This window comes from Lissotriton helveticus, chromosome 8, assembly GCF_964261635.1.
Source record: "Lissotriton helveticus chromosome 8, aLisHel1.1, whole genome shotgun sequence".
In the NCBI taxonomy this organism is placed as follows: Eukaryota; Metazoa; Chordata; class Amphibia; order Caudata; family Salamandridae; genus Lissotriton; species Lissotriton helveticus.
Window position 1 is genome coordinate 873,353,918 of NC_136069.1, and position 144,179 is coordinate 873,498,096.

The 144,179-nt window shown below is 45.9% G+C and overlaps 3 protein-coding genes across 5 annotated transcripts; all 3 read left to right on the forward strand.

Moving 5' to 3' along the window:
* Positions 1–1,048: 1,048 nt before the first annotated feature.
* Positions 1,049–64,112, forward strand: LOC144771798 (uncharacterized). The gene is made up of 7 exons (XM_078656079.1): positions 1,049–1,133; positions 2,825–2,885; positions 10,900–11,027; positions 45,340–45,462; positions 60,924–61,086; positions 62,294–62,392; positions 63,922–64,112. Exons 1-7 carry the CDS (start codon positions 1,122–1,124, stop codon positions 64,053–64,055), a joined length of 720 nt encoding a protein of 239 aa, XP_078512205.1. The 5' UTR covers positions 1,049–1,121; the 3' UTR covers positions 64,056–64,112.
* A 4,979-nt stretch (positions 64,113–69,091) lies between these two features.
* Positions 69,092–102,377, forward strand: LOC144773815 (maestro heat-like repeat-containing protein family member 2A). Its single transcript, XM_078658912.1, has 13 exons — positions 69,092–69,413; positions 79,851–79,943; positions 81,465–81,543; positions 81,961–82,074; positions 82,720–82,781; positions 84,582–84,701; positions 87,063–87,170; positions 89,000–89,120; positions 91,238–91,278; positions 91,595–91,736; positions 94,630–94,682; positions 95,832–95,939; positions 102,222–102,377. Exons 1-13 carry the CDS (start codon positions 69,393–69,395, stop codon positions 102,375–102,377), a joined length of 1,218 nt encoding a protein of 405 aa, XP_078515038.1. The 5' UTR covers positions 69,092–69,392.
* Positions 102,378–115,854: 13,477 nt separating this feature from the next.
* LOC144771799 (uncharacterized) lies at positions 115,855–135,426 on the forward strand. Of its 3 annotated transcripts, none has more exons than XM_078656081.1 (5): positions 115,855–116,337; positions 117,614–117,712; positions 132,026–132,109; positions 132,770–132,841; positions 134,934–135,426. In XM_078656081.1, the coding sequence occupies exons 1-4, from the start codon at positions 116,248–116,250 to the stop codon at positions 132,833–132,835; spliced, it is 339 nt and encodes a 112-aa protein (XP_078512207.1). In that variant the 5' UTR covers positions 115,855–116,247; the 3' UTR covers positions 132,836–132,841; positions 134,934–135,426. The 3 variants fall into 3 exon arrangements, with proteins under 3 accessions (XP_078512207.1, XP_078512208.1, XP_078512206.1); XM_078656082.1 differs by having other exon boundaries at positions 132,770–132,836; XM_078656080.1 differs by lacking the exon at positions 132,770–132,841.
* The last annotated feature ends 8,753 nt before the right edge of the window (positions 135,427–144,179 follow it).

A 144,179-nucleotide genomic window follows, 5' to 3' on the forward strand; every position in this document is an offset into this window, starting at 1 on the left:
TATACACACACACACATAATCTATTACAGGGGCACTGGGTGGCCTGCATTCATAACATATCACTGTCACCCACACATCCATTCTGCAAACAGGAGTGTAATGCTCCCCTACAAGTCTCTTATGCCAACTACAATCCCTCCAAGAGACCTGCCCATTCCTTATTTTGATTCATCTACATACTTACTCCAGTAACTTATAAATTAGCTGATTAGTTAATTTTAAAGGCTTTTTGAACAGCCTAGGTGCCATCTTGAGCTGTTCTTACCATCAATTTCCTTCATACTTATACATTTAACTTGCAACTTGAAAAGCAACCAAAAATATGTTTAAACAATAACGCTGTAGTAGACAGAGAATAGTTGTGTCACAAACAGGTGATGTTTTAGGGCATTATTCTCATATAGCAAAATGAAGCTGATTCCATGTAACAAAAGCACTTTGGATAGTTAAAAATCATTTACAAGGTTCCATAGGGCCAACATGTTTCATCCCAAGTCTAGACAATTTTTTAGTAGTCACTTATAGAAAGGGAGTGTTACTTGATGAAAATGTGAATCCCCCCAGTTTCTGATATAGGCCAATCCTTTTATGAAAACAGTAACTTAAGGTCTGGGTTTTAGGGATGAGAAGTGAGGAATTCTTTTGTACAGTACATTGCAGTGAAGGTGTTTTCTCATTCTATTTGGCGAAATGATATTAAAATATTTTGGTATTTGGGGATTTAGTATAACAACAGCATAGGTGAGAATCAAGTTTTCTTTTCTCCTCTCGCCTCCCCTGAACTGAACCCTGGATATAGAGATAATGTTCTTTCTTTTATAATCCCTTTTAGACATCAGAAATTTTTCATGTTAAAAAATAAGGTCGTAGTTCACAGACCCGTCTTGAATCTCCAGTGTTTATAAAGCATATATTGTATAATGTTTCCTACTATGGGAGGCTATGCCACTAATCTCCGACTTTCACAGCTCATGGAATCCTTTGCTCTAAAATTATTGTGACAACTGAAGTTCTTGACTCAACTCATTACTTTTCTTTCTTGATTCCTAGTTAATTGTCTACAGTCTAGTTGAGTGAGCACCATCAACCACTGTTGAAATTTGAATTTTACTCAATTCAGGATGTCCAACAATGTGAGTTTTGATTTCATGCCTGTAAGTGTAAATGAGGTATTATGCTTAATTATCATTATCAGGGTTTGAGTTTCTGAAATAGAGATGAGTACTGCTATTTGTGTGAAAATTCACATGTTGAGTCCCGATTCTAAAAGAAGCTGCAGGTGAACAAAGGTAAAAAATAAGACATGCAATGTTTTAAAACAGGAGAGGAAACAATATAGTGTCACCTACTAAAAACACAGGGAGTGAGAAGAGTTTTTGTAGTGACCTTTGAACTATGTTTTTGTTTGATGACTGAGAAATGATCGGACCTAAATATATGGGAGCAGATTTACAGTCCCTATGTGCCGCAGTGCATCTAGTTGCATGAGGCACTTGTGGCGTAGCCTGCTGAGTGATATTTACAAGCACAGGTAAAGTCATTCTGCGTGACTTAACCTGTGCTCGTAAGTATCGCCCCAGTTCATGCAACACTTTGCGTGTTAGGGGCAGGACATGGGTGTTGATATGGGTGTTCCCACGCAACACCCATGTCCACTGATGCATTTCCAGATTTACAAGAAATCGTAAATCTGGAAATGTGTCAGAATGTCAGAAGGTGCCCCTTCCTGCACAAGAACAATCTCCCCATGACACAGGCATCTTTGCACCACTGTGCAAGGATGCCTGCGCCAGCGCATGGCAGCTGTTTGTGTGCCAGCGCAAGGGGAAGCATAGAGATGCAACATACTGTTGAAAATAGGTTGCATCCCTGTGCTTTGAAACTAACGCAGTGCAGCACAGCAAAATGACTTGCTTCATCGCGCTGCGTTAGTTTCTTTTAGATCTTCCCCGCGGTTTCTTCCCAACTTACAATGTTAGTTTAAAAGTTTGGGAGGATAAGTAGTGAGCAAATTATAGTGCCTACTTTAAAGTTTTCACTTTCATGAAAAGAGTTGTCATTTGAGATGTTTTCAGTTTTGTTGACAATCAATTTAGTTTCTTTAAAAAAAAGTATGGTTGTGATCTCTTTCCCATAGTTGTACAAACATCATGTTTAGAGCTCGCTCCACTACAGGCCTTCAATGTGAAGTGAAAGAGTTACACTTGGTGAAACAATTTACTTCCCCTTCAAGGCAGGAGTGAGATATAGGGCAGCTCACCGAGGAGACTCATAGAACGTGAAACAACACCGAATCAACCCCAGCCCACAAAACCACTCCTGACCCACCCACCAGCCAACAAACCAACCCGACCCACCCCCTCCAGCCGGCAAAACAAAATCTGACTCACCCCCAGCCTATAAAACTACCCCAAACCCACCAGCCTACTAAACTACAACAAAACAACCCCCAGCCCAAAACTACACCCAGCACAAATAAACTCACTGCTTCCTGCAAGGTCTTCTTGCTTCTGTCCGTAGCAGGCAGCAGTTAGTATGCATATTGCCTTTACCACACATATGCGTGCTTGGGGCATATGTGTGGTTAATGCATGTGCTGTAGATCTAGCGGAGTTGGAACACTCATGGTTTAGTCCACAGTGTTCCGACTGTTCCCCGACCATGGCATTTGAATATAGCGGATTCCCTTCAGTAGTTAGCTACTACATTTCAACGAGAAAATGGCTGAGCGGCACAGGGTGTAACATTGTATATCAATATGATGAAATGGTGAAATTTGGTTTTAGAGAGAAAGATCAAATGATTCTTTCTGTTTCTCTTGTAGTTCCGCATGCGAGGCCGCCTGAGGGCAGTAATCTGCTGCTGCAGACCAGTCCCTGAGGGAGGTAAGTAATCGAAAGCAAAGCCCCTCATTACCTCATGCCACTAGACATAAATGTACTCTGAGGGGCAGATTTACAAGCCCCTTGACACACCGGTTCATCATTTTTTGTGTTGTACCGGTGGTGCATGGTAACGCTCCATATTTACAAGGACAGGAAAAGCCACCCTGTGTGACTTTGCTTGTCCTTGTAAATATGACCCCTTTACACGCAGCACTTTGCATGAAAGGGACTTTCAATGGGTGTTGCTGTGGGTGTTCACACGCAGCACCCATGGAACCAGACACATTTTCAGATTCACAAGGAATCATGAATCTGGAAATGAGTGTGAATTCTATGCCTCCCCAGCGGAGGCGGAGGGAGGCGCAACAAGGAGAAATTTATTAATTTCTCCTCGTTTTCTTTTCCTCTTTCTATGTGTGCTGCATTTTGCAGCACACATAGAAAGAGGAAATCACATCTAATGATTGTTTATGTACAGGAAGGGTTCCCTTCCGGCACATCAACAATCATTGAAACAATGCAGTTTTTCAACTTCTATGGGTGCTAATGCAGCACACATAGAAGTTGAAAAACGGCATTTCAGATTGTTTTTGTGCAGGAAGGGAACCCTTCCTGAACAAAAACAATCTCCCCACGACGCACGGCTCACGGCAGCAGTTTGTACGCCAGCGCAGAGGGAAGCACTGAGATGCGACATATTGTTGTAAATATGTTGCATCCCTGTGCTTTGAAAGTGACTCAATGTGGCTTGCATTAGGCACTGAGGGGCATATTATCAATGACCGGTGTTGAAATTATTGCCATTTTATCGGCAGGAAACTGCCGATAAAACGGTGATAATGGGCTTTATAATACGCCCTTATTAATTCCCATAGAAGCCCATGTTAATACCAGAACATGGGTTTCTATGGGAATTAACAAGGACGTATTATCAAGCCCATTATCGCCGTTTTATTGGTAGTTTCCTGACGATAAAACTGCGATAATTTTATCACCGGTCCTTGATAATATGCCCCTGGGTCACTTTCTTGTACATCTGCCCCTGAGTTTTCCCCTTTCTGTGAGTTCTTTGATTGTTTATAGTTTTAATGAAATGAAGGGATGCATTTCTGTAAAAAGTACATTTTCAGCACAGAACACACTGTCCTTGAAGCTATTATGTAATAATATAGTACGTGAAATGCAGGTGAATCAACCCCTAAATATTCAAGTACATGCGGCTATGGAGGCAGCAGTCACTCAATGTTACAATGTATGGCGCCGGCATTGATCATTTAGTATTTCATTTCTGAGCGTGTTGGGCCACAGTCATTGTGGTGGGAGGTACTGGCTGTGTTTCAAATCCTGGCACCACCTCGGCAGAATGGTCTTTCAACAACCAAACACAGCACTGACAAATTATTGGAGCCTTATGGCATGTGTGTGGTAGGCTTGGAGGCCACTGGATCACCAGGCAAGATGGTCAAAGACGTTTTAAGGCATAGGCAAATTAGGCAATTGCCCAGGGCCCCCACCTTCCAAGAGGCACCATGGGAAAGTGGACTTTCTCACTATTTGATCTTTGACTATTCTGTTTCTCTGTTAAAACTCTCTACCTCATGCCACTACTGACTCTTTTGAGTCATTTTAAGGACTTTTGGGATCCCTGTCAGGACATATTTAATATGTTATTGTGTGCTCCCGTTATAGTGTGACATATGATTTAGTATTGTTTGGCATCAAGAAGGATTGAAATAGTAGGAAATGGGTAATACATTTCACATTTGTACTGTACAGATGCCCTCAAATTATGTCTTACCTAGGGCCCCCCAAATCCTTATGAGGACAATAAAGATGATCAACTGTAGTGTGGGCTGTGAAAATGTGCAGCCAAATGCTGCTGGTGGCCGCAGAGCTACGTTAGACGGCAGGTGTCTTTGGAAGTACCTGGCTCACAGAGACCGAGGGACAGTGTATGCTGATGGCAAAAGGAGAAGCCTGGGCTCGCTCACAAATGGAATCTTTGTTCAGTACGGGCACATTTTTACAGAACTCCTAGGCTGTGGATAGGAGGTACCTAACCCCGGAAATATAAAGCAAAATGAACAGTTGTAGGCTGGGCCACCAAAAATGCTGACATTTTAGAACTTTCATAGATGTGGCAAATAGCTTCAGAAGTTATTGTCCAAAACAGTGACCTGGAGAAAATACATTCCAATGGGGAGCATAGGAGCAGGAACACAACTTGTAAGCCTCACTAACAAAATGCAGTGATTTGCTACATGGGCAAATTAGAAGAGCCTGCCATAGCAGTTCCTTCTAAATCTATACATATTAATCTCTTATATTTGATACAAAAGTCACAAACAGCTGCACCATTCCTGGGTAAAAAAAAACGTATCATAAATTCACACGTATAGTCACATAACATGAACAATTGTTCAGCTGTATCTGAAGTCTAACATAGATGAGTTGAATTGGCCATGCATGGTCCTCCATCACCCATCCTGACTCAAATATTCACATTTTGCAAACAGAGAATGGCAGGCAACAACTATACAATTGGGGGAATAGGGAGACCCAAGTTGGAGGGCCTTTTTCACCAGGAGCATTAAAGGACTGGCAGTGAAACGTGTAGTTACCGAGTTTCAGGACATTTTTGTATCCATCTTTAAACTGATTAGTTTTCAAGCAAACATGGCTTTTAAACTCTAGTAGATTAATAAGTTATGTTATGTTAGTTTATATTATGTTATTATATTGTATTTAAGGTTATAATTTCAATCAGCAGTAACTTGGGGCATGAAGGGAGGACCATCTGAGGAGCCACTTTCTTCAGTTTGTGCAGACATATGGGATTCTGTAATCGAAATTGACTTTCAATCTAGAGATACTTGTGCCCTCAAACTAACCCTAATTTCTGACCAAAGGCTCTCTGTGATTTGCAAATGCCATTGGTGTCCTTTTGGATAGGTTAAAGAGCTCCTGGATATGCTGTCTTGTATGCCGTGGGCTTTAACACAGCATAACATTTGAGGAGTCTCATTATAAAAATGGAGCTAATTCTCTTTACATTTCCCTCCGTAGGCTTCCTCACGTGCAAGGTGTAGTTCAAGCAGTTAGATTTACATAGAAGTAGGATACAGGAAATAACCAAACCTGAGCAAGACAGTCTGCCTTTCTCCCACAGAATGCTCCGAAATAAAATCAAGCACTCTATCACATAAATTCAACACATTCAAGATGAATTTATGATCAGTTATCATGGGGGTCTCAACTGCACTTAGGAAACGCCACACAACTCCAACAGAACACATAAGACGGAACATGTTTCACAAACTCAACACAGACAAGATATGTAATTTAGCTGGCCAGCATGTGAGTTACAGTAGCCCTACTGATTACGAAACTCAGAGTTCCACAACATATCAAATAGAACACCACCCACATATTCAGCATGCCACACACTGCAGGCATGCAGTATGATGGCTATCACAGTAGCTCCTCCAACAGAAAACATTAGCATACATTCAACACAGATTCAGATACACTATACAACCAAAAGCACCAACATTACAAACACTGCACACTCAGCACATACACAGAAGCACATGTACACCTATACTTAGCTATTTGGAGAATGTATGTGCTGTTGGTGAACACATACAGCCTTAACCCTTAACTATCCAGTTCACCCAAAGTATGACCAGCCCACAATACCAATACCACATCTTTACTCCATAAAGCAAAGCAGAGGCTGATCTGCTTTGTTAACACTTGCATCACGTGGAAAGCCACCAGATTGCGGACAGCACCAAAGGACAAAGCCAAAGGCAAAATGTGCACTATGCAAATGCTCGAAATATAGTTTAACATGCAGATAAACTAAGCTGTCGCTGATACATTTGAATAAATATGAAATATGAGACAACCTATAGAGCAATGCTGCAAAATACCAAACATTTAGCTTTGTATCTCAATTTAGGTTTTGAGTTTAGAAAAGGTAGATTTATGAAATGTATGATGGGAAGCTTTTAAGTAGATCCTTAGAGTTGACCATCAACATTTATTAGAAGTGAGCAAATTATTCCACCATTATTTTGCTATATCATTTGGTCCCCTTTCCACATATATGTTTTCACCTTTTAGGCCTCGCCCCATTTTTTTGGTACCTACTGGTGGTGGGTCAGGTTAAGCGGATATATTTTGTCAAGTGACCTGGTGTTCACTTCTTAGACAGGACCTACTGTCCCCCCACCTGACCTAATCGTTGCTTTCTTCTTAATGAAATACTTGTCATTTGTCAACCTGGATATACAGGGCCCTCGGGGAGCCACACCTACCTGCACATTGTCTAATGCTGCTTTATCTCACTGCTCTTGTTTTCAGCGTCTGTTACCCCTTACACTACTTAACTTCTGTTCTGACAATTTTGACTTGACGCTGCAGTTTAATCAAGTGCTGTTTCTGAAGGCCCGGATAAAGGGCGTTTCCATAGTCCAGTCTGGCCAATGCCAAAGTTGTTACCAATGTTGGGAATATAAGGTTTCACCTTCTGAATTAGTTTTAGAGTTAAATGTACCTGAGAGGCGACCTTGGTTTGATGTTGGAAGGTGAGACTGTCATTGAAGATGAAGCCTAGATATTTAGCTTTACGCACTGGGGTGGGAAGTATTCCCATAGCTGGGGGCCACCATTTCTGCGACTAAATGTTGGAGTCTGAGCCCAGCAGAAGCACCTCTGTTTTACTTCCATAAAGCTTTAGGCACTTTGCCCGCATCCAGTGATCCATGCAGGTCATACACTGATTAAAGCTGGCCGCCGTTTCTTCCAGATTGCCTGAGATGGATACTACAATCTGGGTATCATCGGCGTAGGACACTAGCGAGAAGCCAAACTGCCTGATGACGTCAGCTAGGGGGGTGACATACTGATTGAACAGCTTAGGGCTTAAAGATGAGCCCTGTGGTACCCCACACACAAGAAAGTGAAAAAAAAATTCAACAAGAATCATCAATCTGACCTACTGTTGCATATTGTTAAGGTAGGATTTGATTAAGCTTAGTGCTAAGCTTGACACTCCCAACTTCTGAAGCCTTAGAATGAGGATGTCATGGTTCACGGTGTCAAAGGCCGCTGAAAGATCCAAAAGGATCAAGGCGGCCTTTGCACCGGAAACCAGCATAGAGCGAAGCTCCTCTGCTGCCATGACCAAGGCCGTCTCCGTACCATGCCCTTGCCGGAAACCGTATTGTGAAGAGTCCAGCAGATTTTCTGAGGAAACAAAGGCCGTAAGTTGGAGATTTATTATTTTTTCCAAAACTTTAGCTGGGAACGGAATCCTTGCTATGGGTCGATAATTATTGTGATCGCTGGTGTCTAGGTTTTTGCAGCAGGGGGAGGATGGAGACCTTCTTCCAAGCCTCTGGCAAAATGCTGGACATAAGGATCTCGTTGAAAATCAGACAGAGTTGCTCGCTGATCTCATCAGCTGCCTGTTGGAATATTTTAGGGGGGCAGGGGTCGGATGGAGCCCCTGCTTTCACCATTATGACTATCTGCGAAACATGTTCTACATTTGGGGGGAAAAAAGCATTCAAGCCATGGCGGGATGTCACATAGGTGAAGAGGGTTGATTCACTTGAGGCTCATTGCCTTTTCCACTGAAGAAATCATAGATAGAAAGCACCTTGTCCCTAAAGGAATCTGCGAGTTGATTGCAGACAGTAACATTGCTATTCAGTGCTAGTGGGGTGGGAAGTGTCACTAATTCCTTTAAAGTTGAGAAAAGTAATTTACTTGAGTTGCCCGCCTGCTCAATTTATCAGAGAAATAGCTGCTTTTTTTCTCCAGAATCATCTTTTTATATTCGGTCAGTGACTGTGTATAAACCGTTTTTTTGGCTTCCGTATAGGTTTTTCTCCAGCGCCTTTCAGCTTGTCTGCATAGTTGCTTCTGGATGCGCAGTGAGTCACAGACCAAGGTTCTGATTTCTTCAACCATTTGCTAGTAAATGTTTTTTCTGGAGCTAAAATATTTACTGCGGTTGCTATCCAATTAGTAAAAATATTGGTGGATGTATTTACTTCGGGCATTAGTGTCGGTTTAGAGGCAGCTCATGTTAATTGCAGCTGCTGTGGGCTGATTTCCTTCCAATTTCTCCCTTTAAAAGTCCTAAGAGCAGAATGAGGACGAGTAAGATGATGGGACGAGGTAAGCACCAACCGAATGGCCTTATGATCAGAACATGGGATTGGCAACCTCTCCTGCACTTTCAATTGAGGATTAGATATGAATATTCCATCTAGGGTGTGTCCATCCTCGTGGGTAGGATGCTTGATCAGTTGTTCCATCAAGACACTGGCCATCAGCTCTAGAAGTGAGATTGTATATTGGTCATTTATATTTTCTAAATGGTAGTTGAAGTCACCTAAGATAGAAAATTCCTGAAAGTCAACACGAGACTCAATGATATGACCTTTTGTCTCTACAAACTTGTTCTTAGCCCCTGGTGGTCTATACAGCAGTATGCCGTTAAATATATAGTTTTCACAGATGGTGATTCCAAATGAAAGCAGTTCACAATCAGGACCGCTTCCTGAAGTAGAGCTTTTCATCGACAAGGTGTCCTTGATAATAATCGCTATTTCCCCTCCCCGCTTATCCTGTCTGTCATTCCTGATTAATAAGTATCCTTGGAGAATGGCTAATGATAGCTCCGGATCAGATGTTCCATCTGCCCACGTCTCCGTGACAAATGCCATATCTATATTGTGAGCTTCATGCAGCTCGGAGAATTCAATGTTGTGTTTAATTAAAGAGCATGTATTCAGGAGTAGGCCCTGGAGGGACTTTTGCAAAACTGTTTGTGGGTAAAGGACTTGATGCGAGTTAAAGCTGCATTTTGTTTTGGTAAAGAGGAACTTCATGTCACACAGAGGGCACACCTTAGGCTCTTTCAAAGGATCGAGTTGCGGACAGGAATCCTTCATCTGGGGGTTAAGACTTACAAGAGTATCTCTTGTATATTTTAAACTTGGGCCAAAGATCAGTAGGGAACGGACAGGGGGGATGGCCCTGGGCCCGATCTAGGAGCGGATGGGCGCAGACGGGCTTGCCTTTGGTGTGCCAGCGGCGCGCCCTCTGTGCATCCGCTCTGGCATGCTGCTTAAATAGCAGTGAGTCAGGAGTCTCGCGCACACATCAGTTGTTTCCAACACAGAAGTACTAGTCAGGTATGTCCGGTCCCTTAGCCCTCCGCAATAAACGGCACAAACCACGGCAGAACAGGCGGGGAGGGAAGATTTCAACAGCTGCCACCCTGATTAGCAAGCTAAAACAAAGTGCCGGTAAGCATGTGAAATGAGGTACAAAAACCAATTACGATCCCAGCAGGTGGAGTAAAAGTCTACAATGAACACAAAGTGTAAATCTCAATGCGGTTTTTAAAAATAGCAGCAGGGCAAAATGATAGGTGACAAGACCTACCGCTGGTGTTCTCGCGTCCGCGCTGGCATGCCGCTTAAATAGCAGTGAGACAGGCGTCTCGCGCACACATCAGCTGTTCCCAACCCACAAGTGCTAGTCAGGTATGTCTGGTCCTTTAGCCCTCCGCAACAAATGGCAAAAGCCACGGCGGAACGGGGCGGGGACGGAAGATCACAACAGCTGTCACCCTGATTAGCAAGCTAAAACGAAGCGCCTGTAAGTTTTGTGGAATGAGGTACAAAAACCAATTATGATCCTAACAGTTGGAGTAAAAGTCTAAAATGAACACAAAGTGTCAATCTCAATGTGGCAAGACCTACCGCTGAATTCCAGATATAATCAATCTGTAAGAAAATAACATGAAAGATAATTTGCACAAGCACCAATGCATCTTGGACAAGTGTCCTTTCTTTAGTATTTCATGCAAATTTTGCTGCAAGTTAAAAATATCTTGTGTCACTTTTTTCTAAACTTCTAAAAAATGTCAAGTAATCTCTGTTTGGGCATTATTTGTACATGTGTCTGTTTCTCTGGGTTATCATTACAGTTCGACTGATGGAATCTATCCGGCGCATGGACGTAAACATCCTAATGGCTTTTTTGCATACATCTGCTTCTGCAAATTCAAATGAGAACATCTTGTTATGTTGTAAAATCCTGGAACATCGAAAAAAGGTAACTGTGATTCTCAATTGCTTTACCGGGCATTCTAGGGAATAAGAGGCAATGTGCTTCATTTAAACATGTGGTTGTCTCATGGTATGATATATTATGTATGTGAGAATTTCAGAGTATTATATGATATGGCAGTAGAAGCCTTATCATGAAATACAGTCACAACAACTGTCTTGGGTCCAGTGAAGCTTGTTTGTATCACATTTGTTCAACCCTGGGTATCTGGGGCTTCGAGCAGCAAAGCTTGACAAAGGAACTTAGTGTAAATCATGTAAGAGCACCAAACAATGGAATAAGAAAGTCACACAAGAGATACAACAATACTTTATGAAAATAAAACATATTTGTATACATTTTTAGAATCCATGTTCATCAAATTTCATTGGAGGTTCCAGAGATATGTATTTTGAAAACAATAAAAAAAAAACTTTCAATACAACCACAAAACAGCACTGGTCAACAAAAGTTTGTACATTTTTTCAATGTTTAAAATAGTTAGTTTGTCAACTTCAGCCTGACTTAAGGTCACTTTGGGCAGTGACCTGGCCACCAGACCCTTTTTCAGTTTAGTTCCAGCCTTTAGAAAACAACCACCATAGAAAACAATGAAGTGGTTCCTATGCTGGGGATGCAGGCAGAAAAGATGTTCAAATATCATCCTGGAGCTGTGCAATCGACAAGGGTGAGCTGTGGGTGATTCCTTGGTGCATGGGTCAGGTGGGGCAACTTTGGCCACTGCATGTGAGGTCCCATGGCATTCTCTTTGTGACAGTCGAAGGCAAGCAGCGGCTGGGCTACTGTGCTCCCGACACAGCAATCACTGCAAATATCCTTGGTAGAGGCTAGTGTCCCTCTAAGGCAAGAAATCCTTTGATAGCAGTCCTGGGTCCAGCAGACTCGAGTGCAACTTTTGGCTACATCGGAGATGTCTCTAGGAGCACCCAACAGCAGTCAGTGGTGATTCCTCTGAAGAGGATACTGCTTTGCCGGTTTCGGCTTTCTCAACTTTGGTATCCATGGTGCTGTTCCAGGGGGGCAACCAACTAACCCTTGGAGTCACTGCTTCAATCTGGCTCTGGGATCAATGTTTTCCAAAGCCGGGAGCCGCAGGCACAGTCCAAATTTTACTAGTTCAAAGTGCAGCAGGTGCAGTCCTTCCAACAGTGAATCCTCTCTTTGTGCTATTCCAAGGGCAGGAGGACAGTCTTTGTTGGGTTATTTTTCCAAATCCAATGTGTACTGAGGTTTAGCATGCCAGGGGTACCTATTTTATCCTAGGAAAGTGCCTGGGGGGACAACGTGGTCACTATCCAATGGGCTTGTAGGCCCACTCCTTTTTTGAGACAAAGTTCAAGTTATGTGTGGCATTTCGCAATCCCAGTGTGCAATACTTTTGCTACTGTCAAGCCCACAGGAAAACAGGTTTGAGGACAGTGTTTTCCTCTCCGTCCCTGCCTCCAACTTGTCTGCAGGAACAAAAGTCATCCTGCTCGGGTGTGTTGTCACCCTTTAAAGGGGACATTTCCTTTGAGCCTGCCTTTTGGGCTAACACCTCAGTTGGCCTTTCTGGGAGAGGAGGTGACACCTCAGTCTGCGGCAACTGCCTTTGTGCTTAAGCCTTGGAGTTGTTCATATGTCTCCCCAGGTGGGCAGAAAGCTGTCTGTTGGCCCGGGCCTGCACAAAGCCACTGGACTATCTAGGGCACAGAGTGTCAACTTTTTAAAAGCTGCCTAACTTTAACAGTGACATTAATTTCGATTTGGGCATCAAGTTGAATTTGATGTAAGGTAGTCCCATTCAGAAGTTAGCCGGACTAACTTTCCTCATCAAACAACAACTTTAAGGGTTTTGCTGCTAAGGCTATATAAACTTATATGTCTTGCTTAACAATATACAGCTCCCTGCCATAGGGGTCTATATGGCTTCCTTAGGGGTGAATTACATATATCATTAAGGGAACGGGTGGCTTTGCCATTAATGGCAATGCCATAGTCAAACTAGCATTGTGAACACTACCCTTCTAGTATGCAGAGGGAGGCTGGGAGCCTTCATGTCTTTTGTCACACTCTGCACCATATACTAGGGACTCACAAGTAAGTTAGTGCTTGCAAATTGGGGTCCTCCAATTCAAGAAATCTTTTATAATGGGTCAGTACACTGGCACTGGGGTCAGGTTAACAGGCCTAAGTGCACTGAGTCTAAAAAACAGCAACTAATACTCAAATAGGGTCAAGAACTGGGATGGGAACATGCAAAAAGCCCGTTTCCTGACAGTGTAGGGTTGTAGTGTGATGTTTTTGGGCCCTAGGGTACTGCAAAGGACTATGTGGTGTGAAGTAATAATGGGTCCACCCACATTGGTGGACACACCTTGGATTTAATTTTCACTTCCCTCCCTAAAGTTTACTGTCATCCTTCTAAGTATATCCATTGGTCTGATCATAAATTATTAGACTTTTCTTTTCTGCATCCACTTGAACGCACTACTTACCCTACCACTCAGTCCATTCAACGTAGACCATGGCACAAAGTCACTCCTGCCAGATTCATGCAAAACTGGAAAGAACCAGTGCTTTTGAGCTCGGATGACATAGAAACATCTCTTTCCAAATTTAACTCCTCTCTGACATCAGCTATCAATACTCTAGCCCCTCTGAAAACCATCAAACAGCCAATCATGGCCAAAAGGGAAATATGGTACACCGAGGCCCTTAAAATAGAAAAACAGAAATGTAGGAAACTAAAGAAGTGTTGGAGACGGACACGTAAGGAGGAAGATAAGGAACAATACCTGGCAGCTATGAATTTTTATTATAAAAATATCAAAAAGGCGAGGAAAATCAGCCTTACCTCTCAAATCACCGAGGCAGGCAACTCCACTCGAGAGCTATTCAGAGTCATAAAGACCTTCACTAATCCAGCAATGTGTGAGACCCCAGATATTTTCTCTCAGGATCTATGCAATAATGTCTCCCAGTTCTTTGAAAACAAAATTGAGGGGATATATGAGAAAATCATGCAAGTCGCAGGCCCCCCTAAGAATGTAGTTCCTGAAACACCTCCTATGACTACCCCTGGGAATACTCTACATGTGATCCCAGAAATAACTTTACAGCAACTGAATATGCTCATTACCAACATGAAGACCGGTTCCCCTAACGATTTGCTCCCTGCTAAATTGATTCCTTCTTTGACAGAATCCTTAGGCCCATCCATCCATAAACTAATAAACCTCTCCTTTGCCGAAGGAAAACTCCCACAACATTGGAAAGAAGCGGTTGTGAACCCTATCCGTAAAAACACCACTCTACCCTGGTCAGAGCTCTCCAACCTGCGCCCTATCTCCCTCCTCCCTTTTGTTAGCAAACTGGCTGAGAAACACGCTAACACCATCATCTCCAGCTTTATCGAGGCGACAGGGGGCCTGGACAATCACAATCTGGGTTCCGGCCCAACCACAGCACTGAATCTGCCCTCCTCTCGGTGACTGACAAGATCAAAATGTCACAGGATAGAGGGGGTTCCATGATTCTAGTGCTGCTGGACCTGTCTGCGGCCTTTGATACCGTGTCCCACAACATCCTTCTCAGCCGCTTGCAGGGTGTGGGGATAGGAGGCTTAGCACTATCCTGGTTGGAGAGTTTCCTCTCCGGAAGATCGCAATCGATCAGCATTGGCCCCTACAGATCCAGCTCGAGGGTGCTCACAAAAGGGGTGCCACAGGGCTCTTGTCTCAGCCCTACATTATTCAATGTTTATGTGGCCCCCCTTGCTGAGATTGTACGAAAATACGGGTTCACACCAGTCTCTTACGCTGATGACACTCAGCTCCTCTACCCTTTCAACTCCCTTGGCCCTAAAGTGAAGGAAAACTTTGCTGAGGGTATGAGGGCAGTGTCACATTGGATGGCAGCAAACTGCCTCCAATGCAATGTGGCAAAAACAGAGATTATGCTCTTCGGCAAAGCTAATCTCCTGTGGTCTCCCGACTGGTGGCCGCTGGACCTGGGTCCAGCCCCAACATCAAAGCCACATGTCAAAAACTTAGGGGTTAAAATTGACCAAAAACTAACCCTCAAGGATCACACGAACCATATTGCAGGATTGTGCTTTCACACCATCGGCCTTCTAAGACGAGTCTTCCCATACCTCCCTGATACCCATAGGAAGACTCTCGTACAGGCTCTGGTCACTAGCCGCCTGGACTACTGCAACGCCCTGCTGAAACTTGCTAACGCGGATGCAGTGGGACGTTTGCAGGTAGTCCAGAATACGGCGGCTAGACTGGTCATGAATGTACCACCTAGGACGCCATCCAAGCCCCTACTGGAGGAACTGCATTGGCTTCCCATACGGGAGCGAATTAGTTTTAAAATTTGTTGCACGGTACACAAAAGCCTATATGGAGATAGCCCCAAATATCTCGCCCAATCACTAGAGCTGTATCAACCCTGTCGGTCACTCCGCTCCTGCAATCAAGCCCTCTTGAAACCACCAGTCACAAAAAAAGCCAGACAGGGAGACCGAGCATTCTCCTCTATTGGCCCCGCTCTATGGAATAAACTTCCCATTGAGCTGAGACTGACTACTAATCATATGTCTTTCAGAAAGTCTCTAAAAACTTTACTCTTCCGTGAGGCATTCCAACCGTAATAACTCCTCACCATATCTGCTAACTGTGACATTCTGGCCCTGATGAGCAAAGCGCGGAGATACCCTCACGGGATTGATTCCGGCGCGATATAAGAATTTAAAATAAAATAAATAAATAAGTAGAGTTGTATTGGTTAGGTTGTCTTGGCTTGTAGTCCAAAGTTTTGCTATAGTGTACAGAATAAATAAGTTAGTGTGGTGTTGCAGTGTTATATCATATTTTTGTGCAGTGTACTATAGTCTTGTGTAGTTTGTCAGTGTCATGCTGTGCTGTAGTGCAGCTATGTGTGTTTTGTGGTGTTATGTTGTAGTATGATGCAGAGATGTATTGTAATGCATTACATCGCTGTGTTGTGTTGCAAGTGCCTGGAATGACAGATTTTCATCTAAAGCATCCATTAAGTGTACATATTGATATCGTACTCCATGGATGAGTCATTAGAAAAAACAGTATTGTAACCTTTGTTTGAACATTTCAACTCTGTTCGGTCAGAGACTGTGGGAGAAAATGGTAGACACTAACCTCTCACCGAAACATGTCATGGCAAATTCTTTCTTGGAGTGAAATAAGAACAGTTACACTGCTAGTTCGCTGAAAGAATACTTCGGATCTTGGGGTCTACAACCTAGAACCAGAAAGACTGGATCATGCCAGGTATTCAAGATATCCCTGTAAAACAAATGTACATAACCTCATCGAAATGAAGATCATTTAAACACTCTGGTTAATCCAGAAATGTAACCAGAATCTTGCTTTGAGGGACTTATTGTGAAATACCGTGATCCTGATTACAGCAAACCTGTGAATGGAAAGCTCTCATGTCAGCTACTTTTGTCCTTACAATATTATGTTGAGTGTCATCTAAAGGATCCGTTTGTGAGACGTAAGAATGCCTGCCTAGTTTCTACTCTGGATAGGGATAATTGAGAAAAATGTGGCACAAGGAAAAGGTCAATAATTACAGGTCAAAAAAGACTATCATCCCTATTCACAAAAGTAGAAATACCGGCAAACGTGCACATTTACTCTTAGACTTTGTAGTAACTTTACTGCTTTTGGCTATTCACCGTTTTCACATGTAAAGTTACAACACAGTGGAAATGTGCATATCCTCGATCCCTGAAACTAGAGGGTGGAGGCAAATTTATAAGTGACTAGTTGCCACTGGTAACGTTTCACACTTATTTCACCAGGGCAGAGTTCTCCCTATGGCGTAGTATTGGGGATTTTTAATCTTTAAAATAAGTTAATGAAAATATTTTAATGTATGTTATATTTTTTTTAAACCTAAAAAAATTGAAAATAAATTCTACAGCAATACTATCTTGAAAGTATGTAAAATATTCCCTCTAAATATAATAAGCTAATACAAAATTATTTATTTAAATATTTATTTAAAAAATCAACCAGAAAGTAAAATGTATATTTTATTTAATCTGAATTAAAAATTACTAATTGTTTGTTGTTAAATGTATTTAAATTATAATAACTGTAATTCGTTTATATATATATATATATATATATATATATATATATATATAAATATATATATATATATATATATACATACATACATACATACACGTTTCCCACCAGTTCCTGTGACCCATTTCATTCAACAACCAAAAAAGCAACTGGAACACTCCCGGGGCTTTCAACATAACTTTATTGGCCACATACGCGTTTCAGCAATCAGCCTTCATCAGTGTGGCAAAAGTAAATGTTCGACATAGGCAGAACCATGAGAATGTAAGCAAAGGGACACGCTGGAGACGGTAGGCATTGTAGCAGGCATTGTAGCAGCGCTCTGCTTCATGTTTTAACTCGTTTTCACATTGTGTGCTATTTTTAAAACTTTCATTTACATTTCCAAGTAAAAGCCTACCAGTATCTTTCCCCGCTTCCACCTAGTCACCGCCCCGTTCCACCACGGCTTGTGCCGATTGTGTGGAGGGCGTACCTGACCTTTGGCACGGCCCCCGAGGGCGTAACTCTACCGCCAGAGGCAGGACCTGTGCCTTTTTAGGCTCAGACACTATCCCCACGCAGCGGACACACGCGGCGGGCCGACGGCGGGTCGCCGAAGGCTCGCCAAAGGCGAGCCCGTCTGCGCCTGTCCGCGCTGGTCCGTCGCCTGTTGCCACGACCCCTGGACGCCTGACTAGTGATGGCGCCCTATGCTAGAGCTGAGCTGTTTGCTCTTAGACCTCAGACTGACTGTTCGGCGCATGTGTGTCACCCTGGTTCCCCTACCATACACTGCAACCACTGCGGCTTTAATGCTTCTGAGGCCTGCTCTTCTCTATCTCCCTCAGCCTCAGCGCCCATTCTTTTCTCTAAACTACATATACTGAGCCTCAATTGCAGGTCCCTGGTAAAGCACCACGAGGACGTCCATGAGCTTCTCTTAGATGAAAGCCCTGATGTTCTGTTTCTGACAGAAACATGGCTACCTGAGGACTCTGCGGCCATTTTAGCTCTGGCTCTTCCCCCAGGCTACCTTATATGTGTCCAAAATAGACCCATTGGTAGAGGTGGTGGATTAGTGGTGATCTACAAGTCCAAATACATTTGCACCCTCAAGGCCATGAGCATAGTCAGTAGCGAATGTGCGCTATTTAAGCTAAAGTTATCTGACACCTTCACTCTCACAGGGCTCCTCAAATACCACCCCCCAGGGCCAGCGAGTGCATTCCAAGAGTCGCTATTATCAACCATTTCGTTACTAGCGCTTCAATCAGCCAATTTTAGTGTTTTTGATGATTTCAACCTTCACCTTGAGCGGCAAGACTCCCCCACTATATCAAAGTTTCTTGGTGACTTGGAAGCATGCCAGCTTCATCAACTAATTGTGGGACCCTCTCATCAGGCAGGTCATCTCCTCGATCCAGTTTTTACCAACATAGAGGATGTTGCAGCTGAATCCCCCAGTCCCCTTAGCTGGACTGACCACTTTCTGGTCTCGGTTTCAGTTAAGATCCCATCTATTGGTAGGGAGTCTCTTCCTCCCTCCCTACAAAGGCGCCCATGGAACAGCCTAGATAAAGCCCAGTTTGAAGCCAGGCTTAACCACTCCCGCCCGGTTTGGTCGGGTAACATGGAAGAAGCAGACTTTGCTTATAGAGAGTGGATAAATAATTCTTTAGACCATTTTATCCCTATGAAACGCTCAAGACCTAGACGAGATCAGTCCCACCTCTGGTACTCGGAGACTCTCGCTGAAACAAAAAAACATTGCAAGCTGCTAGAGCGTATCTGGAGACGATCCTATGACCCCCTGGCCAAAACTAAGTTTAGAACGGCCACTAAAGCTTACCGTAAACTTATAAAGAAAACCAAAGCCACCTACTATACAAACCTGATTACCTCAAGCACTAATCACTCCAAAATGATCTTTTCCTTGGTGAAAGATATGACCAAAGCCCCGGTAGGCACAGGCAACCTGATAGCTTCAGATGCACAGTGTGAAGAACTATCGCGTTTCTTTATTAATAAAGTCAAAGGGATATACGACTTATTACAACTGGATAACTCACCAGGGCTCCCCGATCCTGTTAGAGACAGTCTTGATCCCCCCTACTCCCTCCTGACCCTTCCACCCATAGAACAGCAAGGGATGGAACACTTGGCCCTTAGAGTTAAGTCAGGATCCCCGGACGATCCTATCAAACCGGAACTGTTTAGATCACTTCATGACTCTGTCCTGCTGGAAGGGCGAGAGCTGATTAATCGATCCTTACAGCAAGCCGCCGTTCCTAAATCCTGGAAACATGCCAAAGTACTACCCCTCTTGAAAAAACCTACTCTGGATCCTGCAAGGCCAGACAGCTTCCGACCTATTTCGCTGCTCCCATATCTTGCGAAAGTGGCGGAAGCCCATGTCAATTCCATTCTGACTGCCTACTTGGAGTCCAATGGGATTCTTGATGAGTCCCAGAATGGCTTCCGCGCCAATCATAGTACGGAGTCTGCCCTGATAACAGTTACAGAACATCTAAGGGCCTCCCTGGACACGGGTGCAACCTCTATCCTGGTTCTGCTGGATTTGAGTGCGGCCTTTGACACGGTCTCCCACAAGATACTTCTGGAGCGACTGTGGGAGATCGGAGTCAGGGAAACGGCCCTGGATTGGTTTGCGTCATTTCTATCTGCCGCTCCTTCCAGGTGCATGCCCCGCCGTACTCATCCAGCAGGCTCCCTCTTGAATGCGGGGCGCCCCAGGGGTCTGCGCTCAGCCCTACATTGTTCAATGTGTACGTCCGCCCCCTGGCCGTGATGGCTCGGGAACGTAAGATCCAGTTTACATCATATGCGGACGACACACAACTTATTTTCAACTTTGCTAATAACAATGTAGGGGACCAAACTAAATTCCAAGAAGACATTCTGGCGATTTCAAGGTGGCTATCTAACAACTATCTGCAGTTAAATGCCTCTAAAACAGAGGTACTCCTGATTGGCAATGGCACGCAGACTTGGGATGAGCACTGGTGGCCTCCTGCGCTGGGACCAGCACCTATACCCAAGGAGTCAGTAAAAAATCTGGGGGTGTTACTTGATAATTCACTCAACTTAGAGTCTCATGCCAAAAAAGTGGCAGGCACCTGCTACGGTCGTCTCCGCTCTCTTAAACCCATATTGGGTTTTTTTGAGCCTCCTATTCGCCAGATCATAGTCCAGGCATCAGTTCTATCTCACCTGGACTATTGTAATGCCCTGATGCTAGGCTCCAACATGACTACAATAAACAGGCTGCAAAGAGCACAGAACGCTGCTGCCCGCGTTCTATTTGCCCTTCCCAAAACCTGCCACACGTCCCCCATCCTCAAACAATTACATTGGCTCCCAATACAACAGCGCATTCAATTTAAAACCCTCTGCCTTACCCACAAAATCCTGTATAAACCTGGCCCCCAAATTCTGCAGGGACTGTGCTCTTTTTGTACTCCCACGCGTGCACTTCGCTCAGCGGACCTTTCTCTAGCTTGTACAGTCAGGATTCGGAGGAGTAGAGCCGCAGGCCGCTCCTTCAGGTATTTGGCCCCTAAGCACTGGAATTCTATTCCTTCTAAAGCTCGGGCCACTTCAAACCACCTGCAATTCCGAAAACTTATAAAAACTTGGCTGTTTGCATCCATCTAGCACTTCCTCTGCTGCACTAGCCTCTGGCATGTCCGTAAGCGCTGGGACGCCCCGTCGCTGGGGTAGCCATGCGCTATACAAGATAACATAACATAACATTTAATGTCACAATTGACTATTTTCTATCCAATCGGGAGACAGTAGTAGAGCCAGTAGGCAGATGGTGAGCCAACATCTCCGTTTGTTATTTTAAGGACTGTGTGACTTGTATGCCCAATGGAAAATTTGAGATGTCATCAGTGATGTCACTGAGCATGTCACAAGGGATGTAATATGTGACGTCATCAGCAGTGCATTGCATGGGCACAAGTTAAAGTTAGGTCTACTGACTATTTCTATGGTTTTGTACGAGTGAAATCTCCAACTAACTATAACGTCCCTGAAACCTATGTTTTTTTCAGTGTGGGGTCCAACTAGTACATCCAGTAAGTGCCACAGTGGAGCTTGCCTCTGATTGGCTGCCAACACTTGTAACCAGGAAATGTTGACAGCCATCTTGTCACTTGGTATGAGGAGAAAGAAAAACGATTAAAAAAGAAGAAAAGGTGGCAGGGTAAAAGCACCCTGACCGCATAGGCCTGATCAGAGGGCCCTACAGGGCCAAAAGAGCTTTTTTTGGGGGGGCTGGATTTTCACACCCAGCGTGACTCCGGCAGAAAATATTTTTTAAAAGAATGAAGCGCGGGAGCCTCATGTATGTGGTGCTCCAGAAGGTGGCAGACCAAAGGGTCCATTAAGGGAACCATTGACTCCCATGCGTGCCACAGGATTAGGATATAAGAGCATGACCAAGGAGATGAGCGCGGTAGGGATTCCCAGTTTGATCAGAGCTTCTTTCAAGAAGGGCCACTCCAAGGGGTCAAACGTCTTTTCGGCATCCGTTAGGGTAACTAAAGCAGGTGTTTGGCAGGAGATTCTGTTGACCACTGCAAAGAGATGTGGGTGACATGTTGTTTGAAAGCTTTATAGAAAGCTCTCGTAAGGCCATCAAGGCCAGGGCCATTGGACCTGTCTAAAAATTGTCATTGGCCATCAGTGGGCCAGACCTATGGCGATTTCCACCAAGTATGATGGGATCTCTGGTGCATTGTCAGGCATGCAGGATGTATAAAGGAGTTCATAGAATTCCTTTATATAATAGAATTGGGACTCTGCCAGAACATCTTCGCCAGCAAAAACAGAGGACTCAGAGACGTGCGCAATTCATCAACATAACTACCTAGGCGATTAGGGTGGATTATCCGCACAAGAGTGCGGTCGGGTTCGCCCCTTCACCATAGCACGGAGCCCTAGTGTGTTTCCCTAGATATGCGATTTCCCTATCAGCCAGATCGCGAAATTCAGTCAACAATACTAAACGTCAATGGAGTTGGAGGTTTAAAAGCATTGCGGTTGGGAGAGGATATCTCATAGGATACTCAGATGCTTGGATATGCACACCCCACGGATATATGCTTTAAAGACCTTCCAGAGGGTTGCCTGTTTGGAGACCATGCCCGAGTTCATTGCGAAGTAGAGGACGATGGAATGAAGGAGTTCGCTACAGAACACAGGATCATGTAGAGCCTAGTGATGGATACTCAAGGTGCGCTCTGACCTACATCCATAGGGGACCTGTAGGGTTAAGAGAACAGGGCTATGATCTAATAGAGTTTGCGGTAGAAGTTTTACCTTTGTAGTCCAGAGTGAAACATTAGCAGACAAGAACCAATAATTCAGCCATGTCAAAATATCATGTGGGGCAGAGTAAAAGGTATAACCAGGTGTGGATGGCTGTTAAGCACATCAGCTATCCTGTAGAGCATAAGCCTCTGCAATATAAGGTGGAGTACTTCCCATGATTGGGGATAACCACTCAGCTGGGTACTAGAGTCAATGCTAGAGTATGTACCATGTTGAAATCCCCACCCAGAAGAGCAAAGTTGGCATCTGCATGTCCCATATGGGCATAAAACTCCTGAAAGAATTGTGGATACTCAGTGTTCGGGGCGTATATGTTGACTAATAGAACTCGTTTGTCAGTGAGGCTGCCTTGTCTAACCCAGGGTGGTGTAGAGTGCAAAAAAACGATGGATTTAGGCCCAGATCCTTGTACTGGGGTGAATGTATGACATTGTTCTACATTCTGTCCATCAACTGTGTTTTTTGCAATTTTCACCCCGAGTGGGCTGGGTATGCTCAGACGTGAGTCCCAGGCTCTCCACACCACTGGAGTCAAGCTATCCAGGCTGATGAAGGCTGATAGCCAGAAACCGGTCCTTGGATGCTTGATTCCGGTCTGGGAAAGACATGGCTTGGTAGTTCGGACTGGACTGTTCCCATGAGGCACAGGGTCAGAGCTGATTTGCATATAGCCAGTGTCTAACCCAGGGTGGTGTGGAGTGCAAAAAAACGATGGATTTAGGCCCAGATCCTTGTACTGGGGTGAATGTATGACATTGTTCTACATTCTGTCCATCAACTGTGTTTTTTGCAATTTTCACCCCGAGTGGGCTGGGTATGCTCAGACGTGAGTCCCAGGCTCTCCACACCACTGGAGTCAAGCTATCCAGGCTGATGAAGGCTGATAGCCAGAAACCGGTCCTTGGATGCTTGATTCCGGTCTGGGAAAGACATGGCTTGGTAGTTCGGACTGGACTGTTCCCATGAGGCACAGGGTCAGAGCTGATTTGCATATAGCCAGTGTCTAACCCAGGGTGGTGTGGAGTGCAAAAAAATGATGGATTTAGGCCCAGATCCTTGTACTGGGGTGAATGTATGACATTGTTCTACATTCTGTCCATCAACTGTGTTTTTTGCAGTTTTGTAGGATTAAATAGCATCCATTTGGGTCCGAGTGACATTTATGGAGGGAATAGGGGCTACTTTTATGCATGAGGGGGCAGAATCCACAGGAATAGGAGCCATGACAGGAGAAATAGCGGGGGGGCCCAAGTAGTCGCATATGATTGGGCGCCATTGGGTAGGAGACGTGTTTCCTGAAGGAAGGCGATGTCGCGACAGATATGAGAGGACTTGTTTGCCTTTACGTGGATTATTGATGCCACATATCTTTCATGTAAGGGAAGTAATGTCTATCACCTCTCCAGGCCCTTTCTGAGATGGCATTGAGTAAACAGGTGTGAAAAGAACAGCGCCATGTCATAAACTGGCATATAGTGTACCTGTTGTGCAAAGGGTAACAAACAAATACAAAACTGAAGAGAAAGCAGAAAGGGCCCACACCTATCCCCAACCCCACCCCCACTATATAGGAAAACATCCAATAAAGCCCCGAAAAGGAGAAACAAAGAACTAAACAATCCCAATGAGGCTACTGCAGTGTTCTCCATGGGGGAGAGTTGACGTGTTTGCTTGGTGGGGCCCGTTCCTAGAGGAATAGCTGAAACAGAAAGGAAGAATCAACCACATATAAACAGCATTTGTATGGAAAAAGTATTAAGAAGGCAATGATGAGCAAAGCATACTGTCTGAGGCAGTCCACAGGTGTTATGCAGAAGTAGTCCCTATTTGAGGGAGAATCCAAATACTGCAGGCCATATCAGCTCTAAGTGGACTAAGGAGTCGGTGATCCAGTACTTTGTAGCGTGTTCTGTCTAGAAGAGGAGGACTTGAAAGCAAAGTGTTTGCAAAAGTCGTTTGCCTCTGCTGGGTTGTCAAAGGTGCGAGGCTTCCCATTGACCTCAACTCATAGACAGGCAGGGTAGAGCATATCATATTTAAAGCCCAACTTGCGGAGAGAGTTCTTAACATCGCTGAATTTCCACCAGTTTCAAAACCTTCAAGGTGGGGAGTCATACCATGGGTAAGGTCCCAGATTTCTCTTAACTGCTGGTGCTATTTGATGCTAATATGAGTTTTAAACCCCTAGTTGAGGGTAAGACTTGTGATTTGGTCAAGACCACGGGGACTGTAGCTAGCGTTGCACAGAGGTTGGGCTCATGGTGACTGGACCCTCTAGTTAAGTATTTTAAGTCCAAGTGCATCTTCAAGGAGCTATATGACAGTGATGTATGGGGTTACATGACGGTCGATAAAATTGAACTCACAGAAAATAAATTTTAAGGTTTATTCTGCTGGCTTTTTTTGTTCGTCAGGAACTTTGTTTTAGATACATTGGTGACCTTGTTGCTCTCAGACCCTTGCTGTGCTGTATCAAGATATAGACTGGGGAGGGATGCCAAATAAATAGACTGATTTTGTCTGATTGTCTGACCCTTGACAACATGCATCAAATCCCTTGGATTGCTTATATGAAGGCAGCTTTTACCAGCATGGGTTGGGTGAACATATACTGCAATTATTAGTCCCCGTACCCCCTGGAACTCAAAAGAGGGAGAGACTTGTTTCTCAAAAGTCCCTTATTACAACATGAACACATAGAGCTTGTGAAACCCATTGTATAGGGGCATTTATTTTTAAAAACTGTTCAGGGTATGGAGCTTTCCTTTCACTCCTATCTAATGAAAGGGATAGATTTCTGTTGGTACGATTCAAGGTTAATGCTAGACCTGTCAGGCCTAGGGTGGTCTTCCCTATTTTTTTTCACCTTGGCCTCATTTTTCCCACCTACTTTTTGTTGGCCTTAGGTCTCTGGGCACCTTCCCATTGTTTCCCAATGTTAAGGTGCAGGTGCTCTCTTCCCCTAAGATGGCTGCCACTGACCCCTGCTACTGCAGCGTGGTCTTTTTAGGCACACTCTAGTAGCCAGGAGCTAGCTGGAACCCTTAAACAATGTAGCAATGCCAGCCTTCCAGCCTGCCCATAGCTAGAATGAGGGAAGCTCCTGGAACCTTCTAGAACTAGGGAGGTGACACCAACTGCCACTGCCAACTGTCTCTATATAAGGAAAGGGAGGGAAACTTTCCAGTCAGAGCAGAGTAGAGAGTTGGGGCATCACTGACCTGGGGGACCCACGCAGGAGATTTAGCACTGGGAGTGACAGGGCTTAGGTGCTGCCTTCCAAGTAGAGTGAGGAACCCTGAACTAGCCCACTGATCTGACCCGGCGGGAGGGGAACCCAGGGACCACCTGAAGTGACCTGCTGTCAAGCCTTCAACTCAACCCCCCCCTCAAGAAACCAAGGAACTACAAACAAAGGGCGTCAGAACCAACACGCGCCAAGAAGAAGCTTTCCCGCGCTAATCAGGAATCTTGGGGGATCAACCAGGTACTGATCTGCCTGCCAAGCACTCTCCCCTCTCTGCGCCACCCCCCCCCTGACTGAACTGCGAGCCTAAACCTGAAGTGACTTGGGCCACCTGAGAAGCGCTCTCCCCCCCCCCCAGCGCTAGAACGCTGACCTGCCTGATGGCTGCAACGGCTATTTTGCCTGCATTATCTATCCAGCGCTCATCAACTGTGCCCCCACTGGGAAGCGCTTGAGGCCAGAGCCCCTGTCTGTCACGAAGCGCTGTGAAGCCAGAGCCCCTTTATGTCACCAAGCGCTGTGAGGCCAGAGCCCCTTTCTGTCACGAAGCGCTAGGGTTGAGACTGCCCCCTCAGCGCTGGAAAGACTGAGCGCGCTGCGGAACTCACCGTCGCAGCCTGGCTCTCCCTGGGCCGGTGCTGCCTTCATCACCCCCTCGGCGGCCCCCGGGACCAGGAGAGGGCCGCCGCGACATTCCACAAAGCTGCTCCGGGCCCGAAGCTGTTGCCTCCCCTGTCACATGGTGAGGGGATGCCTGCCGCGTCACCAGCCGCGCCCCCTCCACCACTTCCTGCAGTCGAGCGTGAGGCCTACACGCCCCCGCAGGCTGCTCTGAAACCGGCAGCTTCTTGCGCGCCTCCTCCCTGTCTCCTACGATTGGTCCTGGGCCCAGTGAGACTCGGTAGGCCTGGGACCCGGGGCAGATCCCGCAGCAGCGCTCGACGAGAGCGAGAGATCCCCTCCTGCTTGCTGCACCCGCGGGGCCTCGTGAAGCCCGGCTGCACCTCGCGACTGCCCCCCACAGTGCCAGACCACCGGAGAGCTCCCGAAGGAGCCCGAGCCCTCCTACACCAGTTGACCCGCCGCAAGGGCCCCGGAGGGCCGAAGATAGAAGGTAACCCCCAGGGAGGAGGTCAGAAGGCCGGAGAAGGCCCCGAATTCGCCCCTCCCCCAGGGAACATCGTGGTTGGGCCCTGTTGGCCTTAGATGACTCTCGGTGGGGGAGAAGTTCCTGCGAGACTGCCAGGCCTCTGAACTGGGCCAAGACATTGGTTAACCCCTGCCTGGGGTCCAGACGAATGCCAGCTGGTGTAGGCCCTGATGCTTGGGTAATGGTGGTATAAGGAAGTGCTTTTGCTGAATACAGGGGTATCTGTGCCTTAATGAATGCCCAGTTCTCTCGCCTAATGAGCTGATGCCCAATCTTCACTGTGAAGTCCATTAATACAGAATGAAACGTTATACTCCTACTTAATGGACGGTTTACTCTTGTCCAATGCAAAGTTTCCTGGATGCTTTTAGTCACTAAATGAGATGGTTGCTTACATGAAGAAATAGTTATTGATGCTTGATGCAATGTTATTTGAATGTCTTTATAAAGATTTCCTTGCAGGTGCTGATTAGGAGCAAGGTAGTTGCCAAGCCCACGGTTATCTAATAATTAATATTTATTCATTTAAGTATTTATTGCCGAGTGATGAGACACATGTGCTTTTAAGGGAAACTAATAAGTTATTGCTACTGTGAATTTTTGATTGCCCTGATTCTAATCTTATATAAAAGCTTATTAATTTGAATCAAACGTAACTGGTGTGGTCTATGTCCTTGCGTGCACTTATTGTCTCAGTGGATGCGTGTGCTGTGTAGTCACTTAACTTGGCTCATGCCAGGTAGGCACCTGGCATGAGCAGGTGCCTACCTGCTCATGCCAGGCTACCCCCGGGGAACTGGTGACCTCAGTTCCTACATTTGGTGGCGAGCAGTGGGATCCAGGACCTGTGACTATACAGCACCCTCCAGTGGGACAGAGTGCGCTGCAATTAGACTGGACACCTATCGTGCCTACAACCTTTCTCAATTAACCCCTCCCACTGTTTAGCCTGTAGAGTGTGTAGAGACCTGTGTTGACCCAGTATTGTACCCACGTCCTAATATCTTTCCTTGATTTTATCTGGGTCTCCACCTGGCAAAATGGAGTTCCAGCTAGCCGATCTGGAGGAGTACACAGTGGTGCAGCTTAGGGTATTTTGTCAGGGGATGGGGGTGCTGGTTGGGCGGAGAGCCGCAAAGGAAGAACTCCGTACCGCCTTGAGGGCATGGGTAAGGGCCCACCCAGAGGAGAGAGGGGATGGGGAACAGGAGGGGCAGGTCACGCAAGGGGGATGACATTGCTAGGTGGTTGGAGGCGTATGAAGTGGCTTTGACCACCCATGGGGGGCCTGAGAAACACTGGGAGGTGGCCTGTATCGTTATATACCTCCCAACGTCAGGGACACCCTCCTGTACTTGGATAAGGCAGACCAGTTCAGGTATTCCCCCATGAAGGAGGCGCTCATTAAAAAGTTCGTCCTCAACCCTGAAAGGTATCACCAAAAGTTCCGTGGCAGCCATAAGCTGTCCACTCAGAATAGGGTGGATTTCTTTGACTATGCCCGTAAGGCTCTGGATGGTTGGGTGCGTGGCAGCGAGGTGCATGATTACGAGGGCCTGTACAATCTTTTTTTGAGAGAGCACCTCTTGGATATATGTTTTCCGGAGCTGCGTCAACATCTGGTGGACCGCAAGCTGACTGATCCCCGTGAGCTTGCGGAGGAGGCGAATACTTGGGTCAGCACCCGGGTGTCACACAAGGCCCCTGGGGGAGATGGCCCGAAAGGCGGACAGGGCGGCCCCCAGAAGAAAGAGGGGGGAGATAAAAATAAGGAGTTCTCACGAGGCCCACAAACTAGACAGTTTGAGAGAGGAGTAGGTGCCCCACCTCTGTCCAGTTCCCCAAAGCCCACTTACCCTGACAAGAGTCAGCAGCCAAAAGTTGTCCGGTGCTATGAATGCGGGGAGGTTGGACACTACAAGGGAGATGCCCAGTGTCGCAAACGACCCCCAGCCCCCACATGTGGCAAGAGTCCTGGGGTGGCTAGTGTAGCGCTTGGGATGGAGCTGCCCCTAGATAGGGAGGGGGAGTGGACAGGCCTGACCCTGCTTTCACTTGGGGATAGAGAGATGGTCCCAGTGATGCCCTTACCGTGGAATACTGCTAAGTACCAGCAGAGGGTGAAGGTCAATGGGGAGGAGGTGGACGATCTGAGGGACGCAGGTGCCAGCATGACCACTGTAGTGAGGCGGCTGGTGTCCCCTGAGCAAGTAGTACCTGATGTGTTCCATCCGGCCGTGTTGGCTGACGGCAGTCTGAGCTACTATCCCGTGGCTCAGGTTCCCTTTGAGTGGGGAGGAGTTCAAGGCCCGTTGAGAGTTGCGATAAGCCCTGCCTTGCCTGTGGACTGTCTGCTAGGAAACGACCTGGAACATACCACCTGGAAGGAAGTGGAGTTTAAGGCCCACACTGAGATACTGGGGTTACCAGGGTGGACTTGCGTGGTCACGCGGTCCATGGCTGCCCGGCAAGAAACTCAACTCGGGTTGGAGCCTGAGACAATGGCCCAACCCAATGCTGGTCCTGAAGGGGAGAATGGAGTGGAGAACACACCCCGTGTGATGGATGGGGAGCCTGTGGAGGTACCCCCGGAGTCCGTGGAGGTGGATGTTGTTCCCGTGGGGGACTTGCCGACCCTTGCCGAGTGGCATGCGGAAGGATGGCCTACCCGGGAGGAATTCTGTACGGCACAAAAGGAGTGCCCCACGCTTGAAGGCATGCGGCGACAGGCCGAAACCCAAGCGATTCATCAGGAGACCGGCAGTTTTCACGTATACCTGGAGAATGGCCTCCTTTACACTGAGCCTAAGGTTCCGGTGCATGGATCCTCGAGGGCCTTAGTGGTCCCCCATTGCTACCGGGCCTTCTTATTGGAATTGGTGCATGAGATTCCTTTAGCTGGACACCTGGGCCAGGACAAGGCCTTTGCGAGGCTAGTCCCACATTTTTATTGGCCCAGGATGAGAGTTGCCTCTGACACCTTCTACAAGACCTGCAAGACTTGCCAGGCAAGTGGCAAGACGGGGACCAAAGTGAAGGCCCCTTTGGAACCACTCCCGGTGGTCGGGACCCCTTTTGAGCGGGTCGGTATCGACATTGTTGGGCCGTTAGACCCTCCGACCTCTGTGGGACACTGGTTCATCTTGGTGTTAGTGGACCACACCACTCGCTACCCAGAGGCTATTCCTCTGAGGACCATCACTGCACCTGTGGAATTACACATCTGTGTACCCATGATGTGGACACAGGGGACAGTCCGCCAGTAAAAACCAAGTCTTACCAGCTGTCCGAGAAAGTGAAGAACAGCATCCAGGGTGATGTAGCGAAAATGCTGGAGCTGGGGGTGATCGAACCCTCCAGCGGCCCGTGGGCTAGTCCGGTCGTGTTTGTGCCGAAAGTGGCCCCACCGGGCACCACACCAGAACTTCGGTTCTGTGTGGACTATCGGGGATTGAACTCTGTCACCAAGACAGATAATCACCCGATCCCACAGGCGGATAAGCTGATTGACCGGCTGGGAGCAGCCACGTACCTCAGCACCATCGACTTGACATCAGGGTACTGGCAGATTGCCATGGCCGATGGAGCGAAGGAGAAGACAGCGTTCTCCACCCCTGAGGGCCACTTCCAATTCAGAGTGATGCCCTTCGGGCTCAAGAATGCTCCGGCCACCTTCCAGCGGTTGGTGAACCAGGTGGTGTCTGGCCTGGAGTCCTTCTCAGCAGCGTACCTGGATGACATAGCTGTCTTCAGTAGCACCTGGGAGGACCATCTGCAGCATCTCCAGGAGGTGCTGCAGGCTCTGCAACGCGCTGGCCTCACCATCAAGGCTAGCAAGTGCCAGATTGGACAGGGATCTGTCGTGTACCTCGGAAACCTGGTGGGCGGGGGTAAGGTGCAACCCCTCCGGCCAAAATTGAGACCATCATGGCCTGGGAGCCCCCCAAAACCCAAACTGAGGTCCGAGCTTTCCTCGGCCTCACGGGATACTACCGCAGGTTCGTCAAGGGATATGGTACCATCGTAGCCCCCTTGACTGAGCTAACGTCCAAGAAGCAGCCCCGCAAGGTGACCTGGAAGGCTGCTTGCCAGGAGGCATTCGAAACACTGAAGCGCGCGATGTGCACAGCTCCGGTGCTGGCCACTCCTGACTTCCAGAAAGAATTCATCGTGCAAACGGATGTCTCAGAGCACGCGTAGGCGCTGTGCTTTCGCAACTCAACGACGATGGCCAGGACCAACCTGTGGCCTTCATCTCCAGAAGACTCCTCCCTCGGGAACAGCGATGGAGTACCATCGAGCGAGACGCCTTCGCTGTGGTCTGGGCCTTCAAGAAGTTGAGGTCATACCTTTTTGGCGCTCACTTCCTCATTCAAACCGACCACAGACCCCTTCGCTGGCTCAGGCAGATGAGAGGCGAAAACCCCAAGTTGCTAAGGTGGTCCATTTCCCTACAGGGGATGGACTTTCGGGTGGAACATCGGCCCGGAGTTGACCACGCCAATGCTGACGGTCTCTCCCGGTTTTTCCGCCTTAGTGACGAGAACGCCCTAGAGGTTGGGTAGCTCTCCCCTCTTTCGGCAGGGGGGGATGCATGTTAGACCTGTCAGCCCTAGGGTGGTCTTCCCTATTTTTTTTCACCCTGGCCTCATTTTTCCCAGCTACTTTTTGTTGGCCTTAGGTCTCTGGGCACCTTCCCATTGTTTCCCAATGTTAAGGTGCAGGTGCTCTCTTCCCCTAAGATGGCTGCCACTGACCCCTGCTACTGCAGCGTGGTCTTTTTAGGTGCACTCTAGTAGCCCGGAGCTGGCTGGAACCCTTAAACAATGTAGCAATGCCAGCCTGCCAGCCTGCCCATAGCTAAATGTGGGAAGCTCCTGGAACCTTCTAAAACAGGGGAGGTGACACCAACTGCCACTGCCAACTGCCAACTGTCGCTATATAAGGAAAGGGAGGGAAACTTTCCAGTCAGAGCAGAGTAGAGAGTTGGGGCATCACTGACCCGGGGGACCCACGCAGGAGAGTTAGGCGGTAGGGCCTAGTCAGGGGCATATGCCACTGGTAGTGACAGGGGTTAGGTGCTGCCTTCCAAGTAGAGTGAGGAACCCTGAACTAGCCCACTGATCTGGCCCGGTGGGAGGGGAACCCAGGGACCACCTGAAGTGACCTGCCGTCAAGCCTTCAACTCAAACCCCCCCCTCAAGAAACCAAGGAACTACAAACAAAGGGCGTCAGAACCAACAAGCGCCAAGAAGAAGCTTTCCCGCGCTAACCAGGAATCTTGGGGGATCAACCAGGTACTGATCTGCCTGTCAAGCGCTCTCCCCTCTCTGCGCCAACCCCCCCCCTGACTGAACTGCGAGCCTAAACCTGAAGTGACCTGGGCCACCTTAGAAGCGCTCTTTCCCTCCCCCTCAGCGCTAGAACGCTGACCTGCCTGATAGCTGCAACGGCTATTTTGCCTGCATTATCTATCCAGCGCTCGTTAACTGTGCCCCCCCTGGGAAGCGCTGTGAGGCCAGAGCCCCTTTCTGTCACGAAGCGCTGTGAGGCCAGAGCCCCTTTCTGTCACGAAGCGCTGTGAGGCCAGAGCCCCTTTCTGTCACGAAGCGCTAGAGTTGAGACTGCCCCCTCAGCGCTGGAAAGACTGAGCGCGCTGCGGAACTCACCGTCGCAGCCCGGCACTCCCTGGGCCGGTGCTGCCTTCATCACCCCCTCGGCGGCCCCCGGGACCAGGAGAGGGCCGCCGCCACATTCCACAAAGCTGCTCCGGGCCCGAAGCTGTTGCCTCCCCTGTCACATGGTGAGGGGATGCCTGCCGCGTCACCAGCCGCGCCCCCTCCACCACTTCCTGCTGTCGAGCGTGAGGCCTACACGCCCCCGCAGGCTGCTCTGAAACCGGCAGCTGCTTGCGCGCCTCCTCCCTGTCTCCTATGATTGGTCCTGGGCCCAGTGAGACTCGGTAGGCCTGGGACCCGGGGCAGATCCCGCAGCAACGCTCGACGAGAGCGAGAGATCCCCTCCTGCTTGCTGCACCCGCGGGGCCTTGTGAAGCCCGGCTGCACCTCGCGACTGCCCCCCACAGTGCCAGACCACCGGAGAGCTCCCGAAGGAGCCCGAGCCCTCCTACACCAGTTGACCCACCGCAAGGGCCCCGGAGGGCTGAAGATAGAAGGTAACCCCCAGGGGAGGAGGGCGGAAGGCCGCAGAAGGCCCCGACTTCGCCCGTCCCCCAGGGAACATCGTGGTTGGGCCCTGTTGGACTTAGATGACTCTGGGTGGGGGAGAAGTTCCTGCAAGACTGCCAGGCCTCTGAACTGGGCCGAGACATTGGTTAACCCCTGCCTGGGGTCCAGACGAATGCCAGCTGGTGTAGGCCCTGATGCTAGGGTAATGGTTGTATAAGGAAGTGCTTTTGCTGATTACAGGGGTATCTGTGCCTTAATGAATGCCCAGTTCTCTCGCCTAATGAGCTGATGCCCAATCTTCACTGTGACGTCCATTAATACCGAATGAAATGTTTTACTCCTACTTAATGGACGGTTTACTCTTGTCCAAGGCAAAGTTTCCTGGATGCTTTTAGTCACTAAATGAGATGGTTGCTTACATGAAGAAATGGTTATTGATGCTTGATGCAATGTTATTTGAATGTCTTTATAAAGATTTCCTTGCAGGTGCTGATTAGGAGCAAGGTTGTTGCCAAGCCCACGGTTATCTAATATTTAATATTTATTCATTTTAGTATTTATTGCCGAGTGATGAGACACATGTGCATTTAAGGGAAACTAATAAGGTATTGCTACTGTGAATTTTTGATTGCCCTGATTCTAATCTTATATAAAGGCTTATTAATTTGAATCAAACGTAACTGGTGTGGTCTATGTCCTTGTGTGCACTTATTGTCTCAGTGGATGCGTGTGCTGTGTAGTCACTTAACACCTGAGCTTTCGGGTGCCAACCTGCTCGTGCCAGGCTACCCCCGGGGAACTGGTGACCTTAGTTCCTACAGTTAACGTGCTACATCATCTTTTGACCACATCTAGTGGTCAGTCTCTTTCAGGCACTTAGGGCCCTGTGGATGCAACAATATGTCTCCACAGGCTACCCTACATTTTGTTTTGCAAATATTTGAGCCTGCCTAGGAAGCAGTTCCTTTTCCCGTTACTGAAAGTTCTGAACTTCTCACAAGGATAACTGGCACTTATGTATCTGCAGCGTCTGATGATCAAGCATTATCTTTTTGCTGTTTCATGCTTTCTACATGCTGCTTTGAGATCAAGACAATCTAGACCTGATTAACCGTGATGTGATGCATGAGATTATATAATGTATTGTTACTGTTGACACATTCGTATTTCTTTAAAAAATGTTAAGCCCACTAGTTTTTACTATTTTATAAACATGTCATTTTATGTTCTTGTACGGTTGTGATATAGCAAAATAAATATTTGTATGCTGACAATATGTATATATAGATGTATGCCATGTTACCTACTGGCGGACGCCAGTAGGTAGTTATAGTTTGGACAATTGGACCATGTTTCCATAGGAAAAGGGTTTTGTAACTTGTTTATATCTTTGGCGTAGTTTGACGAATCTTCACTATAAGTGGGTGTGTGAGTGGCTTTATTGAGGAGTAAGTGGTTGTGTGAGTACTTGTATGGGTCTGTGAGTGATTGTGTGGGTGTGTGAGTGGGTGCATGAGAGGTTATATAGGAGTGTGAGAGGGTGTGTGAGTAGTTCTGTGGATAATATCATTAGTGATGTCCTCAGTGATGTCACTGACCATGTCATGAGTGATGTAATATGTGAGGTAATAAACAGTGCATTGCGGGCCCGTAAGTTATAGTTAGATCAGATTTTGTATAAGTGGAATCTGAGCCTAACTATAACGTTCCTGTACCCTTTGTTTTTATAGTGAATAATAGATCTATCTATAGACTATCCACTCTCCATATTCACTTGAGCAACAAAAAATGCCCAGAGACACTGCACGGCTTGAAATCTGAAGAGAAAAACATTGCAAGAAGGACTGAGAGTATAGGGATCCTTTGTTTGTTTATTTACATATATTTTTAAATCACCTACTAGCAGTTGCCATTAGGTAGGAGGACCCAAAACAACTTTTCCTCATGTAATTTCCCATAGGAATTTTGAACGTAACTATAGCCCGAACTCTGAATGGAATTACACCAAATTTGACAGAAAGCATGCTCTCATAATTTGGTTTAAATCTGTTCAGTAGTTTTTAAGTAAAACAAATATATATGTATATATAGAGACGCAGTGGTTCTGCAGATCCGACAGTTCTCATAGTGAGATCTGATTGGCTGCCAACACTTCTACTAGAAAGTAGTGGTAGACATCTTGGGACTCAGGACTTGGCCTGACTCACAAAAAAAACAGGAAAAAAATGCAATTGGGCGGGGTAGGAATACTCTGACCCCCTAGGACTGGTTGCGGGGTGCCCCAGGTAACCGTGTCTGGGCAAAAATGTTTAGATTTAAAATTTTCTCTGATTTTCCAGAGGATCTGTGGCCAAATCAAAAAAAAAATAAACAAGTACAGTCTCCTGTGCTTGTTTTCTTTAATTCCCTGGGCGGGTAAGGTCCCATGTTTTTTTTTTACAGAGTTTTATATAGCGCGAACTTGACCCGAATCGGGTATCAAAGCGCTTTACATAGCATCAGTTGTATTACTTGAGGGCTGTTAGACCTAGGGGATCCTAGACTACATAGGGTAGCCTGGCACAGTAGTGGACACAGCTAAACTCAAGGCGTTGGTTAAGTGCTTACAAGACCCACTCACAGTAACTCAGTGATTGACCACTAAAATAAAAGACTCAACACCAATTTTGGAAAAATACCAGTACCTTTTATAAAAATAATATGACTCTGTTTCTTATGCAAAATAGGTTTACAATTAGCTTAGCAACATCGCACATATGTTACACCAACCTTAGTATATTTCACACTCTAGGAAGACTAATTCATAGGTACAGTTCCCTTGTAATAAATGATTATCACTCCCACAAAATTACTTCTTCCAGCAGATATCACAGCAAGGAATATTCACTATACAGGTTACACATTTACATTACAGACCTGGCATGTACATTTCATTACCCTTCTGTTCTCAGAGATCCGTTCCAGCACGTCAATCTCTTACCCCCAACAGCGCTGTTCTCAGAGGTCACAGCCCACTAAAAAGCTAAACAGGAGACAAGAGGTGTTAATACGGCTTCCCCTTTTGTTTACTTAGTGGCTACACCGCTCTGATAGTGAATCTAACTCCAGGGGTTTAATGGCTTGTAGAGATCCTGACAGGGAGTTCCAAACTTTAATGTATTTCTCTGGCCCAGTCCCTCAACCACTGGCACAAGTACTTAAAGCTAGCGGTTCGTGTCTGGAATCAGCGGCCAGGAGTCAAGTTCCCCCAAGGTCTATTTGGAAGGCCTCAGCGCTTCGTAACCACGTTTGTTTTCCAGTCACCGGCGTTACCGAGTGCCGGCACAGCCGCCTCCCGCTCCCTCACTTCCCGGCTTACTTTTGGGTTGAAGGCGAGCTAGCTGGCGTTGCCTGCTTCACGCGGTGTCGGTGGTGTCTTCCAGCAGTCGACGTGGGCGTGAGGAGACAGGGAAGCCTACCCCAGTCCGAGGCGCTCCACTGAGGCGTCCGATGCGGCGCTTCTGCCTCCTTCGATGTTCCCGCTGACTGGGACTCCGCCGCGGCGCCCCTCTGGTGACGCGGCCGGCCCTTCCTGACTCCGCCTTGCGCCCGCCTCCTCTGACGCGCTGGGTGCTTCTTACCGGTTCCGGCTCGGCGCACCTCTTCTGACGCGACGGCGTCCTTCTCCGCTTCACAGGCGATCAGCTGGGCTCTCCACACACGCCTCGCAGGCGATCAGCTGGGCTCCGCCTCACTTCCAGCGACGTTTCTTTCAATCCTCTCACGGATAACTGGTCCCTGCAACCGCATGTGGGACAGGCTTGGCTGACGGCGCTTCGAGCAGGTATGCACCACAGCTGATTCCGCTTGGCTGCAATAACGAGGGTCTTCTCCCAACACGACCCGGTTCTTCAAACTGAATACAAAGTCTCTGGTCACACTTTATGGCTGGTGTGTCAGTGGGGTTCGGTCAGCCTGAAAGGGGGCACTTCCCAACACGCGACAGCCGGCCCACAGGTCGATCTGGTCACCTCTGGTGCGCAATCCTCCTCCACAAGTCGCCTCTCTCCTCACTGGTCACTCCTGACTACTACTACTACTCCTCCAAAATGGCTGCTGGTCACTGGCCTTTTATAGGGTGGCCTGAGACCTGCAGAAGTCACTGGATGCTTCTAGAAAGTTCCTCATGTTAGCATATAGGCCTGTTCTCCAGTAGTGTCCGTTATGGCAGTTGGTGGACACCATTTTCGGTTTCTGGGTGTCCCTAGATTTTCAAGGGGCATAACTAGGCCTCACAGGTTATGAGGGAAAAATGGCGTCATAACCAAGGAACACCTAGCCCCCTGACAGCACTGAAAAATCCTGGTGGACATGTATAAAAAATAAAAACAGAAACTCTGGGAGGCTAAGGGGGACAAAAATAAATAATGTTGGTAAGAGTATCCCGAGATGCAGACAGGCCTAACACGCGTCCCCCCCAGCTGAAAGTGGGGAGAGCTACCCAATCCCTTGGGAGTTCTCATCACTAAGGCGGAAATACCTGGATAGACCGTCTGCATTGGCATGGTCCGATCCAGGCCGGTGTTCCACCCTAAAGTCCATTCCCTGTAGGGAGATGGACCACCTTAACAACTTGGGATTCTCCCCCTTCATTTGCATTAGCCAACGAAGGGGGCGGTGGTCAGTCTGAACCAGGAAGTGCGAGCCAAACAAGTATGGCCGCAGCTTCTTCAGTGCCCAAACCACCGCAAAGGCTTCTCGCTCAATTGTACTCCACCTCCTCTCCCGGGGGAGTAGTCTCCTAGACAGGAAGACCACGGGTTGATCCAAGCCCTCATCATTTAGCTGCGATAACACTGCCCCAATGCCATGTTCTGACGCATCTGTTTGGACAATGAATTCTCTAGCAAAATCAGGGGCCTTGAGAATGGGAGCGGAACACAATGCTTGCTTCAAGGTCATGAAGGCTCGCTGGCAAGCCTCCGTCCAGACTACCCGTCGGGGTTGTTTCTTGGAAGTAAGTTCAGTGAGGGGTGCCACGATGGTGCCATACCCCTTCACGAAGCGACGGTAGTATCCAGTGAGGCCCAGGAAGGCTCGGACCTCAGTTTGAGTCTTGGGGGGCTCCCAGGCTATGATAGCCTCAATCTTTGCCTGGAGGGGCTGCACCGACCCTTTGCCCACCAAGTGGCCTAGGTACACCACCGACCCCTGCCCAATCTGACACTTGCTGGCCTTGATTGTCAAGCCAGCCTGTTGCAGGGCATGAAGAACAGCTTGCAAGTGCTGCAAATGGTCCTCCCAGCTGCTACTGAAGACAGCAATGTCGTCCAGGTAAGCAGCAGAAAAAGCTTCCATACCAGAAAGGACCCTGTTCACCAGCCGCTGAAAAGTGGCAGGGGCGTTCTTGAGCCCAAAGGGCATCACACGAAATTGGTAGTGTCCCTGAGGTGTAGAGAAGGCTGACCTTTCCTTCGCCCCCTCGGTAAGGGAAATCTGCCAGTACCCTGAAGTTAGGTCAAAGGTACTTAAGTATTGGGCAGCTCCCAGCCGGTCGATAAGCTCATCCGCCCGTGGGATGGGATGTGCATCAGTCTTGGTTACTGAATTTAAGCCTCGGTAGTCCACACAGAATCTCAATTCGGGTGTGGTGCCTGGTGGGGCAGCTTTTGGTACCAAAACCACCGGGCTAGACCAAGGGCTACTAGAAGGTTCAATCACTCCTAGCTCCAGCATCTTGGTGACTTCACTTTTGATGCTGGCCTTCACCTTGTCTGACAGCCGGTAGATCTTAGACTTCACAGGTGGGCTGTCTCCTGTGTCCACGTCATGGGTACACAGGTGGGTCCTACCCGGGACAAGGGAGAACAGAGAAGAAAATTGCTCCAGGATCTGGCGGCAATCACTCTGCTGTTCAGAAATCAGGGATGGCGAGAGAATCACTCCCTCCACCGACCCATCCTTTTCTTGGGACGAGAGAAGATCAGGGAGAGGTTCGCTTTCCTCTTCCTCTGCTCCATCGGTCACCATCATTAAGACAACCTCGGGCCTCTCATGATGTGGCTTGAGGCGATTGGCATGCAGCACCCTGTGGGGCTGCCTCGGGGTCTTAAGATCCACCAGGTAGGTGGATTTACCCTTTTTCTCCAATACCTCAAAGGGGCCTGTCCAACGGTCCTGGAGGGCATTTAGCTCTCCAGGTTCCATCACCCACACTTTTTGTCCAGGCTCCAGTTCCACCGGGTGAGCGTTGTGGTCATACCACTCCTTCATAACTGCTTGGCTGGCCTCCAAGTTGTCTGAAGCTTGCTTCCACAACTTAGCCATTTGGCTCCGGAAGGCCAGCATGTAGCTCACCACGTCCTGGGGAAGTTTCCTGGGAGTCTGTTCCCATCCAGCTTTCACCAGGCTGAGAGGTCCCCGTACAGGGTGCCCGTACAAAAGTTCGAAGGGGCTGAAGCCCACTCCCTTCTGTGGCACTTCCCTGTAGGAAAACAAGAGACAGGGTAGGAGGACGTCCCATTTCCTCCGCAGGCTCTCAGGTAGACTCCTTATCATACCTTTCAAGGTTTTGTTAAACCTTTCCACAAGACCATTGGTTTGTGGGTGGTAAGGAGTGGTAAACCGATAGGTAACGCCGCACTCCTTCCACATAGCCCGCATGTATGCTGAAAGGAAGTTAGTCCCCCTGTCGGACACAACCTCCTTGGGGAAACCCACTTGGGTGAAGATCCCCATCAGGGCCCTTGCCACTGCAGGTGCAGTGATGGTCCTCAAAGGTATTGCCTCTGGGTACCGGGTGGCATGATCCACCAAAACCAGGATGAACCGGTGACCAGCTGAAGTTGGTGGATCCAATGGCCCTACAATGTCGATGCCCACCCTCTCAAAGGGGGTGCTAACGACAGGTAGTGGTTCCAGGGGAGCTTTTAGCTTCACCCCTGTTTTCCCACTGGCTTGGCAAGACACACACGTCCGACAATATGTATCAGACGCCACTTTCATTCGAGGCCAGTAGAAGTGGGGGACAAGCCGGGCAAAGGTCTTGTCCTGTCCTAGGTGTCCTGCCAATGGTATCTCATGAGCCAGTTCCAAAAGAAAGGCTCTAAAGCATTGAGGGACCACCAAGGCCCTGGATGAACCATGTCCAGGTGCCTTGGGCTCACTGTAGAGGAGTCCATCCTCCCAGTAAATCTGGTAGCTCCCTACAATGTTCCCTGCTGCCTGGGCTTTGGCCTGTTGCCGCAGCCCCTCGAGAGTAGGACACTCCTTCTGAGCTTTGCAGAACTCTTCCCGGGAAGGACCTCCCTCCACATGCCATTCAGTAGGGATGGGTAGGTTCTCCAGGGAAGCAACATTCTCCCCTGTGGACTCCAGATCCACCTCCGCAGGTGGCCCGTCTGTCTCACGAGGTGAAGATGTCGAGGCAGGGTCCTCCGGCCTCCTGTCCTTCTCCTCTCTGGCAGCCGGCTGGGCCATTGTTCCAGGCTCCAGCATAAGTGAACTCCCCCTTCGGGCAGTCGCGGACCTTGTGCTGACACAAGTCCAGTCAGGGGGTCCCAGCAACTCAGAGTGAGTCTGGTACTCCACCCTCCTCCAAGCATTGTGCTCCATATCATTCCCTAACAGGCAGTCAACAGGCACGGCAGGGCTTACGGCAACTCGAAGTGGACCTGCAACCCCTCCCCACTCAAAGGGAACCTCGGCCACAGGGTAGTGGCCCAATCTGCCGTCAGCCATCACGGCGGGATGGAGTACATCTGGGATGACCTGCTCTGGAGACACCAGCTGACTCCTTACCATAGTCATACTGGCTCCTGTGTCTCTCAGAGCCTCCCCTCTACGGCCGTTGATGGTGACCCACTGCTCATACTTAGTAGTATTAGAGGGCAGTTGGGTCTTTGGAACCATCTCCTTATCTCCCAGGGACACTAAAGTGACACCCGCCCGCTCCCCTCCGTTACCCAAAGGCATCTCCTCCCCGAGCACTACACTAGTTATTCCCGGGGTTTTTCCTCCAGTGGGAGGGGGTGGTCTTTTTGGGCATCTCACATCTCCTTTATAGTGTCCCACACCACCACACTCAAAACAATGAACAACCCTTGGCTGCTGGCTTGGGCCAGGATTAGGGTTGCGAGGGGGGTTACTCTTAGGGATGAATCCTCTGCCCCTTCCTTGTGAAGTATTTTGTGGACCTTTTGAGAACTCCCTCCTATTATCCCCGCCCTCTTTCTTCTGGGGGGTGCCCTGTCCAGACTTCTGGGAATCCCCTCCAGTCCCCCTAGATGACACCCGGGTACTAACCCAGATGTCCGCCTCCTCAGCAAGCTTCCTGGGGCTGGTCAGCTTGCTGTCCACCAGATGCTGTCGTAGCTCGGGAAGACATTTCTCGAGTAGGTGTTCCTTGAGTATGAGGTCATGTAAACCTTCATAGTCCCCTACCTCGCTGCCTTTCACCCAACCCTCTAAGGCCTTTCGGGCATAGTCCAAAAAGTCCACCCAGTTCTGCGTGCCCAGTTTGTGGCTTCCCCGGAACTTCTGCCTATACTTCTCAGGGGTTAGCCCAAACTTCCTTATCAGCGCCACCTTCATGGCAGGGTAGTAGGTTTGCTCACTCTGCTCCAGGGCCAATAAGGTATCCCTGCCAGCAGGTGGCATGTATTTGTATAACCCACCCCCCCAGTGGGCCTCCAAGATCCCATGGGCCCTCAATGAGACCTCATAGGCGGCTAGCCATTTTGCAATATCATCACCTGGTACATAGGTTGCCATGACATCTTTGGGTAAATAGGGTCTGGGTTCTCTGGTGTTCACCTTGGTTTCGCTGCCACCATTTGGAGTGATGTTAGGGGCCTGGAATTCGAGCTCTCGTAGCTTGAACTCGTGTTCCAACCTCCTCCCCTCCCTCCTTTCTTCCAACTCCATCTTTGCTATTTCCCATCTTAACAGTCTTTCCTCTCTCCTGTCAGCTAACTCGGTTTCTGACAACCCTCTCGATGACACACTGCTGCCCTCCCTTGAGGTTGCCTTGGGGCTGATTGACATCTCACCCACCCCCGGGGGACATTCCGCAGTCCTATCAATGACAGTACCTCTGTCCGATTCCTCCTCCTCTACCGTTCCCTCCGTGTGCGCTTCCACCCAGGCTCGCAGACTAGTACGGAGCTCTTCTCTTTTGGCCCCTCGCCTAACGAACACTCCCCTTTCCTGACAGAAATCCTTGAGCTGTGCCACAGTATAGGTCTCCAGCTCTGACATTTCGAATTCCATCTTGACAGTGAAGAGTGTGGACAGCCACCCCGAAGTAAGTTACAAGGATAGGAAACTCTGAGGGTCACCTCCACCCACCACCAGGAGTAAATTTAGAAAAAACAAAATTCAGATTAGGAAGGCCGCAGGGAGAAAACTCCAGGTGTAGTCCCGTGGTAAGCACTGCGTTACTACTAAGTGAGTGTAAGCACAAATCCGCAATCCCACCGCTGAAACACCAATTATGTTAGACCTAGGGGATCCTAGACTACATAGGGTAGCCTGGCACAGTAGTGGACACAGCTAAACTCAAGGCGTTGGTTAAGTGCTTACAAGACCCACTCACAGTAACTCAGTGATTGACCACTAAAATAAAAGACTCAACACCAATTTTGGAAAAATACCAGTACCTTTTATAAAAATAATATGACTCTGTTTCTTATGCAAAATAGGTTTACAATTAGCTTAGCAACATCGCACATATGTTACACCAACCTTAGTATATTTCACACTCTAGGAAGACTAATTCATAGGTACAGTTCCCTTGTAATAAATGATTATCACTCCCACAAAATTACTTCTTCCAGCAGATATCACAGCAAGGAATATTCACTATACAGGTTACACATTTACATTACAGACCTGGCATGTACATTTCATTACCCTTCTGTTCTCAGAGATCCGTTCCAGCACGTCAATCTCTTACCCCCAACAGCGCTGTTCTCAGAGGTCACAGCCCACTAAAAAGCTAAACAGGAGACAAGAGGTGTTAATACGGCTTCCCCTTTTGTTTACTTAGTGGCTACACCGCTCTGATAGTGAATCTAACTCCAGGGGTTTAATGGCTTGTAGAGATCCTGACAGGGAGTTCCAAACTTTAATGTATTTCTCTGGCCTAGTCCCTAAACCACTGGCACAAGTACTTAAACCTAGCGGTTCGTGTCTGGAATCAGCGGCCAGGAGTCAAGTTCCCCCAAGGTCTATTTGGAAGGCCTCAGCGCTTCGTAACCACGTTTGTTTTCCAGTCACCGGCGTTACCGAGTGCCGGCACAGCCGCCTCCCGCTCCCTCACTTCCCGGCTTACTTTTGGGTTGAAGGCGAGCTAGCTGGCGTTGCCTGCTTCACGCGGTGTCGGTGGTGTCTTCCAGCAGTCGACGTGGGCGTGAGGAGACAGGGAAGCCTACCCCAGTCCGAGGCGCTCCACCGAGGCGTCCGATGCGGCGATTCTGCCTCCTTCGATGTTCCCGCTGACTGGGACTCCGCCGCGGCGCCCCTCTGGTGACGCGGCCGGCCCTTCCTGACTCCGCCTTGCGCCGGCCTCCTCCGACGCGCTGGGTGCTTCTTACTAGTTCCGGCTCGGCGCACCTCTTCTGACGCGACGGCGTCCTTCTCCGCTTCACAGGCGATCAGCTGGGCTCTCCACACACGCCTCGCAGGCGATCAGCTGGGCTCCGCCTCACTTCCAGCGACGTTTCTTTCAATCCTCTCACGGATAACTGGTCCCTGCAACCGCATGTGGGACAGGCTTGGCTGACGGCGCTTTGAGCAGGTATGCACCACAGCTGATTCCGCTTGGCTGCAATAACGAGGGTCTTCTCCCAACACGACCCGGTTCTTCAAACTGAATACAAAGTCTCTGGTCACACTTTATGGCTGGTGTGTCAGTGGGGTTCGGTCAGCCTGAAAGGGGGCACTTCCCAACACGCGACAGCCGGCCCACAGGTCGATCTGGTCACCTCTGGTGCGCAATCCTCCTCCACAAGTCGCCTCTCTCCTCACTGGTCACTCCTGACTACTACTACTACTCCTCCAAAATGGCTGCTGGTCACTGGCCTTTTATAGGGTGGCCTGAGACCTGCAGAAGTCACTGGATGCTTCTAGAAAGTTCCTCATGTTAGCCTATAGGCCTGTTCTCCAGTAGTGTCCGTTATGGCAGTTGGTGGACACCATTTTAGGTTTCTGGGTGTCCCTAGATTTTCAAGGGGCATAACTAGGCCTCACAGGTTATGAGGGAAAAATGGCGTCATAACCAAGGAACACCTAGCCCCCTGACAGCACTGAAAAATCCTGGTGGACATGTATAAAAAATAAAAACAGAAACTCTGGGAGGCTAAGGGGGACAAAAATAAATAATGTTGGTAAGAGTATCCCCAGATGCAGACAGGTCTAACAAGGGCACATCAATTTTTGTATATGCATATAGGTCAGGGGAGTACGTGGCCCACTTCCCAAGGATGAGCCAACCCTGATGTCCCCATTTCCCGGGGCCCAGCTTTATAAAATATTGAGAGGGCAGCACATAGGCCCCTTACCGTTTTCAGCCTCGGACTCCATCTTCTGGGGTACAGATAAAGGTAAGAAGGGTGAGGGGGCACGCAGACCCCCTCCCCGGGCTGATTCAAGCCCTAGGGACCCCATTCCCAATGGCCCGGCACTGTTACTAATGGGGTGTAACTATACCTTGTGCCCTAAGGCAACTATAACTCGCAAGGTCACCATGCACCTCACATTTTACTTCACTTGTGACATCTTCTCTGATATTATTGATAATATCAGTGCAACATTTGCTGTCAAATTGTTGATGAGATAACAGTTCATGGCGGGGTTGAGTTATAATTACCTTAGGCACAAGTTATAGTTACTTGAGATAACTCTAGCTATAACTGCTGAATTTCTATGGTTTCTATGGTTTTGAGTGTGGAAAATCTGAACCTAACTGTAACCTCCCTATAACCTTTAGTTTTTAATGAATATATATATACCCAATCTACCTTTACCTAAAGCTCTCCCATTTAGTAATAACTATTACCTGTTTTCCAGCCACTCACTCCCATCCCTCCCACGGGTAGTACAAAATTATAGTTGTATGTGTAGGGCAAAGATCTTGTAGTAAAGATAAGAGAGGTGGAGGCAGAGGTCTTCAGACAAAGGTTTTGAGATAAGCATTTTGCAGTTTGTTTGTGAATAAGTTCCTGATTGACTCTGTTAATCACATGTATGAAATTTATTTTTCTTCCAGTTAACACTCCAGCAGGAACTAACCATTGTACATTGTATGTATACTACCATCACTCAAAGGGAGGTGACAATGAGCAACATGTTGGTGACTGCTGACACTCTGGATAGCATCTTGACGGACTCGGTAAGCAACAGGTTCTCAACGACAGATGGTGATCGTTCATTCAGTCTTGGAAAACCTCAGAACCTTCAGGGCAAAGCAGAATTACTTCTGATCATTCAGCCAGAACTTTTGTATTCCAGATAGTTCCATCATGGTCTGCAGCCGCTATGGAAACTAGCAGTGATGCGATTGAATGGTTAACAGGGCAGATGGCTCTCTCAAAGTATCTGAAAAATGTTGCACAGGATGATTAACTTGTCGCCACAATGGATGTGAGTAGAGAGCCTGGCAGAAGTAGTGCATGGGAGACGCAATGGGGCACAAAAAAAACAAGATATTACTGACTTGAAAAAGTCTAATCAGTTACCCAAAGGAAATAGAAGGGATTTTGTTGGATTGGGGATATCATGGGAGTTACAAGAAATATAGCAGCTCTTATAACGAGAACACTGTCTTAGTTTTACAGTGGGTGGGAATGTAGAAATCAACAGAACTATATATCAGAATATTACATATAGAATATCATTTGACAGAGGCAAGATGGCGGCCGCCAGCTCAGTCATGTGAGATGGTAGCCCTGTCCTCCTACACCCGTGAAGATGATGTGCTGTGGATAGCGAGAGGACATGAGGGTGAAAGTGGGTCTGAGCACTTACCAAGGTGTGCGAAGCTCAGTCCTGGTACTATTGGCATGTTCAGGTTATCTCAGCAAAATCCGACTTGGATACATTGTAGCCGCAAGGGGCCGGGCGTAGACGCTGAGCCGAGCAGCAGCAACTGTTGCAGGCAAAACTACTGGAGAGTCGAGAACAGGATATTGCAGAACACCGATAATGCCGCCTAAAGGAGCTAGAGGGAAAGCCCAGGCCCTGGCTGATGGTGCTACCGCTGCTGCTACAGTGGCAGCCGTTGGAACTGTCTCCGGAACGGTAGGAAAAACGGCGGAGCCGCTGAGCCGTAAGAAGGCCTCTATTCTCAATGGTAAAACAAATAAAGGCCAGAGATGTGCCCGTGGTAAGTCTATGGGCATGGTCAGTCCCGCAAAATGCACTATCCCGCAAATGTTCTCACAAGGTAAAGGTGGGAAGAGTGGGAAAACAGGGATCCAGGGTGTTCCGAATCCCCAAACAGACAAGCTCCTAGGAACATTGGGTGTTGAAGCTGTTGTTGGTTCCCCCGGTCATCATGAAGGAGAGTTCAGGTGCTCAGCAGATTTCTCTGTATGACGCTGTTGCCGTGGACAATTTAATATCTGGCAGCAATATGGATCTGGCTAACGGCGCTGGTAAAAAGGATGGGCGCAATCCTGCAGGAGTGAACAACAGTGGGGTGAACCCCTGGAACTGGGTTGCCAAGATACTGAACCAGTTGTGCCACAGAAGCTTTGTAATGATAATAACATTGTGGTTAGAAGCAAAAATGGCTCGGTTGGCTTGGCTGGGGCTCTTAATGGGACAGAGTCACACAGTCTAGATTCACTAACGAAGGAGGCGGAGTTGGTGGATCTTGTGGATAAGTTCTTGTCATTATCAGAACATTCGGATATATCCAGTGAGGAGATGATGAGAAATGGGAAAACGCATATGGCTCAACATTGAGATGAAGTGAGTGAGCATAGTACTACACCCCCTGAGGATACGGAAAGGGATTCATCAGAGGGGAGCCCCCAGACAATGCGGAAGAAAAGGGCTTTGACAGAGGAGTCTTGCTACTTTGCCAATTCCTCTTTACCGGTGCAAAAGTCAATGGTTAGAACCCCGGATAAATCTGACCCCTCTGTGCTGCGTAGAACACTAGAGCCATCAGAAGATGTATCCTTGAGTCTTATATATCGAACAGTGATTACTACAGGGAGGAAACGCGATTAGAAAGCCAAAGGACACAGAATGTCTGTTGTAAATTACAAAATTCAGTACGGCGTATCACCAAGACTTGCTCAGAGTTTACTGCAAGAATTACCGAGGCAGAAGCCTGTATTTCGTATTTGGAGGATAAACTAGCTTCACAAAAGACGATGCTATGGAAACTTATTGATTTGGAGAACAGAGCTCGGCGGAACAATCTGCGAGTCTTTCAAATTCCTGAGGGGGTTGAAGGACAGCACCCTCGTAAATGTATTATTGAATTGTTTACTGAGACGTTTCCAGAATGAACTCAATGGGACTGGCAGACAGAGGATTCAGAGGGCTCACCGTTTTCCCTTTTCTGTCAGGGCCCGGCCAGGTCAGTCGGCAGAAGTGGCTAAACCAAGGGCCATACTGATTTAATTTAACAACTTTTTGGCACGAGAAGCAGTTTCCGATCTTGCCTGTCTCAATAGGAAAAGAGTTGGCAAGGGGGTTGAATTTTTTGTTAGGCCAGATTACGGCCATCAGACGGTAGAGAAACGCTGGCAATTACCTCAGCTTATTCTACCATTTCAAACTAAGGGGGCCCAAGCTTTCTTACTACAACCCGCCAAACTTAAAATCATCCATAAAGGGAATACTAGGTTTTTCACCTCTGAAATTTTGACGAAAGAGTTTCTGCAAACCCTCAAAGAAGGATAAGGAGGGATTAGGCTTATAGAATCATTATCAAATTGCAGCTTCCTTTTGTGCTCTTATTCTTAATTATTTGCATAACTCTTGTTTATGAAGTTGTATACCCCCCAGCTGTTGCAACAGGTTATGTCATGGGGGAAGAGAATGAGTATGCATACTGTCTGTGGCCTATTGATCTGTAGGTTAATGGTTTTTTTGTTAGGTTCAATTGTTGGGGGACTTCACGGGTGTGGGAGGGACTTTTGGGTGTAGGGAGCATGTCACCACTAGGACTAACAGTCCTAAAGCCTCGAGGTAGTGGGGCTCTGGAGTGTGCTGTTGGGGTGGTGTTGGGGGTGAGGATGGTGGAGAGGGTAAGGAGGAGGGTGGGGGTAAAAGTAAAAGAAAAAGGAAGATTCATAGCAGCAAAGAAAAGTACAGAGGGTTAAAAGGTTTGCTTATAGGCCTGTAGGTATGGCAACCTTGAATTTATGGCAAATTTAGGCCTTTGAATATGCACACTGAATGTGTGCGGGTTAAATAATTATAATAAAAGGCAGAGGGTCTCCAGAGAGCTTCGGGTGATTCAGCCCGATGTGGTGTATCCACATTGGGCTGATTTTGGGCCATTGTGGAATGTAGGACAGGGGGGGTTATATTTACCCTCTGTACAATATAAGGCTCTAACCTTGATGAAGCCCCAATATTGGAATATTTGAATGGGGAGCTTGCTACATGGCCCATTCTGTTATTCTTGTGTGGGGATCTTAACCGCATGCGACGCTGAGATTTTTAAAAGCGCATGTTACGTGACGAGCTGGGCTCGTCATCAGCGTGCGACGAGGCTACGCCATGACGAGCCCAGCTCGTCATCAGCGCAGAAGGGGTTAATATAAATATGACCTCTGAAGCTTTTCAAAATTGGAGGCGAAACTATAAAGGTAGGAAACCCCGGGTCATCAAGGCTCTATTTCAATTACTAAATCTGTGTATACCCAAGGGTGACCTTGGACCATGCACTTGTAGTAGTTGAAATCCTGGCACTTGCTCGGTGTGACCCCGAGAACGTTTACATTTGACAGGAAGCATTTGATGGATGAAACATTTATTGAACACATGAAGGTGTGGATAAAGGAATTTTTGCAAATTAATAGACACTCCGCGTCCTGAGGGACTGCATGGGATACATCCAAAGCTGGATTTAGAGGGGAAACACAGAGCCTTGGGTATTTAAAATGTAAATTAGTGAAACAGGCATTGCAGGTTTTTTATGATGAGCTTAAGATTGTCGAAGAGGAATTAGTTAACGGGTTAGCTGCAGGATATAACACCACACCACTTCAGAATAATCTAGCGAGATGTAAGGCCAAAATTAATCTAGAATCGAGCAAGGAGAGCGCCATAAAGTATCAAACATATAGAAAAGAGTGTCATGAGTATGGCGAGGCCACGGGCCGATGTTTAGCCTAGAAATTGCAAATATAAGAGGACGAATAAAGAACGGATGGGGTTATTGTGTCTGATCCCTAGGAAATTCTTATAGTGTTTCATGATTTTTATACAGAATTATATACAGAGAACGATACTGGGGGCCTTTCTCCGACAGATATGGGACTTCCAGCCACTTTATGGGGCCAATTGGCTCAAACGGATGTTGAACCTATTAGGATGGGGGAATTAGAGCAGGCCATAAATTCTCTTGCAGTAGGGAAAGCTGCAGGACCAGACAGACCCTCCTTGGAAGTATTTAAGATCTTTTTTCAGGAGATAAAAAATGATATGCTTAAAGTTTATCAAACTTCACAAAAAGGGGAGATTCCACGAACCTGGTCCGAGGCCAATATTTGTGTGTTGAAGAAAAAGTGGAAACCATCTGAATTACCGGGGTCTTATCATCCAATCTCTCTTCTTAATGCCGACGGTAAAATCTATGCAAAAATCTTGGCCACACGGTAGGCAAAAATTATACCATCAATAGTATTGTTAAAACAACACAGCTTTATACCTGGGAGAGGGACCATAGACCATGTGCGTAGAGTAATTACTCTCCAAGATATCGTACAGGTAGAATCTCGAGAACTTGGCCTGATTTTACTCAATGCTGAAAAGGCGCTCGACCGGGTTTTGTGACATTTCCTCTCATGGGGACTGCAACACATGGGTTTCGGGCAGGGCTATATACGTGCTTTAAACGCCCTTTATCATCTCCCCTCAGTGAAAATTTGCTCAATGGGATATCACTCAGAGACCATCGCGATTTCTAGAGGCACACGACAAGGCTGTCCTTGTTCACCACTTTTATCTGCGCTGTATATTAACCCTTTTATTCTTATGCTAGAACAAAGTAGAAAGATTTTGCCTTGTAAAGTACAACAAGAACAGTATTCTGTAATGGTTTATGCCAATGATATAGCGATTGTTACTTGTAATCCCTGTCTCGCTATACCTGAAATAGAATCCCTGGCGTAGACTTTCGGGGCACTTTCTGGGTATAAACTTAATACTGCTAAAACCCAAATTTTATGTACAAGTCAAGCAATGGATGGGGATGCAAGGTGTGTTAAGGAAGCTATCTATCTGGGTATTAAGATCCGTACCTCTGTTAAAGAGATTGTTGAGGTTAATTGGGGCGATATTATTTGGGGAGTAAAATGCTCACTTGAAAGGTAGGAGAATCTCCATCTGTCATTAGTGGCAGAGCTAACGTTCTGAAAATGAATGTCTTACCGCGAGTTATGTATTTTTTTAGGGCTGTGCCCCAGGAGGTATCCTATAAGCAAATTCAATATTTACATATTTACAATCTCTCTGTAGTAAGTTTATGTGGGCCTTTTGGAAACCTCGTAGGGCTGCTCGATATATGACTCCTTCTTGAGAAAGAGGAGGATGGTCTATCCCTGACTTTGCTTTGTATTACTATTCCTGTATTTTGGTTAATGCATGTATTTTACGTACTGGAGAAGAGATTAGTAATCTGGCCAAAGCCCCCTCAATTTATCAGATGATTCTAGGGTCAAAGGTCAAGCATTGCCTATTCAAAAGAGTGGACAGCAGTTATTTTAAAAGAACGCACTTCAAGGTATTAAATGCTGTGTTTAAAGTCTGGAAGACTGTAGGGAAAAGCTTCGAGATTCCAGTACTTTCCATGTATACCCCCACTAATGCCACAGGAGTGCTGCCCCGGATCTTCTGCAACCAGGTGGCCTTAGGCTTGAGAAGGAAGAGGATTACCTGATTTGGCGACTTATATCATGATGATGGGAGATTACACTTATTTGCGGAGTTGGCGGATAAATTCCATCTACCCATAACTCAATTTTTTAAATACTTACAAGTAAGGGACTTTCTGGGAAAACACCCTATTTGCATTATGAAGTTTAAAATTGTAGAATCTATTAGACAGCTGGGAAACATCAAGCTAATTTATATAACACTGTTAGAGGGCAGAACGGATGATCTAGAAAAATATAATATGAGATGGAGAACATGGTTGGGGAACCCTGAAATCTCATTGGAAAAATCTATTGATTTGACAGGGAGGATCTTTCCTGCAGCCAGCCTTAAAAGTCATCATTATAAAATGTTATTCAATTTGTATCATACCCCTCTTAAAATGATGAAGTGGGGGGGTCAGCATGGTGGGAAGTGTTGCATCTAATATGAGATGGAGAACATGGTTGGGGAACCCTGAAATCTCATTGGAAAAATCTATTGATTTGACAGGGAGGATCTTTCCTGCAGCCAGCCTTAAAAGTCATCATTATAAAATGTTATTCAATTTGTATCATACCCCTCTTAAAATGATGAAGTGGGGGGTCAGCATGGTGGGAAGTGTTGCCGCTGTGGAAAGGATAGTGCAGACATGGTGCACGTGTTTTTTGCATGTGCGGTATTGGACACTCTGATAGAATCTATAGAGAGGTTTTTGTCAGAAATAACCGGGGACTGTGTTAAAATTTCTCAGTCTATGATGTTGCTTGGTATTGGGGAAGATTTCCGCCAGGGGCAGCTACTAAATGAACACCGTTATCCTATTTTTATGGCCACGGTGGTTGCTCAGTTGGCAATTGCATCACTTTAGCTACAGCAAGAGGCTCCGCCCTTTGAGATGTGGTGGGCCAAGTTTCCCAATGAGAACCACATAGAATACAGTTTATATCCTGTTAAAGGATATAGAAAAAGGAGATTAGGGTTAATGATTTGGGGGGTGGTGAGGGAGGGGGAACATCCTTTACGACGCAGATGTTACCCCGCAGTACCGTTACAACGCGTATTTTAGAACGCAAGTCGTAACCACGACTTGCGCTGGAGGGCGCTAAAGGACAAGGAATAGTAGATTTACTATTCCAACACCTTCCCTACTGTACATAGGCTGGTGTTGGAATAGTAAATTAAACTATTCCTAAGTCCGCACCCCTACAGCGCAAGTCGTGGTAACTACTTGCGTTGTAAAATACGCGTTGTAACGGTACGCGTGGTAATACCACACATTGTAACAACGTACATCCGTGAGGGAGTATATTACGGGGTAATTTAGTCTATTATGTATCATATAGTTTGTACCTCATGTTAACTTGATGTCGAGGGCTTTGGTTAGGATTGGGGCTTAAAATGGGCAATGATGGAAGTCTTGATGTATGTGTTCAGTTATGTATTATTTATTTTGCTGCCATTGAATTCTAATAAAATTTTAAAAATAGTCGATCGTTTGACATAAATATCATGTCCTAAATGTGGCAATAATGTTTATGAACAATGTTTAGTACAGAGTATTATGTTAGTCAATATTCTGACCATGCTATTCAGGTACAACACCTTCAATAGAATTTGACAAAGGATGACAGATGTAATAAAATAAGGGCTGTTAGCAGGAAAATCAGTAGCGCTCAGACAGGCTGATGTACCGTATGAAAATCCAGTATGTATGGCCACATGTTGACCTTGCACTTGGGGCTGTTCATTGAAGGCAGAGCAGAAAAACTCTATGTGCAGCACTGCATTGACACCAGCTGCAACTGTGTCATAACATTATGTCAGATGGACCTATATGATAGATAAGGTGCTAGTTCAGCTGTGTCTGCAGCAAGAAGTTATATTTGATTTCACAGAGTTTGAAATTCAGCGATAGTATTTCTATTTCAATTAAACTGCAAACACTTAACGTAACACTGTATCCATACACATTATTTTTACAATGGCCTTATTAACTAAGTACGTTTAAGTAAGTCTGTTTTATTTGTAAAGTGCATAGTTAATTAAAACCATTGCACAGATAAAAAAGTAATTAACTATAAAATATGGCATGTTCCAAACAGTTTTGTTATGTACACACCGGTTCTCATGTATTTCCATAAAGAATTCTTTAGGAAGGAGTAAAAGGCAATGTGCTGATCTTTTTAACTACCATCTCTGATACTATTGTGGGTGTAATATTCAATTATTCCCTTTTAAAAGTTTTAGTAAGGAGTTTCTCTGCTGTTAGCACTCAAAATACAACAGTTAATTTTGTGTTATCTAGTGTTTGAATGTTATGTTTTTTATCATTCCAGGTCCTTTAGTTTGGTGTAGTAGTACTTTAGAGTTGATAGTGATGAATTATTATATTGATATTAGGGTGTGTCCTGAGGAAGAAAGAAATAGTGTGCCTTAAATGGTCTGCCTGTAGAAAATGAGTGTACTGAACATCATTATGCAATGCACATTAGGGTAAGCATGACACTCTCATACTTTTGTAGGGAAATCTGACACCACCAGCTAAACTATAACCTGCATCTACACTGCACTTCCATACCACACTTTCACTACCTACATCGTACATGAAACCTACATCCCAATGTTTGCTGTTCTACACTCCTGCATCACAAAAGACATCAGTTACAACAAGCTAGCATATACTTCTTTCCTAGAGTTCAATTACACTCTTTAAATCAGGAGTCTCAAACCTTCCCTGAGCTACTGTCTAATATAGGAATTTTATAAATGCACACAAAGACCAAATAACTTAAACACTGCCCCTAGAGTACCCTTAAGTTCTTCATTCCAGATACAGGGAGCATAAAGTATTAATAGAACAGGAGCTGTAACGCAAAGGTTTACAATTGGGGTCCCCGAGGATCAGTGTTGTCCCTTTGCTCTTGAAACACCTAAATAGAGAGAAAGAGAGATGAGTATAAGAGAGGAAGATAAATAAAACAAAAAGAAAGAATGACAAACTAAAGAAAGAAATCAGGAAAGAAAAACAGAAAGAAAGGAAGAAAGAAAGAAAGGAAGAAAGAATGAAAGAAAGAAAGAAAGAAAGAAAGAAAGAAAGAAAGAAAGAAAGAAAGAAAGAAAGAAAGAAAGAAAGAAAGAAAGAAAGAGAAATATAGGAAAAGAAATAACAAAATAAAGGAAAAAAACAACGAGGACAAAATACCCAGAGAAAAGAGTCAAATGCAGGAATTGAAGGAAGAAGGCAATTAAGAAGACATGAAAGACGAAGAAACAAACTAGGAAAGGAATGAATGTAAATACAGGAAGAAAGAAGGCATGGTAAAAAAGAAGTACGCAAAAGAATGAAGAGCACAACAGAGAAAGAATAAAGGAAGAAGGTGAGAGAAAGAAAAAGACAGCGAGAAAACAATGGAAGGAAAGAAAGAAAAAAAAGAAGAGAAAAAAGTAGAAGAAAAAAGAAGGGAGAAGATCAGGTCAGAGGTGGAATTAAGAAAAGATCCTTGTGGATGAAGAAAGGAGAAAAAGAAAGAAACAGAACAATAAGTAATAACACCAAAAGGAGAAATACAGAAAAAGAATAACAGGGGAGGGAAGATGAAGGCAGAGAAAACAGATAAGACTGAAAAAAAGAAGGGAGAGAAGGAAACAACCAAAGAAAGAAAAGCATTGAGAAAGATGGAGATAGGACAAAAGAAAAGAAGGAGAGAAGGAGGAAAATTAAGTAAGAGTAGAAGAAAGAATAATAAACGAAGAAAAGAGAAAAACAGAAATTGGAGAAAAAAGAAAAAATTAAAGAAGAAAGGAAAGAATTACTGAGAGACACAAGATTGAAAAAGAGAAGAAAGAAATAGTAAGAAAGATACAAAAAACTGGAAAATGGAGGAAAAATTGAAAATAGAGGTTGAAATGAGAAAAAAGAAAGAAAAATATCAAGAAGAATATTAAGCCAATAAGAAAAAAAGAAAGAGAACTGAAAAAGAATGCACAAAAAAGGAGGGAAGGAAAGAGATAGTGTAAACAAATAGGGGGAAGCGGGAAAGAGGGAAAAATAAAGAAAGAGGACAGCAACAAAGAGAGAATAAAATACATTGAGAAATGAAAGAGAGACATAAAAGCAAGGAAAACAGAAAGACATGTAAAATGAGGCTAGAAAGAAGTAGAAAAAGAAGAAATTATTTTCAGAAAAGGGTAGTCTGCATCCTCAAGCACTGTCAGCGTTTGAGTAAATCATAGGAACGGGAGCTGTGTTTTAAATAGCTGTGTTATCAGGTGGGCACCTGTATATTCTCAAGCTTGTTGACAGGCAATTATCATATGTGAGCTACTCAATGGCAGTCTGCGCGCTACTAGTAACATGTGATTGATTAGTTGGAGGCCATTGCTTTTAATCCACCAATAGGAAACACGCCATTTCCTACTCTTTAAGTCTCGCTTACTTCTGTAACTACATTCCACCTCCTTCGGAGCCCTACATTAACACCTGCACCAGACATTCTATAAGTTTTTTATTTTTTTTTAAAACATATTTTATTAGGTTTTCATGCAATGCACAAACAATTCACCGATACATGCAACTTCATTACCTTAGTCTCGCAACACTTGACCAATAATTGTATCCCCATCCAGATTTTGCCTCGCCCTGCCAAGTCTGTGTTAGTCCATCAATTTGTTCCACGTATAGAGTGAGGCCTTTCTAATAGCAAGAGTTATATCCCAGTGAACCCGAGACTCAGTTCTACAGGGCTAAATTGTGTTGCTCTTAGCCTATTCAGGCACTGTCAGCCTCTATGTTTCAGCACGGATAAAAACAAACAAAATCCCCCCCTTCAACTCAAACTCCCTGCCCTCTACCCCCCCGAACCCTACCACCTACCTCCCCTCAGACATGTCGCTTTCCCTAGCCGCGCATGTAATGCTCATAATGTGTTCTGATTACTCCACCCTAGTCCTATGTCAGTAGCCCACATCTCCGCTGGAGGGACACTCCCACTTCCACGCTCGCTCCTCCCATTCTCTCAACTCCCTACCTGTGGTTGCAGTCTCATAAAATAAAGAGGGCACCCATAGCCGGCGAGGTCAGTCATCATCCATCGTCGGATTCTTGAGCAAATCCACCAACGCCACCCAGGCTCTCGCCGACTCCCAGAATTTGTTGTTGTCAGCCCTCCGAGCTAATTGGAGGTGGAGCGTCCCCTCGCAATCCGCCCACTTAGTAAAGTCACTTAGCCAGCGCGCAACGCTAGGGGCCGTGGCCGCCTTCCAATGGCTAGTGATTTCACGCTTGGCTAGAACTAACCCCAGGTCTAGGAACTTACTGGTGGTTTTGTTGTGGGAAGTGTGGGGAAACCAGTGCAACAGGCACACCACTGGAGTATTCTGCAGGTCCCTCTCCATCACCTCCGTCAGTTTGGCCAGTACCTCTCCCCAGAATCCCCGAAGCAGCGGACAATCCCAGAACATGTGTATGCATACCGCACCCTCCAGACTGCATCGTGGGCAGGTAGCGTGGGAGCCAAAAAACTCATTAATTTTGTGAGGCGTAAGATACGCCCGATGAAACACATAAAATTGAATACGTTGGAATCTCGCGTTTCGGGAACATTTCCAGGCCCGTTCCATTAACAATTCCCAAGGTTTCTCCTCTATAGGCGTTCCCAGGTCAGTTTCCCACTTAATATGCAGTCCCTCCAGAGGTGTCCTCAAGCCCTGCGTCAACCTCCGATACAAGCACGTCACCGCCTTGATCCTACCTACAGAGGTGACCACATACTGGCAGGGAAGGAAGACCCGTGGTTTCTCTAACCCTTTTTTCCAGTGCTTGCGCACAGCAGCTGTTAATCCCGCGTGCAAGAGAAAGTCCTGAGCAGGAAGTTCGTGCCTCTGCATGAGGTCTTGAAATGGTAAAAGTGCACCATCTTCATACAGATCTCCAATGGAGGAGATCCCCGATTCCTCCCAGTCATGTAGCCGCTGTCAATCTCCTCCATGGGGGAGCTCCTCGCAGAACCACACCGGGATCTCAGGGGCATATGCCGGGCTCCCTTTATTGCGTCGTATAGCCCTATACCAATATTGCCTCAGGACCCATAGATCCCTGGATACCTCACGTTCCCGCATAGGGAACGGTAGCAAAATCCGACTCAAGTGACGAAGCTCTAGGTCCCTTCTTCTCTGGTTTGTCTCCATTCCCAGCTTCTCTGCCAGCCGTTGTGTAAGCCATTGGAACTAGGCTGCATTGTAGTAAGCCTCAAATCCGGCATTGCAAAGCCTCCCTCCTGACGCGGGCGCATCATGGTCGGCAGAGACACTCTTCTTCGTCCCGTTCCCCACAGGAAGCTCGAAACCATGGAGTTGAATTGGGCAAAGCACTTTCCAGGTATCCAAATCGGCAGGGTAACAAAGTAATAGAGTAAACGGGGGAGGGTTATCATTTTTAAAAATGCCACACGCCCCGCAACCGACAAAGGCAGGGAGGCCCAGAAGTCAAGGTTACTCCTGGTTGAGCGCAGAGCCCTCCCTATGTTACCCTCAAATAAATCAACTGCCTCATGGTAAATTCTAACCCCCAGACCAGACATCCTATAATTTATACCTACATACTGACCAACAACTCCTGCACCACCACTGTCACTCTCAATACCCGCTAAATCATAAGTCTCACAAACTTTACTCTATACAGCTTATCTCAAACATAAACACAACATCCCACACCGATACCCATAACAAATGCAACAATAAAACTGTTCTGCTTTATCTCTGATTCTATTGCAAAATAATGGTATACTTGGTTGTGATTTTTGTAACTATTAAATACATTTTTTGCATATTGTGTTCAGAGGTTTTGAATTATGAATACATCTAACACACCTTATACATTAGAAAAACATTAATCTGGTCAAACGGAAAAAGTCATAACATCTCAAATGTTATCCACTCTATTTTTTCTACATTGACAGTAAAAGAAAGAGAGGTTTATTTCACAACTAGCGACAAAAGAAAGCTGTAAATACATAAATCAATTAAAAAGTAAATGAGCATTCATCAAAGTAAATATTTCTTTGTAACAATATGATGCTCAATATATATCTAGGAGAGAAACCGGTGGATTTCAATGCAGGTCTATGATTGTTTCACCTCTTTATATATTTTGCAGAGCCTTTAATAAGACTATAACAAACATTAGGCCCCTGATTTGGAGGTTGGCGTACAGGTTATACCGTTGCAAATATGACGGAGTACCCTGCCCTCCAAGCTTTTGTCCACCTGCCTTATTTACAGGTGGGCAGACTACAACTTTTCAATCAGTGGATTTTTTGATGGCTCAGTCGACCAAAGCCTAGAATCATTTTCTTTTGCCAATCACTGCAAAAAAACTTGCCTGTGAGGGACAGGAAAAAACAATAATGATCTCCACACCTTGGGAGAAAACTCCCAGAGTGTGGAAGTCATGAATATTTAGTTTTTCAGAAACTGCCGCTTCATGGGTTTCTGAATGAAAAGTTAAATAGTTGGTGAACGGCTGTCAAACCGAGGATGGCCATCCACCAAACCTTTTGTACGTTGATGGAAACCGCTGTGACAGTGGTTCCTTTCAAAGTAAAGAGATGATCGCTGGGCAAGAGGTCAGCTTGAAACATAACAACTCAAATACCATTGGGGGACGCAATGTCCTCTGACACCCTGGAGGACACTGCTTTGCCTGTCAAATACAAAATCAGGCCCCAAATTCCATATTTTCACTCCTAAAGAACTTCTGAAATATCTTAACAAAGGTAGCAATATTGTAACACCGGGAATCGGATTCTTCTTTACATTCCACAGGTAGGCAAGGGCTGAGAACACAAAATAGAGTCAATTTGTATATAACAAACTAATAGATTCAAAGGTAAAGCTCTCTCATAGATCTTGATTTGTATTTTGTAGAATGAATTGCCTATTTTAGTACCAGATTTGCACACAGAAATGTGTGTGCATGTCTGTACTGGTTTGTGTGTGTAGTTGTTTATGTGTGTGAGAAACTGAGAGAAGAGAGAGTAAGAAAGGGGATGAGAGTTCAGGGCTGCACTCATTTAAAATCATGGACTAGATTGGCAAAAACCACAGGAGGTAGGTGGTGTTTGTTTTGCAGCAGATTCTGCCAAGGCATGTGCTGGGCCTTTTGTAACAAGCATTGTACTTGCACCCATTTCACCTCCCACACTGTGGCAAGATGTATTACACCATTTGCTAGGAGGCTAGGGCCCATACAAATGAGGGAACACTTTTGTCCAGGTGTTTCTGTCAAATTACTAAGCACTGGCAAAGGCAAACTGGATCGCAGAAGATGTCTAACTCTAAGGGAAGCGGTGCAAAGGTAGCACCCCTACCGAGGCACACTTTGGGAGGGGCTACGGAGAGTCTCAGAAACCCAGTCATCCCTTTGAAAATGAGGTTAAGTAATATACCCACCTCCAAATGTGTTCCGATATGCTGGCAGTACAAAACAGAACAGCAGCTTGGAAGTGCCACATATCTTTCACTGTTGCACCCTCTCTGGCCTCTGAGACTTCAGGACTTCACTAGCAAGGTCATGTTTTTATCAAGATATACAAGGAGATGAAACAACTGTAGACCTATTTCGTAACACACCACATTGTTATTAGTATGTAGTTCATGTATTATACCATTACAGTACTGTTGATTTATTGACATTGTGCTTTATCATGTATTTCCATGTATTTTTATCTAAGACAGTCCATCCTAATTAGAGTGTTTAAAATACATTTGTGTTAGACTTAAAATAGGTAAAATATTTGTAAATATAATCATTCAGTGTTTTTAAAGCCAGTTTACCTTTTGCTCAAAAAGATATTGCAGTCTCTAAGGCCAGTATTGTGTTGAAAATAAGTTAAATATTTCACAAACTCATAACCCTAGTATAGATATTTTATAAGTATAAAACACTAAGGTAATCCAGGTCTAGAGAATAGCCAAATAGAATTAATTATTTCTGATGATATATGCCCCATGCCAATACAGAAAGCGACTAGGTCGAATAGCTCGCACCTCTCAGCCTGTACCAAGCAATACATTTGGTGCACATCCTAAATGGTATCAGTCACTTTTGGATACCTCTGCAGTGCAGAAAGACATTCATTTATAAAAAAAAGAAAAGCCTTTTTGATGTGAAATTAAGAAAAGACAAGAATTTCTGATATTTTGATGGACTTATTTATTCATTCATTGGGGGTACCAATATATTTATAATATTATTATGACCCATTTTTATCCTGTAAACTTTCTTGCTGCTGGGGGTCAAGAAATCTAAGGCTACAGCCTTATTTTCAATCTGTTTTGGCAACTGCTGGTTCTACTTGGTCTATTTCAAGGAGTGATTACATTGTTGTTATTTGCTCCGCTTCTATCTTATTGATAATTGAGTCTTAGGGCCTGATTAGGAGTTTGGAGGACAGGTTTACTCCATAACAAACGTGAGGGATATCCCGACCTCCGTATTACAATTCCATTATATCCTATAGTTGGAACATGTAATATGGCGGACGGGATATCCGTCACGTTTGTGACGGCGTATCCCATCCGCCAAACTCATAATCAAGCCGTTATTGATTTGTTCAAGCATCTCCTGTTTCACAATATTCCCTCTATACCTGATCCATGGTACTTAATACTTGTTTTGGATTTGTTTTTCTCCTCTTGTTCGTCACAAATGTTTCAAATTACCAATATTTCCTATTTCTGCATATCTAGGAGAATTCGCCTGAAGTTGAAAGGATGGCTTTAATATGTCAAATTTCTCTTACCAAGTGGATACCACAGTCAATATCTTCTAAGATTGTAAATCTGTTTACGGTGCCTTCTATTCCAGAGGAGATTGTTTTTTGGGCCATTCATCAAATGACAATTCAATACGGTAATTTGAAAAAATGCTATGTTGTTGTCAAACACTGTGCTCTGTGGCAGTCTACCGGATTCTACATTCATTTTAGGTCTGTATGCAAATAGTTTTATCTGTCTATGGCTCATGTCATCACAACACTCAAATACACAGAGTGGGCTCTGAAGCATGTGGCAACATGTTCTTTCAGTTCCCTTACTCCATTGCTTGTTTAAAGTATTTCTACATTTTGTACAAAACCCATAACAGTATTGTGAATTTATGCATTTTACAGTGATGATTGAGAATGGATCAATCACTAGCATTGCATATACAATGCAAATTGAAAGTGGAAAGAAGCCACAGGGTATATTTAAGTTATTTTCTACATATATTTCAAACTGATTGTGGCATTCAGAATAGAGTCCCATGCCCATGCCTTTGCCATTTCAGCCCGCATAGTTAAAACAATTAATTTTTTTAAGGAAGTGACAATTAATTGGAAGGAAATACAACAGCACCACTATGTGTTGCAACCCCATGTCATAATGGTAATTCAAATAAGCTCTAAAACGATTACTTTCTGTACAGTGCTAATTAAAGAAACAAGTATCTCCGTGCTTATGCCATCAGAAGGCTTCAAAATATGGAACTCCAGCAAGAGGCCTTAGAAGTGAATGGTTGCATCTTAAATACAGGTCCACTGACAGCCACTTTTGAAAGATGCAAATGTATTGCTGCTATTTTGGTTATTATGTTCAAATGATACATATTGTTTTAGATTTGTTGAAATTTAGTAATTTCACATTTTAGATTCACATTTTAGCACCACATACCAGTACCAGATGTCCCTTACAGGTTTTGTTTCATTATGTCTCTTGAGGAAAAACTGTTAAAAACTGAAACAGCTCTACACCAACCAGCTACTTAACTATTAAGCCTTTATTTGTACAAGGATTTAGAATTTCTGTAAATGCAGCAACTCTACTATAATGCCGAACTCCTTCATCACCGTCATAAAAAGGTGCGAGTGAATCCTGGGAAAAGACAATGTGAAACGTTCTTTTCCGCTTATTGCATTACGTTTTATGTTCTGCTGGGTGGAAAATATACAAAGCCAATCATCAAGATTTTTTTTACAATATGTTTCATGACCAACACCACCTTTGCAGCACACTCATCATCTTAAGTTGGTATTAGTGTTTAGTTTAATCAATATTGTTTATCCTATTTTCTCTTACAGGACCGGAAATGGAACCATATCTAGATCTGATTCTCAGAACGCTCTTTCCTGTAATGAAGACTGCTTCTACAATCAACCAGAAATATTGGTTTAGCCTTGGTGTGCACCTGCGCTGGTGGAGCGGTCGGGTTTGGTTTGATGGTTGGGAGAGTGTTGGGACAGGACACCTTTATTAAGTTCACTTTTGTAACATTTCCTGAGAGCACCCTTCATGCAAAGAGATGCAATTTCTTATGTCTGATTGGTGCAGAGAATAACAGTCCCTATTCATCCCATTGTTTTCAACAACTGATTACTTATCTGCATTAAACTTTCATTTGTGGCACAAATCAGAACTCACCTGCAACAATGGTCTGCATAATGTGTAACTCCACTACTTTCTAGTACATTTGCCAATTGGACTGGCATGCTGAGCTGCTGTGTCAAGTTTGCCATGTAATGACTGGAACACATCTCTAGTCTGTATAGTGCACCTCTGGGAAAAACCCTATTCTTTTCGGTAATAAAAAACGAAGGGCTTGATTTAGAGTTCGGTGGACAAGTTGTATCCTATTGTATGTGTAATAAGAGGGACGGGCTATCCCATCACGTTTGCGATGGGATACCCATCTGCCACAGCCTGAATCAGGCCTTATGTTGTGAACTTACCTCCCTAGGAAGTGGAGCATTAAAACCTGTAGAAATTGTACATCATTTCCCAGAGGTAATTGTTCACTTCAATGGCACAGACATCTTGTTGCAACCTAGAGCTCGCACAATTGCAAACTAGTCACCGTGTTAAGTAAAGATTTAGACTGGTGCAAATCATGGAGTGAATATATTTCTACCATTTTTGCCTCTTGAAAAATAAAGAATGCAGGAAGCAAGATTTGCTCCCAACTAAACATTTTCAATATTAGGACAGAAAAAGGGGCAATGTGATTTCACACGTTTTGCTATGCTTAATATAGGAAATTGAATGAATCAGTGTTTATTTAGATCTGAGATTAAAACCAGTGTAGTGTCTTCCTGCCTGATTAGCAGAAGAGTGCAAAATCATTACACCACTTTTTACTCTGGTGATATCTGAACCAGCACTTCTTTGTTAACAACATAAAATGATTCACAAAATTACTGATAAGGAATGCTCGGATGCATCATCTTTTATATTTTTACATACTTTTTTTTATTTTGACAGGAGGGCAAATATCGTCATACAGTAATAACTTGTCCAAAATCTGATTTCTCCACTCTTATTTCATAAACAACAAAACTGTACAAACTAAATTGCTTTGTTGCTAATTGAATGTAAAAAGTACTCTGGTGACACATATTCTGCCTTTCCTTCATTTTAGTTCAATACAATGAGTTGCAGTAATGTGGAATTATTACCATATATTGTCTAGAATGCTTCAAAAGTGCAATAGGATGCATGATCGAAATGGATACCATTACTGTATCTATGAGAGTCATAGAATACCTATGTGAATTGAGTCTAATACCTGCTATAAATCATTTCCTATCAGCAGACGCATTGCACTGTTTTTGCTCAGTATGTCCTATGCACTACCAGACGAGGTGGTACATGTGTAGATTAATGCAACACTTAAGCCTTTGAACTTAACTGTAATTTTTTTATTTTTGTGCAGTCATTGAGATGTTATCAGGCCAGTTTGCTTCCAGTGTAGACACTCCTCTAGTCACACTTTTCTTTGAAGCCTACTCAACCTGTAAGGTATTTCTTCTTGAAACCATCCCCAGTCTCCAGGAGGTGAGTTGGTAAAGTGGGGAAAGAAGAGAGTGCAGTGGATGAAGGTTTAGAGCTGTTACGTTTTGTGAGATAACTGATGCAAACACATTGACTGCCCCTTTCTCTGCCTTTGCATATATACTTCATTTGATGAAATACAAAAAAATATGAAATTCATTCTCTTGACCCAGACTTGTGATCTCTATTTATGTAGATGAATAAAATGTGTAAAAATCTTTATTGTACCCGACCAAGTATCAAATTCCTATCAGGTCAGGTATATAAAACAAAATCAAAGCTAAACCATGCTATAATACTTAAGTATTAGGGAACAGTAAGTGTAATAAGTATTTTTGAAAAAGAAAGTGACAGAATTAGATTCTAGGGCAATTTAATAAAATCGCAGCTGCAGTAGTGTATTTTCTATGTCTACCACAACCTGTCCATGAATAGGAGCCAGGGGAAATATATTTTTTTTAAGAGCTGGGGAGAGGGAGAAAATAGAGAGAGTGGGTGGGGAACCCTCATCCAAATAAGACAAGAGCGAAACAAATTCATGGATAACATTTCTATTTTAGAGAATCAGTTTTGTCTATTGCATGGGTACTCACAAACTTTCTCTCGGGGGCCAAATTTACAGTGTGGTTTGTGGCCGAGGGCCGCACCGGTGGGGGCGGGGTCAGAGGGGGAGGGGGCGGGGCTAAAACAAAAAGAAAACTTGTGACCATGAGGTTGCACACAGGTCCCTGCAGCAGATGCCTTCATCCACTGAGCCACCAGACCCAGCATACAAACATCTCTCTCTCCTTCCTGCCCTCCCTCTCCATCTCTCTCTCTCCCTCCTGTCCTCCCTCTCCCTCCTGCCCTCCCTCTCCCTCCTGCCCTCCCTCCTGCCCTCTATCTCCCTCCTGCCCTCCCTCTCCCTCCTGCCCTCCCTGTCCCTCCTGCCCTCTCTCTCCCACCTGCCCTCTCTCTCCCTCCTGCCCTCCCTCTCCCTCCCTCTCCCTCCTGCCCTCCCTCTCCCTCCTGCCCTCCCTCTCCCGCCCTCCTGCTCTCTCTCTCCCTCCTGCCCTCCATCCTGCCCTCTCTCTCCCTCCTGCCCTCCCTCCTGCCCTATCTCTCCCTTCCTCTCCCTCCTGCCCTCCCTCTCCCTCCTGCCCTCCCTCTCCCTCTTGCCCTCTCTCTCCCTCCTGCCCTCTCTCTCCCTCCCTCTCCCTCCTGCCCTTCCTCTCCCTCCTGCCCTCCCTCTCCCGCCCTCCCTCCCTCCTGCCCTCTCTCTCCCTCTCTCTCCTCCTGCCCTCTCTCTCCCTCCTGCCCTCTCTCTCCTTCCCTCTCCCTCCCTCTCCCTCCTGCCCTCTCTCTCCCTCCTGCCCTCCATCTCTCTCTCCCTCCTGCCCTCCCTCACCCTCCTGCCCTCCATCTCCCTCCTGCCCTCCATCTCCCTCCTGCCCTCCCTCTCCCTCCTGCCCTCCCTCTCCCTCCTGCCCTCTCCCTCCTGCCCTCCATCTCCCTCCTGCCCTTCCTCTCCCTCCTGCCCTCCCTCTCCCGCCCTCCCTCCCTCCTGCCCTCTCTCCCTCTCTCTCCCTCCTGCCCTCTCTCTCCCTCCTGCCCTCTCTCTCCTTCCCTCTCCCTCCCTCTCCCTCCTGCCCTCTCTCTCCCTCCTGCCCTCCCTCTCTCTCTCCCTCCTGCCCTCCCTCTCCCTCCTGCCCTCCATCTCCCTCCTGCCCTCCATCTCCCTCCTGCCCTCCATCTCCCTCCTGCCCTCTCTCTCCCTCCTGCCCTCCCTCTCCCTCCTGCCCTCTCCCTCCTGCCCTCCATCTCCCTCCTGCCCTCCATCTCCCTCCTGCCCTCCCTCTCCCTCCTTCCCTCTCTCTCCCTCCTGCCCTCCCTCTCCCTCCTGCCCTCCCTCTCCCTCCTGCCCTCCCTCTCCCGCCCTGCCTCCCTCCTTCCCTCCCTCTCTCTCTCCCTCCTGCCCTCCCTCTCCCTCCTGCCCTCCATCTCCCTCCTGCCCTCCATCTCCCTCCTGCCCTCCCTCTCCCTCCTGCCCTCTCTCTCCCTCCTGCCCTCTCTCCCTCTCCCTCCTGCCCTCTCTCTCCCTCCTGTCCTCTCTCTCCCTCCTGCCCTCTCTCTCCTTCCCTCTCCCTCCCTCTCCCTCCTGCCCTCTCTCTCCCTCCTGCCCTCCCTCTCTCTCTCCCTCCTGCCCTCCCTCACCCTCCTGCCCTCCATCTCCCTCCTGCCCTCCATCTCCCTCCTGCCCTCCCTCTCCCTCCTGCCCTTCCTCTCCCTCCTGCCCTCCCTCTCCCGCCCTCCCTCCCTCCTGCCCTCTCTCTCCCTCTCTCTCCTCCTGCCCTCTCTCTCCTTCCCTCTCCCTCCCTCTCCCTCCTGCCCTCTCTCTCCCTCCTGCCCTCCCTCTCTCTCTCCCTCCTGCCCTCCCTCACCCTCCTGTCCTCCATCTCCCTCCTGCCCTCCATCTCCCTCCTGCCCTCCCTCTCCCTCCTGCCCTCCCTCTCCCTCCTGCCCTCTCCCTCCTGCCCTCCATCTCCCTCCTGCCCTTCCTCTCCCTCCTGCCCTCCCTCTCCCGCCCTCCCTCCCTCCTGCCCTCTCTCTCCCTCCGGCCCTCTCTCTCCCTCCTGCCCTCTCTCTCCTTCCCTCTCCCTCCCTCTCCCTCCTGCCCTCTCTCTCCCTCCTGCCCTCCCTCTCTCTCTCCCTCCTGCCCTCCCTCTCCCTCCTGCCCTCCATCTCCCTCCTGCCCTCCATCTCCCTCCTGCCCTCTCTCTCCCTCCTGCCCTCCCTCTCCCTCCTGCCCTCTCCCTCCTGCCCTCCATCTCCCTCCTGCCCTCCATCTCCCTCCTGCCCTCCCTCTCCCTCCTTCCCTCTCTCTCCCTCCTGCCCTCCCTCTCCCTCCTGCCCTCCCTCTCCCTCCTGCCCTCCCTCTCCCGCCCTGCCTCCCTCCTGCCCTCCCTCTCTCTCTCCCTCCTGCCCTCCCTCTCCCTCCTGCCCTCCATCTCCCTCCTGCCCTCCATCTCCCTCCTGCCCTCCCTCGCTCTCCTGCCCTCTCTCCCTCCTGCCCTCTCCCTCCTGCCCTCCCTCCCTCTCCCTCCTGCCCTCTCTCTCCCTCCTGTCCTCCCTCTCCCTCCTGCCCTCCCTCTCCCACCCTCCCTCCCTCCTGCCCTCCCTCTCCCTCCTGCCCTCCCTCCTGCCCTCTCTCTCCCTCTCTCTCCTCCTGCCCTCTCTCTCCCTCCTGCCCTCTCTCTCCTGCCCTCTCTCTCCCTCCTGCCCTCCCTCTCTCTCTCCCTCCTGCCCTCCCTCTCCCTCCTGCCCGCCATCTCCCTCCTGCCCTCCCTCTCCCTCCTGCCCTCTCTCTCCCTCCTGCCCTCCCTCTCCCTCCTGCCCTCTCCCTCCTGCCCTCCATCTCCCTCCTGCCCTCCATCTCCCTCCTGCCCTCCCTCTCCCTCCTGCCCTCCCTCCCTCCTGCCCTCCCTCTCCCTCCTGCCCTCCCTCTCCCTCCTGTCCTCTCTCTCCCTCCTGCCCTCCCTCCTGCCCTCTCTCGCCCTCCCTCTCCCTCCTGCCCTCCCTCCTGCCCTCTCTCTCCCTCTCTCTCTCCCTCCTGCCCTCCATCCTGCCCTCTCTCTCCCTCCTGCCCTCCCTCTCCCTCCTGCCCTCCCTCTCCCTCCTGTCCTCTCTCTCCTTCCTGCCCTCCCTCCTGCCCTCTCTCGCCCTCCCTCTCCCTCCTGCCCTCCCTCCTGCCCTCTCTCTCCCTCTCTCTCTCCCTCCTGCCCTCCATCCTGCCCTCTCTCTCCCTCCTGCCCTCCCTCTCCCTCCTGCCCTCTCTCTCCCTCCTGCCCTCCCTCTCCCTCCTGCCCTCTCCCTCCTGCCCTCCATCTCCCTCCTGCCCTCCATCTCCCTCCTGCCCTCCCTCTCCCTCCTGCCCTCCCTCCCTCCTGCCCTCCCTCTCCCTCCTGCCCTCCCTCTCCCTCCTGTCCTCTCTCTCCCTCCTGCCCTCCCTCCTGCCCTCTCTCGCCCTCCCTCTCCCTCCTGCCCTCCCTCCTGCCCTCTCTCTCCCTCTCTCTCTCCCTCCTGCCCTCCATCCTGCCCTCTCTCTCCCTCCTGCCCTCCCTCCTGCCCTCTCTCTCCCTCTCTCTCTCCCTCCTGCCCTCCATCCTGCCCTCTCTCTCCCTCCTGCCCTCCCTCTCCCGCCCTCCCTCCCTCATGCCCTCTCTCTCCCTCTCTCTCCCTCCCTCCTGCCCTCCCTCTCTCTCTCCCTCTCCCTCCTGCCCTCTCTCTCCCTCCTGTCCTCCCTCTCTCTCTCCTGCCCTCCATCCTGCCCTCCCTCTCTCTCTCCCTCCTGCCCTCCCTCCTGCCCTCCCTCTCCCTCCTGCCCTCCCTGTCCCTCCTACCCTCCATCTCCCTCCCTCCTGCCCTCCCTCTCTCCCTCCTGCCCTCCCTCTCCATCTCTCTTTCCATCCAGCTCTCCCTCTCCCTCCCCCTCTGTCATCTCACTGTGTGTGTCTGTCTGTGTCAGCCTTCAGCCCGGGCTGATACAGCTTCCTCAGCGCACACACAGAAAGATCCCTATCTGGCAAGAAGTTTCTCATGACTAAAATGCAGTTTGCGCGCGCCCTTCTGATAATTACAGGAGTGTCCACACGACTGTGAGTGAATGGACACCACAACAGGGTGATTAAGGGGGGTGGGGGGCCAAAGAGGCAGCCGTCCATCAGTCGCACCAAAGTACTTAGCAGGTCGTTAAAAGACCATTTATATATTATTGAGGCTTTGTTGTAGTGCCCCTGCATCTCCACTCTGACAAACATCTCGCCCGGCTCCACAGAGCAGAGGCCCTAAGGGGTGAAATACAACAAAGCCTCTGCTCTGTGGGGGCCGGGGGAGCGGTGATTTTCAAGGTCTCCGAGCCCAGCACTGCTGCGGCGGTGTTTGCCAACACTAATAAATTATTTTTTTAAGCACAGGCACGATTGTCTCGAAGGTCCGCGGGCCGCCAAGGAAGGCTTGCCGGGCCGCATCCGGCCCGCGGGCCGTACTATGAGTACCCCTGGTCTATTGGAATATTCTGCCAGTGACAGAAACCACTACCTTTGCATGACAGAATCACTTCCTAGTGAACAGATGTCAAGTGCAGCTGCCTCTCCAGGGAACCCTCTACTTCCACATGTGGCTCATCTTTTCTTAGTAGTTAATGTCTAGTGTGTGGAACTGAAAACCTGGTGTAATTTATCTTAACAGGTCTGGGGGCAGGTCATCACCACTCTGGGACATTTGGCCTCCATTCTGCCAGAGGAGCAACTAGATAAGGAGCTTCCTTGGTTGGTCAATGAAGTTGAAAGGCTCCAGCCCCAGCTGCCTGCTGATATGGCATTTCGTTTGCTCACGGTGAGTGTGACCTTTATTTGCTGTCCATGCTTGCCACTTCAACCAATCCCAAATGATCCACTCATAATGAACACTGTATCTCATAATGAGAGATTAGCTGCAATGAAACACTACATTATTGAGAAATGAGGGTTGAATACAGAACTACAGGATTCCATTGGTGAGTTAGTTACACCACAGGTGGAGTTGTGAGATGGTTCAGGCCTCCATCATGTGTACATTGGGCCAACATATTGGCATTCCGCTCCCAACAGTACCAATGTTGTGGGTATCAGAAATTTTGGGATGTAGGAAAAATGTATGATTCCAAGTTTGCCCCTTAGGTAACCCTGAGAAATAGAACCACCACACCTATTCGGACAGTAATTCCCCACTATTTGACACATTCACGCCTGGTAATTATTTCAGTTTTGAGCTGGTGTATTGTTTTGGGAGATGAAGGGATTACAGGGAATATAGTTTTCCAACATTAATTCCTGATACTGAACCAGCTCAATTGTGATTAGTACACAATCCATGAAGGCAGCCAGAGAAGCAAAATGCACATTTGTATTTGTTACATATGAAATCGGGATTAATAAAGGAGAAATGTGGACCGAAGCAATTGTGCTAGATTTTAAATAAACATCAACAGTGCTGAAATTTGCTTCACCTGTTGTTGTGATACTGGGTAAGTAAAAGTGGTTATAGAAGTGAAATTGAGCATACTAATGCTCCATCTTGATGCGTTAATCATAACAAAACAGCAGATCTTCAGTCACTAAAGCCCTGACATAGGTCCCAAGCAGTAATTGGGCTTACTAAAGCCCTAGTGACCTCTTATAACAAACAGTGTGCCATTGCATTTTCTCTAGTCTGAAAGGCTGCTTACACCCTGTGAAATACAAGTACATTTACAAATGACCTTCACTAAGGAGCCCCATGACTTTGCATTGCACTCCAGGTGACCGAACATACAGGTAAAACAGTGAAGTCTTAAGAGGAGCACTGGAAATGTATCATGTTGGTAATCAATAATGTGTTGGAATTATAGAATACTACTTTTAGTTGCTATAAAAACAAATATTAGCAAAGGAAAGAGTCCGTAGTTAGAGACGTGCGAACTGTATTAGCTGAAAAAGCTAGAGTGACGTAGACCTTGGTGGACACACTATTAGAATTATTACGTCTCCTATCTGCCAATTTTCATTTCCACAGAACTATTGTTTTTAAGGCTTGAGAATTGTATATTAATGTTGAGGCTCTAAGTGGAACAGTTTCTGCTAGGTCTGAGCACTTACAGTTAAAAGGACAGGATGTTCACATTTTCTTACAAGTCCTTCTTTTGACAGTCTCCACTTGTAATAAAAATTTGAATACCAGCTACAAACATAAAAACATGACAGAATTTTGTTGTATGGCATATTGACCATATACATAATTTGAGGTTGTTCCCCCAATGAGTCTTACAAGCCTTCATTGCAGGGGATCATTCTCCTCATTAGCATCTGTGTAGCTAAATGTGTTCCTAAAACTGCTTTTAGTCGTCACCCATCTTCTGTGTTGCAGCTCCTGCCTCCACGTTGCCTTTGATTCTCATAAGCGAACACTATACTTTTAGGCTCCTCTGTACTCCCAGGGTTCACAGTGTGCAGGGGTGCAAGAGGGACATTGAGCAATCCTGGTCCACAACTGTTAATAGTGAAACAGATGTTGTACCTGCGCGCTCTATACTGCTGTGGCATTTTATTTGTGCTGTGTTTTAAAATTTACTCGCGCCACTGGCATCGCGCCTTAAGAGCTGTGAAGGGCTCAGTTAATCGCGCTGTTCTTCCTACTGTCCTAGGGTCGTATTCTTAGGCCGGGGAACTAGCTTAGGCTCACCTGCATTTTAATAGGAGTTTCACCCGCTCTTGGCGGGATACAGGTTGGGGCGAAGGCTAGGAGCACTCCGGGCGCCATCTTGCTGAAGGCAAGGGACGCTGGAGGCGGACTTCCGCTCGGTCTAATACTTTATAAGGATGGAAGACCAAGCGCGCAGCGGTCACGCGCAGCGGGCGCGTCGTAGGCGCGCCGGAGGTGCGCCAGAGGTAAGCCCGTTTGCGCCCGTTCGCGCAACGGGCGCGCCTAGGGCCGCTACCTCTGGCTATCCGCACCCTCCCCGCTTGGTTTATTCTCGGTTGGACCTGTTGGACCTTAGACCGTCTCAGGCTCCCCTGACACAGAGGGCCACTGCTCCATCCACGTCCCAATCTTTGTCCTGTGGGCTGCTTAATGTTCGGTCGCTCTGTAAGCACTATACGGAGATTGCTTTCCTGATCGATTCTTCAGGGCTAGACGTGCTGTTCCTAACCGAAACTTGGACTCGCGAGGATTGTCTAGTCGAACTGGGATTGGCTTGTCCCCCAGGTTTTAAAATCATCCACACCCCTCGGCCAAAGAACCGTGGTGGTGGAATCGGTATCATCTATCGAGAAAGGCTGGGTCTTTTCCAGCTTAAAATCGGCAAGATATCGGGCTTTGAATTGATGGGGTTCTCCATTAAAGATCTGGAGAGAACATTGATTACGGGGGTTCTGTGTTATCGGCCACCGGGCTCGGCTCCCTTTCTATCGGAGTTCCTTGACCTAGTGTACGATTTATCCAACACCCACTCTAAGCTGTTAGTCCTGGGTGACTTCAACTTATGGCAGGGGGGTCTATCAGATGGGGCGTTTACGTCACTTTGCCAAGCTCTTGCTGACATTCAATTGCAGCAACTGGTCCGCTCGGCGACTCATAGGGGAGGCCATATTCTGGACCTGATCTTCGCTGACGCTCAATCAGTAGTGATCAACGATATCCTATGCCAATGCTGGACCGACCATGCGCTTGTGGCTTTTTCCCTCTGCTTAGGGGATTACTCCTCTGAAGGCGCCGGGGTAGGACTTTCGAAACTGGGTAGACCTTGGTCCCGACTACTCAGCTCATCTCCACTGCCCTCTCTAATACCTGATAACTTTCGCTTGAGTAATTCGGTGGAGGAAAGCTATTCCACTTTGTGCCGGTCCATTATCGACTCGCTCGACAAGGTGGTGCCCCTCCGCAAATCTCGCGGGAGAGTGAACCGGGCCTCTCCCTGGTACACGGAAGAGCTACGACAGTTGAAGTTGAGCTATAAACGTGCTGAGAGAGCCTGGAGGAAGCAGTACTCCACCTCGGCAAAAGCCTCGTTCAGGCTCGCACTGCAAGGCTATAAGGCGCAGATTAAGCTGGCCAAGGCGGCCTTCCTGGAATCCTCCTTGAATCAGGCGCCTAATAAATCCCAAGCCCTGTTCAAAATTGTCAGGGACTTGTCCCACCCTGCCTGCGTGGCTAATACGGTTCGTGCGTCGCAGGCTTTGTGCGACTCGCTGGCGGATGCTTTCGAGGAGAAGACTGCTAAGATCTTAGAGGGCCTAACAAACCCCTTGCCTGCTGCTCTCGGCTTGGGAGTTCCGGTTGACCCGCTCAGTCGACCCCAGCCTACTGCTTCTAGCCTTGGCTTGGGAGCTCCGATTGAGTCACCCAGTCGACTCCGGCCGACTGTCCCTGCTCTCCTCTCGGGAGCTTCTGGTGTGGGAGCTCCGGTTGGCCTGCCCAGTCGACCCCAGACTGGTGACTTTGGCCCTAGTCTGGGAGCTCCGGGCAGCTCACCCAGTCGACTCCAGCCGACTGACTTTGCTCGCATATCGGGAGCCTCTGGTGTGGGAGCTCCGGTTGGCCTGCCCAGTCGATCCCAGACGGATGCCTCTGATCCTAGTCTGGGAGCTCCGGGCAGTTCACCCAGTCGACCCCAGCCGAGCGCTCCTGTCCTCTGCTTGGGAGCTCCGGATACCCCCTCCAGTCGACCCCAACTAAGGTTTTTCCCCTTTCCTTCTTTTGAGGAATTCTGTAGTTTGCCACATACGGTGTCCTCGGGCTCCCCGCTCGACCCACTGCCTCCCAAATTTTGGAAGGTTTTTCACGCAGAACTTTATCAGCCTTTGTTCTCGATCTGTCTCCAGTCCTTGGAGTTGGCATCTGTGCCAGAGTGCTGGAAGTTAGCAGTAGTGTCACCTCTGCTCAAAAAACCAACTTTGGACTCAGCCTGTCTTTCCAATTACAGGCCAATCTCTTTGCTCCCTTTCCCCATCAAGATTCTGGAAAAATGGGTGACTCGCTCCCTCTCAGGTTTCCTGGAGAACATCGGCTGGTTCGATGAGGCCCAGCTTGGCTTCCGCCCCGGGCACGGGACGGAGTCCGTGCTGGTAACCGTATTGGACAATCTTCGTTCGCGTGTCGACAGTGGTCGAGCAGCCTTTCTAGTGCTGCTCGACATGTCGGCCGCGTTCGATACGGTTTGCCATCGGACCCTTGTCAGGAGACTGGAGGAGTGCGGGGTCATTGAGGGCGCAAGAGACTGGCTGATATCCTATCTTGGCGGCCGGCAACAGTTGGTTTCAATCCCCCCATTTCGCTCTGAGCCAAGGAGTGTAGGACAGGGGGTTCCACAGGGCTCGGCCATCAGCCCTATACTTTTTAACCTGTACCTTCGCCCCCTAGTCCAGCTAATAAAATCCTTTGGTGTCTCGGCTTTTAACTACGCCGATGACACCCAGCTGGTCTTTTCTCTGGAAGGGAACAATGCAGTTTCGCTGGAGACTTTCCATCGCTGCATGGCAGCCACAGCGGACTGGTTACGAGCTAACTCCTTACAATTTAATAGCTCCAAGACGGAGGTGCTCCATTGTTCCATAGACCGGATCCCGTGGGCTCTTCCAGAGAATTTTTGGCCTAACACCTTCCTCGAGCCAGTATTGGCTGCGGAATCAGCCCGTAACTTGGGGGTGATCTTCGGCCCAAACTTACAGCTTGACTTGCACGTCAACAAAACCACCTCTACGTGCATGATGCTGCTGCGCATGTTGCGCAAAGTCCTGCCCCTTCTCCCCGCTCAAGCCAGGCCGGAAGTAGTTCGTGGTACCATACTAAGTCGTCTCGACTATTGTAATGGGCTACTTCTGGAGGCCCCAAAAAACTTGATGGGGAAGCTACAACGGGTGCAGAACATGGACGCCAAGTTGGCTCTCTCCCCCCCTAGGTCTAGCTCTTCTACGCTAGCTTTAAGAGACCTACACTGGCTCCCGGTACACCTGCGGGTACAGTATAAAGCTGCGTGTTTGGTGTTTAAAGCTGTGCATCAACAGGGTCCTATTCCTCTGCAAAATATGTTTGCGTGGTACTCCGCTTCGCGGCCCCTCCGCTCTTCTTCGGCGCATCTACTTGTAGTCCCGAGGTTCCAGAGAGTCAGGATGGGTGGCCGCTCCTTTAGTGTTGCAGCGGCCAAACTCTGGAACTCCCTGCCTTTTTCTCTGAGAAGCCACAGGGACTACTTTCCGTTCAGGAAAGCGTTAAAAACGCATCTGTTTCCAAAAAATGCTTGAGCGGATAAAGTGCATCTGTTCCGAGACGAAAGCTGCCCTTTGGGTGACAGGACTGCGCTCTATAAATACACAAATAAATAAATACATAAATAAATAGATGTAGCGGCGCATACATGGGTCCACGTTTTAGAGGAGCACCCCAATTATGTCTGTATTTTACTATCTAACAGGAAAAAATGGGAAAATGTATTTCCAATAGTGTTCATACACCCATGCTACATCTAAGTGTGCCCTTTGACTTGAGGGTGTATTTTGCTGACTTTGGATGAGACTACATTAGTGGAGTGTGGATCACTTGGAGAAGCAGGCAGATAACTAGAGGATCTGTAGGATGAACAGGGAGAAACAGGAGGGTGAAAGGGAGGTCAAACAGAAGAGGAGGACAAGGGAACAAGACTCTCCAAAAAGTTCAGTACAACTGAATGGAGGAGGAGGAGGAGGAGGAGGACCAAGATCACTAGCAGGATTAGGAACACACGGAACTGGATTTCCAAGATAATGAAGAGAAAGCAATAGCAGGAGGACCATGGAAAAACCTGGAGGATCAGGCAGCCAAAAACTACAGTCGACCAGGATGACTGAGACCCCAAGGACATAAGGCCCAGCATGCCTAAGACAAAGAGGAGGATCAGTAAAACCAGGAGAATAAGTAGAATGAAGTAGACCAGAAGGACCAGAACCAGGAGGCCAAAGAGGAGAAGAAGTACAAGTAGCCACTTTATTGAGCGCCATAGAAGCCAGAAACTAGCTGACTCCAAACCTTTTCGGTGGTATAACAATGAATGTAGGCAAGCAAGAATTGCCCTTTGCAATGCTATCAGGGTTGGGGAAATGGGTACTGTCCGTACTGCAAGATATGAATACAAAAAAGCTATCCATAAAGCCAAGTGCCTATTGGATGAGCTTAGATGGCTGGACCTATAGAAGCTAATTTGCAGAATAATACCAAATTAGTCTGGAATATCATTAAGTGAGGCAGAGGGGTCAACCTGATCAGCCACTAATTCATGTCTCTCATGAAGGATGGGTTAATTACTTTGGGCCCCAATATGCGCGTAACCCTTTAGATTATCAAATGGAAGAAGTTAGTTATGTTTTTTATACTGATGAGGCTTTTAATGACAAAGACGTTTTAGCAGCTCTTAGTGCAGTTGCTGGAGGTAGAGCGCCAGGACCCGATGGTGTCCCTGCGGATGTGTTCCTCTATGACAAAATACGATGGGGTAGATACATCTTGTTGATGGCAAATGCAACGGCCCAGGGTGCCCCGATCCGGTTTCCTGGAAAGGGCCGTGATAATTCCAGTATATAAAAAAGGAGATAAAACTCAACCAGGGAACTACAGACCTATCAGCTTGATGGATACAATTCAGAAGGTAGTTGGGAGGTTGATCCTGAACAAAAGATTAGACTGGATTGAAGAGAATAGTATATTGCCCCCATTCCAAGAGGGTTTCCTTAAATACACTAGCACCATTGATCAAGTCATTCATTTTATTCTTTCATAGTGGAAGACTGTGACATTGGGCAAGGGCAGCCTTTATGCTGCCTTTGTCGATATACGTTCAGCTTTTGACCTTGTCCCCCGTTCCCGGTTATGGGTGACGTTGAGGGAATTAGGCCTTTCGGACGAGATCCTAACCTTCGTAATGAGGCTGCACGAGGGCAATCATGCTAGAATCCGCTGGGGAGGGCAGGGTAGGGTCACCATCCAGTTTCCGGTTGAACGAGGGGTACGGCAAGGCGGCACCAGGGCACCAACGTTATTCTCTTTGTATATTAATGGAATAGTGGACCGCTTGTTGCCAGTGAATACAGATGCCCCTTCTCTAGCAGGTGTAAAAATTCCGATTTTAATGTTTGCAGATGACACATTAATTATTTCCAAGACTCCTAGTGGCCTCCAGTGAGCTCTATCAATTTTTGAAGATTTTTGTGCTGCTCGAGGCCTGGAAGTTAATGTGTCAAAAGCGAAATTCATGGCTTTTAATCCGCATCGAAGTTTTAAGGGGAGGGTTTTTATGAATAAACAACCACTTGAACTGGTCAGGGCTTTTACCTATTTGGGTATACAGTTAGAGAAGAAACTTAAGTGGGACTGCCATATCGATTTAGCAGCCCTGAAACATCGACAAGTTGCGGGAGTTTTAAGTCTGGAGCATAAAAGGTCTCTAAAAAAACATTTAGACCAGTCCTCCAAGTTTATGAATCTAAATCTGTTAGCTCCGCTCTTTATGGCGCCGAATAATGGGTGTTTGAGAAAGCAGCACCTTTAACTCTTTCTGAAAATAAGTTCCTCTGTAGCATTACCAATCTCTCAAAAAGCACCCCTCTTAAGCCACTTAGATATGATTTGGGTAGAAAAGCTATTATTGATGTCGCCAAGTTGTGTCCGATTTTATATTGGCGCAGGTTGTGAACAACACATGAACTCTCATCATATGCCTCAGGTTTTCTGGATGTAATAATATCTGATGCCTTCCATAAAATTGGTTGGTTAAGAGGTGTTAGGAATAGCCTGATTGGCCTGGGAATGAGAATGCTATGGGAGAACCCATTAGAGGCTTCCCTCTGAAAACATCCTAAAAGAGAAGTATTGGGAGTGGGCTGCTTTTAATGCTTGGAGTAACTCTGACTCATCTTCTATGGTGGGAATCTTCTTAGAGACAAAACTCACACCCAGATTAGAATCCTATTGGGATAATATCACCAGGCCAAGAGATAGGGAGCTTTACTTCCAACTCAGGGCCGGCTCCTTACCTTTAAAGTCCCTTATGTCCAGGTGGACTCCCACAAGTGATAACATCTGTCCTGCCTGTGGGAGTCATAGCGAAACAGTTGCCCACCTGCTTATTGCCTGTCCCGCCTATGCACTCCCTAGGCGAGTTTGGCTGGCTCCAGTGTGCAAACTACTTTGCATATTTAGGTGCGCCGAAGCGGAAAGGCTTATGCGCACCAGCACTTTACCATTTATCACAATAGCGGTAGCCAAATACCTAGGATGGGCATGGGCTATAAGGCTGAAACCTAAATCTGGGTAATTTTTTGGTGAGCATTAATTTGAACTTCCCTAGCCTGGCCACTGAATGTGATTGATTATTTTAACTGGGTGTAACTTTTATCTCGTCCATTTGCTCTGAGATGTAAGTTTTATCAAACATTTTCATCTATCCAGCCAAGGCATTTTTAACTGTATCTAAATGTTGTTTGTTTTGTGCTTTTATGAGTATACTTCGAATAAAGCTACTTTGGAATGGAATGAAATGGAAAAGAAGGATGTGCAATTGGAAAAGGAGGCTCATCAGGAGGACCAGTACCACCAGAACAAGAAGGAAGAAGATGGGCAGGTCAACATGGAGAACCTACACCACTGTGAAGACCCTACACAGAATGAGGAGGGGGAAGATGGCCATGAGGATGAGTAGAAGGGGAGGTGAGGGTCCAGGACAGCCAAGAAGTTTAGAAACTCCAGGACCACCGGAAGGATTTGGAAAACTTGAACCAACATGGGACCAATACCATGTCCAAGAACTAGGATAACCAAGAGGATCAAGACCAGGAAGAATAGGAAAAGGATTTCTAAGAGGACTAGGAAAATAAGGAGGAAAACCAGGAGGAGGGAGACCAGTAAGAGGAAGAAGACCACAAAGAGAAAGCGGAGGCTAGGAGGTCCAGAACAGCAGCCACCACCATGACCACCATTAAAAACCTGAGGGCCAACACCAGGATTGCTAGGAGTAACAGCACCAGAGGATCCAGAGGACCAGGAAGAGGATGACCAAGATTAGCTGGACCATGAACATAAGGACAATGAAGATCATGAGGACCAGCAGGACTAGGACCAGAAGAATGAAAAGATTGAAGAACACCAGGGCAAGAGCACCAGAAGAACAACTAGGAGGGACACAGCAATAAGCACCATGGTAAAGATAATCCTTTTAACAGAAGTAGGATCTCAGGAGGATAAGGGCTACTTATGGCTAATGACCAATACCTAGAAGACCAGGACCAAGAATATGTAGATGAAGACCAGGAGGATGATTTTGAGGAAAATATGAGTTGACAGAAGGGAAAGAAGAATAAGAGGATGATCAGGAGGAAGAGACTTAGAAAAAGGAGAACGTGAAAATCAATACGAAGATTAGGAGAACTATTAAAAGGAAGACCTGGTAAACCAGGAGCATGAAGAGGAAAACCTATAGGTGGAAGACCAGCAAGAGGAGAATGACCAAGAGGAGTAGAGGGACCAGGGCAACCAGGAAGTCCAGGAGCACTAGGATTACCAGGTCCACCAAGAGGACACAGCCATCAAGGGAATCACAACAGGACACGCATCAGGAGAACTAGGGACAGAAAAAGCAAAGGCAGAATGATGATTTGAAAAGGAAAGAGAGATCAACAAAACTGATGGGTACCATTAAGACCAAGACCAGCAGAAAGACCAGGAGCAGGAAGACCAAGGCCATGAAGGAAGGGACTAAGATGGCCAAGAGGATCTAGACAGTGCCATAAGAAGAAGGAGTAGCAGACAACCAAGAGAACTAGAACCACCAAGAGAACTAGGACAACCAAGGCAAGGGCCATCATCAACAGTGGCTAAGAATACAGGGCCTACGATGACAAGTGAGTCTAGGCTACATGTGTTAGGGCATGCCCCTGTTAATTGCTGAACATGTTCTCTTCTGGTTCCTTGATGGACTAAAATCCAACATCTGACTCCAACAGATAACCTCTACAGAAATCACTACGTGGATCTGAGAGATCTTAAGGCACTGTGAGTCAAGAAAACAGAGCAACCAGGAAAGAAAAAAATGGACATAAGCACGGTCATCTGTCAAAATCTACTCGTGGTCATATGTGTTTAGAATTAGTACACAAGAGAGCTCATTCGCACACCAACTCACTCTTGCATTCAGACAGAATTTACACTTTGAAGTTTGTAATTCACCACTGACCATCATCCTTTGCACAAACTGCCCTTTGGCCTCATCTCAATTTTCTTATCTCCTTGCAGACCCTTGAGTTATGCATCAAGGCAGCTGTTACTAAGAGTTGCAGAGAGCTGAATGGAACTGTGCCAACCGTGCTTGCCGTCCTGCATCACCTGGTAAGTATATACATGAGGACAAACAAAGTATTTCAGTGGGAGGCAACAGACATTTCCTGTGTAACATATTGTAACAAATAAAGTTTCTACCTCAATCCAACTTATAGTAGGAGTGTTTTTAAAGGGCAACATTTGGGAACTCTCTTGCATAAATTATTAAATTATAATCCATAAAAATCCTATGTGAACCAATTTGCTTCTAGGATGCAAAGAAATAAGACAATGGATATAAATCTGCCAGTGTTGAGAGCTCCTCTGCAAGAACCACCCATAAGTCTGCCTCCCGGCAGCTCTGGCTCTGATAATAGGTAACAGAGGAACAGAGTGACAGGGAAAGGGAAGGGACCCAGGGGTAACACCAAGGATGGAGACCTGAAAGAAAAAAGCTGTACCCAATAACAATGGTTTACAACAGATACATAATACTAACAAAGCTTATCTCGGAGGTTCAATTGTCCAGTTAGACTTTACTATATAACATATACTGGACTCTTCATGACATTCCCAACAACAGTACACCCAATCTTAAATCTATATATTTAATAATAATAAGGCTATATCATATGCATTTGATTAATGCCATCAATCAAGGAAATTCAGTATTTATCCCACTAAGGTTCCTAAAGTCAATATGTGCAGAAACTACCCCACAATTTAGTTCAAATAATCCAAATACACAACATTTCTGGAATATCCTTACAATCCAAACTTGAAGCATTCAAGACCCCAGTCCACATATAAGAAGGCCCTCTGTAAACAGGTGCACAACTTGACGGCCATAAGCATAAAATTCCAAATAGCAATGCTGGCACGTGGAATCTGGAATGAATGGGAAACAAAAGACAAGCATCTCTGATGAGGGCCAAAGTGCGAGAACTGAATGCCGGTAAAGAAAAAAAAATGAAGTGGTACAGCAGAAACAGCAAGTGGCGGCGAGAACAGAAAAAGGCCCAAATGAAGCCACTGACAGAAACACTTGCTCCCCACTCTGCTGACTAGAGACTTGGGACGCAAAATGGGCAAAAAGTGAAGCAAAAAAGGCCTGCTCTGAAAAGCATGCAACCCACTATGCTGGCCAGACACCGTAGGACGCAAAAGGGGAACAGCTTTACCGTCCCCAGAGATAAACCAAGATGAAGGGTAACAACAGCCTTCGTCTTGATTACGTTGAATAGCCGCCACTAGTGCAAGCTTTGTTAAAAGCATTAAGTACCACTACCTTCTGCAATCTCGCCAGACTTCTGAGTCTACAAACTATCCTAAAACCATAGGAAACTAAGGCATCCATCTTAGAGTGGTATCTGAGAATTTGCACTTCCACTAATATCGGGCACCCTGAATATGCTGTATTCCACACAATTAATTTTACTGTAGCGTGGTATGTATCATGGCCCCACAAGTCCTGACAAACTCCTATGGTATCATTCCCTCACTGGGAGTTATTTGCTGTCTGGATGTATGGGATTGGCTTTCAGATAGCCTAGCTTCCAATATTATTTATTATGGCTTTGTTATTGGCAGATCTGCACACCCTCAAGTGGGGTTTCCGATGAAACAGAAGAGCCACTCAAGTTGTCCACGGCTATTATCCTGTCACTGGGTGAGTTGGTCATAAATGTATGTATGTATATATTTGTGATACTGCAAGTATATATTGGCCTTTACTAGGGATCAGGTCCTCAGTAACATTAATTTCTGTACACTGCCCTGCACGTAACTTGATCGTCTTAAAAGATACTATTGCTTCAGTATTTATCTCCTCACCCAGTACATTGGTTGGCTTGCTACTGGAATATGGTGCCCAGTTTACTATATACAGCTATAGTAGTCACATGAGTACCATGTGCTCGTAAGATCATAATTAAATGTCGCAGACCATTAATAACATACCTCCTGGACATGCGTTGAAGAATGGCCTTGATGGGCTGCTCCCCGGCGTTGAGTTCCTTCTTGCATAATTTTATGTTGTGTTATTTTTCAACTATGTCTATTTTTTCTTTTCACTTTACTCTTGCAGCCCATTCTCACTCTAGTGAGGTCCATAAATATTTCGAAAGTAGCTTGATGCAGATAGGTGCAGAGTCCCGTGCCACAACATTACAGCTGCTCTGCAAGCTCCTTTCGGAAACTGGTAAGACTGTCAGTGGGTGGGTGGCAGTGTGTGTTTTAGGCAGGGAGAATAGTTAAAGGGATATAATGCTTGTCATAGAATCCGGAGCCCTAAGTTGTATTCCCAACTTACTCCCTTACTTGTCCAACATGGTGCAGCTATAAGCTAAATACTTAAATTGTATATTCTTCAGCTACATTAACTGCCAACTTTTCCTGGTAGAGCACTGCAATTTACGAATAAAGTCTTGCTTACATCAACTTCAATTATGTGAATCATGGTGAAGAAATAAAGGAGTGCCACTGTTTTCTTTTCGGTTAATTGTTCCCATTGTGAGCCATTAATGGGACAGGGACACTGTGAAAACCGATCCTGACATAGACACTGGACAGGAACAAAAAGGGAAATAAAATATGGAGCAGGTCGACACAGACACGCTCAGTGGTACATGATGACACAGACATGCACGGCGAAACAGGAAGGCATTGATAGCCCCATGGGGCTCACAGTCACAGACTCACAAACTAAAACTGAAAGACAGGACCCTCAGGGTGGTAATCACAGTTGATAGTTGAAACTTCACTACTTATGTATTAATCTTGATCTTAATAGACAAAGTCAATATCTATGTGTTATGAACATTTGGTGTATGGCTTTATTTAATAGATTCAGAAGGTGCCTTTTATCTGGATGCTGTCCGTCACGTGCTTGAGGATGACAATCGCAAGGTACCATCAAGCTATTATACGTGTGTTAAAGCACTTTCATAATTAGCAACTCAATCTAATTAAGTTATGCAGTTTTTGCATAGTGCAGTAGTCCTACTTACATGGACTCAGAGCTGTGGTTTGCACACCACAATCTGTTGACTTTCTCCAAGGCAAGTCTTCAGTGGAGGTGTTGGGTCATGCAACCTCCAGCCATTTCTGTCAGTTCAGTGTGTCTTGTGTTCCATTGTCTCCCTGTCCAAGTGGACATATCCCAGTTTTCCTGCCCTAGTCTGTGTCAATGCATTATTTTCAGACCCAATCCCAGAGGTTGCTGATCCCTAATTGTTTAATAAATGTGTGTTAAAAGAAAGTTTGTGTATGCTGTTAACATATGTGGTCTGTATTTCACATTGAGTTGATCTGTAATACCCCTCACTGAGGAGGAGAATGTTGATGATCAAATAAGGGGTTTTGAAGTTCAGAATATTAATATCTCCTCAAATCTTTAACAACCGTGGTGTAAAGTATTTCAAATGTCTCTACCAAGATTAATATTTGGGCTATGTCTCAGCGAAATCTCACCAAACGTGAATCGATAATACAGGATAATATTCAATGTGCACGTTTGAAAAGTCTGATTGTGATATAAAAGATGTATTTTATGTAGAAATTGGAATATATGTGACTTTCTTGATGCCATGTATGTCCACAATGTGCCTAACTTCAGTGCCATGGAGAAAGCAAGTAACTCAGTATCAGAATCACCATGTTAAGCATGTTAGCAAGCACAGGACATAGGCACAAAGGAAAATCAACAAAGCTGTTTTCTTTTGATAACGAACAAAAGGCTGTATTGCCAAAACTTTGTCTCTATTGGATTCTCTTTGAGAGGTGTATTGGGTTTGTCATTTTTAACATCAGGGCACGATATAAACCAAGTTATTCTTAGATATTTTTCAGATTAAACCAGGAACATCAGAGACAGGACTCTGCTAGGAATGTTAGAATCACATAAATCAAGCATGGATGTATTCTTTGGCAGTTGAAGCCATTGTGGCCAGATTGTGCAAATATACAGCGTACAGAACCATGTTAGGGATGTGAATTTTAACTCAATGCTGGATACAGGAGACTGTGACTATTTACGGTCTTGAGCCAAAACGACTTCTTGAAAGTGATATGGATCCACCAAACAACAAGGTGTGGGACAATGAACTCTAAGTACTGCAACCCATTTGTTATCTGCTGTCTGTGTTGGGATGTCTGCTCAATCTTACAGGTGGAGTTAGACAGCGGCCATCATTCTTCCCACAGACAACTCTAGTTTTTTTTAATTCCCTCAGCAGTGGAATCCACAGCCTATTGAATTCTCATTTGCATTTTTGTAATCAATATCAGGTCCTGAGAGCTTTTTTGTTGGTTGTAACCTACCTAGGCATATTTTGCATTTTTTTGTAATCTTTTATCAAATCTCAGGCACCTATAGAAGGTGTAGCCCACCTAGAATATTTGAATATTCCCTCAATCACACTTCAGTCAGACACTCTGTAAAAACAGTTTAATTAAATTGACTCTAGTTTCATTCTCAGAGTGTCATAATAGCCCTTTTTGCAACATACTTTAAAAGGTTGTATCCAGGTACTGGCTTTCCACACATAAAAATTTATATCTGTCTACTCTGTGGACAAAAGGAAGGAGAGAATGCATGGTTTTCTCACACTCCCTTGCTACTTTCTCACAGGAATGTGTGATTTTCTCCTATTCATACACCAAAAGGGTTTCTCACTAACCATGCTTACCTTTTTTTCTCAATTACAGGTTATTCTTGCCACTTTAAGTTTAATGTCCAGTTTAACAGACAAAGGTTTTTATGATGTGAACGGAAGAGCTGTGATGGATTATGTGCTTAAAAAAAACAGCCTCCTTATCAAAGAGCAGGTAAGTGGCAGATGCACATATTTGGGGAGGTGAATGTGTTAGGGAACAGCAACAGTAGTCAGCACACAAGAAATAAGTGGACCTTTTAGCCCCCTTGTGTCCCAACGTAGTTACTTTGCCATATAATATACATCAGCAGTGTCACATATTTGCCCCTGATGGTGGAATATAGACCTCATGTCCCTCTCGTTAGTTCCCATAGTCTCACCTTGACATTCTATGTTCTTCATTTGAGCTTGATGTTCCCCACTTCCACTCCAGTGCGTCTTTCTCCCTCCGTCACTTTTATGGGTGTCCCTTATCCATTTGTCTGCTTACATTTGCACCTGAAATTCAGCAGCTGCCCATCAGTGCCAACACTGTATATGCCTTTTCTTCATGTCTTGCTATTCCAGGGTGCCCATGATGTGAACCAAACCACTCAAGTGAATTTACTTATAGCTTTCACTTCAAGAGTCATTCTTCCAGTATACCCAATCTATGGTTTTTCCATTATTGTGAAAAGTTTAACCTAGTGTACCCTTACTATTGTGGGGTCTGAGTTAGTGATGTCAACTGCAAGTGGAGTCGTTGTCCCGAAGTTCAACTATTGCAGCTGGTTTGATTCGTACTGTGGACCTTCTGCCAATTTTATAACGTTTATCCTGCTCTTTATGTTGTGCAAAATCGTCCACTGTTGTGAACAACAAGTTTCAGAAAGTGGTCTGATAATATCCTTTAGTTATTCTCTTTCTCCTTCATTGCCCTCCTCTTCCACAGGCCTCATGTATGATTTTGTATTGGGCACTTCTTCTGTTTCTTCTCTTTTCTTGGACCATCTCAAGTCCTTTGGGCACTTACACGTTGATCCTATCTCTAGTAGCTGGAGGAAACGCCTGTCATCTGACTAGGGGCCAGGAATGGGTATTGGATCAGTGCTCTTCACTGGTGCTTGTGGGGCTGAAGTTGATATGTGGCAGCATGGGCAATGGCAGGTGGCATGGTGTCTGAAAACTGCAGTATTCTTGGCTTTGTCAGTGTCTCTGGGAGAGTAGGCCACAGTGGTTTATGGTCTCACCAATTCCTCCATAACAGCAGAGGTGCCATGACCTTCTTGATCACTGTGAACCAGGTAGGACTTCCTCAAGCTTGGCCAATGCATCCATGTTACAGAGTAGTTGTACCAAGATGCACAACTCAAGTCCATGCTCAGTAATATGTGTGGGGATTGGGCACCACTGATGACGTCTGGTATCCATCTCCTTGGGGCCTGACCATAATCCAGAGTGTCTGCAGTCCATGCTTAGTCTTACTCTTGGGTTCCCATTAAGCTCAACTAATAGATGAGCCAGACACTGTCCATAGTTTTTTTTACCACAGGCCAGAGGCATCATGCCAGGAACAATTCAGATGCCTGTCCTTATGTTGCATCGCATTGTAACAATGGTGCTTGAATACCTAGATCCCATTTTAGTAACCAGATGCACATGTTGACTGGCATGAGTGCAAAGAAATAAGATGCTCAGACACTGTGAGAATGGGACTCGCTCCATACACGTCTCAACAGCAGTGCTCCCATGCAGTACATAGGCCTACCCCACAATCCAGCCTAAGTGAGACAACTGGCCCTTAGACTTTGCCGGGGCTAACTGGGAAATTTCTTGGGTGATTGGGCAAGGCACATGGGCATTCAGCGAATGCACTGATAAGCTGTGTTTTTCACTGATAATACATTATCTAGTGGGCTCCTTCCTGTTACGTACCCCGCTTTATCGTTGAAATGCCTAACAGGGCAAATTACCAAATCCTACACAAAGTAGCACAAACATACTTCAAATCAGTATTTCATATCAACACTGCCTCCCAAAAATGCAGTTCCCGGTTTTGTCTTATTGAGTGTAAGAAGTACCATAATGTAGCACATACTTCCCCATCAAGCAGCAAGGGGAGGCCTCATGGGGCATCACAATCTTTGTAGTGAGCAAGAGAGACTACCTTGTGGTGCCAGAGGTGCAATGTGTCAGATGTAGTGCCCAGTGCATCAGAACCTTACATATTATAAGTGAGTCCACCGGTATTTTCACTGTATATGAATGCTATACACTTCTCCGCCAAATGACCATACACTTTTATTCTCTGTAGAGCGGAGCATGGGTGCATAACCTCATTTATAAATTTTTATTTACATGTTTGCGGCTAGTGGTTTTCATTTCACATTTGAATTTAAGCCAAGAGGTTCTCTCTGTGCTTACAACCTTGATTTGAAAATTGTGATGTTTTCACTCTCAAATCTCTTGACCCTCCATGAGGAGAGAAAACACAGTGAAAATAATGTGAAAATATATGTTACTTTACTTCTCTTGCTTTTCCACATTTTCACAGGGCATTAGTCACATGGATCCTGAATCTGATGTTGAAGAAGAGACCATCCACATCCAAATCTTTCAGCTCCTCAATAAAATTGCATTACGCCATAAAAATACTGACGAGGTAAGTGAGAAGGATGTGAAATAAGGTGAGTCAATAAACTAGAAGTGTACAAAATATAAATTGCAGAATGTCCAAAGACTCCTCAGTTCCCAGGTTATCTTCATTATCCTCTAACTCACATAATAGCATGTTTTAGTAAAGCTCTCTCTGCTGCATGTTTGTATGTGGGAAATATGCGCATAGTGATCTGAACCATGAATGCATGTTTAAAATGCATTCCTTTTTCACCCAAGTCGTTACCATGATTTGCCTTCGGGAAAGCACTGGACTTTGGAATAGTATTTACTATTCCAACTCCAGTCTGTGCAACTGTAGGGAAAGAGTTGGACTTAAAGTACAACATTAGTCCAACAACGCTTTCCTTCAGGGAAGTGGTTGTATTGGCTTGCTTGATAAAGGAATGCATTGAAAAGACACATTAGGGCACGTACAGCAATTACGAGTCTTGCAGGGCAATGTGTTGGGATCTTAAATACCTTAAAAACATCTTGTCTTCCTGCCAGAAGCTGCCAGAAAGACAGTGGTCCAGTCTTTAATCATGTTGAGACTGTATTACTGCATTGTTCTGTATCGCGGAGTGTCACAGACATGATGAAGAAGACGACAGTGGGTGCAGAATATGGCAGCTTGGCTGCTATTTCATCTGCCTAGACACTCACCATCAGCCCCAGCTCTACCAATGCTGCTCTGGCTTCCGTTAAGGCATTGGGTATATTTCAAAGCCATGTGCTATTGTCACAAGATTCTCAATCATAAAGGCCCTAAATATCTTCACCTCTGATCACACCTTATCGTCCTAGAAGAAATCTGAGATCAGCTGATACCTCTCTTGCATCTATCCCCAGAATAAAAAATGCTCACATTGGAGGCCATTCCTTCAACTACTTGGCAGGCAAGATGTGGAACTCCCTACCACTTTGGCTTAGGCAAGAAAAATCTGAAATACGATATCGCAAGAATTTAAAAACATGTTTTTTCACGCTAACTTAGATGAGGGGAATTCATATTCTTACTCTGTATAATAGGACTGATACCCCAGTGCTGGGACACACAGCTGACGCAGCTATGTGCTTTATAAATCTCATTATTATTATTATTATTATTATTATTAGTGGTTTGGACCAAGTTGTTAAGGCACAGCGTGATTTGAGACGCGATGTAAAGTCTGTTTCCTCTGCTGCAGGGATAGAGCTCTGCTGTCCCGTGCAGTCCTCATTCCCAGCATTTCCGGCATTCATAGAAGATTGTCGAATCCTACCTCATTTTTTTTAATGAGGCAGGTTTTCCAAAATAGTCTAAATAGCCACTTTGAAACGAGATTGAATGGCACATCAGTCACATTGCAAAACATAGCTACTCAATCTGCATCTCCTATTTGCTACTTGATACATCAAGCACCAATATTTCATATCAACAGGGTCGTTCATTCCCAGCCATAGCTTTGCACACTCCGGCACATTTATAAAGATAGTTCTGTTTTGTGATTGTTATGAGGATAACAGCAGATAATGAGATCATTTACAAAGCAGCTCACTCACAGGGTTTTTGGAGAATAAATGTTGCACTCATTCTCTGCAAATAATTGCTCGGATATAGAATCATGGATTGTAGCATTGAACAGGGTTGGTGCTACATCAGTGTAATACCAGCAATCTGTCTTGGACCCCATCAGCAAGGAATGGTATCAGGAAGGGGATAATTCAAATGTAGCCCCATCTCCAGAAGACCCACCAGAAACCCTCCCACCGGGTATGACTGTTTAGCTGTGGGAATGCAGCCTTCTTAAATGATAATGATACTAATAACACATTCGCTGCTCTTTCTTGCAGGGATTTTGGAAAGAGATTTTGAGCTACATGCTGGAAGATGACTATACTTCATCTGTGCCAGCACTGTGTCAGATGCTACTTGTTGTAGATAAGAAAGCAAGCATCAACTTTCATGAATGTGGTGAGTGTTAAGCATCCTACTCATTGACACAGTGGGATCTACCATTGAAGGTGGTTAATGCTTCCTCCTCCACTCCCCAGATCCCCTCTTACTTTGTCATGATCAGGCATGAGTTGAAGAACCAGTCCATTAGCTCAGGATGTGATGGTTGAGTTACTATAGAATGTGGGTGTCAATATTTCAAATAACATTTATTGCTCTCCTTTTAGAGATAGATGTGTCTGTGCTGATGTTGCTGCTCGCTGTGAGCCTTATTCATAAGGAATTAACTAATTGCTGTGCCTCAAGCCATTTGGCTGTGCCACGCTGCGTTAATTCCGCAGCACCGGGATGCTTCATATCTGCAATGATATAATGGATCCCTTTGCTATCCCAGTCGTGGTGCATAATTAGCTGCCATGCAACTATGAAGGCACCCTTGTACCATGGTGCAAGGGTGGCAGCGTCACAGGGATGATTGTTTTTGTGCACCAAGGCATATCTTTGTTTTTATGCAGTTAGGCATACCTTTGTGCACAAAAACAATCACAATAGGTAATTTCCTCTTCCTAAATGTGCTGCAGTATGCAGTATGCGTAGAAAGAGGTAAACAACGAGGAGAAATAAAAATATGTGTTCTTGTTGCACCTCCCTATACCTCCCCCGGGGAGGTGTAGTATTCTTACAGATTTCCAGGTGTACTATTTCTTGTAAATCTGGAAATGCGGCAGAAGCCTTGGGTGTTGCGCAGGAAATCTCACAGCAAAACCCATGGCACAACTGTTCCACACCAAGTGTTGCGTGTAAAGGGGCCATATTTACAAGGGCATTAAAAGCCACACAGGGTGGCTTTACCTGTCCTTGTAAATATGGAGCAGCAGGTTGCACTGCTGGTGTGTCCCAAAAAGTGATGCACAGGTGGCACAAAGGGCTTTTAAATAATCCCTATATACTTTTTGTAGTTTGCCAGACATAAAGTGACTTCCCTGTTTGTTTCAACTCTTAGTCTAGTTAATGCTCCTACACCCTAAATGCAATGTACTAGCTGTCCCAGGTTTCCACACACCATGAGGCTACTCAGGGCTCTAATGCTCCTCTTCAAACCTTGGAGTATTCTTGCTCTCCATGATGTTACTTCAGACTAGTATGTTGATCATACCCTGCTGGGTATGGTACCTATTTATGTGTTGTTACTTTTGCCGACCGCAACAGGGATATATTTTATTTCTCCATGGAGTTATTAGTTATGATATTTGTCTCTGCAATGTTTCTGGTTCAACATTTGGGACTTCAGCTCCATACATAGTTATTGGCCCTCACTTGTAAGCAGGGATGCATGCTCAATGATGGTAAGTGAAAATAAATATTTTGACTGACTCCAAGGTTACGAAGGAGATTCGCATCTGGTGGTGAATACCTGTAATTGCTATAATTCCAGGGTTCCAATTAGCTCTCCCCGCTCAACTTTCCAGTGGATGTGTTGATAAAGTGCAAGTGACCTGGGCAGATGGTATCATAGTCTATTTATTTGTCACTCATGTTAGGAGTCCTGAGCAGAATCGAACAGGCAAAATATGTGCTTGTTCTTGCTTGCCCCAGGTCGTTAACCTTATTAGAAAATAGATATGCAAGAACATGCTGTGGAGTCCTCTTTTCTTCTGGGGTATCCGCTGTCAGAAAATGGCTCCCATTTTTCCATGGTCCTTCAGGATGTAAAGCACGTCCACGGCTCATGACGCATCCTCTCTTATCCCACTGGAGTCTTCTATCCCTCAATGAAAGCTGTAGCAGGAACCTATGCATGGCAGCTTAGGTAGCTCCTCCTCCAGCTTTCATTCCTTGACAGCAACCACTAAGGGAGGGAGGAAGAGAATTGCAGCATAGGCTGTCAAGGTACTGTACACCCCTGGGCACTCCTTAGTGGTAAGGGTGCCTTTGCCAGTATTTGCAGGAATTTCAAAGCATCCTCATGACCGCTAGAGGCTCATTGAAATGCCACCCATCACCCATCATCTTCTTTACAGGTACTACTGGGTGTCTTAAGTGTGTGTGTCAGCCATGTGTCTTCCTTTGGCAAGTATTGCTCAGTAATTTATGGATTGAGTATGACATATTTTCGTTCTTTTGTACCTAAACAGCTAAAGAAATTCCAATACACAGACTCTTCATAAGATTGCTGGTGAGTGAGTATCACATTCCACCCCCATCATATTCCACCAGATCCCTCTTCCCAAGTTGTTTGCTGCCATTTCTATGCAACCTGCTAATAGAGATCTTAAATTCAACTCAGCTTTTTTCCTTTTGAATTTGATGGTTTTATTTCCAGTAAATTGGTTATCAGTACGACATGCTACTTGCATTGAACAGAAACAGCCAAAATGTGGTTGGTACTAAGTACTGCGTAGAGACCAAGGTAGCATTTCCAGAAGTTTTAGGCTAGAGAATAGGAACTCATGACAGAATCACTTTCTGAATTCTTTGTTGTGGGTTTTCAGGTAATTTCTTCATATCCTCGCTGGGATGTCGAAAGGGGAACTTCAGTCTTGGCTCTTCTCGCACGGCTGATTCCTGCAAATTACCCATTTCTAGCAAAACTCCTCAGAAAGAAGATCCCCCCGCTGATAACATATTTAGAAGGTGAGACCCCAAAGCATGAACCAGTGAGCACACAATTTAAACAAGTATTAATGGCATTTCAAACAACCATTGACCAATGACAAAGCCATTAAGTCTGGTGTTGGCTGCTAGCTTTTAGACCTTGTCCACTCATGTTTTTTTCACGCTTTTATAAACTTGTATTGTGGTGGGAGATGATGCCAGGTTCATACCAAGATAAAAAATACGGTTTTGGTCTCAAAAGGTCACATTCTTAATAAATGAAAATAATTTGTGTGTGGATGTGCTCCTTGTGAAAAAGCAGAATGCCATTGTTCACAGTGAAGTTAGCCAACGGCAGAATTGGCCCATGATGTATGCTGTGGAGGACAGAAGAGAATGTGAATGATAGGACACGTTAGACCAGCAGATGAGGAGGTCTGGCTGAAGGCTTGTACAAGGAAGCAAAAAAAGAAATAGTCACAGTTTTTCTTTGTAGCTGGCCGATGCCATACTCCAAACCGTATGAGGCAATAACTGAAACGGAGTCAGGTATCTTATTGCAAGTTCTGGGTTACTTCCGCATATAACAGAAAGGCAGTTGACACATTGGTTTGCCGAAAAAATCAGTTTAATACAAAGCTTCTGCCATGAAGCGCTTCATCTGTCAGACGCAGCCTTGATCACATAAGAATGCGGCATCTTGATTCAGTATTTTAAAGTACATTTGTGCCAAAAAATTCCATAAACATAAAAAAAAAATATTTCTTCAGTATATCCAAGGTCAACATTATTTTAGAGCACTACCTGTTTTGGCACCTTTTCTTTTATTTCAATTGTGACTTATTGTAACAACTCAGTAGCACCAACTCTTCTAATGACTAAACTTGAAACAAAAACTCCTGGTGGCCTCAATACAGAAGAGATTTTGCACACACATTTATAAACACCAAACGCTCTCTCTGCGTTTGTATTAGAAGTAGGTATTAGTCAGGGTACATGGTAGGTTAGATTAGTCTACTCGGGCATAACATTGTTTGTGTGATGACTAAGGATGAACAGGGTATTTCACAGCAATTAATATGAAAGAAAATGTTAGAACTCTGGTACAACCATATGTTGCAGTTAAAAGTAATGTTTTAAATGTTGCATAATTGAATCCTACTATGTGAGAAGTTCACATGGAGGAACATTTAGAAAAGTTGGTGATAATATGTTGTTAATAAATTGATTGATACATATTTCTGTAAGGTTAGTCACCCTTGTTTTCTTAAAAACAAGATTTATATTTCAGCCTGTGTAGCAGATATCATGCGGAAGTGTTTTATTGTGTTTTTAAGGTAGAATTAATTGCAAATTATAATGTCACTTATGTGAATTAGTCGGGTAGTTCCTACAAATCTATAAAGGATCTCCACGTTTTAGACAACATAAACTAAGGGATTGGTGTCCAGACTGATTCCAGACACCCCCAAAGAATATGTTAGTATGTAGACCAGCTAGCTCACAGTGCCACTATAAGCCCCACAACCTTACCAAGGAAAGAATAGTTTCTGGCAACTATCGAACATGAGAACCCTGACCCCTCAGGGATCATGGAAACAGTACAATACTTTTTGCTTGGTCACTTGTGCTCACTTTATCTCAGAGAGATACACAGACTAAATGGTGGGGGTGTTTTCAATAAGTATTTATTGAACCAGAGTCATTCTAGCATAAAATACATGTGCTGCAACAACCACAAGACAGAAACAGATATAGACGATTACAAGCACCAATAGAGTAAATAAAAAGTAGAATTCTACCATGGTGATAAAATAGTGAATATATGCAGACATATAAATACATAAAGTTAATAGTGCGTACTCCTACGATGCAAACCCTAACTAGATGTACCTAAGTGTACCTAGCATGTATGTTGGAGTATAGCCAAGAACCTCCTAGGAAAGATCAAACCCCAATACCTGTTGTGAGAAAGCAAAGGACCCCATCTTGGTCTCGAGTGGACAACCCACAAGTAATGTCAGACGACTGCTAACTGGAGTGTCTGCATGCAGGGACTTCAGCGTCTCGTGTCAGCATGTCAGCATAGAATCTTTTTCTCCTCCGGCTTGCCCAGCAAAGATGTGGTACTTATATACATGAAAGGTACCATCAGGGGTTCTACCTAGATGTGCCATGGTTCTGTGGGCATGTAAGCCAAGGATGACGATAGTGGTGACCCTTATACAGAGTTATTATGCACAAGATTGTAATCCTGCTGTGATACTAAGAATCCTCATGCATAATAAATTAGGCTAGTTTTTTGAGAAAACTACACAACATTTATGTAGCACCTAACTAGGTAAAAGGTAAGGGCCAGAACTGTTATGTAGAGCAAGGTAGGACAAATGTTGGTAAAAGCTTGTGCGACTACCTAGGACTATATTGGAGTACGTTGGGTATTATAGCAAATTAAGAAGTGTTACAAAATATTTTGGTCTTTGATATAATAAAGGAGTATTTTTCTATGTGTATGTAATTTTAGAGCACATATGCACTTTTTTACTCTGAACCACAACGGCGATTCCCTATGTGATCAAGGCTTAATCTGACAGCTGAAATGCTTATTGGCAGTAGCTCTGTAATAAACTGATTTTCTGCAAACAAGTGGTGTGGTGACCTTTCTGTTATATAAGAAAGGAAACCAGAATATATAAACCTAAAATTACAACCAGATATAAGGAGCTAAGAGTGACATCAAGGGCACATGAACAACTAATGACCTTGATCTCAATTCCCAGGACAGGCTGAGCCAACAAACACATTTTGCACACTTTGAATTGTGTGAATCTACTTCTGCTAGTGCTTGATATGTAAGCACATTGCCTTTGAAATGTTGCTTGCTATTCAATTTTACTTACATATATTTCTTTTTTACCAACTACTATTTCAGCTTCCACGGAAAGAAACTTTGACTTGGCAAAGTGGAAATGCACGCTTGTTTCAGTAAGGATGAATTGTTAATGAATGTCACACATGACGCTTGTCTCTTTGTTTTCCAAAGCCACTCATTCGGCATGAATATATGCAGATATTAAATTCACCCCATCATAGTGCTGTTCTGCTATGAGGTTGCAATATTCTCACCATATCCCTATTATTTCTATGGATTATGATCGTTACTATGATGTTGATTATGATTGGGCACAGAGGGGGAGCAGCTGTACCCGGTACATAACATTTCCCTAATATGTAATGTTTACCAGAGGCATTAAAAACCTTATTGGCCGAAGTTGACATTCATAAAACTGGAAATTGCATGCTTACGACACCTAGTCCTACATGTATCAGAGTTTATCTGCATGTTTTACCCAGGTAATTTACAGGCTCCACAGTGATCATTGCATTACTCATAAATCTGACTGTTGTTGCACAGGGCTAAAAATGTAGCCCCTTACTGGTAATTGTTTCCTCCGACTCTTTTTATCCCCCAGGATAGTCACACTAGCACAACGTTCTTCTTTCCCTGGATTGTCACACTATCACTCTTCCCACTGCATTCCACATTATCAGTAAATTCATATTCTGCAATCGGATAGGCACATGATGCATGCTCCCTAACTTCATTTGAATTGTCACTCTGTCACTGTATGTTATTGCCGGGCCATCACACTCCACTGAGCTTCTATTGTGCTCCTGAGATGAAATTTTATGTTCCTTGTGTTCAGTCTTCACCCTTGTTAACACTAAATTTACATTCTGCTCCCTTGCTGGATACCCAAAATGTTTTTGCATTCTGCTTCTAAGTATGTGATATTGTTGCATAGTCCCAATGTGTTTTCTGTCTGCATGGCTGCACTGTAGCTCTTTTCACAATAATTTGTGGGCAGCATGGTTTTGTTGCATGTGTTTCTGTGTAAATCACGGCCACTGTCAAGGCCTCCTGTTTCTTCTCAGCACTGATATCACACCACACTATTTAAGCATTGCTGTATGTGTTCTCTGGTTCTTATGTCCGAATATAATTTCATTACAGAGGTTGTTAGCTGACGTTTGTTTACCCTTATCTTCTCAAAATCACTGCAGACATCAGCCGTGGATACTGCATTTACGTTTCTGTTACTGCATTAAAGTCTCTCACTGTTTTTCTTGCAGTTCCTGGGGACTATCCTAAAACAAGCCCCATACAGAGAATGGCATGTCTCTTTTATGGAAGAACTCACCGAACAGATTGACAGTTTTGTCCATCATGTGAATGAGGAGGTTAGTGCTCTCAAGGGTCAGTATTGAACCATTGGAGAAGTCAATTTAACACAAAGTCAGAGAAGGGTAGAACTGTGTATTCCATTAGTAAAGGTAATTTTTATAATATGGGTACACAGCATTGGGCTTAGCCTGTTAGGAAAATCAGGTATGGTTCTCCCACTCCCTGGAAGGACTGACCTACTAAGAAGCAGATGGAGATGAACTCCCTGAGGTAATCCTCTCCACTTGAATCAATAAAAGCCACAACATTTCAGGGCTATACTCATTTCCCTAATGGATCTCCTTTAGCCAATAGGTAGTCTTCATGTTAGAGCCAATCCCCATTCAGGGGATGTGAGGCCATATTCATGCAAAAAGCAGTGGAGGTATTGTTCCTATCAAAAAGCAAAGAAGAAAGGAAGGCGGGCAAAGAAGGGGGAATCTTAAGGATTATTTCTTGGTGCCCTCACACATCACTGAGGATGTAATGCTTCATAGTGGGCTTGCTTCTCATAGGTCCAGCGCTATAATGCCCTACGAGCCCCTAGAAGGCTCACTTTAGGGGAGATCTTTTTATTTTTGATGTCTGATTAGAAGGGCTTGTGTAAGGGCATTTTGTATGTGAGGGGTGATGTAAATGTGGGTACACAGTCAAAATATTGAGTTGAAAATTTCGACCTACCAAAATATCGTGTTTAAAATTTCAAAGGTACAGAATATCGATGTCAAGAATATCGTAGGACAGAATATCGACCCTGAGGTAAGTAATATCGAATTCATTTATATCGATGTAAGTAATATCGAAGTTAGTAATATCGATAGCATATATATCGATGTAACTAATTTCGATGTTATTAATATCGATATTTGTATTATTTTTTTTATTTTTATTATGTATGTGTTATATGTTTTTGTTAAGTATTTAAATTAATTTTTATTATATGTGTATTATTTTTATGTATTAATACATTTATTTTTAAGTAAATTATATGTTTTAGTACCGGAGCGGGTTGTGGGTTTATAGGGGAATAGGGTGGGAAGTAATTTAATTGTAATTATTAATTGGCAATTAATTATTTTAATTGATACATTAATTATTTAATTGGTAATTAATGTTAATTTGTATTAAATGTTATGTTTTAGTACCAGAGCGGGTTGTGGGTTTATAGGGGAATAGGGTGAGAAGTAATTTAATTGTAATTATTTAATTTTTTATTTAATTATTAATTGGCAATTAATTATTTTAATTGATACATTATTATTTAATTGGTAATTAATGTTAATTATTATTAAATGTTATGTTTTAGTACCAGAGCGGGTTGTGGGTTTATAGGGGAATAGGGTGGGAAGTAATTTAATTGTAATTAATTCATTTTTTATTTAATTATTAATTGGCAATTAATTATTTTAATTGATAAATTAAAAGTTTAATTGGTAATTAATGTTAATTATTATTAAATGTTATGTTTTAGTACCAGAGTGGGTTGTGGGTTTATAGGGGAATAGGGTGGGAAGTAATTTTATTGTAATTATCAATTGGCAAATAATTATTTTATTTGATAAATTAATTATTTAATTGGTAATTAATGTTAAATTTTATTAAATGTTATGTTTTAGTACCAGAGTGGGTTGTTGGTTTATAGGGGAATAGGGTGGGAAGTAATTTAATTGTAATTAATTACATTTTTATTTAATTATTAATTGGCAATTAATTATTTAATTGATAAATTAATTATTTAATTGGTAATTAATGTTAATTATTATGAAATGTTATGTTTTAGTACCAGAGTGGGTTGTGGGTTTATAGTGGAATAGGGTGGGAAGTAATTTAATTGTAATTATTAATTGGCAATTCATTATTTTATTTGATAAATTAATTATTTAATTGGTAATTAATGTTAATTTTTATTAAATGTTATGTTTTAGTACCAGAGCGGGTTGTGGGTTTATAGGGGAATAGGGTGGGAAGTAATTTAATTGTAAATAATTAATTTTTTATGTAATTATTAATTGGCAATTAATTATTTTAATTGATAAAATATTTATTTAATTGGTAATTAATGTTCATTATTATTAAATGTAATGTTTTAGTACCAGAGTGGGTTGTGGGTTTATAGGGCAATAGGGTGGGAAGTAATTTAATTGTAATTAATTACATTTTTTTATGTGTAATATATTTTGTAAATATTTATTAATTGGCATTCCCTACTGTTGCACCCTTTGGAGTTGGAATAGTAATTCTTCTCCCTACGCTATCCAACGCTTTCCCTACTGTTGCACTCTCTGGAGTGGGAATAGTAATTTCTCCCGGGACGCTATCCAAAGTTGTCCGTACTATTGCAACCTCTGGAGTTGGAATAGTAATTTTCCCACCTACGCTATCCAACGCTTTCAATACTGTTGCACCCTTTGGAGTTGGAATATTAATTTTTACCCATACGCTATCCAACTCTTTCCCTACTGTTCCATTCACTGGAGTTGGAATAGTAATTTTTACCTTTACACTATCCAACACTTTCCCTAATGTTGCACTCATTGGAGTGGGAATAGTAATTTTTCTCCCTACGCTATCCAACACTTTCCCTACTGTTGCACTCTCTGGAGTGGGAATAGTAATTTTTCCCCCAACGCTATCCAACGTTTTCCCTACTATTGCACCCTCTGGAGTTGGAATAGTAATTAGCCAATCTACGCTATCCAACGCTTTCCTTACTGTTGCACCCTTTGGAGTTGGAATATTAAATAATATTTTTACGCTATCCAACGCTTTTCTTACTGTTGCACCCTTTGGAGTTGTCATAGTAATTTTTACCCATACGCTATCCAACGCGTTCCCTACTGTTCCACTCACTGGAGTGGGAATAGTAATTTTTACCCACCCGTTATCCAACGTTTTCCCTACTGTTGCACTCTCTGGAGTTGGAATAGTAATTTTTACCCACCCGCTATCCAAAGTTTTCCCTACTGTTGCACTCTCTGGAGTGGGAATAGTCATTTTTACATACCCGCTATCCAATGCTTTCCCTACTATTCCACTCACTGGAGTTGGAATAGTAATTTTTACCCACCCGCTATCCAATGCTTTCCCTACTGTTGCACTCTCTGGAATGGGAATAGTAATTTTTACTTTTACGCTATCCAAAGCTTTCCCTAATGTTGCACTCTCTGGAGTGGGAATAGTAATTTTTCCCCCTACGCTATCCAACGTTTTCCCTACTGTTGCACCCTCTGGAGTTGTAATAGTAATTTGCCGATCTACGCTATCCAACGCTTTCCATACTGTTGCACTCTTTGGAGTTGGAATATTAAATATTATTTTTACGATATCCAATGCTTTTCTTACTGTTGCACCCTTTGGAGTTGGCATAGTAATTTTTACCCATACGCTATCCAACGCTTTCCCTACTGTTCCACTCACTGGAGTGGGAATAGTAATTTTTACCCACCCGTTATCCAACGTTTTCCCTACTGTTGCACTCTCTGGAGTGGGAATAGTAATTTTTACTCTTACGCTATCCAACGCTTTCCCTAATGTTGCACTCATTGGAGTGGGAATAGTCATTTTTACATATCCGCTATCCAATGCTTTCCCTACTGTTCCACTCACTGGAGTTGGAATAGTAATTTTTACCCACTTGCTATCCAATGCTTTCCCTACTGTTGCACTCTCTGGAGTGGGAATAGTAATTTTTACTCTTACTCTATCCAACGCTTTCCCTAATGTTGTACTCATTGGAGTGGGAATAGTCATTTTTACATACCCGCGATCCAACGCTTTCCCTACTGTTGCGCTCACTGGAGTCGGAATAGTAATTTTTACCCTTACGCTATCCAACGCTTTATCTACTATTGCACCCTCTGGAGTTTGAATAGTAATTTGTACCCCTATGCTATTCAATATTATTTATATTGTTTTTATGTATTTAAGATGTTACATAATGTTGTATTTAATTAATTTTAAAAATATTGAAAGTATATTTAATTGTTGTTATTTATTAAATATAATTATTTATTATTATTTATGTTATTATTTTATGAGTGTTGATGTATTTTTAAATTGTAGTATTTGTTAATATTTTATAATTATTGAAAAAATTATGTATATATTATAATTAATTAAGTATATATTATATATTTTATTATTCATTTTAATTAAATGTTTAATAGTAAATATGTATTATTTATTCATTTAAACAGTATAACACATTTTAACATAAGTTTAAAATATATATAAGTACTATTTACTTAATTGTATCTTTTTTTTTAAAAACGATATTTTTAATTACGATATTTTTACCATCGATATTTTTGTTTCGATATTTTTGTACTTACCATGTTGTAGATAGGGTGTCGATATACTTGCCTTCGATATTCCAGCGTCGATATTTTGTCTGTCGATATTTTCAGCCTCGATATTCTGTCAGAGATTCGTAAATGTGTACAGTGAAGTAAAGGGAGACTAAAACTATCTAAGAGATACCAAACTGAACTGTAATGTGATGGTTCCCTTGGTAGGATTAAAAAAATATAATTTGGTTGGGGCTAAGACAGGGGTGTGATGTACACAAGTAGACTAAATCTGTGAGTGTGGTCATGTTTCGATGGCCTAAAAAGGTTCCACAATGATTCATCAGGACCAAATATATATGGGGGATAGTCCGACCCCACACCTAAGACATGATATGATGCTATGGTATTCCTTTAGAAGAAAATACCTGGTTCAAAATGTTTAGAATTGATCATCTAACCTAGAAAATAAATGAAAAAATAAAGAAAACACTCAGTAAACAAATGTTTTGTATGTTTGGTTCAATGTGTCACCAGAATCGATTTTCCAACTCACTGTATCATAGTGTCTCTAAAGGTAGACATGTGCATGCTATTTTTGGCGCTGACCAGTCACCACAATGTGAAAGTAGTGAAAAACACACAAGTACATATAATATAACAGAATAAGCAAGTGAACATACATGGAACATACAAAATAAACCAATCTGTGTTCGTGTTACTCAGCGTATCATAAGTGGTTGGTTGTCCTCCATTGTGAGTGACGGGTCTTACCCTTTGGATCAATTAATTATGCCCTATAGGTCAAAAGCAGAGGGTAGTGCTCAGCTGCTGACAGTGGAAAGAGCTATGATGGTCAGTAAAAAGAAACAGTAAATCAAGTGGACCCAAATAACTTAGAGTTAAAAGAAAAAGAAAACGTTTTCAAGAGAAGCAACCATACTCACATGGTTTCTGCACGGAGAGCACAAGAGACCTACCCTCCTCTGCTCGCCTGGCTCGAGACTGAGCAGAGGAGAAGACCTGTCATTGAAGGTACGGGCAATTGGAGCGATTGTCCTCAGGTGTGGTGTGGGCAGCAGCTGGAAGGAGTGATGACCTAGTGGACAATGAGGAGAGGAGAGGAGGGGAGGGGCGAGTTTGAGCCAAAAGGAGTGAGCTTCTCACGTGCTGATGTAACAGAGGTATCATGCCTCAGTGGCGCCTATCTCAGAGTGTGCAGTGGTTAAAAGCTGGGCATCCCAAAGTCATCCATGGTTTTTGTAAGGTGGCCTCTAAGTAGTAAACTAAGACAGTTGAATGTTTTTTTAATCAAAGGTAATGGTCAGAGAAAAGTATAGTAAACCTAAGTACTCTTGCATATACAGTGATGGGGAGCAAATCAGGTGCACATAACTCCTAGCGATCCCTCATGGTGGAATCTAGGCATATTGCCATCTGTGTTCATGTTGGAAATCTAGGCCACCTCATGTAATAAGTAACACGAGGCGGCCAAGTGGTCTATTCCCAATGGATTAGGATGCTTGGTGAGCACTATTGGGAATTGTCAAATGAGGAGAAGAGGAAAGAGAAGAGGTAGGCTGGAGCCAATAGGAGCAAGCCCCTCATGTGCTTGTGTAGCAAAAGTATCATCCCTCTGTGGTGGACATCTCGGAGTGTGTAGCGGTCAAATGCAGGCCGACCAAAGTTGTCAATGGTATTAGTAAGGCGGCTTCTGATGGATACAACTGCCAGTGGATTCCTCACCTTGTGAATATCCCCCTGCGTCAGCAACGTTTGGAAAATTCTTTGTAGCTCGCTGGTGTGGACGACGTTACAGGAACGCACGACATCGCGCGCGGCTCCGCTGACGTCACCGACTCCATAATATGCCTACGCCGGCGTGATGACATCAGTTCCCTTTTTTCCACGTTGTCGACGCTAACGGTTTCGGAGAACCTCTGTGGCTGTTAGTAACTTTGTTACTGTTTTTCTCTGTTTGGTGTCTTCTTGCTTCTTTGTTTCTCGCTGAAGATGTCGTCTAAGAAGACCGGGTTCAAGCAATGTGGGGAGTGCGGCAAGATGATGTCGATTACGGACCTGCGCGAGGATTGTATCTGGTGCCTGAGTTGGGACCACGATGTCAAAGGCTGTTCTTCGTGTAAGAAGTTGAACCCGAAGGCTCTTTGAGAGAGGGAAGCAAAACTTCTGGTGGTGAAGTTGAAAGGTAGAAAGGAGAAGAAGACTTCGAGATCGCGTTCGAGTAGGGCGAGGTCGAAGTTGAGGTCGAGGTCGAGGTCCCGCAAGGCGTTGCCTTCGAGGTCGTCATCTGGTCATGCTTCGAGGTCAACGAAGAAGACGCATAAGAAGCGAAGGCATGGATCTCGACATCACTCCGGTAAGGACTCGGAGTCGAGACCGAAGTCGCCTAAGAGGAGGCAAAGAAAAGATGAGGTGTCTCCTTCACATGGTGTTCCAGAAGGTGAGGCTTCGCCCTTGAAGTTGCCAGTGCGTTCTCCGGCTCCAGTATCGGATCCCTCTCCACGCCGTCCCCGGCTCGAGAGGAAGAAGAGGCTCCATTACCTGAGGGCTCGATGACTCCAGTCCATCCGCCTGTGGAAGAGGAGGCAAATCTGGAACCTCCGAGAGAGCATCCTGTGGGTCCTTACCCGCCCTTCCCAGCTCCAGGTCAAGACCCTACTTCGTTTTTAAACGCAATGTATGGAGTCTACTCGAGAGCTTTGTACCCCTCTGGTGCACTTTCGGGTCCCATGGGTCCATTGGCATATAATTTAGTAGTTCCCCACTCCTATGCTCCAGCTCCTTTTATGCCATTTATGCCGGCGCCGGCTCCGCCTTGGCATTTCTCGGCGCCTCCGAGGTTATCGATGCCGATTCCATCGTCGCCGGCTCCGACACGACCTCATGAGCAGCGACCTGGGCTTCCAGATCCGATCTCGACGCCGGCACCGGCTCCATTGTAGTCGGTCACTGATCCGATGGCGCGACTCTTGAAGGAGAGATCGAGGCGAGAAGCTCAGCGCCTTATAGAGGAGCAAAGATTTAGAGAGGCTGAGGCTGAGGTGGAAGAAGGTGAGCTTCAGGAGGACTATTTTGATGATTTGAGGGATGCTAGTGGTTTGGAGCTTTCCCCTGAATGGGAGCTGTCCTCTGTATCTGATGCCACTTCAAAGGACGTTGCACCATACCATGTGGTCATCAAAAAAGCTGGGGATCTTTTAAATTTGACTTTGCCTACAGCTGAATACAAGTCTAATCTTTTGACTTAGGTCCTCCATTCCCCATCTTCAGTTGTGGAACCATTGCTTCCTTTTAATGAGGCTTTGACTGAGCCTATTGGAGGTTTGGAACAGGCCTCTTACAGCTCCTGCAGTGGCTAAGGGTGTTGCAAGGAGGTATAGGGTAGCACCTGGTGATCCTGAGTTTCTATCCTCACATCCTTTGCCTGGAAGTCTGGTTATACAGGCAGCCTGTTTGAAGAAGACTGTTGGTGCTTTCCCTCAAGTGCCTGGGATAAGGAGTCCAAGAAACAGGATCAGACTGCGAAGAAGATTTTCTCTTTGGCAAGTATGGCTCTAAAATCGACCAATGCCACATGTCTCTTGGGGAGATATATACATGCCCTGATGGACTCTGTACGGCAGTTGGCTCCTAAAATTCCTGAGGACAGCAGGAAGGATTTTAATGCGGTGTTGGCCGATACACAGGCGGCTGCACATCAAGTGATTCAAAGTGGTCTTGACACTGCTGATTCAGTTGCTCGCATTATAGGAACTTCTGTTGCCTCTAGAAGGGCTGCCTGGCTGAAGTCATCTGACTTTTCCGAGGACGTTCAGGCAGCCTTGTTGGATTCCCCATTTGATGGTGCTGGACTATTTGGGAAAAAATCTGATGCAGCTTTGTAAAGATTTAAGGACAGTAGGGCTACTGCCAGATCTTTGGGGCTGCAGTCCAGAGGCTCTGCGACTAAGAGGTATAGAGGTTTTGGACGTTCGTCCTTTCGTCCCTACCGTCAAACTCAACAGCAGCAGCAAAAGCAAAATCCACTATATAAATCCTACAGGGGCAAACAAAGAGCTTGTCCTCGAGGACGTCAAGCCTCCTCCTCCTCTTCCCAACCCCCTTCACCATCAGCAAAGCAGCCCTAGATCCGCCATTCCGGATCATGCGGGTCCTGTAGGGGGTCGGCTTACCCATTTTCTACTGGATTGGGAATCGGTTACATCAGATCTTTGGGTTCTCAATCTTGAAGAGAATGGGTATGCTCTTCCCTTTCTGGAATTTCCTCCAGATTACCCTCCTTGCCAAGGATTTTGCTCAGAGGACCGCCTACTTCTCCTGCAGGAGGAAGTCCTGTCACTGTTACGAAAGGGTGCGATAGAGGTGGTTCCGGAGCAGGAAAGGGGTCAGGGATGCTACTCCCGGTATTTCCTGATTCCCAAGCAGGGTGGCAGACTTCGTCCAATCATGGATCTTAGGATCTTGAACCTTTACCTGAAACAGGAGAAGTTCACATGCTCACCCTTGCTCAGGTTCTTCAGGCCCTGCTGGAAGAGGACTGAATGGTGTCGATCGACTTGCAGGATGCTTATTTCCATATTCCTATCCTGAAGTCGCACAGAAAGAATCTCCGTTTCACGGTGGGATCGCAACATTACCAGTTTGCGGTCCTTCCGTTTGGTCTTACTACTGCACCTTGAGTTTTCACCGAGGTGATGGCTGTGGTAGCAGCACATCTCAGAAGGTCGGGGATACCTGTATTCCCGTTTCTGATAGATACATTTGCCGTGTGGATTCCTCACCTTGTGAATATCCCCCTTGCGTCAGCAACGTTCGGAAATTTTCTTCGTAGTACGCCGACGTGGGCGACGTCACAGGAGCACGGCATCGCGCGCGACTCCGTCTGACGTCACCGACCCCATATCAGGCCCACGCCGGCGTGATGACGTCAGTTCCCTTTTTTCCGCGTCTTCGACGCTAACGGTTTTCAGGATCTTCTGCGATACTTAGTATCTAGCTGTTATTTAATTGTCACTGTTTCTCTTTTACGACTTAATTCTTCACCGAAGATGTCGTCGAGGAAAACAGGCTTTAAGCAATGTAGGTCTTGTGCCCGCATGATGTCTATCACTGACCCACGTAAGGATTGTTTGTGGTGTCTTGGTTCGGATCACGACGTTAAAAACTGCAGTTCCTGTTTTAAAATGAACCCAAAGGCGCTGCGGGAGCGTGAAGCTAAGCTACTTTTAGCGAAGGTAAAACAGGATACTGGAAGATATTCGAGATCGACGTCGAGACGATCGAAGTCGAAGCAAAGGTCTCGATCGAAGTCGAGATCGGCGTCGAGATCCAGAGCGGGTTCGAGATCTGGAGAGGAGTCGAGATCTAAAGCGAAGTCAAGATCCAGAGAAAGATCTAGGTCTAGATCTAAGTCGGCTTCAGGTCACGCTTCGAGCTCCTCGAGGAGAAAGCATAAGAGGAGGAAGCACAGTTCAAGGCATCATTCAGGGAAGGAATCCTCTGACTCGAAGAAAAAGTCTCACAAACACCGTAAGGACTTTGTCTCTCCTTCGCCTGCCTTGTCAATCGAAGGTTCTCCGACTCCGGAACCAGAACCGGATCCGGTATCCTCGCATCCTTCGGAACATGAAGAGGAAGAAGAGGTGATTCCTCAGGCTCCGGCTCCAATGGAGACTCCTGTAGACCCAGAAGGTCAGAGTGAGAATGTGTCGGAACGACCTCCGTTGGAACATCCGGTAGGTCCGTACCCTCCCTTTCCTGGTCCTGGTCAGGATCCCTCGCATTTTCTCAATGCGATGTTTGGAGTATATTCCAGGGCGATGTACCCCGCTGGAGCGCCTGTTGGTCCCATGGGTCCATTATCGTACAATCTGGGCATTCCTCAGTCGTACGCCCCAGCTCCATTTATGCCTTTTATGCCAGCGCCTCTTCCACCTTGGCTCGGTACGGCTCCGCCGAGGTCTTCGACTCCGCATGCGGCTTCGCCGACTCCGGATCGACCTCGTAGTCGAGATCGATTTACCACACCTGTCCATGATTCTCGTCCTACTGCTCCGGCTCCTCGATCGACGTCGGAACCGGCTCCGTCGGAGTCGTTACCGGATCCGTCGACTTCGATTTGATTGGAGTGGTCGAGACGAAGAGCTCAGCGTCTTCTCGAACAAAGGGATGATGAAAGTTCTGATGTGGAAGAAGGCGAACTTCCTGATCATGATGATGATTTCGATGAACTTCGGGATGCTAGTGGTCTGGAACTCTCTCCCGAGTGGGGTCTACCTTCGACTTCTGATGCTCCGTCTAGGGATGTGGCACCCTATCACGTGGTTATTAGGAAGGCTGCTGATCTTCTCAACTTGAAGCTGCCCACAGTTGAGTACAAGCCCAACATCCTCACTGAAGTCTTGCACTCTCCCTCTTCAATTGTTGAACCTACACTGCCATTTACTGATGCCTTGACGGATCCAATAAAAGAGATTTGGAAGAGGCCATTATCTGCTCCTGCAGTTTCGAGAGCTATTGCAAGGCGCTATAGGGTGGCTCCTGATGACCCTGCATTCCTTTCTTCACATCCATCTCCAGAAAGTCTTGTGGTACAGGCGGCTTGCTCTAATAGGGCTGCAGGCTCTTTCCCTCAAGTGCCAGCTGACAAAGAATCAAAGAAATTAGATCAGTCTGCGAAGAAGACTTTCTCTTCTGGGAGCATGGCTCTTAAGTCAACAAATGCTACTTGCCTTTTAGGAAGGTATGTGCATGCACTAATGGACTCAGTGAAGCAATTGTCACCTAAGCTTCCTGAGGAGGATAGGAAGAACTTTAATGAGGTGATCTCTGACACTCAAGCTGCTGCGCGCATGGTCATTCAGAGCGGCATGGACACTGTGGATTCTGTTGCCAGAATTATGGGTTCCTCTATTGCGACCAGGAGGGCAGCATGGTTAAAGTCCTTGGATTTCTCTGCGGATGTGCAGTCTACATTGCTGGACTTACCTTTTGAAGGAACTGGCCTTTTTGGTAAAAAGGCTGATGTAGCCTTGGAAAGGTTTAAGGACAGCCGTGCCACTGCAAGATCTTTGGGTCTCCAGATGAGAGGGTCGACGACTAGAAAATTCAGAGGATTTGGTAGATCTTCTTTTCGTCCCTTCAAGCAAGGTCAACAACAACAGCAGCAACAGCAGAACCCTCTATATAAGTCCTATAGAGGTAGACAGAAGGGTCGTGGACGTGGACGTCAAGTCTCCTCTTCCTCCACTTCCTCCAATAATGCCCAACCCCCACCCGCATCAGCAAAGCAGCCCTAGATCCACCATTCTGGATCATGTAGGGCCAGTAGGGGGTCGGCTTACTCATTTTCTACGAGATTGGGAATCGGTTACATCAGATCTTTGGGCTCTCAATCTCGTAGAGAATGGGTATGCACTTCCTTTTCAGGAGTTCCCTCCCAATTACCCTCCTTGCCAAGGTTATTGTTCGGAGGACCACCTGCTTCTCCTGCAGGAGGAAGTCCTGGCACTGTTTCGAAAGGGTGCAATAGAGGTGGTTCCAGAGCAGGAGAGGGGTCAAGGGTGCTACTCCCGGTATTTCTTGATTCCCAAGAAGGATGGCAGGCTTCGGCCGATCCTGGATCTCAGGATTTTGAACCTCTATCTCAAACAGGAGAAGTTCAAAATGCTCACCCTTGCTCAGGTTCTTCTGGCGCTGATGGAAGAAGACTGGATGGTGTCGATGGACTTGCAGGATGCGTATTTTCACATCCCAATCCTGAAGTCGCACAGGAAGTATCTCCGTTTTACGGTGGGATCGCAGCACTACCAGTTTGCGGTCCTTCCCTTTGGACTTACTACTGCGCCTCGAGTTTTCACCAAGGTGATGGCAGTGGTGGCTGCGCATTCAGAAGGTCAGGGATTCCTGTATTCCCTTATCTAGACGACTGGCTGATCAAAGCAGAGTCGCCGGAGAAGGTGCTCCATCATCTGCAAGAGACAACTCAGTTGTTACACAGGTTGGGTTTTTCGATAAACGTACCCAAATCTCACCTGGTGCCCTCCCAGCGCAACCTGTTCATAGGTGCGGTACTGGACACTACTGTATGTCGTGCATTCCCTCCACCTCAAAGGATTCACGACATTCAGGAGATGATTCCTTTATTCTACAATGGAGCGGTTGTTCCGGTCCTGAAGGTCCTTCGTCTGCTCGGTCTGATGGCTTCTTGCATTCTGTTGGTCAGTCATGCACGCTGGCACATGAGGGCACTCCAGTGGTGCCTCCGCAGGCAGTGGTATCAGCACAACGGAGATCTCAGAGAGTCAGTGAAGATCTCCAGAGAAGTTGCAGCGGATCTGTCTTGGTGGGGCGTGGAAGGCAATCTGTCGCAAGGAAAGCCTTTTCAACTGCCTCCATCAGTGGCCACAGTGATAACGGATGCATCCACTCTCGGGTGGGGTGCTCATCTGGGAGACCTGGAGGTCAAAGGTCTTTGGTCTCCGGAAGAAAGGTTGTTTCACATCAACCTTCTGGAATTGAGGGCGATGCGTTTGGCGCTCAAGGCCTTCCTCCCTTCCCTTCGCGGTCGTTCGGTTCAAGTCCTGACGGACAACACGACTGCGATGTGGCACATCAACAAGCAGGGAGGAGTAGGGTCGCAGTGTCTCTGCAGAGAGGCTCTGCGTCTCTGGTCCTGGGTTCAGGACCATCAGATTTGTCTGGTGGCAAATCATCTGGCCGGAGTTCTGAACGTTCGTGCAGACAGTCTCAGTCGGCAGTTCTCTGCCGACCACGAGTGGAGGCTTCACCCGGAGGTTGTTCACGACATCTTTCAGATGTGGGGGACTCCTCGGGTGGATCTATTCGCCACTCGCGAGAATGCGCACTGCCTTTCATTCTGCAGTCTCCAGTATCCGATGCAAGGAGCATTGGGGGACGCGTTTCAGTTGAGTTGGGGAGATCAACTCCTTTATGCGTTTCCTCCCATACCTTTGATTCCTCGGGTTCTGAGGAAGATTCGTCAAGACCGGGCCCAAGTCATATTGGTCGCTCCGGATTGGCCAAGAAGGGTGTGGTATTCGGACCTACTCCACCTCTCCTCTCACCCGCCGCTCCGTCTCCCTCACAGGGCAGACCTCCTCTCTCAGATGGAGGGGCAGGTTTTACACCCCCACCTCCAGACATTACACCTTCATGCCTGGAGATTGAACGGGGCAACTTGAGTTCTTTTTCTCTCCCTCACGAGGTAGTGGATGTCATTCTCTCTGCCAGGCGTGACACCACTAAGTCCATTTACTCCTATAGGTGGTCAAAATTTGTTTCTTGGTGCAGGGAGAGAGATGTTGACCCTTTGAAGGCTCATTTGTCTAATATTTTACAATTTGCCCTTTATCTGGCGCAGCAAGGTTTGGCTGTGGCCACGGTCAAGGGGTATCTTTCAGCCTTATCGGCGTTTCTATGTTTGCCGGATCAGCCATCTCTCTTTAAATCTCCGGTGGTTATGAGATTCTTGAGGGGTCTCATAAATTTGTTCCCTCCTACTCCTTTTGTTGTTCCTCATTGGGATTTGAATCTTGTGCTGACCTTCTTAATGGGTTCTCCCTTCGAACCCTTGCACAAGTGTCCATTGAGGCTTCTCTCTTTTAAAACTATCTTCCTCGTTGCAATCACCTCGGCAAGGAGGGTAAGTGAGCTTCAAGCTCTAAGTTCCAAACCCCCATTCCTGACCATTCATGCTGAAAGGATGGTTCTTAGGACCAGGGCTGCTTTTCTGCCTAAGGTGGTGACTCCTTTCCATCTTGGGTAGTCCATTACCCTTCCTACCTTCTATCCTCCCCCTCACCCGTCTAAGGAGGAAGAGAGACTGCATCGCCTGGACCCTAAGAGGGCGGTGTCTTTCTATCTGGACAGGACTAAGGACTTCCGGATGGACGACCAGCTGTTTGTTGGCTTTGCTGGCTGCAAGAAGGGCAGAGCGGTGCACAAGCGCACTCTTTCCAGGTGGATAATCCTGTGCATCAAAATCTGCTACTCACTTGCGGGTAAGGACCCTCCTGAGGGTATTAGAGCTCATTCAACTAGAGCAAAGTCTGCAACATCTGCTTTGTCTAGGGGTGTACCTGTTGAGGATATTTGCAGGGCCGCGACTTGGGCCTCCCTCCACACTTTCGCGAAGCATTACTGCTTGGATACCGAGGTGAGGAGGGATGGCCACTTCGCGCGCTCTGTCCTCCAAGATTTCCTGGTGTAGCAGAGTGGACACCCTCCTCCGGGAGTGGGGACTGCGGTGGGAATCTATTCACAAGGGGAGGAATCCACACGGCAGATGTATCTATAAGAAGGAACAAGTTACTTACCTTCGGTAACGCTTTTTCTGGTAGATACTATATCTGCCTGTGGATTCCTCACTGACCCACCCGCCTCCCCGTTGTCCACTCTGCTATACCTGGTCTTTCTGTATATATGGTTTATACTATTGTATTGATTTTGTTCTATATGTACTGTGTACATTGTATATTTGCATATTTGCTATCGTTGGTCCGTCCGTGTGCCTCGAAGGCACGGAAAAAAGGGCGGAACTGACGTCATCACGCCGGCGTGGGCCTGATATGGGGTCGGTGACGTCAGACGGAGTTGCGCGCGATGCCGTGCTCCTGTGACTTCGCCCACGTCGGCGTACTACGAAGAAAATTTCCGAACGTTGCTGACGCAAGGGGGATATTCACAAGGTGAGGAATCCACAGGCAGATATAGTATCTACCAGAAAAAGCGTTACCGAAGGTAAGTAACTTGTTCATCTGGGCGATTGGTTGATCAAAGCAGAATCTTCAGAGACAGTGCTCCATCATCTGCAAGTCACAACTCAGTTGTTGTACAGGTTGGGTTTTTCAATAAATGTACCCAAATCTCACCTGGTGCCCTCCCAGCGCAACCTGTTCATAGGTGCGGTACTGGACACAACTGTATGTCGAGCATTCCCTCCACCTCAAAGGATTCTCGACATACAGGGAATGATTCCTTTATTTCACAATGGAGCGGTCGTTCCAGTCTTGAAGGTCCTTCGCCTGCTCGGTCTGATGCCTTCCTGCATTCTGTTGGTCAACCATGCACGCTGGCACATGAGGGCACTCCAGTGGTGTCTCCGCAGGCAGTGGTATCAACACAACAGGGATCTCAGGGAGTCTTTGAGGATTTCCAGAGAAGCTGCAGCGGATGTATCTTGGTGGAGCGTGGAAGGCAATCTGTCTCAAGGAAAGCCTTTCCATCTACCTCCATCGGTTGCCACGGTGATAACGGATGCATCCACTCTAGGGTGGGGTGCTCATCTGGGGGATCTGGAGATCAAGAGGAAAGGTTGATTCACATCAACCTTCTAGAGTTGCGGGCGATACGTCTAGCACTCAAGGCCTTTCTCCCTTCCCTTCGTGGGTGGTCGGTTCAAGTCCTGACGGACAACACCACCGCGATGTGGTATGTCAACAAACAGGGAGGAGTGGGGTCGCAGTGTCTCTGCAGAGAGGCTCTGCGTCTCTGGTCCTGGGTTCTGGACCATCAGATTTGTCTGATGGCAAATCATCTGGCCGGAGTTCTGAACATGCGTGCAGACAGTCTCAGTCGGCAGTTCTTGGCCAACCACGAGTGGAGGCTTCATCCAGAGGTAGTTTGTCACGTCTTTCGGAAGTGGGGAACTCCTCAGGTGGACCTGTTCACCACTCACGAGAATGCTCACTGCCCGTCATTCTGCAGTCTTTAGTATCCGATGCTGGGAGCTTTGGGGGACGCGTTTCAGTTGAGTTGGGGCTCACAACTCCTTTACGCGTTTCCTCCCATACCATTGATTCCTCGGGTTCTGAGAAAGATTCGCCAAGACCGGGCCCAAGTCATATTGATCGCCCCGGATTGGCCAAGAAGGGTGTGGTACACAGATCTTCTCCACCTCTCCTCGTGCCCGTCGCTCTGTCTCCCTCTCAGGGCAGATCTCCTCTCACAGATGGAGGGGCAGGTTCTACACCTCCACCTCCAGACCTTACACCTTCATGCCTGGAGATTGAAAGGGGAAACCTGAATTCCTTTTCTCTCCCACATGATGTGATGGATGTCATTCTATCGGCCAGACGTGACTCCACCAAGTCTATCTATTCTTATAGGTGGTCTCGGTTTGTTTCCTGGTGTGGGGAGAAATCCATCGATCCTTTGAGGGCTTGTTTATCATCTATACTTCAATTTGCTCTTTCTTTAGCGCAGCAAGGGCTTGCTGTTCCTACAGTCAAAGGTTATCTTTTGGCTTTGTCGGAATTTCTCTGCCTGCCGGATCAGCCGTCCTTATTTGAGTCTCCTGTTGTTTTAAGATTTCTAAAGGGCCTTAGAATACATTTCCTCCTACTCCCTTTATTGTACCTCAATGGGACTTGAATCTGGTGCTTACTGGGTTCTCCTTTCAAACCTTTGCACAAGTGTCCCTTGAGACTCTTGTCTTTTAAGACGGTCTTCCTGGTTGCTATTACCTCGGCAAGGAGGGTAAGTGAGCTTCAAGCTCTTAGTTCGAAGCCCCCATTCTTGACCATTCATGCTGAACGAATGGTTCTTAGGACCAGGGCTGCTTTTCTGCCTAAGGTGGTAACTCCTTTCCATCTAAGACAGTCTATTACCCTTCCTACCTTCTATCCTCCCCCTCACCCTTCCAAGGAGGAGGAACGGCTTCACCGTCTGGACCCTAAGAGGGCGGTGAGCTTTTATCTTGATAAGACAAAGGACTATCGGGTGGATGACCAGTTGTTTGTTGGATTTGCTGGCAGTAGAAAAGGAAGAGCTGTGCACAAGCGCACACTTTCGAGATGGATTATTCTATGCATCAAGATCTGCTACGTCCTGGCTGGTAAGGAACCTCCAGAGGGTATAAGAACTCATTCTACTAGAGCAAAGTCATCAACATCTGCTTTGTCTAGGGGTGTTCCTATAGAGGACATTTGTAGAGAGGCAACTTGGGCCTCCCTCCACACTTTCGCAAAGCATTACTGCTTGTATACCGAAGTGAGGAGGGACGGCCACTTTGCGCGTTCTGTCCTTCAGGACTTTCTGGTATAGAGGAGTAGACACCCTCTTCCAGGAGTGGGGACTGCTGTGGGAATCTATTCACAAGGTGAGGAATCCACTGGCAGATGTATCCATCAGAAGAACAAATTACTTACCATCGGTAACGCTTTTTCTGGTGGATACAGTATCTGCCTGTGGATTCCTCACATGCCCACCCGCCTCCCCGTTGTCCACTCTTCTATACCTGAATTTCTGGTAATGTTTTTTTAATGTATACATGTTATCCTCAAAGGAAGTGTGTTCTTGTACATGATTTACTATGTTATATTCACACTATGTGTGTTAACTTGACTAGTTTGTACTGTGTATACTGTGTATATATCTATTGTTGTTGGTCCGGCCGTGTGCCTCGAAGGCACGGAAAAAAGGGCGGAACTGATGTCATCACGCCGGAGTAGACCTATTATGGAGTCGGTGACGTCAGCGCGATGTCGTGCGTTCCTGTGACGTCGTCCACGCCGGCGAGCTACAAAGAATTTTCCGAACGTTGCTGACTCAGGGGGATATTCACAAGGTGAGGAATCCACAGGCAGATACTGTATCCACCAGAAAAAGCGTTACCGAAGGTAAGTAACTTGTTCATCTCAAACAGTAGACTAAGACAGTTACATGGTTTCTTATTGGAGGGTACCACCTCATTGGTATCAACAGAATCATTTGTGTTACTGAAGAAGAGACCAATGCCAAGTCGCAAAATGCTTATCATAAGCACTGCTTAGTGTGGTGTCTGGGACTCCATAGCCGGGCATTCCATATGTGACATGGTGTCAATGGTGATATGGTATATCAGGTCCCATGTATGAAGAAAATGTCAATCCAGCCATAGTAAGAGAGTATCTGATTTCACAGGGGACTGAATTACACCTCGCACTAGAGGATTTCATCTTTCAAACCTTTGCTGTTGGTGGAGAGGCATAAAATCCACCCTTGCTCCATTCTGAAAAGGTTTAAAAGGCTCCAGGAATTAATAGCTTCCCAAATGATCTGCCGAAGGTCATCTGGAGAGTGGTTGGAGTTGGAAAAGTGATGGCACATTTTTGTAGTGCTGTGTCTGCAGCATATGTTGCTCCAGTGCTCCATTATTCTTGGTTCGATAGCACTCGTGGTCATTCCCGCGTAATAAAGGCCACAAAGGCAGGTGATCAGGTAAACACAGTTTTTTTTACTGCAGTTACTGTGACTTTTTTGTTTCCAGGCGAATTGGGGACCCAACCTGACCTCTTAGGAATGTTTAGTCAGTGGGCATACCCCGTAGGACCCACAGGGATAGTGCCCTGTGACAGGTGGTAAGGCCCACAAGGTGTTCTGCATGTGGGACTGTTGAATATGAGGTCTGGTGTTTACCAGGAGGTCCTTCAGTTTCTGGGTACACTTAAAAGCGAATCATGGCTCTGGAATCTCAAGGGGCCCAGTGCGTCATCACTCCTTCCCACGGTCGCATGCACCCCATCCAAGGACAATCACTACAATTACCTGCACCTTAAAAGACGGGTCTTCTCCCCTGCTCAGTCTCAATCCAGATGAACAGAGGATGGTAGGTCTCCAGTGCTCTCTGCACAGAAACCACATGAGTATGGTTGCATCTCTTGAAAACTCTGTTTTTCTTTTTTTTCTCACCCCAAGGCAATTTGGGTCCCCTTGAACTTGCTGTTTCTTTATGTTGACTATCATTGTTCTTTCCACAGTTAGCAGCTGAGTGCTACACTCTGCTTTTGACCTATGGGTCACTGATCCAAAGGGTAAAACCCTTCACTCACTCCTGAGGACAACTTGTGATACACTGTGTAACAGCAACACAGATTGGTTTTATGTTATCTGTTGCCTGTATGTCCACTTGCCTGTTCTGTTATATTGCATGTACTAGTGTGTTTTTTACTTCCTTCACATTGTGGCGACTAATCAGCCATAACAATAGCATGCACATACAGTGTCCCGGAAAAGCGATCCTGGAGACACATTGGCCCATACATGCAAAACATTTGTTTACTGTGTGTTTTCTTCAATTTCTCTTTTTTTTTCTAAGTTGGACGATCAATTTTAAACTTTATGAACAAAGGTATTTTTTTTTAGGGGATTACCTACACTTTATATCACATCTTAGATGTGGGGTAGGGTTAGCTCTCCCTTTTTTAGGTTCTGAAGAAGTGGTACAGATACTTTTTGGGCCAACAGGCAAGAAACACGTTGACCTGACCACATTCACAGATTTAGGCTACTTGGATACATTACCTCCCTGTAGTCGCCCGTACCAAATTATGTTTTTTTTAAACCTGCCAAGGAAACCATCAGTTTAAAGTCCAGTTGAATACCTCTTTTTAGTCTCTCTTCATTTCACTATACACATTCACTCAACCTCACACATTCAAAACGCCCTCACACTGGCACTTTCATCAGATGGCAAAAATAAAAAGATCTCTGCTAAAGCGACCCTTCGTGGGGCCCATAGGGCATTGCATTGCCAGCCCTATGAAGAACACCCTTGATGATGAGACTTTACATGCTCATGGATTTGTGAAGGCACCAAGAAAAAATCCTTAGGATTCCCCTTTCTTTGTCCGCCTTTCTTTCTACTTTGCTTTCTGAAAGGAGCAGTATTTCCACTGGTTTCTGCATTAGCACTTTCAGAGCCTTGGTACTGGACCTTCATTGGCTCACATTACCCCTCACTTCCTTGTTTTGAGTCATATTAAGGCCATATACAAATCTCTACAATGTCCAGAAAATATAACTATACTATACATAAGATAACAAACATTTCACTCAACTTATTGAGTGCTATTTGAAAGTGGGAGACAAATATGTGTGTAGAGTGAATCAAAGATGAATACTCCAATATAAGTAAGACTTTCATAGAGTGAGCAGGAGATGCTGTTTATTCTTAACTCAGACTGTCTTTAATTCACTCCCATATTAGGGTTTTATTTTCCAGTGCCTTGGTAAGTGCATGGCCAGCTGTGATGATACTGCACTGATTTTACCCTTTCTTCGAAGCATGTTCGAATCTACTAGGTTCATCGCTACGCCTTACCATGCAGTAAGTATCAAGTGCATTTCTTACAATTATCATAGATTTATTTCCCTAGGGTATTTCACCCTGTACGACCACAACAAAAACAAGTTGAGAAGGTAGTCATATGGGCTGTGGAGCATCTGGATGTACATTGTGTAGGTTTGTAACTTTATTCATAGAGCTTGATGGTAAATTATTGATGACCGGTGAAACATTCCTCACTCAGTACTTCCTCTCACCCAAAAGTGTGATTTTGTACTCCGTGCATAGCCAAATTATAGTAGAGTGAAACCCCTCTACAGAGTAGATGAGGACTAAGTTAGCAGAAACTAAATGTAGAGCTCCTTTTTTCAGGTGACTAATAATGCATTTCATCAGGGATAGTTAGGAGCCTCTTTAGGTGATCTCTCTTGATAGAAGCCAGTGTTTGAACAAGATAAATCAAGTTTAATCAATGTTGCAGATAAAGTGGTGAAAGACATAAAGCTATGTGAAGGCTTTGAAATGACTCTCTCAGAAAGGCCTTCAAAATAGACAACAGTAGACATGAGGAAAAAAGGATAAGCACTGCTTCCAAAGAAATCGCACTAAGTGACAGAAAACAAATAGTGACGAAACTCTCATCTTATTGTCCAAAGATGCTTTTTAAGTAGCATGGTAAAGGCCCTCCAGCATAGCTGTATAAAGGTATCCTTAAATCATGCTTTCAGGCCACTGAATATATTTGCTTTACGGTTGTATGTTCATACAACGCATTCCGTTGCAACGCATGCCTTTACCACGCATGCGTTACAACGGAATGGTTTTTCAACGCATAACCCTTTCCTCTAATTCTTGCGTGTTGACGTTGTACGTCGTTAAGAGGAAGCGGAAGTTTCTTTCCGTTTCCTCTTAAACGACGATGATTTCCTGCACTTTCTTACGTGATTTCAGGTGAGGTTTTTGTTTGGGGGGGAGAGCCCCCAAGCCCCCCTTTTTTATTTTGAACCTTTACCACATATGCCTTTACTACTTACCTCTTAGTAAAGGTATGCGTGGTAAAGGCTTTCATGTTAACCACGCATGCGTTGTAATGCATGCGTGGTTAATGCATTCGTGGAAACGGCCGCGTTGTAGTGGCCGTTTCCCTTGCTTTACTAGTTGACAATCATTCACCAATACCAGCTGTAAACACTGAATGTGAAATCAAGAACCAGCTTTATCCTTTCTTTCAAATATGAAATCTCTTGTACTAAATGTCTGTGTTTGGTTAATGTCTATTGTCTCCCTGAGGCTGTGAGTTGTCTTTCCTTATTTGCAGGGCATAGTAATTGGTTTCCAAACATGTGCCAAGGTTCATCCTTTCGCATGCCGGCAGGTACTTGAAGCGTACAAGGGTTGTCTTTCTGATATTGAGCTGGTAAGAACCATGCATCTCTTTCTGTCTCATATTTCAAACTTTCCTCAGCAGTGGTGGTTCACATTTATTAAATGTATTTTACAATTAGATACAAGTTTACGAGAAAGAACAGCTAAAATATGTCTAAAGACGTAGGCAGTCTACAATTCCGAAAACAAAACTGTATCAAATAAATGGCCAGTGCAGCTTCCATTCCTCATGTGTATATAACATTTGTTGAAGAAATTTAGAAATTTGTTTAGAAAATTTATTTTGAAGGGGCTTATGATACCAAATGCAACACTTTCTTAAATTTACCATAAAAACAAGTCATTCAACCTTTACTTTCTGCTTTGATTTACTCATGACTTTAGAAGTAATAGAGCACCAACGGAAATGCCACCCTCCAAGACAACTTACATTTAGGAATGTGGGTGTTCAATACAAGACCAGGTCTAAGACCAGGCCCTGGACTCAAGGGGGGAGTGGTACTCGATATCAAACAACAGGCCTGTGTAAAGGCGGGGCTCTGTATCTACAGAATACAGTTACATTGAGGAAAGGTTTGCGGCTGAGTCCATATTCTATAGCACACAGCTTACTGTGCTCTAAACTCCTACTGAAATTGTGATTGGCCCGGGCCAGGAGGCAACCGGCACCAGCACTGGTGTGTTGTGTTAAAGGACTACCTCTCCTGTCTGAGGATGGGCCTTCATGAGGCCAACGTGAACAACCCACCCTGACACATGGGTAAGGCAGTGTGATTGCGTTGTAGGGGCAGAGAACCACACATATCCTCTATGCCTAGGACAAGGCCAGGGAGGATCATTGTATTTGGGGGCTGGGTGACACTGAGGCCAGGGTTGATTTAGGCAGCCGGGTAAGGCAATATTCACTGGATCATTGGTTTTGCAGGGCATTTTCTTCGTGGCGTTCCTGCCGCCTTTGAGGTTGTGTGTGTGTGTGTGTGTGTGTGTGTGAATAAGAGTTAGGGTAAGGGTAATGGTACACATTAAAGTTAGGTGTAGAGTTAATGTAAGCATAAAGGATAGATATTGACTTCAGGTTGCGTATATTGTGCCAGTTACGGAACAGTTCTTGATTAATGTTAGTCTTAGGGATAACTTTATGGCTAGAGATGAAGTATGGGCATGATACAGGGTTAGGGTAAAGAATGTTGTTCAGCATACTTTGCTGGAATGAACTCGGTTCAGGTCTGTGAAAAGTGGTGGGTATATTACCTCCTAGTGTTAGGGGGTTTGGGTTTCGGTTATAGTACATAATAGTAATGGGCAAGTGATAGTGATAGCATTATGGTTAGACATAGGATTTTGGATTTGTGTACCTTACAACAAGAATAAAATCCTACAAAATTATTTTCACATACTTATACAACATTAACATTTGAAATATCAGTTTCTCACTTTTCTTTTTGTATTTTTTTCCTCTATATTTAATTTCTAAATTTTAACCTAAATACCACTGGCAGGGGACAAGTGTCTTTTGAGCAGACAGGTGCACGAGGTAGTGCTGCCCAAAAATTCTTTGACACCATAATTCAACTTTGAGTGAATAATTTATGTTGCCTGTGCCACCACAATTGTATAGCACAGAAAAAGAATTGTGTTTAAACTTTATCATAACCAACAGCCATTACACATCCCTCACTTATTTCACAGTACATTGCGTACCAGTGCAAGTGGAAGCTGCACTCCAATAAATGCGCCAATAGCTATGACAAAATATGTGTTTGTTAAGGCATGAAACCTATGAGCTGCACCCTTTAAATGAAATAAAAATAAGCTGTATAAGTTTATAAATGATATTAAGTGTGATGGATCGATATCTGAAATTTAGGTTTTCGTTTGAAGTTTAACAGTGCCCAGAAGCTGCATGAAGTCGTCACTAGATGGATGAAATTACTTTTTCCGACAGGTTAAAGATCCGCTTTCTGGCAAAGCTCTTAACTTACAAAAGTGGTTACTTCATAGGTCTCTGCTCTAGACAGCGCGTGTGCGCTGCTCTAACCAGCCTGCCCATAGGCTTCCCTTTAGCTGCCCTAATCGTCACTCCATTCGTCCGTGGCATGAATACATCATGCCTCTTCCTGTATTGAACCCCCCCTGAAAGCACCAGCCAATTACTTATCTGTTAACACAGTGGCCATTTTAGGTACTCATTTCGGGAATACTTTTTCCATTGGTTAGAACTACTGTGCACGGTGGTTACAGGCGCACTCTCTCGTTGATCTTGGAAATACTTGTTTTTTTATTGTTATCTTGTGCTTTTATCTCAACACATTATTGGCTCAGGTTTGTTTTCCGTTTGTCGTGTTTCCGTTGTTCAGCAGGTACCCCTTTATGGCAGCTGCTTCATTGATCTAAGGGGTATCGCAAAGAAATTGGAATTTAAACAGCACAATGCCTGTCGTCTAAAAAGCTGTTTTTCGGTAGTGAGAGCATAATTCTGACAATGCCCAATGCTGTGTTGGCTAAAACACCGCTTCTAAGTTGTGAAAATCAAATAGGAGCGCTCAGTCAGATCACATTGGAAGCAAGCCTGCCTATAGGACCTGGCAGTAAGATCATAGATGGGACCAAGCAAGATGTGAAAACATGGGGTACACGCTGCATAGGGCTGCAGTCTTCTCTGCAGGTTTCGTTCTCACCCAGCAGAAACATTCAGTTTACTCGTATTCTTTCTTTCTGCTCTCCTCCTTCTGACTCTGCGCACATGTTCATGTTTAACAGCCTGAACACCGTAATAATAATAATGTATGTTTTCATTTATAGCTCATGTAACTGCATTTTTGTAGTTTCATAGCATTGCCGCACGTCTTGCAGATAATGTTTTTAACAACCCAGGCACAAATAGATATCACATAGGCCGAGGGCTTTAAGTGGGCTGGGTATTGCTGGTGCGCCCAGCAGTTCTAAAAAGCAAGTGCCGGGACGTGTCCTTAACGGGGTCTCCATTTTTGCCCGCACCCTCCAGGCAGAAACCTCTGTTTTGTCTGATTCCTCTTTTTTGCTGGAATGTCTGCTCTGATCCCGCTGCTTAGGGGAAGTTCCTTGCTACAGGGAAGCATGGGTCTTTTACCATTGCAACATACTCTGCAGAACAGCAATATAATGCAGAGTATAGTATTACAGTGTTCACTACAAATGACATTAACTGTCATTGTCCTCTACTAGGGAAGGTTTCTGCCCTTCATGTGCTTGTATACTTCTGCAATTAAGGCAACGATTATGCTTACATGCTGTTGTTGCACAAAAGGACATATGACTTGCCAGGCCACAACAAGGTCACGTTATGCTTTTTTCTTTCTTTTTTTTCTGGCAGTTTATATAGTGTAAACTTGGCCCTAGGGCACTAAAGGGCTTTACATGTAAACCATATATTTTTACATGACAACTGTTCTGCAGGAAGAAATGCTTTGAGTGTGTAATCGAGGTATTGAAGCATATATTTTGTTAAACACCAAGGTTGTTAAAAATAAGTTGTGCAGGAAAAAAAGTTATGAGAGAAAGGCAAGGGCTTTACTTGAATATCCTGCGTTAAACTCAGCAAAAACAGAAGATGGCCTATTTAAACTAACCTTTTCAAATCCTCCCTTTGATAACCAGCCCCCATTGAGAGAGAAAAGACTTAAAAGGAAACAAATTATTTGAAAAGGGCATGGAAATGTTCACCCTCAGATATAGCCAATGGAAATACACACCATTGACAAAGCTGACAACCTGGGCTTGTTGTATCAGCCATGTAACTTGCTGTATTATATATCTGGGTGCAATGACAGCAGCTCCAAAATACTAGTGGGGAGGCACACTATACAGAAGCACATATTTTTTGCCCATCCGTAATCTTCTTGCCACGCCCCTTTGAGGGACCCACCAGTTTTTTCATACCACTTGAAGCCCTGCATAGGTCTTTCGTCGTAGGCCAGGGTTTATTTAATGAAGCATGCTACAAACAGTAACTTGGTACATTTAATTTTTTTTCTTTCTGAGCATGATGAGCTGCCAACTGTGGTAGACTTTTATGTTTATGGTAATTCAGCATTAGTCGTATCATGTTGGAAATTTGTATAACACGCCCTGGCAGCCGGGGCTGCCGCAAATTGCTGGACTCTTTGTTTCAAATTTTTTGAGGCTAGTCTTGTTCATTATTCTATGATTCTAACTCCTGTGGCCTTGCACCCCTCACACTGCAGTGGAATTGAAAGTGTGAGCATTTCATTGTCCCTTTGCACCGCCCACCTGGGCTCTGCAGGTAGTGCCTTTTCCTGCAAAGTGTGGCCCGCACTGAAGTGGCCTCCCACTCCGTGCACTGCCTGGTCAATAAAACATGAGCATTGCCTATTTTTCTCAGAAAGTAAATGTAGGTCAAACGGTTAGTATGTGTATGGAAATGAGTGGCAAACTGTAAGGTACTAAACAATAAACATTTTGGTAACTGTCATAGTCATTTTTCACTCATTATCTGATCCAATGAATCCTGTTACATATGTTTCTGTTATTATATTGATTATACCGTAATTGCATTTACATGTGATTTTTCTAGGATTACCTTCGTGGGCATTCTTCCAAGGGCAGGATGACATATTGAACATTTAGTGACACCCATATTTTCTGCATCTACAAATCAGTCAACTGCCCCCCACACCGTGGTCAAAACACACACAGCCATTTTGTTTGTCGGGAATGCTGCTACCACCAATTCATAAACTACAATGTCTGCTTGCTCATTCAATCTTGCTCTCTGTCTCACTCTGAGAACACGGAAGAGAACACATATGCCCTTGTACAGGCAAAGCATTGCAGCACTATTTGGTATCTCTCTGATGCTAAACCACGCAGCTGGATAAAGTCATGTTTTTTAGTCCTCAGCTCTAGACGGAGCATATGGGCTGTCTCAAACCGAGACATGCTGCATCTACTGGATGGGCTTTAGCCTGCCCATGGGCTTCCCATTTGCTGCCACCATCATCACTCTTCAGTTATATCCACATATTCCAGAGCACGCGATGCCACATATTTCCTCTACACAGCTTCACACCATGCCATACAATTCCACAACAAACAATTCCAATCTAACACATCACTCACTCCCTTGCACTATCATCAACCCTGTCATCACTTCCCTACACACACACTGCCTCTCTCATCTCTCCCTCAGACTCCCAGTACCCCCTCTCATCTTACAATACCGCTGATCTCTCCCTCCCTCACGCTCCCTGTCTTCTCTCTATACTGCCTGCTCACATCGGCTACCTTCCTGTACCTCCTCACGCTCTTCACTGGTCCACCTCTCGCCTCCCCCCTATTATTGGTGCCCCTTCCACTTGTACCTCTATCTCTCTCTCTCTTACTCTCTCTCACTGCTCTCTCTCGCTCTCTCATGCACTCTTCCTGCTTCTCTCATACGGTTCACTTGAGTTCTCAAGCACAGTTTCCACACCATGCCTTTTCACAAATTTCTGTCCCTCAAACCCACACTCTCCTCTTATTCTTTAACTATTTTACTTTCCTGCATACATATGTGCCCCCACTTTATGCATCTATGGCCTCCTCTCCCCTTCTTTCTCACATACACTTTCTGCTCCTCTATCTCAAATTTCTGTCCCTCAAACCCACACCCTCCTCTTATTCTTCAGGTGTTTTCCGCATACACGTGTTCCCGTTTATGCATCTGTGGCCTGCTCTCCCCTTCTTTCTCACATACTCTTTCTGCTCTTCTATCTCAAATTCAATCACCATTTCCTGCACAAACTACCTATCCCTCTCTATCATCCATTTCTATCTATTTTGTGCAGTTCTCACCCCTATCTATTCACAATGCACCGCGAGTCCACTACACAAATACACCACACACTTCCACCCCACACAATTTCAAAACTAACAACTTGAATACAACCAACATAATTCCACTGGACACCACATACATCCACTACACTCCAAACCAAAAAACATAAGTAAAAGACATTGTCATTTACGTCTATAGCTCTAACCCGTGCAAATTCGAGACCTATTGTAAAATCATGCAAGCTAATATATGTGAAGGTCTCTGCTCATTGGCTGGGGGTATGACAATGGTGATTAAGTTGATCAGTGGCTAACAAAAGCAAGACAATGAAAGGCTCAGATTAGATGAATAGTTTAGAGAAATGCACCAGCACCAAAAAAAGGGGGAAGAAAGGTGTCTGAGAATATGTCAGTCACAACAGCAGTCCCAGCTCTAGCTAGTTACTCTAACACTTTACACTGGTATTGCATGTATGTATGCATAGATATTTCTATAATCTGAACTTCAGAAATATTGAAGTGTTGATAGATGGGCTAGCCCATCAAATAATGAACTCCATTTGGGCAGGGCAGTGGAAGCATGTACTCCACTGACCTGGTAGCCATACAGCTCACCGTATTGAGGGATTTCTGACAGCCTGAAAATCCCATAATAGGTTGTAGGATTTCAGTCAATAATATTAAAAGTTGGGGAAAAGTCCAGCTGGCACAACTGCAGGGTCAGCTTTGACATCGAAGTGAACAGATTGGTTGAGTTTCATTGCTGCAATTTCACACTGGTTCAAGAGCAGTTATTGCGCAAGAGGAAATTCTTGTTGAGTTTTCCTGTAGCTGGATAGTAATTTCTTTATTTTTTTAAAATTCTTTTTATTGAGTTTTCAACACATTTAAGATCACACTACTGTATCACTGCATAGCACTCCATCCCATGCCCCCCTTGGACAACATCCCATTTAGTTCTGGAATACCATGAAGTAGATGTCAGTTAAGTCTGCTGTTACCAATCCGGTTCACTATAGATGGATATGTGCCATGGACAACTGTGCACATTCCACCAAGAACTTCCTATGGGTGGCCAGCTCTGGGTGTTTTGGGCTGTACTTTCCACTGTCCCCAGATTCTATCATACTTTTGTGGTTACCCTCTGGATCTGTACACTGCTTCCACAGCTAAAGAGCAGTTATACCATCCCTCTTGGCTACTTTGAGATTGTGGGGTCCTGCCTCTCCAATGGCCCGCTTTGTGACGTTTAGCAAAAACACAACTGGTCCCAATCATCAGTTTTTGTCCCCTTACCCATCCCATCCCAGAAATACTTCCATGATAGCCAACGTGGGATTGTGTTCTATCAGAAGTCGGCATACCCTTTGTAGGTTAGGGTATTGCAGGATCCAGTACACCTGAATCACCTGGCATTTCCATACCACATGCATGAAGGAGCTTCTGGTCTGTCCATAATGAAAATATTCAGGGCAGCTGTCCCTCCCCATCCTTCACAGCCTCTCAGGGGTTTAATATATTCTTTAACCTGGTCTAATCTCAGGTGAGGCAATATTACCCATTTTCGGCTGCCATTGTTTACCTTAATCCATTTGTCATCATCCAAGGGCTGCAGGTCTGACTCATATCTTTCCTGCAATTTGTTTAGCCGGTCTGGGACATTTAGCACCAGAATTCTGTATAAGCAAGATCTGCCTTTCCTACCAACAGCTAACATCATGAGTCAGATTTCTAATGGACTGTACTATTGTGAGCGCTGTTATGTGGCCTGTGTGCCTAACCAGTGCATGTCCGCACAGTAGGTGAATAAACAACTGGGATCTCTGTAAATCCTCTTTAGCTTCAAGTTGGTCGTAGAACATCATATGGTATGTCTGCCAGATGTCTCCCTATTTACAGATCCCAAACTTATCTCAGGGCCCATCAGCCCTACCGTTTCCGTTGGGCATGTACCCATGCACAACAGCTTCTTCCTAGTAGGCAACTCCAGTTAATCAATGGAATGGCTGTAACGGCTAAAATGGCTGGAATAGTGGGCAGGAGAAACTCCCCATACAGCCAAAACTCTGGTGCTTACCCGGTAAAGGGAGTCTGCTTAAGTTTCGTGGCTGGGTCCCCCGGTCCCCAAAGATCCAGTCATTAACCGCCAGCAGCTGAGCTGAGCTGCCCAGTATTATAGTCTGATGTCTACTGCCCCTAGTCCGCCATCACAAAGGATTGAATGCACTCCTTATGAGAGATTCATGGCACCGGTCCTCCCTACTTGTAGCTATTGATGTTGAACTGTAGGGTTGTAAACCAAAGGGTAAGGATTTTCTGGAGGTAGTGTGGCAAAACATGCAACAGCTGTGGCAATGCCACCATTTTGAAGAGGGCTATACAACCTCATCATGGAAGGAAGCAACAGTGGTCTCAATCTTTAAAGAAAGGTGCAAAACGTGACCTGGCATGCCAAAGGCCCATTTAGTTGATAGATGCCACAGATAAGGTTTTGGGCAGAGTCCTCCTTGCACGCTTGAAAGATTGGGCAACAGAAAATTGGATTCTGTCCAATACTCAATATGGTTTTAGGAGAGGGCGGGGTACAACTGAACAATATCTTAATTCATCTTTAATCATTAATAAGCACAGAAGGTCCTTGAAGAGTTCTATCCATCTGGCCTTCATGGACCTATCTGGTGCTTTTGACACTGTCAACCGAGAGAAATTATGGGCTATGTTGGAAGGTATGGGTGTGGAAAAAGCGTTAGTAACCCTACTCCCCAGTCGTCACTCCGGTACAACAGTCATAGTAAGATATGGCAGTAAAGGAGAAAAAACACATACTTAGATGCCTGTCAGGTTTTAGCACATTACACAGAAAAGGTAAGTAACTTCTCATACTTGGGCAATCTTTTTAGCAAACTGTTGAGATGGGAACCTCTTTTAACCATAAGGGCACAGCAGACAAGTAGGGTGATGGATGCACTATTCCGTTTTGCTTCTAAATTGGGGACAACTTTTTGTCTTTATTGCATTGTCCCTAGGGAGCTGGGGGTCTTGTTCTTTTTCCTGTTTGAAAATTAATAAAAGATTTAAATCATACATTGGGGCACAAGCCTGTGAAGGAACTAATTACCCTTTATAGCCAAATGTCTCTCTATTGCCAGGTATGGAGCTGGGGTTTGGGGCTACGCTAAAAACCAACAGTTTGTAGGAATCGAAAATAAATTCATGAAAAGATTACTGATGCTCCCAAAAAGTGTTCCTACCTCTTTTGCCATACAGAACTTAACTAGAATTTATGGAAGACCGTATAGGCAGTGCCCCTTTTCTTCTATAGGCCAAGATAGGGACCTCTGAGGATTTAATACTTTCATGTGATGTTATTAAAGATTCCCAAAAATCAGACAATGTTTTAAGGGTTCCATGGTTTTAATATTTAGAGAGGATTTACCATGAGATTGGTCTGGAATACTTTATTGAAAACCCTGAAGGAATTCCTCTAAATGTCAAAGGAGTTTTCAAGGAGGCATACTGTTCCAGGGGCAATAGGCTTATTAGTTACCAACATGACAATATTGGAGTCCCCTGTTTGCTTCCTGCCCCTGCACAATGTTATCTATTTATTTCTAATAAGTTCCAGTTCTGATTTTATCTAACCAGGTTCTGTTTATGCACTGTGCACTTTGTTGCCGGCATTTCCTCGCCAAGGAGGGTGATCAAACAAGGTTATGCTCTGCCCATGTGATAATGCCTCAGTTTAAAGGACTATGGACTTTGTATTATTTTGCACATTGTATAAATCAGAGAGAACTAGATTTCTGCTGCCATTACTAAGAAATACTCACTCTTGCTCGTATTGATGGTTTTAACTTCTTACCGTCTTTGGCTACGGCTGAAATCTGTATTGCAGTAGCTAATTACATAAGAGACTCCATTGCGATCAGATAGCCTTAGGAGTAAAATCTGTACAGAGATTTTACCTTTTTATGATGAATTGTGTATGTATTGTATTTTAATCATATTAATTTGTAAATCTTTTCATGGTTCTCTGAGTTGAAATAAAGTTATTCTTGACTTGACTGGCTCTATACTCCATTATGATCGGGGGGAGATCTATCTCACCATATTTCCGTTAATTTTGCGTGTCAACGGGGTCATATTCCTGTCCCAGCTTTCCTATGGGTCTCATGTGTTAGAAATTGGGTTTCTGGTTGGCAAAAGAATGCAGCCTGTCCAAGCAGAAGCAGTAATCCTAGTCAGGGTAAGCTAGATCCACACTAAAAGATAACCTGTGTTCACCCTCTGGTAGCTTGGCACAGAGCAGTGAGGCTTATATAAAGAGGCAATGTGTAAAGTGTTTGTGCAACACAGCAACAGAAAGAATACCCCACAAAAAGACTCCATACACGTTTAGAAATACTAACACTATTATAAACAAAACAAGACCAAAATGACAAAAATCCAATGTATTGAAGTTGAGATATTAAATGTTAAAGGAATACATGCAGTGAAACGCTTAGAAGCAAGTAGCATTAAAAAAGTTACTTTACATCGTGCTGGACCGGGTCAAAGTCAACGTTCAGGCTGACCGCGTGGAAGGGCAGGCCAGCTACAGGTCCCATGCAGGACCAAGTGATCAAATTACCTTTCCTGGTCACAAACAGTGAGATGAGTCGATCTGTTCCACGTAGTGATGGCGATGTGTCAGTTCGGAAGATGGGTGCTTGAGTCGAGAGGTGTTGAGTGATGTGCCTCACCAGATTCTGCCACACAGTCGAGGGGATGCCTCGATCTCACCAAGCTGCAGTGGCGGAGATGCGCTGTCCGATGCATTAATCTCTAGAGGCAAAGTGCTGGTTCAAATGTGATGTGGCAATTAAACTCCAGCAACATTGTTGATCGCCGGTTCTATTACACACAGACAGGAGATGCGCCAAATTCCATGTTGCAAGTATCTGGGCCACTTCCAGTAAGCTTCAAACAACAAAAGAGTGTAAATCAATAAATGTATAGAAGCACAAAAGGAGAGAAGATGAGTATGCAAGTCTTATTAGATTTGTATAGGAAGCCCTCACTCACCACCCTGGTTGGTGACATGCTTCATTATCGGGCCCACCGGGAGAAGCTGAATGCCTCCCCGGTGTGCTACAATGCCAGGATTACTGCGGAGCTGGTTAGTTGTGAAGATTATGTAAATGTGAAAAGGGTTTAAAAATGTCCAGATTGTGTCTCACATAAAAACTTTATTCTGTGGCCAATCTGACATATTAAAAGCAATGTGTTTAGGAAACTACCAAGTTAATTGTTTGGCTATTTCCACTTAAAGTGGGGTCAACATGTTTCTGCCCTTGATGTGTGATTTACTGGGCATTCGTCAGGACCATGGGGAGTGTACCTCGGCGGTATGGGCACGCTAAGGCCCACCCTGGCCAGAGGACGTGAAAGTTAAAAATCAGTGTAAAAAAAGGTGCAAAATGAACAAACCAACAAGTTGTGGGAAAATTACCTCATAATCAGAGGAACCTGTATAGTTTGAAAAATAATAGATCCACGCCCCATAGGTCTCGGGAGGGGGGTGGAGGCAAAAATGGCACACCGCCTGCAACGCCTGGCACCCGTTCGATACCTGCGTGTAGCCTCTAACAGGACCACTTCCTGTAAGTTCAGGCACAGGAGCAGGGGTAAGGACTTTGATATACCTGATTCTCAAGCAACAGGAGGCAAGCCACAAGCACCTGGAGATCACTTGGCGGTAAGGCAGAGTCAAGCTCTCCTTCAGCAGAGTCCGAGAACAGCAGACAGCAGGGCAATGCAAGATAGAAGCAGGCCTTTCAAGCTTGCAGTCTAAAATGAGTCATTTGAGCACCACAACAGTCCTTCTGATAGATTCAGTTCAAGATCTAGAAGTGTCTGATTTTCGGGGTGGGGGTCAAAGACCTAGTACTTATACCCAAAAGTGCCTTTGATGTGAGGGTGTGACTTCAAAGCAGCCCTCTGAAGTGCATGGATTCTCCTTTCAACTCAGTCCTGTCCATCAGGGATAATCTGTCCTTTTAGTGAGGACAGGAGACTGCCTATTCAAGTGACGTGTTGGACCCTCCCTTCCACCCCGCCCAAGCAAGGCCATCAGAATGCAGACATATTTAGATGGGTACTCAGATCCATCTATCCTTTATGTGTTGTGGCGGTCTTGCTTGAATGCACAAAGTGTAGCTGTCACCCACCCCAGACGTATATTAGAGACGGGCTGTCACGCACAAAAAGCAGTAAGTGCAATGTCTACTTTCTAATAGTGCTGTAAATAAATAGAGCCTAAAAAGAGCCCGTTTGACTAGGGCCTGTGCAATGTGTCTTGCATGAGACGTAGTATTGTGACCTAACTCAACCCTAAAGTACCCAACTTTTCCCCCAACAACCCTCTAATCAACACTTCTAAAGAGGAAGCATCTGTCGCCCCAAAAACAAGCAACCTGAATAGGAACAACATACAATACAACATAGTACTCTATCAAAATAAAGAAATCACCATAGTCTTGTGTAGCAGGGAGTGATTTGCCCCAAGACAGCCCCTCTTTACAGATGCAATGTGTCTCTTCTTTGTCAGCGAATGAGAATAAACTTGTAGCTCTACATGGAAGAAAGGAAGGAAAGGGACCAAACTCTATACCACTGAATAACATCTCATCATCCACTGGTAGCGTCCCCTCCCCCATGATCACCAGAGCTCTCTGAGGAGGATGCCCTATGTCTGTCCTCCAGTTGTGACCACAGTTGGTCTCCTATCAGTCTGCTGAGTTTCCTCCTAGAGTGGGATGGTTGATCCCCTTCGGCCTCCCAAATTGTCATTGGCTCCTTAGTTGATATGGGCAGTTATTTCCTCTCCGCCGCTCAGTCCCAGAGCTCTTCCGGACTCTTAAACAAAATGGTTCTCCACTGATACATTACTTTCAGTTTGGCAGGGTACATCAGCATATATTGAAAGTCCTTAGCCCTAACTTTTCACTTAACCTCTAAGAAAGATGTAAGAAGGGGCTGCACTTTACCTGCATAATCGGGGGAGAGCGTAACCATAGAGTTGGTGCAATGGATGTTGTTGTGCCTGCCGCAGGATATAGTCTGTCCATAAGGTACAGTATACTGATGGTAATGCCTCTAGGTGGTCTCCCTGGCTATGGCCTTAGGGCCAGTGCCCTGTGCGCCCTTTCCAGAATGAATCTGGAATCCATAATGCAGGTTCTGAAGTATTCTGTGGGGAATTTCTCTCATGTTGCCCACCCCCTCTTTTCTACTCTGGGCCACCAAATCAGCTGGGCTGTCACAAGCCCATGGGGGTGCTTAAAATGAAAGGTGGTCCCTACCACTCCCCTCCCATGTGGCTGTATCCTCTCCCTTGCGAGTCAAGAGTCAATGCAGAGGTAGAGGTAAGTCGCTGCAGTGAGATTGCAGCTCCAGGTTGTGTCTGTTGGCGGCATGTCCATCTCCCGGCAGGTCGTTGTTTGCATAATAAGTTTCTCTCATCCCCGACTCCCTACATGGGCTTAGGTTGGCCAAAGGGGACAAGTGTAGCGGGCACCACATGGATGTTTGCATCCAAGAAAAGGTTGCCCCATAGTTGGCTCAACCAGGCTGCAGTTTCAGTCCTAGACACGTGTGGTGACCAGTCCATCTCCTCCACTCTAAGGTGCCCATTACATTGTTACGGGCCACCACCTGGAAGTGAAAGCAGCAATGTGCCACACCTCAGCCACTCGCCTGTCTTCTCTCCCTCTCACGCTCCAGGAGTCGATGCAGAGAGGGTTTGCCACTGTGGGTTTACAGCTCCAGGTGGTGTTTGGCTCCCATCTACAGGTAGGCCGTATGCACACCCAGGCCGTCGATTGCAGAAATTGGCTCTCTCATCCAGGGCTCCCTGGATAGGTTTGGGTGGGCCAAAGGGGGTGATTATAGGGCCCCTGCACTGGTGCCTGCAACTGAAAATAGGTCACCTAACGTTCGGATTCAGCAAGGTTCTAGGAGCTGGCATGTAGCTCGCTCAAAATGTGGCTACCATCTTCGGCTGCTTGGCCACGTCCTCCAATAATTTCTTTCTTGATTTCTTTACAATGTAGTGGAGGTGAGTGATCTGTCAATGGTAGGCGAGCCCTTTGGGAGCCAGGATGGTATCTATCAGATAAGGCAGAAACTGTATTGTTTAGAAAGAGCCATACAAGATTTCTTAGGTAATGAGCAGAGTGAGCACTTATGGTAGCAGCACACGTATACACTGCCAAATCACTATTATTCACTGTTACTGCATCTTTGATCCATTACTCACATAAGCAATATTTCACTCACACATATGTTCTGCTTTTAGGTGATGAGTACAAGGTGCTAAGGATGTGAAATGCCAAAATAGGAGTGAACATAGTATGCTGTTTCTTGTACATATGTTTTTTATTTGCTTGAGGTGTGCAGCCTTTCATGACTTTCATCTTCAAGACTCATGACAGTCTACATTTGTTTACAACGGTCTTGGTAATGCTTATCTTTTTTATTATATTTTCAGGATCCAGACAATCTGCTTGAAGAACTACCACCACCAGAATACAGGGATGACTTCCACATCCCCAACTTTTCACCGGAGAAACATGTGAGTTTTCTTTGAAATACAATACCATCATGTTCATGTGCCTTCTCTCTCAAATTCTGTTTCTTCCATACCATCTTCACAAACAAAGTACATCCACATGATATCACACGAATAACTTCCCATGGAAACTATCCTCCATTCTCAGAAACACAAGGAATTCTTTACGTTATTAACAAGGAGTGAATGGTGTAGCAACTCAATCCGTCTCTCATCCACTGGTACCCTTAGAGAGCTAGAGCTGATTTCTTAACTTCAAAGCTGGTTTTAGTGCACAGTGTAAATGTACAGAGGTGGAATTTATCTCCTGAAGGAAAAAGAGATTATTTAAAACAATTACCCTTCCGACTACTAGACTAACCTCTTCTGCGAAACAAAATACACTGGGGTTGATCCAATTTGTGGGCGAGCAAGGATCCATGGGCTAAAAATTCCCTTTCACAATAGGAGCAAATTTAGCTTTTTCTATCCTCACTTCTAGACTAGACAAAGAATTTGGCTGGCCTTGGCTTTACTCAATGGAGAAAAAAAGCTCCTATTCCTTGGGGTCAACCATTTACTGGCAATGCCCACAATTTGAGTTTTTTGAGAAAAATAAGTCAACTGTTATACATGTTGTCATGTCTAAATAGCCTTCTTGTTTCCATTCTCTCTATCTACCAGCTTGAGGACATGATCAAAATGATGAAAAGCACTCTCAGGTTGTGCGAGTTCATACTTTCTAAGTAGGGTGAGGTAAGATTTTGATGCTTTTTTCCTGTCAATGTGAGTGAGAGTGTGAGTACTATCAGACTGAAAGGATCACACAACAAACCATCACTTATCGATAGGGGTCACTGGAATGTAATGTAAATGTAGGGTGGATTTGTAGAGAGCTGCTTGTCACCCGTGAGGGTCTCCAGGCACTTCTTCCATACAATAATGGGTTTACTATACTTGCCAAACAATCCACCCTATGCTACATAGTTTACCGTTTTTTTTACAAATAAATGTTTTGCTAGTTTAGAAGAATCAACAATTACACATGGTGTTGCTCTGTGGCAAATGTTAACTACTCACCTGAATTTATCACCCATGTGTTATACTGGTACTAGAGAGGCAAAACATTTTGCGAGAACAGCATTAATATTTGATAAAACAGCAAAATAGTATTGTCACAGAATGTACTACATTATGCTGCATAATTTGCACTGTGTTCCATAATTTGGCCTTCCTATGTGTCTCATGAATAACAATATTGTGGGACACTAATATCATTGATAAAAAAATCAAGAGACAAAATATCAAAAGGTAAGTATGTAAAGATTTTCTGTACCTAATTCAACATATGTGTACCAAAATACATATACATATATCTTTATTTATTTGGAGAAAAGAATGGCAAATGTATATGTCCCTTTGTGCATTTACCCTTTAATATTTTGTCCCTCGATATTTTGTCCAAAGTATTACTGTGTCACGATATTCTTGTACTAGACGTTCAAGAGTTCAATCGGCCCTTCTTAGTCTCATAATTCCAGAGCCACTTATAATATAAGGACTTTGGTTACTGTTTTAAATTACACTACAGTTATGAGGGTTGAAAAGGAACGAAATACATAGGTTTTCAAGAGCCTAGGGAAATATGTAACCAACAATGGAACTAGCGAGACTGAGCGATCACATCCCATTGGTGCTGGAGGAGGAGAGATTTCGGGGTAGGGTTGTCCAAAGAACTTGGAACTTGGCATGGAAAGTCTGCCCCGGAAACCGTGCATCATAATTAGGTCTCACGGTTTTATGGTATTTATTATTTGAACATTTCCGTCTGTATTTGTCCATATTTCTTTTTTGGCCAGCTTATTGGTATTTATCCATATTTAATTTGTGTTGTTTAAATAGATGAGGTGATAACTGGTGTATTTATGCATTTATTTAACAGATAAATGTGGACTCATACTTAAATGCCTGTCAGGTTTTAGCACATTACACAGTAAAAAATATAAACATAATAAACTCACATTAAAGAAATAGTGTAACAACACACATACATGTTGAGATATGCAGTAATTTAAGGACATATCATTGAGTTTTGTAGCTCCTCTTGCTGTCATTATGTACAGCTACTGGCCTGAAAGTGATTAATCTCAGCATGATGAATCACTCAAAAGAAGCTAAATTATCTGTATTTTTCCACTTTCAAAAATAAATACAGACAGGGGAGGCAGTGTTTTCTGTCTGTGTTTATTTGTAAAAATCAGACAAAGCGGAAATCAGGGAACCCTAATCATAATATGGACAGTATAAAAATGCATCCATATGAATTAAGGGCCAGACTCCGACAGGCCGACTGGCTCCTTGAGCCTGTTGGAAGCCAGCTGGAATGACTGGCCAGTTTCATTTCCGACAACTGAAATTGTATTTATGGGGTCAATAGTGAAACCAACCATCTCGGTCGGAAAGCTTCCGTTTCGACCGAGATCGTAATCGACCCCTAGGACTGACATTTATCAGGCCTGTTTCACATTGGTAAAAATAATCTGTATGATTCCAAAACAACAGGGTGTGACACTGGAGAAGACAAGAGGCACCTGCTGGAGTACAATATTGTATGGCAGCACATTTTTATAAACTGCCTTACCTCTTGTCGTGTTTGAAGAGTCACAATCTCTTCAGTGCTGACTCCCCCGTCACCTTGGTGAACGTTATTCAAATTCTTTGCAAGCCAAAGTTGAACACAGAGCAAAATATTTTTTATGAGCTCCTGGTGCCTCCATTGCTTGCTGGACTGTGAGGATGGGCAATTGCCTACTTGACCTATCTGACCTTGTACTTTTTCAACTTTCAGGTTTCAACCTACTTACCATTTCTTTGGCCTTTGATTCGACCACTGCGACTGATACCACTGACAAAATGTATTGAGGATCCCTAACCATCTGCCTTTCTCATAAACATTCGTTGCTGAAACACAATATCCCACCAGAGGACATCCAGAGAACCATTAGAAATCATTGAACAGTAAAGCTACACCAGCCATAGAGAAACATGAAGATTTAACTTTTGTGATTTGGCGAAGGACGACAACCGCATCTCAGGAGTATGGCTGAGGATCACTTTGAATGATAACGAAGCACTACTTCCCCCTGGTCTGGTGCTCCTACATGAAATCATTCACTAATATCATCCATGAAATGTTAGTTCATAATAACAAGCAATACTAAGCAGTTGTTCAATAGTCACTGTACAGCCATGGTGAATTTTAAATTGCTTACTATTTGTAATGTAAATCTTACTGTTTAACATGTTTGTATTGCAAATGGTCTTGTGCAAACTCTCGGAATGTGAACATTGTACATTATTTTATGTAATTTAATTTAATTTAAATGTTTTAAAAATTAAATCACTCTTGTCTTTAATGATGACTCTCATATATTCTTGGTTACATGACTGGCATAATCCTTCAAGACAGAGTTTCAAAACTAAGTAGGTGTGGGGCATGTTGCATCACAATGCGTCACTCTTGAAAAATCACTCTCAGCAATGTTTTTCTATGCAGAATTTAGGATTTGGATGGAACATGCTTCTTCAATCACATTCAAAAGTTTGAAACACAGAGACCCACTGGTCTTTGTCTATTAGTTCGCTTGGCTCAGATCTGTGCAAGGGAAGTAATATGAAAAAAACAATTCTGTTCATTAGACTAATTTGTAGGCCTGGGCGGTAAACTCTGCTACCCTTGAGGAGTTTGTGGACTTTTTCTAACTCTGCACTCCGCATGGACCTCAGAGCTTCTAAAAACTCAGCATAGAGGTGTGCAGCAGATTCTTTCCTCTCTCATGGCTCGCCAATATTGAGTTAGGAAGAGCGAGCTAGGAAAATCAAATGCTAGACTATCTCCCGGCGAGATTTCTCATTGCGAGGGGTCGCGGTAGATCATTACTGCTCATGTTGAGAAACATGCCACTTGCATTGAGGAAGCTGCCACTCGAGTAGAACATCTCAAGTGGCAGAAGGATGCACCCTTTTGAGCTAAAAATCAGCAGTGCAACTTACCTCACTCCATCGCTTGCGGAACTCCATGGAGAGTTTTTTGGTCACTCCGCAAACTCTGGCCAGGCCTCCTACTTTGTCCCTTGTTTACGAAAACGCTTATGCCAGCCATTAAGAATCTAGGAAACCGCATTTACACAAACCACTATAAAAATAAATTCCATGTTGATCACATTTAGGAATCTTCTTTGGCTATTCTCAACGATCATCGTAATTTGGGGTGTTCAACGGACAAAAAGAATCTTACTGTTTAAACATACATCTTTCTTAAAGAAATAAATAAAGGACAAAGCTAAAAAAGTGGATCTGTGCACAAGCCCCTAACTTGCATGAGATCTTTACCCCAAATTATTTTTTCTACTCCTGACTCATTCTAAGAAGGAAGATATATACCTCAGGGTCACATGACTTCTCTGTCACAGGTCAGAGACGAGATAATTATAAAACAAACCCCTGCCACTGTGTGTCTCAAAATGTATGTCTCAAAATTTGCTTGTTGTTTAGCAAAAGTGGGAGGGATGGGATCAGATAAGCAGTGTTGGACTTGGCCTTTTCCCCCCAAAATTTTTCGCTTTTGACCCCCTAATTTGAATGTCTCCCCCGTGGGATTAAACCTGTATAGGCCATGAGTGGAGTGAGACACCTTGTGAAAATGTAATTACCTGACATAATGTGAGCACTTGTAAAATCCCCCATTTTAAAACTGCACCCCCATTTTGGAAATGTACCTGACTGAAATGTATTGTTTTTAAAATGGATGCCATGGCCATGGGTTTTGCCACTGGACTGACATAGGTCAGCGGTCTAGATAATATTACCCAGCTACCCCTAGTTTTGGAGGGAAAGCCTGGCACCCAGGGTGCTCACCCCCTCCCCTAGAACCAGTTTAGGCTAGATGTGCCAACATTCTAGAAGGTCCTGGCACTGCCTGGGAGGAGGGTATAAATAGGGTGAAGTGTCACCAGAGAGTCAGTCAGCGCTGGGACAAGGAAGGGAGGGGGACCTGCTGTGAGGTGCTACCGCCACATGGACCTGTGAGCTGGGCCCTGCACCCCTATAAACCCCCCCGCTGCTGTCCCCATGGGCCCCTGACAAGGGAGGACTCTTCATAGGTCCCTGACGCTGTGGGACCTTGGACTACGCCAGCGCTGAGGGAAAAAGGTACCCAGAAGTGGGAGGAATGCTGTGGGCTTGAACCCCCCAGGAGGTGAGGAGTGTGCCCCTGGGGCTGGCTGTGGAACTGTTCGCCCCCCTCCGTGAGAAGCGCTATAATTTGGAAGCGCTGGGCTGTGAGGTGCCTATGGTGAAGGGCTGTGGACAGCTGACAGGCGTAAACTGCCGTATCACCCCATAAGCGCTGGATGTCTAAAGACTGTTGCTGCCCTGACCTGAACTGTCCGCCCCCTTGGGAAGTTGTGGCCCCTGGGGAAGCGCTGGACTATGAGGAGCTGCGTGTGCTGAAAGAGCTGTGCCCCTTTGAGGTCCCAGGGCCCTGGACGCTGTGGCCTTGTAGAAGCGCTGGGCTGCGAGAAGCCTACTGTGAAGCGCTGTGAACTGCCTGGTCCCCTTTGCAGTTCTGCCTGGTCTCAACTGCTGGCTAAGCGCTAGCATTGCCCTAGCGCTAGCCCTCTGAACTGACTTGATTGCCACAAAGCGCTCCTGCTGAGGCTGCTGTCATTGCCCCTTGATTAGCGCTGGGATTCGGGAGAGGATTGCCGCCTGAAGTGCCATTGCTGGAGTTCCCCCAAGCGCTCCTTCTGCCAAGCGCCCCACTCCTCAGACCTGTCGTGCCCCGGAGCGCGCTGTGAGCCGTGAGACTGACGTGCCCTGAGGAGCGCTGTCCTTTTCCTCAGAGCTCTGCGACTGCCTGAGGCTGCTGCCCCTGAGGGCGCTGACTAACCTGTCTACGAAGCGCTGGCTGGGTATTCACCGCCGTGGGCCCGGATCCCTGGAAGGCCGTTCTGCCATCGCCAGCATTGTCGCGGCAGCCCCGATGTCAGGAGGGGGCCGCCAATGTGGAGAGTAGGCGTCACTAGGCCGACGAGGCCGGGAACCACCATCGTGGGACAGGGGCCGACGGCCGCGTCACTAGGCCACGCCCCTGCCGCGCAGTGATTGGCCGCGTGGCTGAGCCCCTCATAAGCCGCGTCCTGATTGTTTCTCGGGCCGTGGGAGCTACAGAAGGCCCGGGAACAGCCGGCGGAACCACCGGAGGGCTCCGAGAGGAGCACGAGCCCTCCCTCCTTCACAAGACGCCACCGCTCTGCCCTGACTGGTCCCGAGGCCGGAGGAGCCTGACGGAGGCCCAGGACCGATCCCCCTAACAGCGCAGGGGCTGAGTAGAGTCTACCGGAGGGCCGGGGCCCTCCTCTGCATTCCAACCTCCGCAAGGGGCCTAGTGAGCCCGAAGAGACAGGTAAACCCCCGAAAAGGGGAAAGTTGTGGTTGGGCCCCATTGGCCTTAACGAACTACCGCAGAGGGAGTTCGCCCCTCCCTGGGGTGGAGAGATTTTTCAGGAAGTGCTGGGCCTAGACCCAGGGATTAACCCTACTTCGTCTAGTAACCTACTCAGCCTAGGCCCTGTGCATGGCTTAACTGTATGAAATGTTTGCTCTTGCTCAGAGAGGTGGTTACTAGCCCTAATGAGAGGGTTGTTCTTATATAAGGAGAAGTTGCCTGATTCCTACAAGGCCCAGTTATCCCCTGGGTTGCTCCTTTGATGAAATGTTTAAGGGGATATGCTATGTAGAATATTGCGTTACCCCCCTTTACTCCTGCAGTGAAATGATTCTTAAACTGAGCTGCATAGTGGTGACATGTTTAGTGTTATGCCTAAGCTAAGGTGATTGATGCCTATGCCCCCCCCCCCTGGTTTTACTCATGGTGTAGGGGCCGGATGGGGCCCACGAAAAATGTGATACAGGCCTGGTTCATATGTTGTTGATGCCAACGCACTGCTTAATGGTTGTGTTGCAGGTTGCAGGGGGGGCTGAGGATTCATGTTCCTGTCTGGTATTATAGGATGATATTCCCTTACAGGGGTTGGGTTGGTGTTGTCACACATGAGGTGTACTTACGCTAATGTTGCAACTTACAATTTCAGCCAACCCCCCGAGGATGAAAGCCTGAGTTGGCCCCGCCGGATTGGCCCCAGCTCTAATGTTAATTTAACCAACCATTCTTATTTCAGCATGGACTTTGGACTAAACCCTTTTTGTCCCATGTAAATAATCCCCCACTGAAATACTTGGCTCTGGTGCCAGTTGGCGCCATGTTATGATGACACTGTTAATGCATTTTTGCCTTGCAGGTTGGAGATACTAAACTGCTTAATTTTCCAACTCAGATTGGTGTCCTGCCTCTTTTGTGCTGTGCCTGGTGTGTTGACTGAGGGTACTGCGTGAGTGCTTCACATGTCCTCCAAGTTTGGCCTGCCCGCTTGATGCCATGCTACCCCCTTTGAGACTTGGGCAACCCCCAATTCCAACATTTGGTGGCAGAGCGGTGGGATAGGACTTGTGTTTGCGCAGTACCACAGCGGCCACAGGTTACACCACAGGTAGAGCCTTGTGGTGGGGATTATTGCTGTTTGGCTGAATATTTTTTTTATTGCTTCCTCCTGAAGAGTATTCTGAATTGTCCCCTTGTTCCACTGGGAGGGTGTGTCCCGGGTGTACCTCGCCACGATGGGGTTGATTTACCAGGAAGTGGAACTGATGGAGTACACCGAACAGGAGGTGATAGACTTCCTCCTGGAGAGAGGGATACCCCCAGTAGGGAACATTAGGAGGAATTTGTTTCTCTATGAGGCCCTCAAGAGGGGAGAGGCCTTAGAGGTTAATGGGGACTTGTCTGACTACCCCCCCGAAGTGTTGAAGGGTCAGTGGGTTAGAGACCAGAGTGAGGGCTCCCCATCCAGAACCCAGGGAGGTAGTTGCTCCGATGAGGAGGAGGAAGAGTCTAGCAGGGCAGAGACGCCAGTAGCTGTGGAGGACACCGGAGATAGGGAGTCTCGCACTGGGTCCAGTCCCGGGGGCACTGCCCCATCCCTTTCCCTGTCCCCAGAAGAGTGGGTAGATAGGAGGGAGGAAAGGGAGTATCAGCTGTCGCTGGCAAAGCTCAGGCATGCCGAGGGCTTAGCGCAGCTGAGGGTAGAAGAGCAGCGACTAGAGACTGAAAAAGTCCTAGCGCAGGAGAGGATGGCGGAGGCGGAGAGGGCCTTCGCCAGAGAGAGATCAGCTCAGGTGGGTAGGTTGTCCCCTGAGAGTGGTTTTAGGAGTCTGGATTCACCGAAGAGGGTGGGATCCAGTGGTGGCAGCGAGTGTAGGTCCAGTGCAAGGAGTCCCACTCCCGAAGCCCAAGAGACTGTGCCTGATTCCCCGGAAGAGGAGGACGGGTTAGTGTTTAGGGGCAGGGGTAAGCTGTTCCATCAGTCCTGGGGAGAGTTCGAGGAGGAGTGTTGGACTGTACTGGAGGACTGGGTGGTGAGGAGAGCAGTGGAGGATTGGGAAGGGCTGTGCCATGCCGTTATCCGGGAGCACATGCTAAGGAGTTGTGTCCCAAGACTGCGTCACCATCTGTTGCGGTGCGGGTTCTCAGACCCCAGGGAACTTGCACGGGAGGCAGACCTCTGGGTAAGTGCCAGAGCGTCTGGGAAGACATTGGGGAGTGATCCAGAAAGGAGAGGTGCAGGGATCTTCCGACCCAGCGTGGCGGGAGAGGTGAGAAGCCCAGCTAGGTCCCAGGATAGTGGGCGGGTTGTAGGGCCTCACATCCCATCTAAAGGAGGGAGTGAGACGGGGAGGTGTCCCGAGATGCCCCAACTGCAGTCACAGGGACTGGAGAGTTCTTTTAGGGAACCCCAGGTTGGGAGTCTAGGCTGTCCCGGTGTGCCTTCTCGTGGAAAGGATCCCCTTATGTCAGGAGGACCCGGAGCATCATTAATTGGAGCTCCAGTGGTTCGGGGGTTTGACCAGTCACAGGGTTTAGATCCTGGACTGGGGTTCCAGGTTAAGGGGTTGCCTGACCTGGAGGGTGGGGTACCTGTAATTCAGGTCCCTACCAATTTGACTCCTAGGGGTACTACTCCCAGTGGGAGGGTGCGGAACTCTGGGAGGGGGTGCAGAGGGAGGAAGGTCTCTTCTCTGTCACCAGCTCAGCCACAGGGCGCAGATCCTGGGTTGGGTGGCCAGGGACAGGGTTTGCCTGCCCTGGTGGGAGGGACCTCTGTAACCAGGGTCCCCCCGGAAGTGACTCCCAGGGGTACTACTCCAGTTAGGAGGGTGCGGGACTCTGGGAGGGGGTGCAGGGAGAGGGAGGACTCGCCCCTGTCACCGGTTCAGCCTGTGGGTTTCGGCTCCAGGTTGGGGAGAGAGTTGTGTGAGGGTGTCCCCCAGCGTAGGAGATGGAGGAACCCTAGGAGGAGAAGTAGGGGGAGGAGAGCCTCGCCCCTAAGGGCTGGTCAGTCTGAGGGTGTAGACCCCAGATGGGTGGACCAGTGGCAGTTTGGAGAGAGGAGAGTGGTCCAAGGGAATTACAAGCCTGAGGCTAGAGCCTCCCACTCTAGGAAGGAGAAACATCCCACTAGGGAACACCAGTGGGGTGGTTTTGTTGGTGAAGGGAGGGTTGCGAAAGAGAACCATTGGGTTCCAGAGTGGAGGAGAGACTGCAGGTGCTCCTGTAGTTGCAGGCCTGCGTCCACCTTTTTCCGCCCCAAGCAGGGAAGCCCATCAAGGCATTGATATGTCTACCCTGGCTTTTGGCTGGGGGGGAGTCGTGTTGGACTTGGCCTTTTCCCCCCAAAATTTTTCGCTTTTGACCCCCTAATTTGAATGTCTCCCCCGTGGGATTAAACCTGTATAGGCCATGAGTGGAGTGAGACACCTTGTGAAAATGTAATTACCTGACATAATGTGAGCACTTGTAAAATCCCCCATTTTAAAACTGCACCCCCATTTTGGAAATGTACCTGACTGAAATGTATTGTTTTTAAAATGGATGCCATGGCCATGGGTTTTGCCACTGGACTGACATAGGTCAGCGGTCTAGATAATATTACCCAGCTACCCCTAGTTTTGGAGGGAAAGCCTGGCACCCAGGGTGCTCACCCCCTCCCCTAGAACCAGTTTAGGCTAGATGTGCCAACATTCTAGAAGGTCCTGGCACTGCCTGGGAGGAGGGTATAAATAGGGTGAAGTGTCACCAGAGAGTCAGTCAGCGCTGGGACAAGGAAGGGAGGGGGACCTGCTGTGAGGTGCTACCGCCACATGGACCTGTGAGCTGGGCCCTGCACCCCTATAAACCCCCCCGCTGCTGTCCCCATGGGCCCCTGACAAGGGAGGACTCTTCATAGGTCCCTGACGCTGTGGGACCTTGGACTACGCCAGCGCTGAGGGAAAAAGGTACCCAGAAGTGGGAGGAATGCTGTGGGCTTGAACCCCCCAGGAGGTGAGGAGTGTGCCCCTGGGGCTGGCTGTGGAACTGTTCGCCCCCCTCCGTGAGAAGCGCTATAATTTGGAAGCGCTGGGCTGTGAGGTGCCTATGGTGAAGGGCTGTGGACAGCTGACAGGCGTAAACTGCCGTATCACCCCATAAGCGCTGGATGTCTAAAGACTGTTGCTGCCCTGACCTGAACTGTCCGCCCCCTTGGGAAGTTGTGGCCCCTGGGGAAGCGCTGGACTATGAGGAGCTGCGTGTGCTGAAAGAGCTGTGCCCCTTTGAGGTCCCAGGGCCCTGGACGCTGTGGCCTTGTAGAAGCGCTGGGCTGCGAGAAGCCTACTGTGAAGCGCTGTGAACTGCCTGGTCCCCTTTGCAGTTCTGCCTGGTCTCAACTGCTGGCTAAGCGCTAGCATTGCCCTAGCGCTAGCCCTCTGAACTGACTTGATTGCCACAAAGCGCTCCTGCTGAGGCTGCTGTCATTGCCCCTTGATTAGCGCTGGGATTCGGGAGAGGATTGCCGCCTGAAGTGCCATTGCTGGAGTTCCCCCAAGCGCTCCTTCTGCCAAGCGCCCCACTCCTCAGACCTGTCGTGCCCCGGAGCGCGCTGTGAGCCGTGAGACTGACGTGCCCTGAGGAGCGCTGTCCTTTTCCTCAGAGCTCTGCGACTGCCTGAGGCTGCTGCCCCTGAGGGCGCTGACTAACCTGTCTACGAAGCGCTGGCTGGGTATTCACCGCCGTGGGCCCGGATCCCTGGAAGGCCGTTCTGCCATCGCCAGCATTGTCGCGGCAGCCCCGATGTCAGGAGGGGGCCGCCAATGTGGAGAGTAGGCGTCACTAGGCCGACGAGGCCGGGAACCACCATCGTGGGACAGGGGCCGACGGCCGCGTCACTAGGCCACGCCCCTGCCGCGCAGTGATTGGCCGCGTGGCTGAGCCCCTCATAAGCCGCGTCCTGATTGTTTCTCGGGCCGTGGGAGCTACAGAAGGCCCGGGAACAGCCGGCGGAACCACCGGAGGGCTCCGAGAGGAGCACGAGCCCTCCCTCCTTCACAAGACGCCACCGCTCTGCCCTGACTGGTCCCGAGGCCGGAGGAGCCTGACGGAGGCCCAGGACCGATCCCCCTAACAGCGCAGGGGCTGAGTAGAGTCTACCGGAGGGCCGGGGCCCTCCTCTGCATTCCAACCTCCGCAAGGGGCCTAGTGAGCCCGAAGAGACAGGTAAACCCCCGAAAAGGGGAAAGTTGTGGTTGGGCCCCATTGGCCTTAACGAACTACCGCAGAGGGAGTTCGCCCCTCCCTGGGGTGGAGAGATTTTTCAGGAAGTGCTGGGCCTAGACCCAGGGATTAACCCTACTTCGTCTAGTAACCTACTCAGCCTAGGCCCTGTGCATGGCTTAACTGTATGAAATGTTTGCTCTTGCTCAGAGAGGTGGTTACTAGCCCTAATGAGAGGGTTGTTCTTATATAAGGAGAAGTTGCCTGATTCCTACAAGGCCCAGTTATCCCCTGGGTTGCTCCTTTGATGAAATGTTTAAGGGGATATGCTATGTAGAATATTGCGTTACCCCCCTTTACTCCTGCAGTGAAATGATTCTTAAACTGAGC

What these genes read in the sequence shown, in the direction of transcription:
- LOC144771798 (XM_078656079.1), top strand. An exon ending in CAGACCAGTCCCTGAGGGAG is followed by an intron (nt 2,886 to 10,899) that starts GTAAGTAATCGA and finishes TTATCATTACAG; the next exon opens with TTCGACTGATGGAATCTATC. An exon ending in TCAAATGACAATTCAATACG is followed by an intron (nt 61,087 to 62,293) that starts GTAATTTGAAAA and finishes TTTCTCTTACAG; the next exon opens with GACCGGAAATGGAACCATAT.
- LOC144773815 (XM_078658912.1), top strand. Translation starts at nt 69,393, where the DNA reads ATGGCATTTCGTTTGCTCACG. An exon ending in GCCTCCTTATCAAAGAGCAG is followed by an intron (nt 84,702 to 87,062) that starts GTAAGTGGCAGA and finishes ACATTTTCACAG; the next exon opens with GGCATTAGTCACATGGATCC. An exon ending in CATCAACTTTCATGAATGTG is followed by an intron (nt 89,121 to 91,237) that starts GTGAGTGTTAAG and finishes GTACCTAAACAG; the next exon opens with CTAAAGAAATTCCAATACAC.
- LOC144771799 (XM_078656080.1), top strand. Translation starts at nt 116,248, where the DNA reads ATGGCCAGCTGTGATGATACTGCACTGATTTTACCCTTTCTTCGAAGC. An exon ending in TCGCTACGCCTTACCATGCA is followed by an intron (nt 116,338 to 117,613) that starts GTAAGTATCAAG and finishes CCTTATTTGCAG; the next exon opens with GGCATAGTAATTGGTTTCCA. An exon ending in ACTTTTCACCGGAGAAACAT is followed by an intron (nt 132,110 to 134,933) that starts GTGAGTTTTCTT and finishes TTCAACTTTCAG; the next exon opens with GTTTCAACCTACTTACCATT.